This window comes from Rhinolophus ferrumequinum, chromosome 24, assembly GCF_004115265.2.
Source record: "Rhinolophus ferrumequinum isolate MPI-CBG mRhiFer1 chromosome 24, mRhiFer1_v1.p, whole genome shotgun sequence".
NCBI classification, from domain to species: domain Eukaryota; kingdom Metazoa; phylum Chordata; class Mammalia; order Chiroptera; family Rhinolophidae; genus Rhinolophus; species Rhinolophus ferrumequinum.
Window position 1 is genome coordinate 946,357 of NC_046307.1, and position 144,179 is coordinate 1,090,535.

Consider the following 144,179-nt stretch of genomic DNA (forward strand, 5'->3'; position numbering starts at 1 on the left):
ATGTGGGCGATCATCTCTTCTAGCAATGTTAATCGACAGCGGAGTTTGGCCGGATCCCTATGGGGCAGCCTGGAGAAAAGCATTCAAATCAGGGTATAAACCCTGATGTGGAGGTGGATTAGTGCTAGACCCCATAATCTCTGGTTCTTCTAGCTCTCTCTCTTTGTTTCCCTTTCTGACGTCTGCCTTTCTTGCATGCTTTATCTTTTCCTTATATAGCTTCCATATATCTGAAGTTGGAATCCCATCTATTTCCTCTCTTTTTGCTCCAGCCTTTAACAAGGCCTGAAACATGTCTCTTCCAGGGACCTTGCTGGGATTTAGGGGTTGCCCTTTGGAAGCATGTGCACTCTCTCTCCAATCCCCTATGTCCCCTAACTGGGTCATTTTATCTAGGACTGCTCCCAGTGTATTCCCTGTTTCACTTAGGAGAAAAGTCAACATCAAATTCCGGTAAGCAGGCAGAGCGGGGTGCACCAACACATTATGATGAGGGACCCCCCACGGGGGTGTCAAAGTATGCATCTGCCTCTCCAACCATTATACCATGTTTTCCCCAAAATAAGACTTAGCTGGACAATCAGCTCTAATTTGTCTTTTGGAGCAAAAATTAATATAAGACCTGGTCTTATTTTACTATAAGATCAGGTATAGTATAATATAATATAATATAATATAATATAATATAATATAATATAATACTGGGCCTTATATTAATTTTTGCTCCAAAAGATGAATTAGAGCTGATTGTCCGGCTGTCTTATTTTCAGGGAAACACAGTTTTCATGCAGTTTTCATGCATTCTTCCTTTAATTTCATAATACCGTCTCACCAGCGTATACCACTGGACGGTCCCTAGAGGGCCATGAAGTGTCAGTTGGATATTGCCGGTTACAGCCCTGTGCTGCAAGGGCCATCAGATTAGTCTGTCCGCCCTGATCCTGAGCGTGATATTCCCTAAGAGCTGCCTGCACACGTGGGTTGGAGGTTACAGACACAAATTTCAAGCAATCAGTGGAATCTAACATTATTCCTCTAGCCCCTCGATCCATTATTCGGATCATCCAGGTGATTAAAACTTCACCTGGGGTCTTTGGGCATATCTAGATAATATGCCATTAATCTCTTGTTGGGTACAATCTTCAATAGTTGTTTTCCTTGCTACATGGCCCGTAGCCATATTCCTCTCTTCCCGCCAGCGCACAATAGGACGAGCACCAAACGGAGGTTTTCCCTCATCTCCCCGTTTAGCCTCTTCCTCCAGTTCATCCCAATCCTCCTGATCATCATCTGTATCGTCCCAAATATCCCCATCCAGGTATCGGGATGCCAGTCTGCCTTAGCGGAGGCTATGAAGCATGCACCTTCTTAGAATTTACCTTTCCTCTCCTTCTTTTATATTTATATTTTGTAACCCTTATAGCTGCAGTCTCAGCAATAATCTGGTGATTTCGAGCCTGATCAGCCAAAGTATAATTCTGACATTGTAACATGGACAAACAACTTTGTAAGTCACAAATTTCTTTTTCCATTTCCAATTTTTCCTTAAGCAGGCTTTCCTAGTTTTCTCTCATCTTTCAGTAGGCAGTTAGAATTGCCCAAACGCGGGGAGCAACCGACTTCTTTTCCGTAGTGCTGACAGTCTGCAGGCACGTCAGCAACTGCGGAGGCTCAGCATTAGCAACCCATGTATCCCAGTTTTCAGCGAGGTCAGAGCCCCGAGCCCATTCCTGGCCCAGCTGAAAATACAGGAGTTCTTCCCAAATCGGCACAAGGGGCACAGGAGCCTCAGTATCTCCTTTCTTCCCAAATGGCATGGTGGTCGCATATCCTGCTCACAGAGCCAAAATGTAGCAGCAAGGGGTTACATTTTAAGTGGCCACAAATTTGGGTGTCGAATACACATTCACCATGCACACTGAGACGGAGTTGAGGCAGCAAAACACTATTTATTAAGTGAGGCAATAAGTAAGATAGACAGAATAAAGCAAAGTAAGACAAAGAGCAACAGCGAGTTCTCACCACCCAACGAGTGTTTCCAAGGTGCTGGGGAACCAAGACAGCATCTTGGCTTCAGGTGTGTCTGGCAAGCATCCCCGTCAGAGAGTTCCAACTAGGGCTCCCCCAGGACACTAATTATATAGGGTTTTTTCCAACAAATTACCAGTCGGGAAAGAATGCTAGGCCATAGCGACTATAATCAGCAAGCATGGGAACAATGAATCACAAGTTTCAGAATAATTATCTAGGATAGAAGGCAGGGGACATAATTTCGGCAGTTTCACAATGTATATAAGGTTACTATGACCACAGGGCAACCTACGTGATCCTATTCATGCGTTCCACCTGCAGGTCAGCTATTGTTCAACAAGGAAGACTGGCGAGGCCTTCCCAAGTTTACTCCTGCTGACTGGGGAGTCAAGGTCCAGGTGCCACCCGGACAGAGTGTTCCCCTGATGCAACAAGTGGAAGGCACAAAGGGGCACCTAACTTACATTATGTTTACTTTACACAAGCACATTTTACGAGGCCACTATCACTCTGATCCCAAAATCAGACAAACATATTACAAAAAAAACCAAAAAAACAGAAAACAAAAAACTATAGATCAGTATCCTTAATGAATATAGATGCAAAAATCCTCAATAAAATATTAGCAAACTGAATTCAGCAATACATTAAAAAGATCATGTAACACAATCAAGTGGGATTCATTCCTGGTATGCAAGGTTGGTTCAATATCAGTAAATCAATTAACGTGATACACCACATTAACAAAATGAAAAATAAAAATCATTTAGTCATATCAATAGATGCAGAAAAAGCATTTAACAAAATCCAGCATTCATTTATGACAAAAACTCTAAGCAAAGTGGGAAAAGAGGGGTCATATCTCAACATAATAAAGGACTTATATGATAAACCCACAGCTAACATCATACTCAATGGGGAAAAGCTAAAACCATTCCCCCTAAAATCAGGAACAAGACAAGGCTGCCCACTTTCACCACTTAGTTCTGGAAGTTCTAGCCACAGCAATCAGACAAGAAAAAAAACATAAAAGTCACCCAAATTGGAAAGAAGAAAGTAAATTGTCATTATATGCAGATGACATGATGCTATATAGAGAGAACCCCAAAGACTCCACCAAAAAATCTATTAGAGCTGATAAATGAGTTTAGTAAAGTAGTAGGATACAAAATTAATATTCAGAAATCATTTGCATTTGTATACACCAATAACAAACTATCAGAAGGAGAAATTAAGAAAACAATCCCATTCATAATTGCTTCAGAAACAATAAAATACTTAGGAATAAATTTAACCAAGGAAGTGAAAGACCTGTACTCAGAAAATTATAAGACATTGAAGAGAGAAATTAAAGACACAAATAAATGGAAACATATACCAAGCTCACGGATAGGAAAAATTAATATAGTTAAAATGTCTAGACTACCTAAGGCAATATATAGATTCAATGCAATCCCTATCAAATTACCAATGACATTTTCACAGAACTAGAACATATAATCTTAAAATTTATATGGAACTATAAAAGAACCCAAATAGCCATGACAATCTTGAGAAATAAGAACAAAGTGGGAGGTATCACACTATCTGACATCAAATCATACTATACTACAAGGCTATAGTAATCAAAACAGCATGGTATTGACATAAAAACAGGCACATAGATCAATGGAACAGGATAGAGAGCCCAGAAATAAATCCATGCTTATATGGTCATTTTATCTATGACAATGGAAGCAAGAATTTGCATTGGAGTAAAGACAGTCTATTTAATAAATGGTGCTAGAAAAACTGGACAGATACATGCAAAAATATGAAGCCATATACAAGAATAAATTCAAAATAGATAAAAGACTTAAGTGTAAAACCTAAAACCATAAAACTCCCAAAAGAAAATATAAGAAGTAAATTTGCAGACATTATCCTTAGTAATATTTTTCTGATATATCCCCTCAGGCAAGGGAAGCAAAATAAAAAAATAAACATGTGGGACTACATCAAACTAAAATGTTTTTTCAAAGCAAAGGAAACCATCAACAAAATAAAAAGGCATCCTACCAAGTAGGAGAGGATATTTGCCAATGATACACCTGATAAGGGGTTAATATCCAAAATTTTTTAAAAATTCATACAACTCAACAACAAAAAAGACAAAAACAACCCAATTTAAAAATGGGCAGAGGACATGAAGAGACATTTCTCTAAAGAGGACATACAGATGACCAACAGACATATGAAAAAATGCTCAACATCACTAATCATTAGAGAAATGTAAATAAAAACCACAATGAGATACCACCTCACCCCAGTCAAAATGGCTATCATCAACAAGACAAATAGTAACAAGTGCTGGTGATGATGTGGAGAAAAAGGAACCCTCATGCACTGTTGGTCAGATTGCAGATTGGTGCAGCCACTATGGAAAACAGTATGGAGGTACTTCAAAATTTTGAAAATGGAACAATTACCTTCCGACCCAGCAATTTCACTCCTGGGTATCTATCCAAAGAAATCCAAAACACTAATTTGAATAAATATATGCACCCCTATGTTTATCACAGCACTTTTCCCAATAGCCAAGACATGGAAATAGCAAAAATGCCCATCAACAAATGATTGGATAAACAAACTGTGGTACATTTATACAATGGAGTATTACGCAGCCATAAAGAAGAATGAAATCTTACCATTTGCAACGACATGGATGGACCTAGGAATATTGTGCTACGTGAAATAAGTTAGACAGAGATCTCACTTATATGTGGAATCTAAAGAACATAATAAACACACAAACAAAACAGAAATAGACTCGGAGATATAGGGGAAAAAACTGAAGATTGCTAGAGGGAAAGAGGTGGAGCTGGGGGAGAAGATAAACAGATTAGAAAGTACAAATTAGTCCACAATATAGTCATGAGGATATGAAATACAGTATGGAGAATACAATCGATAATGTTGTAAAGATTATGTAGGGTGCCAGATGGGCACTGGGCTTATTAGGGAGACGACTTCATAGACTGTGTAGATGCCTGATCACTGTGCTATACATCTGAGGCTGTCACTGAATAATATTGACTGTCAACTATAATTATATATCTATAATAGTTATATACAGTTATATATCAGTTATATATCAACATATATAACTGGTAGTTATATATATCAATAGTTATATATCAATAGAACATCAATAGTTATATATCAATAGTTAACTGTGGGCAGAAGTTATAATTATATATATATATTTTCCCCCCCAGGGAATGTGGAGAACAACATAGGGAATAGAGTCAATGGAATTGTAACAGCTGTATTTGATGTCAGAGGGGTAGTAGATTGAGGGGGTATCACTTTGTGAGGGGTGTAAGTGTCTAACTATTGCATCATTTTGTACACCTGAAACTAAACAAATAATAATAATAATTTTAAAAAAAGAAAAAAAAGTCTGAAATTGGATTGGTGCACCGGATTTGATCCTCTGACCAAAGGCTGTGTCCAAACCAGCACCGACCCCCATAGGAGGACCTGGTGAATGGCTCTCCAAGCTTATTGAATAGGACTTAACAACATCAAACAGCAGAGCTGTTTTGTGTCTATCTCAGGGATATAGCACATCCTTATCCTCCAATCTGGTAAACGTTTTGCATAGTTTTGACACTACAGTTAGAGGCCATATTCACAGCAGCCCCTCAAGGTGGGCAGGCCAAACGTTATGGTCTCCATGTTGGAAAGAACAACCCAGTGACAGAAAGGTCAAAGCATAGTCAAAAGTGACACAACAGCCTTTTACCTGAGCAAGGTCCAAAACGCTAGTCCTACCCCTTAGCTCAGTACTGGGTTCACTCTGCCGCCCTCCCCCTGCTCCTATCTACTTAAACCATTTTAAAGGTGATCTGTTGGTACTGTCCCCTAATTGGCACATGCAGGCCCGACAATAAAATCCATGACAAGCACTTGCTGTGGGGAGAGCTTGCCGGCATCCTTAACACTGCCAGGGCAGGCATGCAACACTTTGTTTGCCACTATACTGGAAGAGACAATGCAGAGGTTTTCTGTTCAAATTCGCTGTCATTTCATAAGGCAATTAAATAGAATGATTTGACAAGTCTGCATCCAGGACCAGGGATTGCCCTTGGACTGCCCAGCAAGGAATGGGAAGCAAGCAGAACAAGCTCTCTCCTAACCTGCCTGTCCTACACCCACTTTGTTAGAATTTGATGTGTTCAATTGTTTCTGGGTTGGAGGCAGCAGTTCTGATCCAAAATGCAGTTAAAGTGTGACTTGGTCCTGGGAACCCTCTCACCCTGGTGCCCTGACATATATAAACCCTAATAGCACTATCCCAAAGATAATTATATATCCATACTCAAGGGAACAAAAATGCAAAAATAAAACTCATTGCTACAACAAAGCTCATATCAAAATCCTCACTCCTATTCTTTCCAGAAAGTAGAAGACCTAATATTTGATCAGCCCTCCTCACTTCAATTCCAGAGCTCAACCAGGAGTTTTTTCAGGGATAAGTGAATTAATTCTGGTCCCTTTCAGTTTCTGGATCTTCTGAAGTAAATTCCAGCCAAAAACTCTAACGGGGGATTGAGCACACAATAATCTGCCCAATTAAACTGTTAATGAAATTTAAATATCATAGCCTAGAAAAGAAATAGTTAACTGTGGGCAGAAACTATCAGGACCAGCCGGAGGTGGCACTGGCTCTGACTGATCAAAGTGGCATGGCACCACAGTTCAAATCAGCATGTTTTATCTCACACTCGTGTACACAGTTACCCGAGGATGAAGGAGATGGCAGAGCCTGCAGGGATTAAAGGGAAGCACACTCAGTTCTAAGAGCTTTAAGAACATAGACAATGTCACTTTATTGGTGCACACTAAGAAGATGGGAGGACAACTTTAATACCCTGTCATCTATGGAATTTGAAATCGTTTGGGAGCCTGAGGAAAGACATTGGTTTGTTTACAGGGACTGGTGTTCTCATCCACAAACTAGCCCAGGCCCCCACGCAGAACTCACCAAAGAGACATCACTGAAAGTTACCAGATAGGACTCATGTGTTTTTCTTTTCTTTTCTTTTCTTTTCTTTTCTTTTCTTTTCTTTTCTTTTCTTTTCTTTTCTTTTTTTTTTTTAAAGTTAATAAAGGAGTAAATTTTGTTCATTTTTTAATAATTGTTTTATTTTCCAGTTACAGTTGACATACAATATTATATTACTTTCAGATGTATGACATAGTGTTAGACATTTATATAACTTACTAAGTGATCACCTCAATAAGTCTAGTACCCATCTGACACCATACATAGTTACTACAATATTGTTGACTATATTCCCTATGCTATACTTTACATCCCCCTGATTATTTTCTACCAATTTGTACTTCTGTGGGGACAGAGCCAGTTACCAGGCTCTCGGCCTCACGTGCAAAGGTGCTGGCTCAGGTAGTAAATGGCCATCAACTGTGATTGCATGGCCATCAGCTGTCGCTAGTTGGCCGTCAGCTGTAACCAATGAGCCACTGGCCACTAATGTAACTGCCGTGGCTATGCTAGCAGAAAATGGGGGCTAGGAAGAAGATGGTGGCTGAGCTGGCAAGAGCGGACTACATTTAGCACAGTGGATTGCAGCTAGGAAGTGAGGTGGGTTGGCAGAGAGAGAAGTGGACAGCAGGTTGTGGATAGTGTGGCTCCTGCTTCCTGTGTCTCCAACCCAGCCACCAGCAAGAATATAGTGACTCCCCTATCTATGGCTCCGTGGGTGTTCCTTTTTGGCCTCACCATATCCTGTGTTCCTATGTGGGGAGCGAGACCAGAGACCCCGTATGCTGCCCTGCATGACAACTTCTTAATCCCTTCACATTTTTCACCTAGCCCCCCACTTGCCTCCCATCTAGCAACCATCAAATGTTCTCTGTATCTATGAGTTTGATTCTATTTTGTTTGTTTGTTTGTTTGTTTTGCTCTATAGATTCCACTTATAAGTGAAATCATATGGCATTTGTCTTTTTCTTTCTGACTTATTTTACCCAGCACAATACCCTGTAGGTCCATCCATGTTGTTGCAGGTGGCAAGAGTTCATTATTTTATATGGCTGAGTAATATTCCATTGTATATATGTACCACCTCTTCTTTATCCATTAACCCATTGATGGAAATACAGGCTGCACCATATCTTGGCTATTGTAAATAATGCTGTAATGAATATATGAATGCACATGTCTTCTTGAAGTAGCATTTTGGGATTCTTTGAATAAATACCCAGAAGTGGGATTACTGAGTCCTTCTTTGTCTCTTGTTATAGCCTTTGTTTAAAAACTGTTTTTTTCTGGTATAAATATTGCTACTCCAGCTTTTTTTTTCCTGTTTCATTTCTGTTTTCATGAAATATCTTTTTCCATTCCTTTATTTTCAGTCTGTGTGTGTTTTTCCATCTGAAGTGAGTCTCTTGTAGGCACCATATGTAAGGGCGCCTACTCATCTGCTTTTCTCATCCACTCAGCCACCCTATCTTTTGATTGGAGCATTTAATCCACTTACATTGAAAGTAGTTTTTGATATTAATATATATGTAGTTATTGCCATTTTATTATTCATATTTTTTATCTTTTTTCTTCTTCTTCATATTCTTAAATAAGTTTCTCTAACATTTCTTGTAACACTGATTTGGAGGTGATAAACTTTTTAAACTTTTTCTTTTCTGGGCAGCTCTTTATCTGTCCTTTCATTCTAAATGATAGCTTTGCTAGATAGAGAACTCTTGGTTGGAGGTCCTTGTTTTTCATCACTTTGAATATTTCATGCCAGTTCCTTCTGGCCTGCAAAGTTTCTGTTAAGAAATCATCTGACAGTCTTATGGGAGCTTCTGTGTAGGTAACTAATTGCTTTTCTCTTGCTGCCCTTAAGATTCTTTCTTTGTCTTTAACCTTTGGCATTCCAGTTATGATGTATCTTGGTGTTGGACTCTTTGGGTTCATCTTATTTGGGACTCTCTATACTTCCTGGGCTTGAATATCTATTTCCTTCACCAGATTAGGGAAGTTTTCTGTCATTATTTCTTCAAATAGGTTTTCATTTTTTTCTGTCTGTCTTCTCTTTCTGGTACCCTAATGATGTGAATGTTAGTACATTTGATGTTGTCCCAGAGATCCTTTAAAATGTCCTCATTTTTTAAAAATTTTTTTCTTTTTGCTGTTCTTCCCCCCCCTTTTTTCTGCCTCCCCCCACTCCAGTTCAAGCCATTGTTTCTCAGTCTAGTTGTGTAGAACAGCTCCCTGGCCCATGCTGGTATTATGAGCCTTGCACTCCCCTCAGGCTGAGGCAGTCAGTCGCTAGTCATCTGTCAGCCACTCACAGCAGCTCACGCCAACCTCCGACTGTTCACGGCAGCCCAGCTCCAGGGAGAGCTGTTGTTCACAATCGTAGCTGTAGAAGGCGCAGCTCACTGGCCATGTGGGTATCAAACTAGCGGCCTCCGTCAATAGAAGCATGGCACTCCAAACACCTGAGCCACCGGGCGGGCCCCAACTGTTTTCTGTTCTTATTGTGTGTTTTCTGCTGCCTTATCTACTAAATTGCTGATGCAATCTGCTGCTGCTTCATCTAATCTACTGTTGATTCCCTCTAATGTATTCTCTATTTCAGCTATTGTATTTTTCATTTCTGACTGGTTCTTTTTTATGTTTTTTTTATCTCCATTTTTATGTGATTTTGTGTGTGTGTGTTGTTTTTTTCAAGTTCTCAATGAGATCATTGAGCATCCTTATAACCAGTGTTTGGAACTCTGCACTTGGTAGATTGCTTATCTCCATTTTTTTTAATTCTTTTTCTGGAGCTTTGTTCTGGTCTTTCATTTGGGTCATGTTTCTTTGTCTTCCCATTTTGGCTGCCTCCCTGTGTTTGTTTCTAGGTAAGGCTGCTATGCCTCCTGGTCTTAGTAGAGTGATCTTATGTAGTAGGTGTCTTGCGTGTCCAGTGGCACAGTCTCCCTAGTCACCTTTGCTGCTCCAGGTTTGTCCCTTGAGTGGGTTATGTGTGCCCTCCTGTGGTAGTTGAGTATTGGTTGCTATTTGCACATCATTGGGAGTGATTGACCCTTGGGCTGATTGTTGTGAGGACTGGCTCTTACTACAGTGAAGGAGCTGTGGTGCAGAGGCTGACCCTATGGAACAGGATTCACTTTAGCAGGGCTCTGGTGTCTTCCCAGTCTGCTTTTTGGCTATGTAGCCAACAGAGGCTGCTGGGTGGTGCTTTGGCTTGGTCTGAAGTCTACCTCTAAGTGTGCCAGCCAAGTGGCCTCCTGGGAGGGACCTAACCACAGGCCAAGTTCAGCTGCATCCTATGTCCTGCTCGGGGCCACTAACAGGAGCCACAAAGCAATCCACAGATGGCATACACTGGGTTTGGAGGTGCCTGGGAGAGCCCAAGCCACAGACTAAGGCTGGGTGCCACTAGTGCCAAGCTGGGAGCATCTTAGCAGGAGGTACAGGGCATGCAAGATGCGATGCTGCTTATTTGGGTTTTGTGAACCTTTCAGAGATTTTAGGAAAGTCCAAAGCATGAGCAAAAACAGGCCATTTGTGTGGAAAAGCCACGGGAAATGGCTTGGGTGGGCTCATAAGTTGGGTAGGGCGCGGTTTCCAGGAATCATTAGTGTGGGTGAACAGTGTTAGCAAGGTTGATGGAGACTCAGATATGGTGGTCGCTTATATCTGCACATTGGACTAGGGGAGGGCTAAACAAAAGAATAATGGCTTCTGCCAGCATTTCTGTTGGGAGAAAGTTGTGCCTCCAGCCCTTGCCCGAAAGCCAGACAATTCAGTTCCTCTCCCTTTTGTCTGTGGTACCTTTCAAGTCTCAGCCCCAGCACTCAGACTCAGAGCAAGTGCGTCTGTCAGTGAGTAAAAGTAAGTCCATTCACAGGCTCTTTAAGAAGGGTACCTGGAACTCCAGCAGTTCTTTGTCTCATTCAGCCACAATATCTGCTGGTTTTCATAGCCAGAAGTTATGGAGACTTCTCTGCCCAGCACTGGAACCCTGGGCTGGGGTGCCTACACTGGGGCTGGGACCACTCGCTCCTCATGGGGGCACCTCCGCAGCCAAAATATCCCTCCTGATTTTTAGTGATCACATGCAGGTATGAGACCAGCCCGTTCTGCATCTCTACCCCTCTTACCTGTCCAAGCTAGCTTCTTCTGTATGTCCTTAGTTGTAGGACTTCTTTTCAGCTGCAGGCTGTTCTCAATGATGGCTGTTCTGTAGCTTAGTTAGAATTTTGATGTGGTCATGGGAAGAGGTGATCACAGCATTTATGTACTCCACCATCTTGACCAGAAATTGGGATTCAGGTATCCTTGAAGACAGAATTGATTCCTGGGTTTCATATAAAAAAATGACAGTGGATAAATTTAGTTTTTTACTTTTCAATTACAATTTCAGGTGTACAGCATAGTGGTTAGACATTTATATCTTACAAAGTGATGCCCCTGATAACTCTAGTACCCACCTGACACTATACATAGTTATTACAATATTATTGACTATATTTCCTATGCTGTACTTTACATCCCAGTGACTATTTTGTAACTACCAACTTGTACTTCGTAATCCATTCACCTTCCTCACCCAGCCCCCAACCCAAACACATCTGACAGCCATCAGTTTGTTCTTTGTATCAATGAGTCTCTATTTTGTTTGTACATCTATTTTGGTTTTTATACATGCCACATATAAATGTAATCATATGGTATTTGTCTTTCTCTGTCTGTCTTATTTCACTTAGTATAACACCCTCTAGGTTCATCCATGTTGTTAGACATTTATATAATTTATGCAGTGATTCCAAACCCCCTTAGTCCAGTACCCAACAGGCACTACAGCCAAAGTGTACTTTGATAGATGATTGCATAAAGAAAATGTGGTACATATATACAACAAAATATGTGTGGCCACAAGAAAAGATGAAATACTGCTATTTTTGACAACATGGATGGATCTTGATATTATCATAGTCAGTGAAATAAATCAGACAGAAAAAGTCAAGAACCATATGATTTCACTCATATGTGGGAAATTAAAACTGAAAGGAACAAGCAAACAAGACAAAAAGACAAACAAACACTCACACAAAAATTCATAGATGCAGAGAACAGTTTAGTGGTTACCAGAGGGTAAAAGAGGAAGGGAGAGGTAGAAGAGGATAAAGGGGTCAGAGACATGGTGGTAAACACATAATGCAATATATAGATGATGTATTATGGAATTGTACACTTGAAACCTATATAATTTTACTAACCAATGTCACCCAAATCAATTTAATAAAACTTTTAAAAATGAAAATTATAGGCTGATATCCCTGATGAACACAGATACAAAAATCCTCAACAAAATATTAGCAAGCCAAATTTAGCAACACATTAAAGAGATCATACACCATGAACAAGTGGAGTTTATTCCTAGGATGCAACGTTGGCTCAATATCCTGAAATCAATTAGTCTGATACCACATAAACAAAATGAAAGATTAAAATCATATGATCATATCAATAGATTCAGAAAAAGCATTCGACAACATGGGAAAAAATGGGCTAAGTGAGATACAGATATAGAAAACTCTAAACTGAAATGCCATACTGAGAAGCCAAGAGTAACTTAACTTCTTCCCTCTACTGCACCCAATATTTTTACACTTCCTACATGGATGGTGCCACACCATGAGTCTGGTGTTCAGTCTGTCTGTTCAATTCAAGTGACCAGGCAGTGTCTATGCCCCAGCCTTCTCCACATTCACCATGATATGTCTTTCCAGGGACCAAGGCTGCCTTGTCTTGCCTCTCACAGATTTCTCAAAAAGAATCATGGGATGGAGATGTCAACTTTTCTATGTCTTGGCTACCATGAATAATGCTGCAGTGAACATAGGGATGCATATATCTTTATAGATAAACGTTTTCTAATTTCTTTGGTATATACCCAGAATATGGATTGCTGGGTTGTATGGTAATTCTATTCTTAATTTTTTGAGGGACCTCCATACTGTTTTCCATAGCAGCTGTACCAATTTACATTCCCACCAGCAGTGTATGAGGGTTCCTTTTTCTCCACAGCCTCTCCAACACTTGTTATTACTTGTCTTGTTGACAGCTCCTTTGTGAAACCAGCAATATGCATCCACAGTGACTACTGGTTCCTCATGTGTGACATATACTAACGATATCATTTACATAATTACATAATTTACCTTTTACTTGAAAAGTGTACTTAGTTTCTCTTTGATTGAATACATGTGTTAAATATACATCCCTGTGACATCCTTCTCAAGACTGGATTCTAATCCTGAAATAGATATTGCAAAGAGATAAGAAATAGAGAACAGGTAAACCTTTATATAAACATATATAATTTGTGTACTATAAATGAATTACATAATTTATATTTATAATATGTAATATAATTTATCATGCAAATAAGCATATATTTTACATATGCATATATCTAGAATTCTATAAGCACAGAGAGCTATGTTGAAGAACATGCCAGCACACACAGGTTGTCAGGGCTTCAAAGGGCAAAATGTTCTGGAGCGATGGAGGGTGAGCAGGGATGGAGGAAGACAAGTCTGGAGGTCTGCAGAGCCCCTTATTTTGCTCAAAGCTCTTCCTGCTCCTTGTTTAGCCCCCAGACAGCACCTCTCATCAGTTTCTTGCCTCTCACATCTCATCAAAATCAGAACAGACACATCATAAAAATAAGACCTCTTATTTAAAGGCCTTTTCACCTATCTGGGTGATATTTTTATTTTAATTCAATGCTCTGTTTAATTTGATTCTAAGCAGGAAAAGTGACAGGTCATCTGGTTTAGTGTTACTGCATCCTAAAGCCAGTAAGATAATCATTATTTGTATTTTTCTTCTCCTGGACTCCCATGAAGCATTTGACTATCTCTACACATCCTGTTAGCTCAGAACATTGTTAAATTTATTGAATAATTACAGCAAATATATGGAAGCAATTATAAATGAGTTGTTCTAGAAAAACCTCTAGTAAATATAATCCATCAGCAAACAAAGTGTTACAATTCAGAGTGATACTTTCCAATAATCTGAAAATCCTTTTAAAAGTATAATGTTTCCCTAACCTAAAATCAGCTCTAATTAAGCTATCTTTCACACTTTATCTCTCATAAAGTGTACTATTTAATTATCCTAGTTCCTTCCTTATCAGGCTATTCTCCTTTTCTTTTTAAATCTGAGTATTTACCTTTTTAAAATATTTTTAATTCCCAAATTTTACATTATAAACTTTTATTTTTTTGTCATTTGTTTTTTCTCATCTGGTTTTCCCTGTTTGGTTAATCTGAAAATACAGGTCTTTTAAATCAAATTAAATTTTTGACACATTTTCCCACAGAAACAATTCTTCACTTTCCTTTCAGCAGTAGCTGACCACTTTTTTTATGTTTGCGATGCCTTGCAGAAATGGAAGCATAGCCGCAGATCATGCCCAAGTAACTGGCATGAAATATCCTGAAAATGATTACTAATCTATGCACAATATCTGATGACCTTGCTAATTATGTGGTTTTAATTGAGAGACAGATCAAATTTGGTGAGCTAAAAAGGAAAACTTCATTAGTTTTATTTTTACTGGTTAGAAGAGAGGCCAAAGGGACTAAATCATTGATGCTAGTGAATTACGATCTAATCATCTTCTATTTATTCCTAAACAAAGGTATTAACCATAAATCTAGTAAAAGCCTCCTTATATCAATCACAAATCCTATCAAATGGACACTATGAGCATTACCACTCAAGAGGTCAGGTCAAGGGCACCGAAGGGCAACAAAACTCAATCACTGTGTCACATGGATTGCAGATCCTGATGAAGACAGGTCAATGTTAACTACCACCATCATCGGTTTAAGACAGGTGTAGCTCAGATGTGTGGCCATGCACCATCAAGATCAATGTTAGCCAAAGGACGTCCCAGAGGCTTAAAACCTGCCAAGGATAATGACGAGCCGGTTGACAATTACACCTAGAAATGTTTTCGGCCCAGTCAGTGTTCAGAACTTTTTGAAGCAGTCTCTCATTGCCCTTTTTCTTCTTTCCAAATCCTTCTAAAAATTGTATTTTTATAGTTATGCAATTATTTGCTTAACATCTATTTCCTACAAAATTCTGCTAGCATTAAACAGACCCACGTAAATTTTTAGTTTTATTGAGGCATAATTCACACTCAACAAAATTCACCCATTTTAATACACAGTATGCTGAGTATGACAAAGAAAGCAACAATTTACAACGGGGTAAAGACAGTCTATGCAATAAATGGTGCTCAGAAAACTGGACATATACATGCAAAAAATGAAACTGGACCACTTTCTCCCATCAAATACAAGAAAAAATTTAAAATGGATTAAAGATGTAATTAAAAGACCCAAAACCATAAAACTCCTAGAAGAAAATATAGGAAGTAAACTCTCAGACATTACCCGTAGCAATACTTTTACTGATGTATCCCCTTGGGCAAGGGAAACAAAAGAAAAAAATAAACAAATAGGACTACATCAAACTAAAAAGCTTTGCACAGCAAAGGAAACCATCAAAAAAACAAAAAGACACCCTACTGAATGGAAGAAGCCATTTGCCAGTGATACATCTGATAAAGGGTTAACATCCAAAATTTATAAAGAACTCATACAACTCAATACAAAAAAAAAAAAAAAAATCCAATTGAAAAATAGGCCGAGGACCTAAATAGATGTTTCTCCAAAGAGGACTTACAGATGGCCAATAAACGTATGAAAAGATACTCAATGTCACTAATCATCAGAGAAATGCAATAAAACCACAAGGACATAGCACCTCAAACAGATTACATCATAGAAATGGCATCGTAAGGTGAGGCTCTTGAAATTTCCCCTGGAATTTACAACAAATTGAACCAGCTATAATTCCACAGAGGACTCCCTGCACAGCAGACAGGCAAGACTAAGAGACACACAATTGAAATCATCTAAAGGTGGGCAAATTGGGTGAGCGGGGGAGAAAGGAAGGAGGAAGTGTAAAGACATGTGCCACACTGTGGGCCCACAGGACGCAGACCAGAGCTCCGAGCTCCCCGCATTCCAGAGCTACTATAGTCACAGGAGAGGGAAGAATTTGGGCTGCTAGCACTCCCCTTATAGCCCACAGTCCCACCTGATAGAAAAGAATGTAACCCAGCTGAACCCAGCACTCATGGTGGAGACCTCAGAGCAAAGACTAAGGGAAGAAGGGTGAAAATGGTGATTTAAACCCTCAGTGCCAAGCAGAGGAAAGAAGGCATAAGCACGGAGGCTAGGTGACTCCTCTCTACCCTCACCCCACCCCCACCTGCCCAGTACTAGAAGTGGAAGAGTAGCATTGTCAGATTAAAGGAACAGAATATTTGCAGTTCTGAGAACTGTGGCCCACAGCCACGGGCTCACACCCCAACTAGTTCTGATGAAGGGGAGGGAGCCTTGGGTGCAGCACAAGTTGTGCTGGTGGTCGCTGCCATTGTTCAGAGCCACCTTTCACAACCCATCCTGCCCCTGCCCCCACCTAACTGGGCGGATCCCTGCAGGGGTAAACAGAGCCACTGAAACACACAGACCCTGAAACTGGTGCAGGAAGAGCTTTCAAACTTCAGAAGCTCTCCACATCCCCCCCATGGAAGCAGTGCCCTGAGACCCAGGTGACCTGCTCACAGAAAAGAAGCTCACATTCCAGGGAAAACCCCCTCCATTGTGTGATAAATCAAAACAGTGCAGAGAAAATATAGCACTACAGCATGAGAGAGAATAAAAGGCTGAAGTTGGAGAGAAAATAAAACATTCTACCAATACCTACTGGAAAGTAAAAGAAAGCCCTCTTCCTATCAACCTGTTGCAGAACCCACTCCTGTAGATGTCTAGGAAGAGAAATAATAATTCATTAATTGCCATGAATAACCAATGTTACAAGGCAGCTCAGAACGAAAATGAAGTCTCCAGAAAATGAACTTAAAGACATGGAAATATATGCCTTAAATGACACAGAATTCAAGATTGCAGTTCTGAAAACACTCAATGAGATGGAAGAAAAAACAGACAGGTGGTTTAAGGAACTCAGACACACAATCAAAGAGCAAAATTAGCATTTTACCAAAGAGACTAAAATTTTCAAAAATAATAGACAGCAACAAAAAGAACCAAATAGAATTTTTGGAGATTAAGAACTCAATTTAAAAAAATGAAAAATGAAATAGTCAGCTTAGGTAACAGAGCTGACCAGATGGAGAAAAGAATCAGTGACATCGAAGATAGAAATCAGGAAATGACACAGATGTAAGAAGAGAGAGACTTGAGAGTAAAAAGAAATGAAAGAACTCCTCAAGAACTTTCTGACTCCATCAGAAAGAGCAACATAAGCATAATGGGCATACCAGGAGGAGAAGAAAGAGAGAAGGGAGCAGAGGGTATATTCAAACAAATAGTCGACGAGAACTTCCCAAACTTGTGGAAAGAACTGAATCTTCCCATCCAAGAAGCGAATGGAACACCTAATTGCCTCAATCCCCACAAGCCTTCTCCAAGGCACACTGTGTTATTGAAGCTGTCAAAAATTAATGACAAAGAAAGAGTCCTCAACTCAGTCAGGGAGAAGCAGATGGTAACCTGCAAAGGAAAGCCCATTAGATTATCACCAGATTTTTCAGCAGGAACTCTACAAGCCAGTAAGGAGTGGAATCAAATATTCAAACTATTGAGAGAGAAATTTTGAGCCAAGAATAATATATCCAGTAAAGATATCCTTTACTGGAAGTAGGAATAAAGACCTTTCCAGATATACAGAAGCTGAGGGAATTTTCTAGCACACGACCTGCACTACAAGAAATACTGAAGGAGGCTATTCAACCTGAAACAAAAAAAGCAAAAGAATACAAAACCATGAGTAGTATTATGAACAGACAGACAGAAACAGGAAATGGCAACCCCTACACCAAATTGGGCACTATACTTAAAAATAACACACAGGATAAAGCAGACAAAAAGCACTTTAGAGAGAGAGAGAAAGGAAAAAGACAACTTGCTACTTCAGCACAGAAATCAAGTCACAGTATAACTAGGGATAATTTGTGAAAATAAAAACATAAAATGGGAGAGGGTAAAAGTCTGAACCGGCAAAGGGGAATAAAGGAAGGAAGCATGGTGAAGAAAATGGAATGCTCTAAATATGAAACTTTCTTTTAAATAAACTAAATGGTAACCATTCAAAAATATCCAGAACTAAAATATATAAAATAAAAGAAGAAGAAACAGGGGGTAAAAATCATAGAATACCTCCACACTGAAATAATAGAAAGCAACAAAAAGTCAGAGACAATGGAGACACTGTCCTACCAGAAAACCAGAGATAGAATGATAAGAAATCCTCATATATCAATAATCACCCTAAATGCAAATGGACTGAACTCACCAATAAAAAGGCACAGAGTAGCAGATTGGATCAAAAAACTAAACCCAACCATATGCTGTCTCGAAGAGACGTATCTCAGCTACAAGGACAAATACAGACTCAAACTGAAAGGGTGAAATTGACACTCCAAGCAAACGGTATCCAGAGAAAATCTGATGCAACTATACTGATACCAGATGAAACAGACTTCAGGATAAAAAGGTAACAAGAGACAAAGATGGACATTTCATAATGATAAAGGGGACGTTACAATAAGAAGACTTAACTGTTATCAATATTTATGCCCCTAATCAGGGAGCATCAAAATATACAAAACAACTACTAACAGAACTAAAGGGAGAAATTGACCAAAACACAATTTTAGTAGGAGACCTAAATACATCATTGACAGCTATGGACAGATCATCCAAACAGAAAATAAATTTAAAAAGAGCAGCCCTAAATGACACATTAGATGAAATGGACATAATTGACATTTATAGAGCACTTCATCCTAAAACATCAGATTATACAGTTTTTTTCTAGTGTACATGGAACATTCTCAATGATAAATCATATATTGGGACATAAAACTATAGCCTCAGCAAATTTAAGAAGATTGAAATTATACCAAGCATATTCTCTGATCACAAGGCTTTGAAATTGGATATCAACTGCAAAAAGACAGCAGGAAAAACCACAAATACGTGGAGATTAAACAACATACTTTTAAAGAACGACCAGGTCAAAAAAGAAATAAGAGGAGACATCAAAAGATACATAGAAACAAATGAGAATGAAAATACATCCTACCAAAATTTTTGGGATGCAGTGAAAGCAGTTTTAAGAGGGATATTTATATCATTACAGGCCTATCTCAAGAAACAAGAAAAATCCCAAATAAATAACCTCATGTTACACCTTAAAGAACTAGAAAAAGAAGAACAAATGAAACCCAAGGTCAGCAGAAGAAAGGAAATAACAAAAATCAGAGCAGAACTAAATGAAATAGAGAACAAAAAGACAATAGAAAAAATTAGTGTGACAAAGAGCTGGTTCTTTGAAAAGATTAATAAAATTGACAAACCCTTGGCTAGACTCACTAAGATAAAAAGAGAGAAGACATTAATGAACAAAATCAGAAATGAAAAAGGGGAAGTTATCACGGACACCACAGAAATACAAAGGATCATCCAAGAATACTATGAAGGACTATATGTCACCAAATTCAATAACCTAGAAGAAATGGACAAGTTCTTAGAAACATATAGCCTTCCAAGGCTGAACCATGAAGAACTGGAAAATCTAAACAGACCGACCACCAGTAACGAAATTGAATCAGTGATCCAAAACCCTCCCAAAAGTAAAAGTCCTGGACCAGATGGCTTAACTAGTGAATTCTATCAAACCTTCAAAGAGGATCTAATACCAATCCTGCTCAAACTCTTCCAAAAAATTGAAGAAGAGACAGTACTCCCTAACTCATTTTATGAGGTCAACATTACCCTGATCCCAAAACCTGGCAAGGACAACACAAAAAAAGAAAACTACAGACCAATATTTCTGATGAATACAGATGCAAAAATCCTAAACAAAATTCTAGCAAATCGAATACAACAATGCATTAAAAAGATTATTCATCACGACCAAATGGGGTTCATCCCCGGGGCACAAGGATGGTTCAACATCCACAAATCCATCAATGTGATACATCACATAAACAAAATAAAGGACAAAAATCATATGATTATATCGATTGATGCAGAAAAACCATTTGACAGGATACAACATCTATTTATGATTAAAACACTTAATAAAATAGGTATAGAAGGAAAATGCCTTAATATAATAAAGACCATATATGACAAACCCTCAGCTAATCTCATAATTAATGGTGAAAAACTAAAGCCCTTTGCTCTACGTTCAGGAACACGACAGGGCTGTCCCCTATCACCTCTGCTTTTCAACATAATGTTGGAAGTCCTCGCCAGAGCACTCAGGCAAGAGAGAGAAATAAAAGGCATCCACATTGGGAATGAAGAAGTTAAATTGTCACTCTTTGCAGATGACATGATACTGTAATTAGAAAACCCTAACGACTCCACCAAAAAGCTATTAAAAACAATAAATGAGTACAGTAAAGTTGCTGGCTACAAAATCAATGTACAAAATCCATTGCATTCCTACATACTAACAGTGAAATCTCAAAAAAAGAAATTAAAAAGAAAAATTCATTTTGCAATTGCAACAAAAAGAATAAAATACATAGCAATAAACTTAACCAAAGATGTGAAAGAGCTATACACTGAAAGAAATTGAAAAAGATGCAAAGAAATGGAAAGACATTCCATGTTCATGGATTGGAAGAATGAACATAGTTAAAAATGGTCATATTTCCCAAAGCAATATACAAGTTTAATGCAATACCCATCAAAATCCCAATGGAATTTTTTAAAGAAATTGAACAAAAAATCATCAGATTTCTATGGAACCAAAAAAAGACCCCAAATAGCCAAAGCAATCCTAGAAAAAAGAACAATGCTGGAGGTATCACACTCCCTGACTTCAGCTTGTACAACAGGGCAACAATAATCAAAACGGTATGGTATTGGCAGAAAAACAAACACAGAGACCAATGGAATAGAATTGATAACCCAGAAATAAACCCACATAAATATGGAAAGATAATTTTTGACAAAGAAGCTAAAAACATACAATGGAGAAAAGACAGCCTCTTCAATAAATGGTCCTGGGAGAATTGGAAAACCATGTGCAAAAGAATGAAACTAGACTGCTATGTGTCACTGCGTACCAAAATTAACTCAAAATGGATCAAAGACCTAAACACAAGACTTGAAACAATAAACTGCATAGAAGAAAACATAGGTACTAAACTTATGGATGTTCAAAGAGCATTTTATGTATTTGACTCCAAAGGCAAGGGAAGTAAAAGCTAAAAGAAATGAATGGGACTATATCAAACTAAAAAGCTTCTGCACAACAAAAGAAACCATCAATAAAATAAAGAGGCAACCAACTGATGGGAGAAGATTTTTGCAAACAACGCCTCTGATAAGGGGCTAATATCCAAAATATATAAGGAACTCATACAACTCAACAACAAAAAAACAACAATCCAATTTAAAAAATGGGCAGAGGACCTGAATAGACATTTCTCCAAAGAGGACATACAGATAACCAATAGAGATATGAAAAGATGTTCAACATCACTAATCATCAGAGAAATGCAAATAAAAACCACAATGAGATATCACCTCACACCTGTTAGAATGGCTATCATCAACAAGACAAATAGTAATAAGTGTTGGAGACTGTGGAGAAAAAGGAACCCTCATACACTGTTGGTGGGAATGCAAATTGGTACAACTGCTATGGAAAGCAGTGTGGAGTTTCCTCAAAAAAATACGAATAGAATTACCATATTACCCAGCAATCCCTCTCCTGGGTATCTATCAAAAAAATCTGAAAACATTTATCATTAAAGATATGTGTGCATCGATGTTCATTGGAGCTTTATTTACGGTGGCCAAGACATGGAAACAACCAAAGTGTCCTTTGATAGAAGAATGGATAAAGAAGATGTGGCATATATACACAATGGAATACTATTCTGCCATTAGAAAAGATAAAATATTGCCACTTGTGACAACCTGGATGGATCTTGAGATTATTATGCTAAGCAAAGTCAGACAGAAAAAGTAGAGAACCATATGATTTCACTGATATGTGGTATATAAAATTGAAAACAACAAAAGAACAAGACAAACAAATGAAGAAACCAAAACTCATAGACACAAACAATAGTTTAGTGGTTACCAGAGGATCAGGTGGGAGTGGGGTGGTAGATGAAGGTAAAGGGATCAGATATATAGTAAGGGAAAGAGAACTGAATTTGGTTGGTGAACACACAATGGGATATATAGATGATGTACAGAATTATACACCTGAAACCTATGTAACTTTACTAACAATAGTGACCCCAATAAACTTTAATTAAAAATAAACAAACAAACAAACAAACAAGCAAACAAGTATTGGTGAGGATGTGGAGAAAAGGGAACCTTCGTGCACCATTGGTGATGTTACAGATGGGTGCAGCCACTTTGGAAATCAGTATGGAGGGTCCTCAAAAATTAAAAATACAACTACCTTATGACCCAGCAATTCCACTTTTGAATATCTATCCAAAGAAATCCAAAACACTAATTTGAAAAGATATATGCACACCTATGTTTACTACAGCACTATTCACCATAGCCAAGATACGGAAACAACAGAAATGCTCATCAATTGATGATTGAATAAAGAAACTGTTGTACATATATACAGTGGAGTATTACTCAGCTGTAAAAAAGAAAATGTTACCATTTACAAAAACATGGATGGACCTAAGGAGTATTACGCTAAGTGAAACACAAGGTGTGATCAAAACATATGGTAAATATTTAAATTTTTAAAATGTACTACAGTAAAAGACACATTGCCATTAATCCCCCTCACTACACTGCCCCTCTCTTCAAACACACTTATCCCATCATTCTTGCCACTTTCCAAAGCAGTTCTGGACGTCCTCTCTCGTGAGTATCTAGTTGTACTCTTATGGCTGGCTCGATGTCCTGAATCATTTTGGCTTTTGGGAAGAGCGAGAAGTTCCACAGTGCCAAATCTGATCAATAAGGTAGATCAGGACCACACCGTAATGCTTTATTTGACAGAAATTGCCATACCAGAAGCAATGTGTGACACAGTGCTTTGTCATGATGGAGGATGAAGTGAAGACACTCAGGAAAGGGGAATTCCAGAATTGCTTCAGAAAGTGGCAAGAATGACGGGATAAATGACACTTTTGAGGGGGGTTAATGGCATTGTGTCTTTTACTGTAATAATTTATTTTTAACGTAAACATTCACTTGTAATTTTTTATCACACTTTGTAAGTCAGACAGAGAGAGACAAATGCCATATGATCTCACTTATACGTGGAATCTAATGAACAGAGTGAATGAACACAAAAAACAGAAATAGACTCATAGATACAGAAAACAAATTGAGGTGGCCAGACGGGAGGGGGATTGAGGGGCGGGTGAAAAGATGAAGGGATTAAGAAGTACAAATTGGTACAAGTCACAAGATAATCATGGGGATGTAAAGTACAGTATGGGGAATAGAGTTGGTAATACAAAGTCTGACAATTAAATTCGTGAACTTGTTGTAATGATGTTGCTAACTTTTTTTGATATCAGAGGGATTATTCATTATGAAAAATTTGTACCAGAAACTGTTCTGAGTGCTTTACAAAAACCAACTCATTTTGCACTTGTCATAGACTGTTAAGGGTAATGCTAGTTCTTCCTGTACATTTCTTGTCTATGCTGGAGACCTCTGGTCTCCTTTGTCTATGCTGGAGATAAAGGGGGCGAGTGAGGCACAGAGAGGTTAGGTAAACTGCTCAAAGACAGACAGACATGAGCCGCTGAGCTTAGGGTCTGGAGTAACAGGTACTGCCTGTACGTGCCCATGCTCTGGCTGAATTACATGCTTACAAGTCACTCTTCTACTCTGACTTGACGGCAGCCCTCACCTCCCCTAAAGAGTTAAATGTACCGAGCCCTCATTCCCCATTACGGGTCCATTTCCTCTGGTCTTTTAGGATTTACCATTAATTGCAAGTATTCCAAATTCACACACTGCATCAATTATCAGCTAACCCTCAGACACTAATTAAACAAAACATCAGGGATAACTTCCCAGCCAGAGGAGAGCAAGGTTTTATTTTCAGTATCTAGGGACAAAAGGCAGAGCCTTTATAGGAAGGAGTGGAGAGAATGAGGTCCAGTTTAACGTGAGGGATAAATTTGAAAGGAACCGGAAGCACGACACGAGGATAGCTTTTCACCTAAGAAACTTAGCTCAGAAGGAACCTCACAGCATCAGCATTTAAGCTTGCTCTGACCGATCTGAATGTCTGCAGGAACCCCAGGACCAAGGCCAGAGCAGGTCTGCAGAGCTCGCCTGTCACCCGGACAAAGTCCAGACAGCACTCAGTCTCCCCAGTGAGCGTGCTCTGATGGAAAGTAGATTCTTCTAGACGGAGAATAATCTCTGCACACCTACTTGAAAAACAAGACTCAGGTAAGGGCAGGGTCCCAGCAGCCTCATCAGAGCCAACAGGTTGTGTCTTCCTAGAATACAAAGAGCATTTCTGGTGACCCCATCCCTAGCCAAGACCCCAGCCAAGACCACCACAGTCTGCTAGTAAAGCCTCCCTTCCTTCACCAAGCCCTCTGTAGAAGCCAGGGATCCGTGGAGGTTAGTGGTGACTCCTGACCTCCAGACAAGCTACAGTCTGCATAATGCAGTAGAGGTTGGTCAGGCTGTAGCAGTGTGAACACTGGTCTATGCTGGAGACCAAGGGGACGTGGGACAGAAGACAGGTGGGTCAGGAATAGTGGCCCTACATGAAGCAGCACGTGTAAAATTGTGTATGTAGTTCAAGCTAGAAAAGACAGCCAGGAACAGAACAGGCTTCCTGCCACCTGGTGGACCAGCTATTTAATACCCACCAGGAGGGAGGGTGCTCCCCATGGTGTGTGAGGACCCTGAGCCTCATTTCTGCTGTTCCTCAGTATTTTTGACAATGGTGAGTCATAGTCACAAAAACAATACTAAGCCCAGTATGGTTATGGAAAGAAAGGAACAGAGCCAGTAAAGCAAATAGTACCAGTCGCCAAAGAAAGCAAGCTTTGAGCTACATTTTAGCAGGGCAAACTGAAATATTTAGAGCATAAAAGAAGGCAGTGGAGTATGTGCGGGGAGCAGGCGTGTGCAGGAGGGGACTGTCCCTGTCTGTGACAGACGGGTGCTTCCAGGGGCTGGCGTCCTCCCTGCGTGGGTTTGTGTCCTCTCTGTGGTCCCAGAGGCCCATCCCTGCTGTGTTCCAGCTCCTTCTTCCTCCTTTTCCCCTCCCACCACCACTAGAAAGGATTAGATGGGCCCAAGACTCCACATGCCATACAGAGGAAGGAGCTTTTTGAGGGATGAGACCCTTAGATTTGTTATCAAAATCCATGATCATTTCATGAATTAACCGCATTTCTCATGTATTCTACGTGCTATGAATGACGGACTGTAAAACAGGTTCTTGTTTTTAAAGAAAGTACAATCTCCACAAAAAGTAAAAATGAACATGTTAAAAATCAGTAGCAAACGATACAGCACATTAACTTTTCCATGAGGCAAGGTCCTAAGTACTGTTCAGCTTTACAGGGTGCTTAACACAGTCGTGCGTGTAAAACCGGGCTGTGGACACTGGAAGGCAGCGTGTCCTGGGTCAGGGGTTACGGCATGGGCTGGGGGGTCGGCAGGCTGCAAGGAGGTGAGGGCCCTCTGCGTGGACCGCAGTGGGGGCTTGCACGGCTCAGCCCAGGGAGTCACGCGCCAGCGTGGAGCTGAAGGAGTAAGCTGTCCTCCACCCTAGGAATCTCTCAGGCGGGCTTTAGTGGAGGACAGCGATGGGACGCGAGGGCCTGCTGCACAGACTCAGAATGATGCTGCCCGCTCAACGCCCAGTTACTTCCCTTCTCTCATTGTTCGTTAGGTAATATTGTTTTAATCTCTAAAATTAAAGCATTTTGAAAAATTCTTCCTCAGCCCCTTGTGCTCCTCAAGCCCTTCATCCATGGAGCTGATGGGGGACGTCCATGGTGGGGAACCGGGGAGGGCGGTTCATGAAGCAGGTGGAGCTGCAGGGAGCCCCCAGGTGCGCTGTGCAGGCTGGCGGCCTCGGGCAGGAGGACAAAGCAGCACAGCCTGGCCGGGGTGGGCGTGAGCAGGACAGCGGCAAGGAGCCGAGTTAGACGTGCTCTCAGACTCCCCCGGGCCAGTGTACTTCTAGGTTTTACTCTGATCAGAACTTCCATCCATGAAAAAGCATCACCCGCACAGGACTGGAGATACGCGCAAACATGAGAAAAGCCTCCTTTTCTTTTCGTGATGAAAGAGCCCCTGTTAATATCCGTGAAGGACAGTGTTGCCCCCAGGACTCCACCTCCCCTGTCAATCCCACTTATGGCCTTGGCAGTGAAGCTGGGCCTACACCTGTCACATGGGCTGAATTTTAGGTTGAAGGAAGAGGTCTTTGGGGCTAACAGGCAGTGAAATCCCATGGCCTAGTCGTTGTTTTCCTACCGCCTGAGCTTATTTCCAGATTTCCTCTCTTGCTTGTTGGAGCAGATAACACACTCTGTCAGCTCCCAGGAGAAATTTCGGAGCAGTGTCAGGCATGACAATGCCATGTCTGCCGCATCGTAAGGGCTGTATGTCACACAGGGACTGACATATCCTAGGCGCATGCACATGCTCACTGCCTAGCCTGCTAGGAGCGTGGAGTGAAGACCAACCATCGTTAAGGTACCCCATGGGATGTGACGGTGGTGAGAACAAACTGCTGGGGATTCAGTGTGACAATACAATCCCTACATAACCATTTAAGGACGTGCGTTCTTATTTTTCAGGTAACTGGAAGCACTAAAGACATCTTTGCTCTTAAGATGAGTCTTAGAAAGTTGACTCCATTGAGAATGTGAGTGATGGGTCGGAAAAGGAAGGCACTGCTTACAGGAAGACAGTTAGCGGGTTCTAGGAGGGGTCCAGACAGCCATGCTGGCCCAGAACGGCCGTGACAAGGACAGAGACAGCCCGTGCCTATGACATTGTGCTGGTGGAACCAGTAGGACAAGGTCACTGACAGAATGTGGTGAGTGAGAAATAGGGCATTATCAAACCCACCTGAATACGTTGTGTCGGGTAAGTGATGCAGGGGCAGCCAGAAATTAGAAGGAAGGGGCTGGTTGGATAGAAGAGTGGCTGACAGGTTAAACGTGCAGATGCTTCAGTTAATGTCAAAAGGAAGGCCGGATGGCAGTGAAGAATTGGCAGCTGGAGGCTCAGGTCTGGAAGGACTCTGGTAAGGGTCATGGTGGCTTGGGAATTTCTGATTTCACCCAGAAAAGCAAGGCAGGGTCTTGGGGAACACCTCTATCGGCGGAGTAGGAAGGCAGAGGAGGGTCGAGGAAATGCAGAGGCCGGATTCGAAGCAAAGCTCCCTGTGGAAAGGGCTGAACGGCAAGGGATCCAACTCAGCTAAGATGGTCGGGCCAGGATGGCGTGTGGTGTGCGTGGGGGCGGGGGGTGTATGCCCCCCCACACACACACACACCCAGTGCACTGAACACATTGAACTGGAAATTACAGAAAGCCTGTCCAGCCTCTCCTCCTCAATTCCCTTGTCCCCTGCCCTCTGAAATTACTGCCTTTTTTCAGGCATTCTCTTCTGTCTCAGTCATTTGCACTAATGCTTTACTGTTTTCCAAGTCACCGACTCCTTTTTTAAAAGCAAAGTGCTGGAGAAAATAATGGCCAAGAGCAGGACCTTAGCTTTAAGTCTTGCTTTGCTACTTTTGGCTGTCTGTAGACAATCTAAGGTATCCTCCCCCAACACTCTGCTGAACAGTGTAATGGAGTAAAATCATCTACTTTACCATGTCATTAAAGCACTGAGTCAGATATCATATAAAGTTGTTATCACAGCACCTGGCTCATGGGAAGGGCTGAGGAATTTGTGTTTATTAAGTGTGGCCTGTATCTACCCCCTCTATCATTCTTAATTCCTTCATCCTTTTTATCTTTCCTGCAGATGCTCCCTTTCTTGTCCAGTTTACACTCTAAGAAGAAACCTTAGAATCAGGAACTTAAGAAAGAAAAATGGAAGAGTTACTTTTATATCTTCAATGTGGGCTAGCCTGATTTTGCCCTGTCCTGCTCCCTGCATCAAAACCAGGGCCTGAGCTTCCATTAGAGATGAAATAATCAGATTCCATAAGATTTATCCTAGAAGTAGTTTTATACAATAGTGGGAAGGAGTCAATAATTGAGTGCTCCACAAGAATATTGGGGACTTTAGAGAGAACAGGATGTAGCTCTGAAACAACAGAGGAAAGGAGATTTGCTCTTATTTACCCATTTGACCCCCAGAGTTTGAGTTGTTTTCAGTAATACTAGAGTTCTTCAGAATGTGGGACTGGGCAGGGGTGGGAGTGCTTGTTTATTGCAACAACTAACCTAAGCAGATGAACTCTTTATTTATCCATAAAGCACCACATAAAAAACTAAAAATGAATCCTCCATCAATGACTGCACACCTGATGTGATTCATTTCAATCCTGTATTGGACTGTATCACCCCATCAGGAACGTGCAGGTATCCAGTGCTGGAGAGAGGGTAGGAGGTGGGAGGCTGACGGAGCCCCAAGGAGAGGCCCTGGGAATCAGCACATGGCAACCCAGTTGCCTTTTCACAGCAGTGGAATCCGGAAATCGTATTGCTGCATTTTCCAACCCCTACAGGAAACAGCTGCCCAGCAAAGTTGTATAGAGAATTCAAATGGCGTTCAAACTGCCCGATAAATGTTAGCACCAGAGGCAATCTGACCCTTCAGTCCACAACACGAGGGGCTCTGTTTCTTATTTGGGTCAAGGATTTTCTCCCCGTGCTCAAATCCTGTGCTCTGGGGTCGCATTAGATGCCACGATCAAGTCAGAGGTAGCAGTGACTTAGGTCCCCGCCCCAGGGACACAGAGGGTGCTAGACTGTGCTCCTGACAGCACTGCCTGAGTGTGAGTGGCCACAGGGCTGGAGGAGAACCATGGTGCAGAGAGCCTTGGGAGGTGATAGGCTATGTTCATATTAGTCAACCACCCACCTGCTTGCAAAGCCCTGCGCTTGCTCTATGCCACCTCTCACTTCCCTCCCACCACCACCTCCAAAATGCAAAATAAGAAAGCCTAAGAAAGTGGTGCATTCCCTGTCAATGAGTTTGTAGAAAGAAGTCAAACATTCTGATGGTGATGGGAGGAGCTAGGGCAGACTTTGACCAAGCTGGAAGAAAACTGTCCATACGCTATGCTTTCACAAGTTCACAGAGCAGGAGAGAGAGCAGGACACATGTGCAGCTGCTTCGCAGCCTGGCTCTGACTCCCCACATGTCAGTGTCTCCACAGAGGACAGGGTGGGGCCTGTGTGGGAAAGCACGCCCAGACTGAGGAAGGCAAGTGATTCCTCTTCTCAGATTTTATTCCGTCCGACTTTCTTGATTCATCACAGGTACCAGAAAATGCCTCAGCATGCGAACTGACAACCAGAGCTTCCTGTGGGACCCCCCGAGGGACTTCATCCTTCTAGGTGTTTCTGACAGGCCATGGCTGGAACTCCCTCTCTTTGTGGTCCTCCTGGGGTCGTACGTCCTTGCCATGTTGGGGAACATCACCATCATCCTGGTGTCCCGGCTGGACCCCCAGCTCCAGAGCCCCATGTACACCTTTCTCAGGCACCTGTCCTTCCTGGACCTCTGCTACACCACCACCACGGTCCCTCAGATGCTGGCCAACATGGGAGGCTCCAAAAAGACCATCAGCTACAGTGGCTGCACAGTGCAGTACGCGATTTTCCACTGGTTGGGCTGCACTGAGTGTGTCGTTTTGGCCGCCATGGCCCTAGACCGCTATGTGGCCATCTGCGAGCCCCTGCGGTACACCCTTGTCATGCATGGGCCTCTCTGCCAGCAGCTCGTGCTCGTGGCCTGGCTCAGTGGCTTTGGCAACTCCCTAGTTCAGGTAGTCTTGACGGTGCAGTTGCCTTTCTGTGGGCAGCAGGTGCTAAACAACTTCTTCTGTGAGGTACCAGCTATGATCAAGTTGTCGTGTGCAGATACAGCCATTAATGACACCACATTGGCTGTGCTGGTGGCCTTCTTCGTGCTGGTCCCCCTAGCTCTCATCCTGCTCTCCTATGGCTTCATTGCCCGTGCGGTGCTCAGGATCCAGTCCTCAAAGGGACGGCACAAGGCCTTTGGGACCTGTTCCTCCCACCTGGTGGTGGTCTCCCTCTTCTACCTTCCTGCCATCTACATGTACCTGCAGCCCCCTTCCAGCTACTCCCAAGAGCAGGGCAAGTTCATCTCCCTCTTCTACTCCATAATCACCCCCACCCTCAATCCCTTCATCTACACCCTGAGGAATAAGGATATGAAGGGAGCTCTGAGAAGACTCCTGGCAAGGGTCTGGATGCTTTGCAGAAGATGAAGACCTGAGATGTGACGATTTCCATTGGTTACAGAACACCAAGCAGGTGTATTGTGTGCTGAAAGCACCTTTCACTTAAGGAGCCAATAACCAAACAGCGTAAATGTTTTGAGAGATTTCAGGATCCTCCCCAAATCCCCTGTCCAAAACATCTCACATCCCGTATGGTCACAATGCGTAAAATCCCACCTCTCCCAATAATCTTTAATTCTAAGAGGCTATATATTTTTAGGAATTGTTTAAAGAGAATTGACATTCAATAAGTATTTGTCAAATTATTTAATTTCTAATTTCCTGATTCTTGCTCTTTTTAATCTTTCCATTTTTCCTTCTATTTTTCTCCTATTTGTCTCTTTCTAATCTTGTCTTCCTTTCCCATTACTCCCAAGTATATATAATGTACAACTGAAATATAATCTTGTGTTACTTGCAATAAATTTATGTTCATTTCCATATATTTAGCTCTCCATAAATTTTATGTGACTTTGAAATAACTTGCAAGAAAAAGTGGATGAGGGCCCGCTGGCTCGGGCTGTTAGAGCTCCATGCTCCTAACTCCGAAAACTGCCGGTTCGATTCCCACATGGGCCAGTGGGCTCTCAACCACAAAGTTGCCGGTTCAACTCCTCGAGTCCCGCAAAGGGTGGTGGGCTCTGCCCCCTGCAACTAGAAAACGGCAACTGGACCTGGAGCTGAGCTGCGCTCTCCACAACTAAGACTGAAAGGACAACAACTTGACTTGGAAAAAAAAAGGCCTGGAAGTACACACTGTTCCCCAATAAAGTCCTGCTCCCCTTCCCTAATAAAATCTTAAAAAAAAAAAAAAAAAAGTAGATGACTTTCTTCTTCCTGTGACCCAAGATGATGATTTCTTTTTCTGTACTTCCAATTTTTTTCTTCTATAGAAAGTTTCCCCACCATTGACTGAGTACTAGGACAAGCATATTTATCATGGATGTGTAAGAGTCTGTATTAGATTCTATGGGTACAAATCAAAACAGCAGCAGTCTCTTATCTAAAAAAAGAATACATTCTTAGTTGAGAACACAAAATATAAACACAATCAGTTAAGGATAATGCAACTTTAAACAACAAGTTCAAGTCATTTTAACAGCTAATGTTTCCACAAGGCTTCCAAGATACAAATATTAGATTAAGTACATACATCATCTGGTTTAAACCTCAAGTAACTTCACGATGTATGTAATCACTTTTATGATATTCCATTGTCATATAAGAATTTGATGATTAGAGAGGTTGCAGTGACTTGGCCAAGGTCCCTCTGGTGACCGAAGGAGCTGAGATGAGCACGACAGTCTGTATGGCTATCTCCTTTAGTAGAACAAAGCCATAAGCCCAGGACAATACGTTTGCATTTTTTCATGTTTTAGATTTATTTACATTTAATTTATTTGTTTTTACCTCCCTGCCACATATGTCAAACATTAAGCAAGCATAGAAAATAAAATATCATTATAATCATAAATATGTGACAAGACAAAATGGAAAATTGAAGAAGTTTTTCTAACAGTAAAGGCAAACAGAAAACATGAATCATAAAGCTGCAGGATTTGATTTATGAAACATGAAAGAAACATAACTGTTCCTGGTACCAAAAAAAAAAGAATTTTTCCCCTGGGCTGTCCGTAGAACAACCCCTGAAAACAGCTAAAAGCCCTTTAGAACTAGCTTAGTGAACATAGTGAGGTATGTGAGCTTTTCCTTCTAACTGTTCCAAATAGCAGAGGTCCAAGACACAACTCAATGAAAGCAATGTGACATGGATCCGAAGAAAGTCAATCTAGCTATGTAGTGATCTGGCCTAATTCTAGGCACATGTGAGAGTGCTGAGGACGATGTTTCTCAAAATAAATGTTCTAAATTAAAGATGACCTCAAAGTCTCTTCTACTCCTTGCAGCGAGAGGTGGAGACCATTAGAATGAAGTGAAAGTGATATTCTAGATCTTCCGAGGCAAGATCATAAGAAATCTGTCAGCTTCCTGCCAGTCACACTCTTTCTGGGTCCCTGGGTCACCAAGGGAGGAGTCCACCTACCCTAAGACAGCCATGCTAGAGAGACTTCAAGTAGAAGCTGTCCTCCACAGTCCCACCTGGAGCTAGCCTGGACCCTCCTGACCAGCCCAGCCACCAGTTAAATACCACCCAGTGACCTCAGTAAACACAGCATGGAACAGAGGAGCCTCTGAGCTGATCCCCGCCTAAATTCCTAACCCACAAAACAGGGATCTGTAATAAAATGGTGGTTATTCTAAGCCACTAAGATTCAGAGTGGTTTGGCAGGCAGCAATAGACAGGTGGGATACCAGAAACTCCAGAATATCAGAGTCATGTAAAACAAGGTAAAAATGGTGAATTTTCCAGAAGCATCAATATTATTCAACATTTTAGGGGGAAATATTTAAATAACTCAACTGATAATTAAACTAACGTTATGTTTCCATTATAATAAACTGACATCATAGATAGAAAAATGTGGATACATTTTTATAATGAAACCCAAGACTTCACATATTATGTATGCTTTTGGTGCTCTGCTCTGTATTATGGTAAGGCCCCTGAAATTCACTTTCTTCTGAAAAGTACTTTGTGGAAAAGTGTGAAAAACACTCATGAAGAGGAATGGATATGATGTGTGCTCTTCAGGCACTCTTTCAAAAATTTCATTTTTACTAGGAAAACTTTCGAAATGTGTTGGCCTGTACTGTGAACATAATGAGACGTTATAAGAAATTCTTGAACGTAGGTATTATATATTGTCGGCTAAGAGCGAAGCCGTGATCTTTAACAGTCACTTATCTTATGCTCTAGTCAAAATGGGGTGGCATCCGCCTTTCAGAAGTGAGGAGTGGAACCTAAGTCGACAGCCTCTTCAACTAAACACGAAAGTGAGCCAAAGAAAAGCCATGATCTTCCCTCAAGAAAACTGGAGGTAATGTGTGCTCTAAAAATGTAGGCAGAAGGTCTGCCTTTGATCAATAAATACAGGGTTTGCAAAATATCCAGTTAGTTAAGTAAGCAGATTGTTTTGTAATAGAATCATTACTTATTGGGACTTGTATAGAAAAGAGAATCACATTGACTGGAGGCTTTCTGTGGCTCTTCTTTCTGATAACAATCATTTATCAGAGCCCAAGGCCTATTTAGGCCACTCCCAGCTCATGACAGTAAAGAAAACTGTGTGCTTCAATTATTTACTTTTAAAAGAATTACCACATTCTTTCATTTTTCCTTATTAGCAGTCATCAGATGCTTTTCAAAAATAATGTGATCAGTTAAGCACACAAATTTGACCATCTCTCTCTTGTGCTTTTGAATTTTTCATGCCTTTTGAGTCCATTATCTTCAAGGCAAAATCCAAATTCCTAAATAAAAGTCATGCTTATCCTTTTCCTTTCCCTGGTCTCATCTCCTGAGATGTCCCCAATCCACCAGGTGCCCAGTTCTCCCTCTGCTCATGCTGGTCTCCAGCCACATTGAAGTTATGTTCATGTAAACGAAAGATTGATTCCAAACATAATATTCTTATGCAGCCTCCTTCTCCCAGTTAATGAGAAAACTGCATTTTTCATTCTACATACAGTCTAGCCAAATTCTTTTGGCTAAATTAAGCCATCTTATGCTTCTTCACATAAACATGTAAATCTTGTTACCCTCAATTTATTCTGGAATGGAGGCTCGGTAAGTCTTCATAGTGTTTTTCTAAGTGCGTGTTTTATCCACAGTGTCAAGACTGGCACTTTATAACACAATTCTACAGTACAATTCTACAGCATGGTTAAGGTGGGTGTGTTTACATCCTTACATTTGACCATCTCGAGAATATAGCAACAACCAATGGCATTGATTGATGTTGAGTTTCTGCTGGTGCATCATAAGAATTCCTTCTTTCATTAATGAACATTACCCCAAGTACATCTGTTCACTACATAACATGTGAAACACACAGGAAGAAAAGGAGAATCAGGTCCTCTGCCCGTTTCTAAATTGGATTTTGTTGTTGTTATTGTTGAGTTGTATGAGTTCTTTACATATTTTGAATATTGGCCCCTTATCTGAGGTGTTGTTTGCAAATATCTTTTCCCATTCAGTTGGTTGCCTCTTTGTTAGAGGCAAGAAACTGATAGTTTCTTTTGCCGTGCATAAGTATTTTAGTTTGATATAGTCCCATTCATTTATTTTTGCTTTTTAAGACAACTTGAACAGATATTTCTCCCCAAAAGACACACAAACGGCCAACAGATATATGAAAAAATGCTTAACTTTACTAGCTATAAGGGAAATGCAAATTAAAACCATAATGAGATATTCACCTCACACCAATTAGAATGGATATTATCAACCAGACAAATAATAAGTGTTGGAGAGGTTGTAGAGAAAAAGGAACACTCATACACTCCTGGTGGGAATGCAAGTTGGTACAACCACTATGGAAACAGTACGGAGGTTCCTCAAAAAATTACAAATAGAATTACCATATGACCCAGCAATCCCACTCCTGGGTATCTACCCAAAAAAAATCTGAAAACATTTATCCATAAAGACATATATACCCCTACGTTTATTGCAGCACTATTCACAGTGGCCAAGACATGGAAAAAACCGAAGTGTCCTTTGATGGGTGATTGGATAAAGAAGATGTAGTATATACACACAATGGAATACTACTCTGCCGTAAGAAAAGATGAAATAGTGCCATTTGCAACATGGATGGACCTTGAGATTATTATGCTAAGTGAAATAAGTCAGACAGAAAACGTTGAGAACCACATGATTTCACTCATATGTGGGATATAAAACTGAAAACAAAGGAACAAGAGAAACAAAGAAACAAAAACTCATAGACACAGACAACAGTTTAGTGGTTACCAGAGGGTAAGGGCAGGGAGGAGGGAGGTAGAAGAGGGAAAATGGGGTCAAATATATGTGATGGAAGGAGAACTGACTCTGGGTGGTGAGCACACAATGTGATGTATAGGTGCTGTATTATAGAATTGTACACTTGAAACCTATATAATTTTACTAACAAATGTCACCCCAATAAATTTAATAAAAGTTAATTTAAAAAGAACGAAAAGCAGAATCATGATCTTAACCTCAAACTTATGAGATTTATCACTTTCTTCCTCTCAATCTACAATCCCATCTGCTTCATGAAGCTTTCCTTGATGAACTGAGTGTCAAAAATTCTCCTGCTCCCTTTTCCTCACTCCCAGCTCCTGAGACCTCTCTTAATTACCCTTGACACACACACTGGATTCTCATGTTTGTTTACCTCCACATTCCATTCTAAATCATCAGAACCAGATGGGAAGCTATTGTCTCAATACCAAGTGTTTGTCTTTGTAATGCAGACGTGGAACTCTGAGAAAAAAAAGACTTCTACTGGTTGGTTGCTTCCCAGAAACTACTCAGATTGGAAGCAGGGCCATCAATCCACCAGGCTGGAGGACAGAAGACTTACTCCAGCCTGTTTTCCTTTGTCTCTCGAGGCCGCCTCAGCAATGCGGCTTCACCCTGGTGAAAGCAGCTCATTCCAGCAGCAGCAGCTGACTCCAGTTTGCAACACCTGCAGAACCAGCCCTTCACACCCCTCAGGGACGCCAACCTCCGCTCAGAAGCTCTCCCTTCTCGGAGGCTGGGGTTCAGCTCCTTGAGACCCTCCTCCAAATGTCCAAGTGCTAATAAATCCAACCTCCCTGCTTTCTGGAGTCGCTCCCTCCATGAGACTTTTGTGTTTTTTCTCTTTTTTTCAGGGGAGAATATTAAAAATTGTTCTAATTATGTGTCCTTGAGTTGGCTCTGATTCCTGGCGACCCTGTGAATGAGTGACATCACATGTCCTGTCCTCAACACCCCTGCTCAGCTTCTGTAGACTCAGCCTATAGCTTCTTTTATAGTCAACCCATCTCATATTTGGTCTTCCTCTTTCCTGCGGCCTTCTGTTTTTCCCAGAATTCTTTTCTTTTCCAAAGAACCCTGCCTTCTCATGATGGGCACGCAGTAGGACAGCTTCAGTTTTGTCACTTTTGCCTCCAGCAACGGTTCAGGTTTAACTTGCTCTAGGACCCACCTGTTCATCTTTCTGGCGGTCCAGGGTATCTGTAGAGTTCTCCTCCAGCACCATGTTACAAATAAATCTTTTTATTTTTCCTATCAGCTTTTTTCATTCTCAAACTTTCACATTCATATACAGTAATTGGGAATATGAGTGTGGGGGTGATCTCAGCCTCGGTCTCTAATGACTCGTCTTTGTTTTCGGTGATCTTTCCTGATTCTTCCATTACTTTTGAGTCTCACACTTCTCTTGATTTCTTAGCTGCAGTCTCCATCTGAATGGATGACTGAGCCAAAGTAAGCACAATCTTTAACATTTAGGTTTCTTCATTGTCTTTGTTAGAGTTGTGTATTTCTTCTGTAGTCATGATTTTTGTCTTCTTCATGTTCAGATGCAGTCCTGCATTATCACTTTCTTTTGCACTTCCATCAGAAGTCATTTCAAATCATTGCTAGCTTCTGCCACTCATATGGTGTCATCTGCATGTCTTAAGTTACTGATATTTCTTCCATCAATTTTCATTCCTCCTTCCTCTGATTCTGGGCCTAATTTTTCATATGATGTTTCCTGCATGCAGATTAAACAAATAGGGAAATAAAATGAGAGACCCTTGTCTGACACCTTTGTTTATAGAAAACCATTCTGTCTCCATTTTCTGTCCTGACAGTGGCTTCCTGTCCACAATACAGGTCACACTTCAGGATGATCAAGTAGTGAGGCATGCCCAGTTCTTCCAGAGCAACCCGTGGCTTTCTGTGATCCATGCAGTTAGGCTTTACTTTTATTAACAATCTGTTTTTGTTCAATTTACCCTGTTAAAACCACTGGTCTGGTTTCTGTCATGTGATGGTCCTCTGAAAGATACACCTGTACATTATTTAGACATGATAGCACTGCTTTGACATACCAAAGTATGACTCTTACCTGACAAGTCCTTATTTAGAATATGTAGCATGGTTCATGGCACAGAAAGATGCTTAATAAAAAGGAGTTAACAATAACAGATATATTCCTGTATTTGCGGCATTAATAACAATAATTCTTAAAATTTAGCTTACATGTCTGTTAAGGCAATCCTGGATACAGCTAAACATCATATCACAAGGCTTAAAAACAGACACCTTTTGCTTTTCCATGGTCACAAGAACAAACCTCTCCATCTTTCCTGGATCAGAAACCAGAGACCTCATTCAAAGTACATCTTCCAGTCCACTGAGAATGCTGCCCACCACAACAGAAATGAAATTAAATTTTTAACCCTTGACCTTATTGTAATATTTAACCCTTAGGGATAGTGAGAGGGGAAAGAGAAGTCAATAGATTTCAGTGTATTCTGGGCACTGTTCTGTGTGCATCAGTACCCTTTTAAATCTGAAAGCAACAAAACAAAGTGGATGTAACCATTGTATGCATTTTTACACAGAAAGGCAAGTGGAGTGACTTGTCCAAGGTGATAAAGTGAGTGGAGGATTTGGGACCCTATGCGCAAACACGAGTTCTCCATTTCTAACCAGATGTCCAAAAATTCCAACCAATTTTGGCACTAACTCTTTAGTTAGCCCAGGTCCCACAGGTTTAAGGGGCTCCATTCCACAAGACTTTCCCCACTCGGATGCCTGTTGCAATCTTAGGGACCACTCACACTTCTGACTGATTTGGATGTAAACGTGGGGTTTCCTACAGCCCACACTTCATGTTCAACAATTTGCTCGAAGGACACATATAACTCACTGAAAGTCCTATACTTATGATTACCATTTTATTGGAAACAAACAGCCAAATAGGAGAGATGCACAGAGCAAGGTCTGCTTTGGGAGGGGAGTGGGGTGCATACTTCTGTGCCCTCTCCCTGTGGGGTCAGGGTGTGTCACCCTCCCAGCACATCAGTGTATACACCAACCGGGAAGCTGTGCCAAGACTCCGTGTCCAGAGTTCTTATGGCGGTGTCATTACATGGGCATGATTGATTCAACCATTTGCCATGTGACTGGCTCAGTCTCCAGCCCCTCTCTCCTCCCCAAAGCTAGGGGTGTGGAGCTGAAAGTTCCAAACCTCTCATCACGTTTGATCTTTCTGGTGTGACCAGAACTATCTAAGCATCCACCATGAGTCACGTTAGCATAAACCCAGTTATGGTTGAAAGGAGCTTTTTATGAGTGACAAAAGACACTCCTATCACTCAAATTCCAAGGGTTTTTGAAGCCTGTGCTAGGCACCAAGAACAAAGACTATATATACATATTATACCACATTTATTATATGTGTATATATTTGTATATAATAAATATATGTATATATTTATTATAATATATATCTGTAAAAATTTTACCCCATGTTGTTTTTTAAAGTTTTATTGTTTTACATTTTACATTTAACTCCACCATCCATTCTGAGTTAAGTTTTGCACAAAGTGTAAGGTTTAGGTTAGGTGTATTTATGTGTTTATTTATTTAGCCTATGGATGTCCAATTTCTCTAGCCCCATTTGTTCCAAAGGGCTTCTTCAGTGCCATGTCTGGGATATATGAGTCACAAATAACAAGCGAACAAACAAATCCAGTGAGACCTCACCACCACTCTGTTCCTTGGGTCCTGAGGTCCCCAGCTGGTCTGCCTTCTTCTCTACATTGAGTCTTCTTGTGTTTGTTTTATACACAACATGCATGCTTTTCAATTGGAGAACGAGATCCATCTTCACAGAAGTGGTATTCTACAGGAATTTGTTTAAGCTATGTTGAAGTAACGAGAAAGCAACTAAAGTATGAGTTGCTAATGCAGCCCCCTCTGCCCAGCAGTAAAAGGAACAACCACACTCACCTGAATAAAGTGCCATTCTTATCCGACTTCACATACAAACACATCTCTCTCCTGGCCCTGGAGCCTTGCCACTCAAGCATGAGAAAAGTAGTGTCAGTGTCACCCGGAGCATGTAAGAAATGCAGCATTGCAGCTCCCACCGCAGACCCAGTGAGGCTGAATCTGCACTTTCGCCAATTCCCGGGCGATGTGTGCAGAGTACCTTGGGAAATGCCACCCTACCACGTGATCAGCAGACTTGGGGTCATGGTTACAATGTGCCTCAGGCTGTCCCCAGTGGACCCAAGTTCATTGGACTCAGCCCCTTCCTGTGTTCGACCTTAAATCTAATTCAAATGAAGGCTGCCTTGAGGAAGAGGAAGAATGGCTTCAGTTTACTTGAATCCTATATCCCCAATTACAAGTATTTACTTTACATGCTTGATACTAAAATTTTGTTATCATTTATTTGGTCATCAAAGGCATCCATTTGCCCCAGGCTCACTTAGGTATCTGTATAGAATGTAGATAGCAGGATCAGTGCTGAAGGGCATGCATTTTGCCCGCTAACACTGCAACTGAGCTCATAGCGCACACCCATTTGCTGGGGCAGCCATAACAAAGTGCCACCGTCTGGGGGCTTCAACAATGCATAGTTGTTTTTTCACAGTTCTAGAGGCCAAGCCGCCTCCTCCCTGTGTCTTCACATGGTCTTCCCCCTATACAAGTCTGTCCTAATCTCGTCTTAAAAAGACACCAGTAAGATTAGGGTCCATCCTAATGACATCATTTTAACTTAATTACCTTTTTAAAGACTATCTACAAATACAGTCATGTTCTGAAGTACTGGGGTCTAGGGCTTCAACATATGAATTGGGGGGTAGAAATAGAATTCAATTCATAACACAGAGCTCTAGAGAACATGACATAGTTCAAGCACAGAAAGATTCTTAACACCCATCATGAGAGCAGCAACACCCAACGTGTATGTGCAGACAGTGGAGGCCACAGCTCAGTTCTATGAGAATCCCCATTAGCATGTTCATTGCGATTGAACTGCACTCTAGTTTACTGGGGTGACAGGGGCGTGGTCTTGGCAGGCCACGGAAGCTTCCCATCCATGAACATGACACACCTCTCCATTAGGTCTTCTTTTGTATGGGTTTCGTACAATTGTTGATAGATTGATTTCAGGTATCTGACAAATTTCATTGCTATGATTAATAGAATATTTATTACATTTCAAATTGCAGGTGCTTAGGAATGCTGTTAACTATTTTGATTTTTTAACTTTTCATTTGGAAATAAAACCATATGTACAGACAAGATGTAAGAACAAGAACAGTATAAAGAACAATCTTATAACACCTCCCACCCCCAAGATTTACCCATTGTCAACATGACAATCTTGAGAAATACAGTCCCCTTCTCCTTTTTAATAGAATTTCCTCATTTGGAGTTTGTCTGGCATTTCCTGGTAATTAGATTCTGGGTATGCATTCTCAGCCACAATCCTACATAGGTGATATTGGTTCCTTCTTATGTTATCTCACCTGAAAGTAGATATCCATCTGCCCCCACTGACATTTCATCTTAGATATTCAGGGTACTGTCCAATTTCTTCTCTTTATATAGTTACCATTTTTCTTTTGCTGGTTATCCAACTGGGGAGAGATACTTTCAGACCAGACAAGTGTCCTGCTCTTCGTTTAAATTTCACTTTAGATTTTAGCATCCATTGCTGCTTCATGACTGACCCAACCTTTATTCTGATGGCTGAAAAGCAGGATTTCTTTTCCAACTGCATTCCTTTGACATTTGTACATCGGTCTTATATCAAGCAACTTTACTTATTTTTTAGTTCTACTAGTATGGAAAACTTCATGAATTTTCCATATTAATAATTACATTGTGGGGTCTTTATCTATACAGCTATTCCTCTGGGTCACTGAGGGGCAAACTCAATCCAGTTTTAAGTTCCTAGTGCCCAGAAGTTTTTCTTTCTCTCCTTCCAGCATAGCTATGTGTTTTTAATTATATTTTATCCTACGTGTAAAGGTGTTTACATGTAGAGGTAGTCTGCAATAGCTCACTTCACCAAGATGCAGAAAACAATATCTAGATCAGAGTTACTCAAAATACTTATTACTCAAAATACAAGACAAAGTTTGAAGTAGAACATAAATCACATACTGCTTCCTTATTGAGAAAGCCTTGCCATGAAGAAAAGTCAGCTTATCTCAAAAGCATACTTAGCAATGTGATTGATTTATTAATACATTCTTGCACAATCTCTTTATATTAACAGTCCGTAGGCCACAATTTGATTAGCAGAGTCTGGATGGTTCATTTGACAGCGAAAGTAGTATTTCTATCCTGAGCGATTCAATGGGTTCAAGACGTTGCCCCATGTGTAGAGAAGCAATTCATCAATATTTATTAATGATTTAATGCTATGAGAAGTGTGGTAGATGAGATAAATCCTGGGACGAGATACATCCAAGATAATCTGGTGTAACTGAAAGCAAAATGCATTTTGTACATAATACGTCTATTTATGAGTGCAGGCTCTGCCTACTCTAAAACCTTCCTTTGCATGACTTTCAACCTCCTGTCCTACCAGAGCTGACATTTCAACCCTCAGAGTTATGGTGAAGTGATTTTCCCCCATTCTTTACAACTGAATCATCTGACAAAGATATTTTTTTAATGTATAAAGCAATTTAATTTATCTTCAGTAATTTAGATAAATAAGTAAAAAGATCTCCAGGCACCCTTTTTTAAAATTAAAGAAAGAAAACAATTTAACTCAATAAATACCACAAAGTTTCTATAGTCTATGAATTTTCAACCAGCATCAATAAACATGCATTATTTTATTAGAAAATATAACTGTTACAAAAATTAAAAATAAATAAGTTGCTGCCACAAAATTGCAACATAATACATAGGTAACTCGTTCTGTTATGGTCAGTTAAGAGAAAAATGGCAGAAGTAAACAGAACAAAGAAGGGAAAAAGATATGAAGGAAAAGAGATTTAGAAAGAGTAAAATGAGAAAAATAAATAAAGTGCTTTCGTGAATGAATTAGTTATATGAGGTCACCAAGAGGAACACACCGGCAAACTAACCCGCTGTGAGGAGACCCGCATCACGTGGGTGGTTTCATCGCCCTGGTGCTTTAACCTGGGGTAAAGGAGATGCTCACTGTCTCTCTGCAAAGGCACCGTCCGCGCGAGCTGTGCTCTCCCACGCTGGACCAGAAGACTTGAGGAGCGTGGTCCTAACCCAGACGGAGGAGCGCTCACGGCCCCAGTTCACACTTGGAGGGCGGGGTCGCAGAACACTGGTGTCTGGCAGCCCTGCCTGCATCATCACTGAGAAGGTTCAAAGACAATGGTCAACTCCGGCTTTTCTTCTTGAAGTGTCTCTAATGCGCAGATTGTAGCATAATTAAAATACATTTTACACAACCTGTAAAAGCAAATAGAGGGCCTTAGATAACACTCTTCAAATGAACAATCTCTGAGTATTTGGCTTTAAAAATCTCATTTCACTTCCCTTATCCTCACACACTTCTAAGTTCTCCAGTGCTACCCTTCAGACCTGTGGTTTCTGTTACATTTGTAACCTTCAAGTTTGAAAATGTTCACACATATGTAAATATAGAGAGAGTAGTGTAGTGAAACCCCAGGCTCCCACAATCCAGGTTTGACAGTTAATAGCTCATGGCCAACCTTGTTTCATTTGTCATCCACCCACTCCCCACGTCAATGGATTATTTTAAATACAGCATGTTGCACATCTTTAAATATTTCACTGTACAACACTAAATGAAGAAGACTTTCATAAACATAGCCATACTACCATTATCACAGCTTTTAAAAAGTTAACAATAATTCCTTAATATCAACACATGTCCAATCAGTGTTTAAATTTCTTCAACTGTCAGATAATTTTTTTATATTATGTTCATTTACTCAAGAGCCATATAAAGTCCACACTTTGCAACTCCTTGGTATGCCTCTCAAGTCTTCTTCAATATAAGTTCTTCGTTCTTCTCTTTTTTTTTATTTCCCTTACAGCATAGAAATCATACCATTTGTCCTGCTTAATTTCTAACAATCTTGGTTTTATTGTGCTATGAACTGAAAATCTGTGTTCCTCCAAAATTCCAAAATTATGTTGAAGTCTTAACCCCGGATGTGATGGTATTTGGAGATGGTTTGGGGATGGGATTAGGGTTAGGTGAGATCATGGAGGTCGGTCCTGAGTGGGGTTAGTGTCCTCAGAAGAAGAGATACCAGACTCTTCTCTCTCTCTCTCTGACATGTGAGAACACAGGAAGAGGGCACCATCTGCCAGCCCAGAAGAGAGCTTCCACCAGGAACTGAAGCAGCTGGCACCATGATCTCAGACTTTCCACCCTCCAGAACTGTGAGAAATAGATGTCTGTTGTTTAAGGTCCCTAGTCTGTGCTGTTTTGTTATGGCAGCCACGCTGACAAGACAGGATCATGGCATCCATGGGCGGCAATGTCCCCAGCGTCATCCTGACCACTGCCTTCCTTTGTTCCTCTAATTCTCTTAGCTCTGGGAATTTGGGGTTTTCCTGAAGCAAATGTATACCACTATGTCTGCACAAGAACACAGTGCTGATTCAAACTTGTATTTATTCAAACCTGCATTCCAGTTGGTTTGTAGCCTTGGGGTCATGGATAAGAACAGAAGTGCCTGGGCTCATAGACTTTATGTTCTTGGAGTGAGATACAGATAATAAATAAAGAAGACAATAACATAGCATCTATGATGGTGGTGACACTATGGAGGAAAATAAGAAGAGAAGAAGAAAGAGCACGTGGTTTTCAATAGAATGATAAGACACTCACACAGCAGCAGATCTTTAAGCAGATAATTTACGGGTGTAAGGAACAAGGCTTGCAGATATCAAAGGGAGGGGGTCCGGGCAGGGGAAACAGCAAGTGAAAAGTTCTAGAGATGACAGTGTTTTTGTGAAACAAGTAGACCAACGTGAGCAGAGCAGAAGGAACAGGTTAGGAGAAGATGGATTTTCAGGTGCAGCATGGGATAAAGCATGTGGGATTGGAGATTCTGCCATGAATATTGTTGCTCTAACTGGATGTGATAGGAAGTCACTTACTCATGTTCCAGCCCCACTCTCCATCTGCTACAGTAAGAAAACTAGATGCAGAGTAGCCTGGTGGAATGCGACCGTAACGATCCAGACAAGAGGGGACAGTGGCTTGAAGCAGGGTATGAGCCATGAAGCAGGCGAGAAGTGGTCACTGATAGGGTGTGCTGTGATAGCTGAGCTATGGGATGTGCACATCACGAAGAAGAGCATCAGACGTGAGACCAGGAGTTTTTTGGCCTGAGCAATTGTGACAGTTGCCGCTGACCAAAAGGTCAGATAAGCATTTGGACACAGAATCCATGGAGGTATAAAGTGGGGGGTACAGCACATACGTGGTAAAGCCAGAAGACTAGACAATATAAATGAAAGAGAAAGTTTAGAGAAGAAAAATTACCAGCATTCGAGTCCCGAAGACTCAGCGTGTAGAAGTCAGGATGGTGAGAAGCCAAAAAGGAGACTGAACAGAAATAGTTAAAGGAGGAGAAAAGCCAAAGGAGAGCGTGTCACCCCCGAAGCCAAGTGAAGAAAACAAGGGTTTCCTCAGGGGAGAGTGCGGTCCTCTGGGCTGGCTAAAGTCACGAGACTAACAGGAAGCTCTTACAGAGAGGCAGTGAGTGTCTCAGCTATGTCCCCACGACGGGGGGGAGCCAGTGGTCCCAACATAATGCATTGGCTACATTTATGGAATTTCTCATCTTCACATTTCTAGCGCACTATCTTTTCATTTAGAAATCCTCAAAAACAAGACCAACAACACCCCCCACACACCGCCATGCTCAAACCTTTGCAATAAGGATGAACCTGGTCTAGTTCTACGTAGAAACATAAATCCATTTGGCTCCTTTCATTGGGGACTAATGTTTCTTTTAAGACTATGGATGGAAAGTCTTTTCACACCCAACTGAACCTTGAATATCCTAAAAGTCTGGATGAAGTTGAATATGTCATTCATGACTCATCAACCCTATAAAAAAATCTGCAACACCTGACCTCAGCCTGAGCACAAATGAACCATTTCGGATTCCGGTCACCAGCCGGCCAGCTTCTCCTCAGGACCCTGGGCCCTGCAGCTGGCATCTGCAGAGCACTTACTGCAAGCATCTCAGGAAGCAGCCCTGTTGTCTCAGCACCTCACAGACTAGCATGACCCCCAGATCATCCAGGTCATTGTTGCCCAGGCTCAGCTGCCGCAGGCTCCGATTGGAGGTCAGAAGTGTGGACAGATCCCAGCAGCAGTGTGAGGTGAGACTGCAATTGTCTAGTCTACAAGAAAGAGGATGACTTAAATAAAATGTTCCCTTACCATCCCTCAGGTCTCCCAGATCTTAGCCTGTAATGTTTCAAACACAGAAAAAGAAAAGGCTTAACAAGCTTGGAACAACCATATGTGCCCATGGTTATTCTTCTCTTCTTTTCAGGTAAGAGTATTTTTTCCAGTCTACTGGATTATGCAGATCAAATTAGTAATCGCAGTTTGTGAACTCAATTTTCCCAAATTCTATGTCTCCCTCTAAATTTCCTTAAAAAACAGGAGCCATACCACCCCCATTCTTTTGTAGTAGAGAGATTTGTGGAGAAAGGAACTCTAGTATTTCCTTTATACCGTCTAGAACTAGAACTCCTCCCAGTCCCATGATTCTGTAATCAGCCAAATCTGCAGAGGACGCCATTACTTCTTAGATACAGACTATCTCATCATCCCTCCCCCAGACTCCACCACTGCCCCACCCTCAGGCACCCTGTGTTCCCATCACCGTAACAAGCTAAGAGACTTACTCCAACAACTGAAGCTTGCAGTTGGGGTGCAAGAGGCCCTTACAGAGCAGCTTGACACCCATGTCTCCGAGAGCATTGCCCCGCAGGTACAGGTGTGTGAGATTCTGGTTAGCACTGAGCACCGAGGACAGAGCTGGACAGCAAGCCGGTGTAAGGCCAGAGTTCACCAACCTACAGAAGGAACAGGGACAAGAGTCCTCAGTGGACAGCCTCCCTTGGACACTGCACAGCTATCTCACCACAAAAAAAGCAGCATCCTTCAACTTCAAGGTCAGGAGCCATCATCTGGGATCTAACCTGAGGGGAGCATGAATCCCTGAATTTGGTCCCATAAGACGAACAAATGATGGTCTCAGCAGATGCTTTGCTGTGATCAGAAGGGACAAAGTGAAAAACAAACTGCTCCAAATTTCCTCCCCAGTCCTCCTCCTTCTTGCACGTGTTCCCTCTGGCCATGCATGCTACTCACGACCACTTCTTCCAGGAAGACATCCCAAGCTGTTCCTGACTAATAATTCCCACAATGTCACAGAGAGCTGCCTGATTTGATTCTTACACCAACCAGGGAAGACGCAGTGCAGCTGTAACTATAGTATATCTTTTACAGATTAGAAATCTCACATTATGTGTTTTTCTTAAAGTCAAAGAGCCTGCTAGTGTCATCCCCCCACCTCTGTTGCCCCTTCTGTCCTTGTCACACTCCCTCTACACTGTAAGACTCCTCACAGAGTATAAAGTCCTAGCTATACATTATACTCAATGGAAATAAGGTTTTTGATGTACTACTCTTGGGTCAAGTTGAGCACATTTTCTTACCCAATAAGAGCATGAGGGCCCTAAAACAGATAGCTGTGTCACTCCTGCATCGAATTTCAGAGGGTGGTATATATACATTGTACAGAAAGGCTGTCATGCGGCCTTGACATGTACCTTGACATGGCCTGCAAGGTCTCTGGTCCCGTTCCCCACATAAGAACGCAGGATATGGTAAAGCCTAAAAGGAACACCCACGGAGCCACAGATAGGGGAGTCATACCACTATAGTCTCGCTGGCGGCTGGGTTGGAGACACAGGAAACAGGAGACACACGATCCGCAACCCTCACTCCGTCGCTTGCTAGCTCAGCCACTATCTTGCTAGCCCCCATTTTGCTGCTAGCGTAGCCACAGCAGTTATATTAGTGGCCAATGGCTCACTGGTTACAGCTGACGGCCAACTAGCCACAGCTGATGGCCATCCAATCACAGTTGATGGCCATTTACTACCTGAGTGAGCAACTTTCCACATGAGGGCGAGAGCCTGGAAACTGCACTCCTGGTTCTGGCCCCACAAAGGCACATGTGCTAGGCCTTACACAGGCCTTGACTTAAGAACACCTCATGCAATCACATTTCTTCCTGCCAGAGTCCGTGGCAATCACATGTTTTTAAGCTATAAAGTGTCTTAGAATCAGGATAAACAGAAACACAGAAAGAAGTCGTTCAGACTGTGTAACATGAACAAATGATCTAAAAGAAACAGAAGCACATTTCTACCCACCGGTCTCCATCTTCCCAGTCAAGCATGAATCAGAATGAAAAGCATAGAATAAGCAAGAGCAAGAGGGAAGAACAAAAATAAAGCAAGTTTTGAGGGACTGCTAGGAAGTCTTTGTCTCCAGCTAAGAAGAATTTTATCACACGGTTCTGAGTGAACATGCAGAAGGGATTTGCAGGATTACTGGCTGTTATGGACCTAACATTTATGTCCCCCAAATTCAAATGTTAAAATCTTAACCCCCAGTGTGATGGTATTATGAGGTGGGACATTTGGGAGGTCTTAAGTAGGTCTTGAGGGTGGAGCCCTCGGGATGGGATTAGTGCCCTTATAATAGAGACCCCCTGACCCCAATCACCACGTGAGGACACAGCAAGAAAATGACTGCCTGTGAGCCAGGAAGAGGGTCCTTACCAGGAACCAGATCAGCAATAGGAGACTTGACCTTGGACTTCCAGATTCCAGAACTGTGAGAAATAAATATTTGTTGTTTAAGCCACCCAGTCTGTGGTAATTTTGTTATGGCAGCTCAAACAGACTAAGACACTGGCAAAGATAAAGAACATTCCAGAAGACTGCAGACAGACATCAAAAAGGAAAGAAAATAATATTTTGGAAGTTACAGAATGGCAAGCATTACCACTATTTCCAGAAAATGACTAGATGTGTAAGGAACACAGTGAAGTGAGAGCAGTTACAAGCAAATGGAGAAATTTTGTCTGAATCATCAAAATGTTGGTAACCACTGAGACTAAGTAATGGGTACCTGGAATGTGTAATGAAATACTTAGAAAAACAAACAAGCAAATCTTACCAACCAATCTACCAGATTAAAAGAATGTCACCAACATTATATATATATCTTGGTTTCAACCAATGCATTCAACTCAGTTCCACATTTACTGAGCACAGATGTCTTGTCATGTACTGTATTAAGTTAAATTATTGTGTTTTTTTTATTTTGCTGATGATATACTTTATGTCACAAAAATGTCTCATGAAGAAAATTGAGGAAGAAGATTTTACCTTTTTTGAGTATTTACTATCTATTTAGCTGTGTGATGATGACTCTAAACAGGATTATCTCATTGAGGTATTACAAAACCACGACGCAAGTGTTTTTCCTATCACTATTTTAAATGGAAAATGAAAGAAATTACTTGAAGAGGAAGAAGAAGCTTCTTAGACGGATGGTGGGGGTCGGAGAGTAAGGATAATTCTCCAGGCAAAAGGAAAATGGTATGCAGAGGTGAGGAAGGATAAAAGAGCAGGCCAGGTTCTTAGAACTGTGTCGTGCGGGGTGGCCTGCAGGGTCTCTGGTCCCACTCCCCACACAAGAACGCAGGACATGGTGAGGCCAAAAAGGAACACCCACGGAGCCATAGGTAGGGGAGTCACACCACTATACTCTCACTGGCGGCTGGGTTGGAGACACAGGAACCAGGAGCAACACAATTCTCAACCCTCACTGTGCCGCTTGCAGACTCAGCCACCATCTTCTTGCTAGCTCCCCCTTTTTTTCTGCTAGTCTAGCCACGGCAGTTATATTCATGGCCAATGGCTCACTGGTTACAGCTGACGGCCAACTAGCCACAGCTGATGGCCATTTACTACCTGAGCCAGCACCTTTCTATGTGAGGCCGAGAGCCTGGAAACTGCTTTTTGGGGCTCTGTCCCCACAAACTGAAAACTAATTCAATATATCTCCAAATAGAGTGAAGTGGTGGGCAAGGGGGCAGACGCAGGGATCTACGTCTGGTTAGGGACAGCCTATGTGCCAAGATAAGGTGTAGCAACTTTAACTTCAAAGAAGAACTTTTGAAGGTGTTTTGAAGGTGTCAATATTATCAAATTTGCATTTCAAAGCTCCCTCCGGTGTTATGTTAAAAAAAAAAAATTAAAGGTAGAGGGAACTGAAAGTTTTTTTTTTTAAATTAGGATTGCCCCCTTTTTATTGGTTAATCAGCCTCCTGGAACGTCCCACTATTCAACAAGGCAGTAAGGAGAAGGCAAGAACAGGGCAAAGAATGAGGGTGGGGCTTAAGTTACAAGAACTAAAGAATTTTGTAATGTGGTGCTTGTGTAATATTGGGGTAAAGAGATAAAGCCCTAAATTTCTAGAAAAGAAAATTTAGCTATGCCTGACAAAATATAAAATGCCTAAAAGTTTTGCCTCATTAATTTCACTTATATCTATCCATCTCAAGGGAAATATACATACATAAAGTTATAAATATATAGTTACAAATATAAAGTTACAAATATATACAAATACACTTTTTCAGAGTTGTTTGTAATAATAAAAAGTAGAAGCTCATCCAAAGGTTCATCATTCAATGAGTAGCTAAATAAATGAGCATAATGCATACTATGGAACATTAGGCCCAAATTCGTAGATCTGTATATATACCAGCATGGCAATGTACTTACAAATAAATTACAACAGCAAATCATAGGAAAGTATTCACATTATGAATCTAGTTTTGACAAAGAGATAGAATGTTATGGATTGAATTGTGTTCTCCCAAAACTTCGTATTTTGAAGTCCTAGCCCCCAATACTTCCAAATGTGACTTTATTTAGAAATAAGGTCATTGAAGATGTAATTAGTTAACATAAGGTCATTAAGGTGAGTGATAATCCAATATAACTGGTGTTTTTATAAAAAAGGGAACTTGAACACAAAAACAGATACATACCAACTCAGGGACAGCACCATGTAGAGATAAAGGCTAAGATTGAGGTGATGCATTTACAAACCATGGAATCCCAAAGATTGCTGGTAAGCCACCAGAAGCATGAAGCAGATTTTTCCTCATAGCCACCAGAAGGAACCAACTCTGCCAAAACCTTGATCTTGGACTTTTAGTCTCCACTAATGAGAGACAATAAATTTCAGTCGGAACATTCCATCCAACAACAGCAAAATACACATTTTTCTCAAGTACACATGGGACATTTGCTAGGATAGATTATATGTTAGGCCACATAACAGGTTTTAGCAAATTCAAGAAAATAAATTATACCAAGTATCTTCTCTGTCCACCATGGTATGAAACTAGAAACCAATAACAGAAAGAAAACTGGAAAACTCAAAAATTAAACAACACTCACATAAACAACCAATGAGTCAAAGAAGAAATTATAGGGAAAACAAAAGAGTATCTTGACACAAAGAACAAAAAGGAAACACAATATGCCAAAATTATGGGATGCAGAAAAATTAGTTCTAATAGGAAAAGTTCTACCTATAAATACATACATCAAGACAATAGAGATGTCTTAAATAAACAACCTAACTTTATACCTCAAGGAAAGAGAATAACAACAAACTAAGCCCAAAATTACCAAAAGGAAGGACATTTTAAAAAAATAGATTAGAACAAAAATAAATAAGAGAACGAGAAAACAATAAAAAAAAATTAACAAACTAAGAGTAGTTCCTTTTAAAAGATAAAAAACAAAATTGGCAAACCTTTAGCTAGACAAACCAGTAAGTAAAGAGATTAGACTGAAATCAACAAAATTATAAATGAAAGAGACATTACAATTGATGCCACAAAAATATAAAGGATCATAAGAGGCTACCATGAACAACTATAACCAACAAACTGAACAACCTAGAAGAAACAGAAAAATTCTTAGAAACACACTACCCACCAAGACTGAATCAAGAAGAAATAGAAAATCTGAACAGACCAATTACTGGTAAAAAGATTGAATCAGTAATCAAAAAACTCCCAACAAAGAAAGGTCCAGGACAAGATGACTTCATTAATAAATTTCATCAAACGTTTAAAGAAGAATTAATGTAAATCTTTCTCAAACTCTATCAAAAAAAAAATCAAAGAGGAAGGATCACTCCCAAACTCATTTTATGAAGCCAGCATTATCCTGATCCCAAAATCAGACAAAGACAATACAAGAAAAGAAAACTACAGGTCAGTATCCTTGATGAATATAGATGCAAAAATTCTCAACAAAATACTAGTAAATCAAATTCAGCAGCACATAAAAAAAGATCATTCACTATAATTAAGTGGAATTTATCCCTCAGAAACAAAGATGGTTAAAAATATGCAAATAAATAAATATGACACATCACATTAATAGAATGAAAGATAATGTGATCATCTCAACAGATACAGAAAAACATTTAACAAAATTCAACATTCATTCATGATAAAAACTCGTAACAGATTCGGTATAGAAGGACTGTACATCAACATAATAAAGGCCATGTATGACAAGCCCACAGTGAACACCACACTCAGGGTGAAAGATCGAAAGCTTTTCCTCTATGATCAGTAACAACATAAATATATCCACTTTCACCACTCCTATCCAACACAGTACTGAAAATCCTAGTGAGAGCAATTAGACAAGAAAAAGAAATAAAAGTCATCAAATTTGTAGAGAAAGAAGTAAAATTGTCTCTATTTGTAGATGACATGACTTTATATATAGAAAATTTTAAAGACTCAACCAAAGAAAAACCTGTTAGATTTAATCAATGAATTCAGTAAATCTACAGGACATAAAATAAACATTTCTATATACTAACAATAGTAGCATTTCTATATACTAATGATAAATTATCTGAAAATAAAATAAACTATCCCATTTACAAAATTGTATATTCACATGTAAAAAATTGAAACTGGACCCCTATCTTACACGATTCACAAAAATTAACTCAAAATGGATTAAAGACTTAAATGTAAGACCTCAAACCATAAAACCCCTAGAAAAAAAACACAGGGAAGAAACCTTCTTGAAATGAGTCTTAGCAGTGATTTTTTTTTTTTTTTTTTTTTACTATGGTACCTGAAGCACAAGCAACAAAATAAAAAATAATCAAGTGTGGGCTACATCAAACTAAAAAAACTTCTGCACAGCCAAAGAAACCATCAGCAATGTAAAAAGACAACCTATGGAATGAAGAAAAACATATTTGCAAACCATATATCTGATAAAGAATTAATATCCAAAATACGTAAAGAATTCATACAACTCAATATCAAAAAGTAACAGATAACTCCATTTAAAAATGGGCAAAGAACCTAAACAGACATTTTTTTCCAAAGAGGATATTCAAATAGCCAACAGGTACATGAAAAGGTGCTCAACGTCACTAATTATTAGGGAAATGCAAACTAAAACCACAATGAGATATCACCTCACACCTGTTAAAATAAACTGCCGTCAGAAAGAGAAAACAAGTGCTGGTGAGGATGTGAAGAAAAGGGAACCCTCGTAACACTGTTGTTGGGACTGCAAATTGGTTCAGCCGCTATGAAAAACAGTATCAAGTTTCTTCAAAAAATTAAAAATAAAATGACCATATGATTCAGTAATCCACTTCTGGGTATTTATCTGAATGAAACAAAACTACTATATAGAAGAGATGACCCCAAGCTCATTGCCAAATTTTTTACAATAGCCAAGGCCTAGAAACAACCTAAGTTTCCATCAATAGATGAATGGATGAAGATTATGTGATTCACACGCGCGCGTGCGCGCGCGCACACACGCACACACCATATGGAATATTACTCAGCCATAAAAAAATAAGAAAACCCTGCCATTGATGACAACAGGGATGGACCTTGAGGGTATTATGCTAAGTGAAATAAGTCAGATAGGGAAAGACAAATACTGTTTGATCTTACTAATGTGTGGGATTTAAAAAAAAAAAAAAAAGAACAACTTAAACCAAACGCATAGAATAAATAGATCAAATTTGTGATTAACAGAGATGTGGGGGTAGGGGAGAGTGGGGAAACTGAATGAAAGTGGTCAGTCACAAACCTTCAGTTATAAGATAAATAAGTATTAGAGACGTGAGGTACACCGTGATGACTATAGCTTACACTGCTGTCTGCTGTATGACATATTTGAAAGTTGAGAAAATAAATCCTAAAAGTTCTCATTAAAGGAAAAAACATTTTTTGTAACTATATGAGGTGATGGATGTTAACTAAATTTATTGTGGTAATCGTTTCACAATATATCTAAGTCATTGTGCTATTCTCTTTAAACTTATACAGCACTGTTTGTGAATTATTTCTCAATAAAACTAAAAAGTATAAAAATAAATGTCTGTTATTTAAGCCAAGCCTTTTGTGGTACTTGGTTACAGCAGCCCCAGAAAACCAAAACACAGTATATCAAGAGCGTGGTTGATAGACAGACAGACAGATGGATGTTTAGATGGGTATGTATAACAAACTGTCTGGAAGTTTGTTCATCAGCCTGTTGTGAATGGTTTTCTCAGAAGTGGGCTGAGAAGAAGTTGTCATGTCTTACTTCGTGTATCTATGTTACTTGATATTTTCACACTGAGTATGTCTTACTTTTGTCATAAAAACCTCACAAGGAAGACTTTCAGTTTTCAGTCCAACACATAGGAAGCTTAAAAATCACCACCCATCAGAAACAGTTTTGGAGACAAAGAGGAAAAACTGAGGGTTGCTAGATGGGCGGTGAGGGGGGGGTGGGGGTGGGGGGGAGGGTGAGGGGATTAGAGGGCAGTCGGTGACCACAGGATGGCCACGGGGTTTGAAAATTAATCTGGGGAACGTAATTTAGTGGTTACCAGAGGATAAGGGGATTGGGGGGTGGGAGATGAGGGTAAGGGGGATCAAATATATGGTGATGGAAGGAGAACTGACTCTGGGTGGTGAACACACAATGTAATTTATAGATGATGTGATACAGAATTGCACACCTGAAATCTATGTAATTTTACTAACAATTGTCACCCCAATAAATTTAAAAAATAATAAAAAAAAAAAACTGAAAAAAAAAAAACACAACCAACAAAAAAAGTCTTACCATTTGAAGCATCTTCCTGGAAACTATTTGGAAATACTAAATTGAATATTATAAGTAGTGTTGTTAATAATCAAAACCAACAAAATTAGAAATCTGTTCATTGACTTAAAAAAAAAAAAAGGGATCAGACAATGAAAAAAAAAAAATCACCACCCAGAACACACAATGGGATTTATAGATGATGTAATACAGAATTGTACACCTGAAACCTATATAACTTTACTAACAATGGTCACCCCAATAAACTGTAATTTTAAAAAAAGAAAATCACCACCCATTTTTAACAAGTTAAAAGCTGAACAATCTGACAAATCAGCAACTATTCTTTGATCCATAAGGAAAGTATGGTCCCAGTGCAATCTGCTGCCCGCAAGTTGGAGAGACAGACGGACAAATACAGAGAATCACAACTTCGTAGATCAGAAGCCCAAGGCTGAACCTGCTGTGTGGGAACCAGTGCCCAGATAAGGAAACCTGAACTGTGACTGATGACAAGTCAGAGAGACAAAACACCAGGGGGACCCAGTCATAGAGGGACATTATATCCAAAGCCTAACCTGGTGGGACATTATCAGTGCTTCACTGACCTTAGGAAAGGGAAATACTCAACTCCAGCCCACGTAAGCATCCTGTTTCACCAAAGGCGAAAGGAAAACACAGTCCAGAGGCACAGGCGCACTAAGGACTGAGACTTAATCATAAGATTATAGAACGCCTCCCACCCCCACACCTCACCTCGACATTACCAAAGGCCTGGTTACAGCCGTCGTCTTTGCCAAGTAAAGCATGTCCTGCTACCAAGAAAAATTACAAGACATTTTAAAAGGCAAAAATCAGAGTTTGAAGAGACAAAGAAAACATCAGAACCAGGCTCAGATATTGCAGGAATGTTAAAACTATCAGACCAGGAATTAAAAACAACTATTATTAATACACTCTGAGCTCTAATGCATAAAGTAGACAACATGCAAGAACAGATGGACAATGTAAACAGAGATGGAAATTCTAAGAAAAAAACAAAACAAATGCTAGAGATCAAAATCACTGTGACAGAGATTTAAAAATGTCTTTTATGGGGTTATTAGTAGACTAGAAATGACAGGGGGAAAAAATCTCTGTGCTTGAGGATTTCAGTTGAAACCTCCACAATTGAAAAGTGAACAGGAAAAGGAAGAAAAGAACAGAATATCCAAGAACTGTGGAATAACTATAAAAGTTGTTGTATGAGTATACAACAACTTCTGGGAATTCCAGAAGAAAAAGAAAGAGAGAATGGAACAGAGGAAATATGTGAAACAATAATGACAAGAATTTTCCCCAAATTAATTAATATTAGACTCCAAACCACAGATCCAGGAAGCTCAGAGAAGACCAAAATGGGTAGGGAATGTGGGAGAACCAACGCTATAGCTAGTCGTATCATTTTTAGAATACAGAGAATCATATATAAAAGAAAAATCCTGAGAGAAGTCAGAGGCGAAAAATAATACTTCATCTATTGAGGAGCAAATATAAGAATTACATCTGACTTCTCAGAAATCATGCAAACAAGAAGAGGATGGAGCGAAATATTTAGTGTTAAGAAGAAGAAAAAACACCTACCCTGTGAAATTATCCATCAGAAATGAAAGAAGAATATAGACTTTCTCAGACAAATAAAAATTGAGAAAAATTGTTGCCAATAAGCTCACATTACAACAGACATTTTAAAAAGTTTTTTAGAGAGAAGGAAAATAATATAGGTCTAATGTACAGAAAGAAAGGAAGAGCATCAGAAAAAAATAAGGGAAGGTGAAATAAAAACTTTTATTTGTCTTATTCTTAATTAATCAAACAGCACAATGCTCAAAATAATAATAGAAACAATGTATTCGATCATTTGTTGATGTGTATATTACTTACGTGTATACTTACGAAAAAGCGAAATGAATGACAGCAATGATACAAGGGACAGGAGGGAGGAGTTAGAATTATTTTGTTATTATAAGGTCCTCACACTACCTGTGAAGCAGTATAAGGTTATTTGAAAGCAGACTTGAATTAGTTGTAAATGTGTATTAAAAATGCTAGGACAACTAACAGGTTTGTTTTTTTTAATGTAATTTGTTGCTAAGAAAAGAGAGAAAATAAAATCGTATAAAATACACAATTAAAATGACAAAAGGAAGAAAAAGAGAAGAAGACAAACATAGGATCAAAGAACAAGGGAAACATATACAGAGGGTGCCAAAGAAATGTAGTCACATTTTAAGAAAGGAAAACCTGTGTTAAAATTGTCATACTCGGTATACACCAATAACAAAAGATGAATACAAGTCATCTTTGACTTCTGCAATTACAAGAGGTGTTCAAAGTGATTACCATCGGCGTAATTTTAATACAGTTTTTTTCCTTTCTTAAAATGTGTATACATTGTCTTGGCACCCTCTGTAGAAAACAGGAACAAATATGATAGATATTAATGCAAATATATCAATAATTGCTTTGAATGTCAATGGTCTAAATCAATTAAAAGACAAATATTGATTATATCAATTGATGCAGAAAAAGCATTTGACAAGACACAACATCCATTTATGATTGAAACACTTAATAAGATAGGTATAGAAGGAAAATAACTTAACATAATAAAGACCATATATGACAAACCCTCAGCTAATCTCATAATTAACGGTGAAAAACTGAAGCCCTTTGCTCTATGTTCAGGAACACAACAGGGCTGTCCCCTATCACCTCTGCTTTTCAACATAGTGTTGGAAGTCCTCGCCAGAGCAATCAGGCAAAAGAAAGAAATAAAAGGCATCCAAATTGGGAATGAAGAAGTTAAATTGTCACTCTTTGCAGATGACATGATGGAATACATAAAAAACCCTAAAGACTCCACCAAAAAGCTATTAGAAACAATCAATGAATACAGTAAAGTTACCAACTATAAAATCAACGTACAAAAGTCCATTGCATTCCTATATACTAACAATGAAATCTCAGAAAAAGAAATTTAAAAAAACATTTCCTTTTGCAATTGCAGCAAAAAGAATAAAATACCTAGGAATAAACTTAACCAAGGATGTGAAGGACCTATATGCTGAAAACTATAAGACATTTTTAAAATAAATTGAAGAAGACACAAAGAAAAGGAAAGACATTTGGTGCTCATGGATTGGAAGAATCAACATAGTTAAAATGGCCATATTACCCAAAGCAATACACAGATTTAATGCGATCCCCATCAAAATCCCAATGGCATTTTTTAAAGAAATAGAACAAAAAATCATCAGATTTGTTTGGAACCACAAAAGACTCCGAATAGCCAAAGCAATCCTAAGAAAAAAGAACAATACTGGAGGTATCACACTCCCTGACTTTAGCTTGTACTACAGGGCTACAATAATCAAAACAGCATGGTATTGGCAGAAAAACAGACACATAGACCAATGGAATAGAATTGAGAGCCCAGAAATAAAACCACAAAATTATGGATAGATAAAAGACAAATATTATAAAGTGGACCAAAAATAAAAGCCAATTATATGTTATCTACAAGAAACCCACTTTAATCGTAAAGACACATACAGATTAAAAGTAAACGGATAGAAAAAAATAAAAGGATGGAGAAAGGTATACCATACTAAGACTAACCAAAAGAAAGCAGAGAAAAAGAAAGAAAGCAGAGAATATGTGGTATACAAATACATATATAATGAAAAATTATTCAGCCTTAAATAAAAAAGGAAATCCAGCCATTTGTGACAACCTGTACGAACCTGGAGGACATTATGCTAAATGAGGTTAAGTCAGACAGAGAAAGACAAATACTGTATGATCTCACCTATATGTGGGATCTGAAAAAAAGAAGTCAAACTCATAGTGACAGTGGAACGATGGTTAGCAGAGGCTGAGGGGGAAAGGGAGGTGTTGATTTAAAGGCACGAACTTTCAGTTTACAACATGAACAAGTTCCGGAGACCTATGCACAGCACGACGACCATCGTTAGTGACAATACACTGTATACTTGATATTTGCTAAGAAAGTAGATCTCAGGTGTTCTCATCTCAAAACAAAAAAAAAAAATAGAAAGAAAAAGAAAAGAAAAGTAATAATGTGAGGTGATATATTGTTTGTGGAAATTAATTCAGAATGTATACACATATCAAAACATCATCTTGTACATATGAAATGTCCATGATTTCTATTGGTCAATCATATCTCAGTAAAGCTTGAAATGTATTTAAAATTTAAAGAATAAAAAATAATGCAGGAATAGCTATATTAATTTCAGGCAAAGCAGCCTACACAGCAACAAAAGTTATCAGGGATAAAGAGGGACATTACAACATGATAAAAGGGGTCAATGCTCCAAGAAACATAACAATCTGTTTTAGGTGTTCTGAGATCGAATTTCCAACATGGGGGAGGTGGTCTCCACATCAACAAACAATTCTCGGACACCAGCAGGATGTCCAATAATTCAATCAATTCTGATACTATCCACCCAAAAACATCAGATTCCACAGGCTGAGGACTCAGTCCTGCAAGCCTGCACCCCCAACTCCCCAACTTCAGACAGTCACAAGTCCAGGTGTCACCTGTGCTTCTGACTGACCAGCTATAAATCAGAGGTTCCCACAACCGCCTCCTCGGGTTCCATTAATTTGCTACAGCAGCTCACAGAACTCAGAGAAACATGTTACTCAGTAGGTCACTACTTCATTTTGATGGGATCAGGAACAGCCAGACGGAAGAGATGCACAGGGCAAGGGGTGTTGGAAGGAGCGAGGGTCTTTCATCCCTCCCCAGGTGCAACACTGTCCGTGCATCTCCATGTGTTCGCCAACCCCAGCAGCTCCCTGAACCCTGATTTGTATGAAGCTTCCATGACACAGGCTTGGTTAAATCATTGGCCATTGGTGATTGAACTCCATCACCAGCCCCATTTCCCTCCCCAGAGGCCAGGGAGTAAGAATGAAAGTTCCAACACTGCTTATTGGCTCCACTGCCAACCAGCCCCCATCCTTACCATGTTTCCTCGAAAATAAGACCTACCCAGACCATCAGCTCTAATGCATCTTTTGGAGCAAACATTAATATAAGACCTGGTCTTGTTTTAATATAATGTAAGACTGGGTATAATATAATAATGTAATATAATATATAATATCAGGTCTTATATTAATTTTTGCTCCAAAGGATGCATTAGAACTGATGGTCCGGCTAGGTCTTATTTTCAGGGAAACACGGTAGGTGCTTTCCAAAAGTTGCTTCATTAACATAACAAAAGATGCATTTATCTCTCTCAACACTTACGAAATTCCAAGGGCTTGGGGAGCTGTGAGCCAGGAACTGTAGACAAAGACCAAATATATATGAGAAATATCTTTTGGTCATCTGAATGACCAAATATATATTTTTTATAAACCACAATATTGCACAATCTTTAATGTATATGTGCCTAAAAACAGTCAAAATATGTGAGGCAAAAACTGATAGAACTGGAAGGAGAAATGGATGGATTTATTATTGTTGGAGACTGCAACACCCCTCTATCAGAAATGGACAGATCTAGCTGGCAGAACATCAGTAAGGACACAGTTGAACTCAATAACATTATCAATCAATTGGTTATCATTGATATCTATCGACTGCTTCATCCAACAACAGAAGAATACACATTCTTATCAAGCTCACATATAACATTCACCAAGCCAGACCACATTCTGGGTCATAAATAATACCTTAAAATTTGAAAAAATAGAAATCAGACCACAATGTAATGAAACTAAAAATAAATAACAGAAAGATAGCTGGAAAATTCCAAAGTATGTGGCCACTAAACAACACATTTCTAAATAAAATATCCATGAAAGAAGAAATCTCAAAAGAAATTTAAAGATATTTTGAACTAAATGAAAATGAACATAAAACTTATTAAAATTTATAGACTGCAGGAAAAGCAGTGCTTAGATGGAAACTTATAGCATGGAATGCATAAATTAGAAAAGAATAAAGACCTAAAGTCAATCATCTAAGCCTCCACCTTAGAAAATTAGAAAAAGAAGAGCAGAATAAATCCAAAGTAAGCAGAAGATAGGGAATAATGAAAAATAGAGCATAAATCAATGAAATTGAAAACAGGAAATTAATAGAGAAAATCAACGAATACAAAAGCTGGTTTACTGAAAAAGATCTATAAATTGATAAACCTCTAGCCAGGCTAACAAAGGAAAAGAGAGAGAGAGAGAAAACACAAATTACTAATATCAGAAATGAAAGACGGAAAATCTCTCTTGGTACCAAGAACATTAAAAGGATAATAGAGAAATCCTAGAAAAAATTCTGTGCCCACAAATTTTATAACCTAGACAAAATAGAAAAATGCTTGAATGACATCTGCCAAAACTCACACAAGAAAAAATAGACAACCTGGATAGGCCTTTATTTATTAAAGATATTGAATGAAAAATTAACAAACTTCCAAAAAAGAAAGCACCAGACACAGATTGTTTCTGTGGTGAATTCTAACTAATATTTAAAGAAGAAATTTTACCAATTCTCTACAATTTCTTCCAGAAAAGAGAAATAGAGAGAACAGTTCCAAACACATTCTGAGGTCAGCGTTACCTTAATATCAAAGCCAGACAAACACACTACAATAAAATTACAAGTATTTCTTACAAACCTAGATGCAAAAATCCTCAACAAAGTATTACCAAATTAAATCTAACAATGTGTAAAAAGAACTATATACCATGTGGGATTTATCCCAGGTATACAAACCTAAATCAACATTTAAAAATCAATTAAGGACATGCAGAAAAAGCCACCTCAAGACTGGTAGGAGGGTAAGAGATACAGAACAGGCACTGTCCCACACCCGCGTGCGACCATTAAAAATTGGGAAGGGTATCTCAGCTGTGGAGGTTCCCCTTCCCCTTCCTCCGGAGAAGCAAGAGGTCCCAGCCCCACCCCAGCCCAGTGCTGGGGAGAGAAGTCCCCATAATTTCTGGTTATGAAAAGCAGTGGAGATTGTGACTGAGTGAGACAGGGAAAGGCTGAAGTCCCAGCGGCTACTCTTAAAGGGCCCATGCACAGACTTGCTCACTGACAGAATCACTCACTCTGAGCTCCAGCACTGGGGCAGCAGCTAGAAAGTTGGCAGGGCCATATGGCAAAGAACTGAGTTGTCTGGCTTGGGATAGGAGCTGGAGAGGTGGCTTTCTCTTGAACAGAGGAGCTCGTGGAAGCCATTGTTTCTTTGTTGAGCCCTCCCCCTTCCCAGCATGCTGACTCAGGTGGCTGCCTTCTCTGAGTCTCCATCAAGCTGGCTAATGCCTTCCTTCACCATGCCCTGGTGATTCGAGACCCTGCCCCATCCAACTTTCGGGCACACCGAAGCCACTTCCAGGAGCTTTTTCTTATTAAAAAAAGCTGGCTGCCTTAGCTGAAGCTGCAGACTTTCCTAGGGTGTCTCAAAGGTTCATAGAACCCAGACAAGCAGCTTCTGGCTTGAGCGTGTCCTGTACCTCTGGCTTAGCAGCCTCAAGCTGGCACTAGTGGCAGCCAGCCTCGGTTCTCAGCTTGGCCTCTTGAAGCACTTCGAAGCACACCACAGGTCACAGCCATCTGCGGATTTCTTTGTGGCTCCTGCCAGGTGGCCCCTTGTGGGGTATGGGCTGCAGCTACACTTGACCTTCAGCAGATGCCCTCCAAGGTGGTCCCATGGCTTCAAAATGAGCTGGAGCATCCAAGAATGACACACCCAACGGGGAGGAGGGTGTTGGGCAGGACCAGAGCCCTGCTGAGGCAGATCCTGCTCTGTAGGATCAACCTCTGCACAACAACACTTCCACTATAGTCACAGCCAGTCCTCATAACCAATGAGCCTGAGGGTCAATCTCTCCCACTGATATACAACCAAGGCTCAACTACAAGAGGAGGGCACACAAAACCCACAAGGGACACACCTGGAGTGTGTGGCTCAAGTGACCAGGAAGACTGCACAACTGAACCCCACAGCACACCTACTACATAAGCCCACTCAACTAAGACCAGGAGACATAGCAGCCCTGCCTAATACATAGAAACAAACACAGGGAGACAGCCAAAATGGGAAGACAAAGAAACTTATACCAAATGAAGAACAGAACAAAGCTCTAGAAAAATAACTAAACAAAACGGAGACAAGCAATCTACCAGACTCAGAGTTCCAAACATTGGTTGTAAGAATGTTCAGCGATCTCAGGGAGAATTTCAACAAAGAGAGAGGAAATAAAAAAATGGAGATAGAAAATATACAAAAGAACCAGTCACAAATAAAAAATATAGTAATGGAAATAAAGAATACATTACAGGGAATCAACAGTAGATTAGATGAAGCAGAGGATCAAACCAGCAATGTAGAAGATAAGGTAGCAGAAAATACCCAATCGGAGCAGCAAAGAGAAGAAAGAATCCAAAAAATTAAGGCGAGTTTAAGGGGCAACATCTGGGACATCAAGCATACTAACATTTGTGTTATAGGGCTACCAGAAGAAGAAGAGTGAGAGCAAGGAATTGAAACATATTTGAAAAAATAATGACAGAAAATTTCCCTAATCTGGCAAAGGAAATAAATTACAAGCCCAGAAAGCACAGAGAGTCCCAAACAAGATGAACCCAAAGAAGCCAACACCAAGACACATCATAATTAAAATGCCAAAAGTTAAAGACAAAGAGAAAATCTTAAAAACAGCAAGACAAAAGCAGTTAGTTACCTACAAGGGAGCCCCCATAAGACTGTCAGCTGATTTCTTAATAGAAATTTTGCAGGCCAGAAGGAATTGGCAGGAAATATTCAAAATATTTGAAAAGCAAGGACTTACAACCAATATTACTGTACCCAGCAAAGCTATCATTTAGAATCAAAGGATAGATAAAGAGCTTCCCAGACAAGAAAAAGCTAAATGAATTCATCACCACCAAACCAGTATTACAAGGAATCTTAGAGGGACTTCTTTAAGATGAAAAATAATAATAATAAATATATATGAATAATAAAATGGCAGTAACTACATACCTATCAACAATTACTTTCAATGTAAATGGATTAAATGTTCTATTCAAAAGATAGGGTGAGTGGGCCGGCCTGGTGGCTCAGGTGGTTAGAGCTCCATGCTCCTAACTCCGAAGACTACCGGTTCGATTCCCACATGGGCCAGTGGGCTCTCAACCACAAGGTTGCCAGTTCAACTCCTCGAGTCCCGCAAGGGATGGTGGGCTCCACCTCTGCAACTAAGTTTGAACACCTTGAGCTGAGCTGCCTCCCGGATGGCTCAGTTTGTTGGAGCGCATCCTCTCAACCACAAGGTTGCCAGTTCAATTCCTCGACTCCCGCAAGGGATGGTGGGCTGTGCCCCCTACAACTAGAAAACGGCAACTGGACCTAGAGCTGAGCTGCGCCCTCCACAACTAAGACTGAAAGGACAACAACTTGAAGCTGAACGGCACCCTCCACAACTAAGATTGAAAGGACAACAACTTGACTTGGGGAAGAAAAGGCCTGGAAGTACACACTGTTCCCCAATAAAGTCCTGTTCCCCTTCCCCAATAAAATCTTTAGAAAAAAAAAAGAGAGAGAGAGAGAGAAGGAAGAAATTTCTACAAAAAAAAAAAAAAAAGATAGGGTGAGTGAATGGATAGGAAAGCAAGACCCTTACATAATGCTGCCTACAAGAGACACACTTTAGATCAAAAGACACACACAGACAAAAGTAAAGGACTAAGATATTTCATGAAAATGGAAACAAACAAACAAATAAAATGTGGGGTAGCAACACTTATACCAGACAAAATAGACTTTAAAACAAAGACTATAACAAGAGACAAAGAAGGAACTAGTAATCCCACTCCCGGATATTTATCTGAAGAAACCCAAATGCTACTTCAAGGGGAATGTGCTCATCCATATGTTCATTGCAGTATTATTTACATAAGCCAAGGCAACCTGGATGTCAGAGAGGTACTAGATCTATTGGGGTGATAGACAGGGTGAAAAAGGTGAAGAAATTAAGAAATACAAATTGGTAGTTACAAAATAGTCATAAGGATTAAAGTATAGGGAATATAATCAATAATATGGCAATAACGATGTATAGTGCCAGGTGGGTACTTGTCAGGGAGATCACTTCCTAAATTATATAAATGTCTAACCACTATGCTATACATTTGAAACTAATATAAAATAATATTGAATGTCAACTCTATAATTGAAAAAATTTTTTAAAGGGGAGAAAAAGGTGAAGGGCAATAAGAGGTTCAAATTTCCAGGTATAAAACAAATAAGTCATGGGGATGTAATGTCAATAATATTGTGATAGCATAGTATGGTGACAGATGGTTACTGGATTTATCATGGTGATCACTTCTTTAGGTTTATAAATGTTGAATAACTATTGTGTATACCTGAAAATAATATAATATTGTATGTTAGCTGTATTTTAACAACAATCTTTTTAAAATAAAAATAAATTAACATTTGAAAATCAATAAATATAATCCATCACATCAATGGACTATAGGAAAATAATCACATGGTCAAATCAATAGATGCAGAAAAAGCCTTTGACAAAATCCAACACCCATTTATGATAAAAGTACTTAGCATACTAAAAATAGAAAACTTCCTCAACTTGATAAAGTATATCAACAAAAAAAACCTACTTCTAAGAGCATAGTTAATGGTGAGAAAATTGAAATTTTCCCTCAAAAATCAGGAAAAAGAGAAAGATGTCTGCTCTCACCACTCCTTATCTTCATCATACTGGAAGTCCTAGCTAATGCAATAAAACAAGAAAAGGAAAAATACCAAAAGGTATAAAGATCGATACAGAAGAAATGTAACTGTTCTTAGGGAGTTGTTTGTTTGTTTGTTTTTGGGGGGGTTGTTGTGACATTTTGGGGGTTTTGTTTGTTTGTTTGTTTTGTTGCAGATGACATGATCTCCTATGTAGAAAATTTGAAAGAATTGACCCAAAAAAAAAAAAAGACTCCTTAAATGAAAAGGCCATTATAGCAAGGTAGAAAAAAGATCAATCACTTTCTTATATACTAGCAATAAACAAATAGAATTTTAAATAAAACACAATGCCATTTATATTAGCACACCCTCCACACAAAAAAAAATCTTAGGTATAACTCTAACAAAATATGTACTAGATCTATATGAGGAAAATTACAAAATTCTGGTGAAAGAAATCAAAGAGGAACTAAATAAATGGACAGATGAGTCATGTTCATAGATAGAACGACAATACTGTTAAGATGCCAGTTCTGTCCAACTTGCTTTACAGATTCAATGCCAAATCCCAATCAAAATCCCAGCAAGTTGTGTGTGTGTGTGCGTGTGTGTGTGTGTGTGTTTGGTGTCTGTGTATGTGTTGACAAATTCATTCAAAGGTTTATATGAAGAGGCAAAAGACACAGAATAGCCAACGCAATATTAAAGGAGAAGAATGAAGTTGCAGGACTGACACTACTCAAGTCCAAGATTTGCTATAAAGCAACAGTAATGAGGACAGTGTAGGATTGGAAAAGAATAGACAAATTCACTAATGGAACAGAATAGAGAGCCCCAAAATAGATCCACATAAATATAATCAACTGATCTTTAAGAAAGGAGCAAGGGCAATACAATGGAGCAATGACACTCTGTTCAATAAATCATGTTGTAACAACATCCACATGCAAGAAGAAGGAGGAGGAGGAGGAGGAGAAAAGAATCTAGATACTAATCTTATAAAATTCATTTAAAAATAACTATAAAAAAATTAACTCAAAACAATTTAAATGCTATCCTTCTCAAACTACTCCAAAAAATTCAAGAGGAAGGAATGCTCCCAGCTCATTTTATAAGGCCACCATTATCCTGATTCGAAAACCAAAGACATTACAAAAAAGAAAATTATAGGCCAATATTCCTGATTAACATAGATGCAAAAATCCTCAACAAAATATTAGCAAACCAAATTCAGCAATACATTAAAAAGATCGTACATGAGTTTTGGTCAAAATGGCAGAGTAGGTAAATGCTGACCTCGCCTCCTCCCATGACCATATCAAAATTACAACTAAATTACAGAACAACTCTCTTTGAGAACTGCCTGAAGTCTAGCTGAACAGAAGTGCTATAACTAAGGACTTACAGAAGAAGCCACTTCAAAATTGGTAGGATGGGTGGAGACATAGAATGGGCTGGTCCCACACTCACATGTGGCTTAAAAATTGGGGGGTGGGGTGGGAATCTTGGCTGCAGACATCCCCCCTGAGGAGCAAGGGATTTCAGGCCCACACTGGGCTCCCCAGCGCAGTGTTCCAGTGCCAGAAAGAGAAGTCCCTATAAGTTATGGACTGTGAAAAACAGAAGAGATTGTGGCTGAGTGAGACATAGAGCTGCTGGAGTCCCAGGCATTCTTCTTAAAGGGCCCATGCACGGACACTCACTGGCAGACTCACTTGCTCTGAGCTCCAGCACTGGAGCAGCAGCTTGAAAGGTACCAGGGACATACAGGGAGGAACTGAATTGTCTGGCTCAGGGTGAGGGCTGGAGGGGCAGCTTTCTCCCAGCCAGAACTGCTGGCATAAGCCATTGTTCCTTTACTGAACCCTCCCACCCAGAGTGCAGAAATAGGTGACACAATATCTGAGTCTCCATCAACCTGGCTAACACTGTTTGCCCTGCACTGTCATTCCCTGAGACCCTGCTCCACCCACCTTACAGGCCCAACCAAGCCACTTCAAGTGGCTTTTCCGTGCAAACAGCCTCTCTCAGCTTATGCTATGGACTTTCCTAAAATCTCTCAAAGGTGTACAAACACCAAACAAGCAGCATCTGGCCTCAGCATGCCCCATACCTCATGCTAAGCAGTCCCAAACCGAGAAATAGCAACAGCCAACCTCAGTTCACAGATTCGCCTCCTCCAAGAACCTCCAAACCCAGCACAGGTGGCAACCATTTGCAGATCACTTTGTAACTCATACAAAGTGCTTCTGGGCACAGGCAATGACTGACCTGGGCCTGAAACAGAGCCTCTCCGAACAAGCCTAAGAATCAACACACCAATTGACCAGCTTCAGACCACACCAGAGCCCACCTAACCACTTCCACAAATGACACACCCAAAGGGTAGACTCGGCTGACACCAGAGCATCAATAAAGTGAGTCCTGCTTTGTGGGGTCAGCCCCTGCACAACAGCTCCTTCACTGTAGGCAATGCCAGTCCTCACAACCAATCAGCCTGAGGGTCAGTCCCTCCCATTGATGTGCTAACAGCAGACTGTCTCAACTACAAGAGGAGGGCACACCCAACCCACTCAAGAGACACACGTGGAGCACCAGGCTCAGGTGACTAGGGAGACTGTGCCACTTGGCCCCATGGAACATCTACCACATAAGGCCAACCCACTAAGACCAGGGGACATAGCAGCCCTACCTAACAAATAAAAGCAAATACAGGGAGGCAGCCAAAATGGGAAGACAAAGAAACTTGTCCCAAATGAAAGAACAGAACAAAGCTCCAAAAAAGAGCTAGACAAAATGGAGACAAGCAATATACCAGACACAGAGTTCCAAACACTAGTTATAAGGATGCTCAGTGATTTCAGGGAGAACATCAACAAAGAGATAGGAAACATCAAAATGGAGATAGAAGACATACAAAAGAACCAGTCAGAAATGAAGAATACAATAACTGAAATGAAGAACACATTAGAGGGAATCAACAGTAGATTAGACGAAGCAAAGGCATGAATCAGCAATTTGGAAAATACAGGTAGCAGAAAACATCCAACCAGAACAACAAAAAGAAAAAAAAATCCAAAAAAGTGAGGATAATGTAAGGGGCCTCTGGGACAATATCAAATGTAACAACATTTGCCTTATAGGGGTACCAGAAGGAGGAAAGAGAGAGCAAGAGATTGAAAACCTAGTTGAATGACAAAAAAAAATTTCCCTAAACCTGGCAAAGGAAATAGACACACAAGCCCAGGAAGCACAGAGAGGCCCAAACGAGATGAACCCAAACAGACCCACACCAAGGCACATCATAATCAAATGCCAAAGGTTAAAGACAAAAAGAATGTTAAAAGCAGCAAGAGAAAAGCAGTTAGTTACCTACAAGGGAGCTCCCATAGGACTGTCAGCTGAGGAGGCATAGCGTTCCTAAAATCCCTGGAATTTCCTGAGTGATAGGAGCACATTTTGCTATTTGAAGGAGCCCCTTTTGATCACACCTGAGTTTATGCTATGAGAGTGACTTAGATAGCCCCTAGATAGTCTCAGCATGGGGCTGGTCATCAGGAAGTCCAAGTGATCAGAGGGTTAGAATTTTCAGCCCCACCCAAAACCTCCAGGAAGGTGCAGGGAGGAAGGCTAGAGATCAAGCACTATAAAATCTCCTGAACAAAGGTTTGGAGACTTTCTGGGACGGTGGCCACAGGGTGGAGCATCCCAGCTCCATGCGGACAGAAGCTCCTGTGCTCTGGACCCTCTGGATATCATCTATGTGTTTCTTCATTTGGCTGTTTGTTTGTGTTCTTTATAATATCCTTTATAATAAGCATAAATGTAATAACAATTTCTCCGATTGCTATGAGCCATTTTAGCAAATTTTCAAACCTGAAGAGGGAGCAGGGGGTTGTGGGAACCCCCATTTATAGCCAAGTCAGAAAGAAATGTGAACAACCTGGGGACCCCATTTACAATTAGCATCTGGTATCGGTAGGGAGAGGGCAGTCTTGGGAGACTGAGCCTTTAACATGTGTAGTCTGTGCTAACTCTGGGTAGATAGTGTCAAAACTGAACTGACTTGTAAAACATCCAGCTCATGTCTGAAGAGAATTGGTTGTTGGGGTTAGAAGACACCTGGAATTTTTATTATTATTTACTGCAAAATTCCAACATGAACTCATTATCTGATGTGACTGCCAAAAACGTAAGAAAGTCACAAGCTTCAACGGCAATAATAGAGTATCCGCCACAGAAGGTGGCAGCACCAGCACACATCTTTAGGAGAGTAGGGTTCTAGTCTGGGCACTGCACTTCAAGTGGGGATATTGACAGATCAGCCCTTCCCTAGGACAACGTGGTTAAATAGATGAAGGAGCTAAGCCAGTCCTAACTGAGGACTTAGCGACACCTAGGTAGGAGACGAAAAGAGCGAGGGTGTGTATTTTCTCTGGAGACTGAGATCAGTGTTCCTCCAGGAGCTCTCAGGAGCAGGAGCAACGACCAATGCACAGAAACCAGAGAAGGCGCTGTGTTGGGATAAGAACTCTCTCCCACTGCAGTGGCCACATCGTACAGCAATGACCGACTGGCTCAGAAGTATTCACACATAAAACGGGTGACTCTCTGGGTGAATGTCTTAGAAGCAAGTGTTTTGTTCAATGAGAAATTGGGAGGAAGAGTCTCTCCTGTTTCTTTCGACTCAGAAGTTCCAACTCTGTAGTCAAAAATGCTTTGCCAGTATTAGGTGGTAGCTTCAAACCCCTTCAGATATCATCTCCTTTGTTCTCCACCCTCAACTCCATCTGATTAATCTTTTTTGGAGTAGCCCCCACTGACATTTTTCAAATAATGCATCCCTGAAGACAAGTTTCTTTTCTGTTGAGACATCCATGAGGACTTACCCCAGTTTCTGCAGGTTACATTGCGAATGCTTTGCTTTTTCACATAAAATTCCAACTCCAGAGTCTCCCAGGGCATTTTCTCCCAAGTAGAGTCTGGTCAGGGACTGGCTGGTGCTCAGGACAGATGCAAGATCCACACAGCACACTGACGTGAGACCGCAATTGACCAACCTTCCACAGAGATGGCAGAATGTCACCATAGTTCTCTCACGCTCTCTGGGGTGAATCAAGGAAGCACTTGTCCTGTCACTGACTCAAGGCCAGTCCCGACATGGGAAGAGTGCATCCAAGCTCTATATTAACTTTCTATTTCCTTTTCTGTTTGTGTAACATCATGCAAACACCTTCTAAGCCCATGCCTCCCAGCTCATTTATTTTTACTGTGGTGAAAACACAACATAAAATTTACGTTGAAGCCATTTTTAGGTGTATAATTCAGTGGCATGAGTCATATTCACATTGCTGTGCAGCCATCACTACCATCCATTTCCAGAACTTTCTCAGCATCCCAAACTGAAACTCTATCCCCATTAAATACTAATTCCCCATTCCCATCCCCCAGCCCCCGGGACCACTCTTCTACTTTCTGTCTCTATGAACCTGACTATTCTAGGAACTTCATTCATATAAGTGGGTCAGGCACAATTTGTTCTTTTGTGTCTGGCTTATTTTACTTGGTATAATGTCCTCAAGGTTCACCCATGTTGCCACGTGTGATAGAAATCCTTTTAAGGCTGTACGTGGGCATATACCAATTTTTAAATCCATTCCTCCATCAATAGATACTTGGGTTGTTTCCAGCTTTTGGTTATTATGAGTCACGCTGCTATGGACATGTTTGAATGTTTGAGTGCTTGATTTCAACTCTTGTGTATATACCCAGAAGTGGAATTGCTGGATCATATGGTAGTTCTATGTTTAATTTTTTTTGAGAAACTGACAAACTTTCCATTTTACATTGCCACCAGCAATGCATGATGGTTTCAATTTCTCTATATTCTCAACAATACTTGTTGTCTGTTTTGTTTTGTTTTATAATAACCATCCTAATGGATGTAAATCAGCCCTACCATTTTCAAGTGCTTTCTTCTCTTCTTCAAAATTCAAGTGTTCCAAAAGCATTCAGTGAAGGGGTGCACAGAATACTGTGTCTGTATTACTTTAGCACCATTTTCCTATTCAGCGTGGAGACCGGGGCTTGTGGTGAAGCCCCAAGACTCTTCTGGGCACCGCATTGCACTGGGTTTGTGTTTCCAGCTAGGCTGTGACTGCCTTAAAGGCAACACTATTCCTTTGACTGAGACCCCCTCCAGAGCTTAGTATGTGGCTTTTCCCACAGCAAACACTGACCGAGTGGATTACTGACAAACACCTGGAAGTAACACAGGGAATGTCTGAGCGGCCCTGGCCATCCTCACACTCACTCTCCAGGCCATCGGGGCCCACTGCAGCCACAGCTCATGCTTCCCAAAGGACATTAGCTCTGACTCACCAGAGCTTCTGCAGGTTGCAGAATGCATGCTTCAGTCCCACACACAGAAGTCTGACTCCACTGTCCGCCAAGGCGTTGTGGCTCAGGTCCAGTTCCACCAGCATCTGGTTGCTGCTCAGGGCCGAGGAGACGATGAAGCAGCAGTGATGGGAAAGGCAACAGCGCCTCAACCTTCATGCCAAGCAGAAGCAGAAAGCATCAGAACACGCTGCCTTCTGGGACTGCCTTCCTTCCTGTCTGTGCTGGGTTTCAGCTGAACAGGGGTGCTTGTTCTCAAGTTACAAAAGGAAAACCATGACGTTTTTGTGAAAGTGTCATCTTATCAGAATTCCTCAATACAGCCCAGGACACACAGGGACCACAACTGCTGAGCTCCAGTCAGTGAACATCCTCCATAAACAGAGGTCAAGTCACAAACGTGTGAACAGCATACCCATTCTGTAAATGAAAAGGGTACTGAAACTGTGGCTTCCACGTCTTTGCCACACGTCCCTAACAGCTGAGAATCCCTCAGATGGACGCTGAGCTCTCTGCACTTGGACCCGTCTCCTTCTCTTTGCCAACCTCATCCCTGCTGTTCCACTTAATGATTCAACCCCAGACCTCCATCTGGTTTACTTCCTTTTTTTTTTTTTTTTTTTTTTTTTTTTTTTTAAGGAGGGCACAGCTAACAGTGGCCCATGCAGGGATCGAACCGGCAAACTTGGTATTATCAGCACCATTTATTTTTTTTTAATTAAACTTTATTGGGGTGATAATTGTTAGTAAAGTTGCATAGATTTCAGGTATACAATTCTGTGTTACATCATCTATAAGTCACATTCTGTGTTCACCACCCAGAGTCAGTTCTCCTTCCATCACCATATACTTGATCCCCTTTACTACTACTACTCCCTTCTCCCCTCTTACCCTCTGATAATCACTAAATTATTGTCTGTGTCTATGAGTTTTTGTTTTTTTGTTTGTCTTGTTCCTCTGTTGTTTTCAGTTTTATATCCCACATATCAGTGAAATCATATGGTTCTCGACTTTTTCTAACTTATTTCACTCAGCATAATAATCATCTGATTCTTGATTTGTTTTACACACACACACACACTCACACACACACACATGCCATTAACAACAATTTGTCACTGCCATAGGAACAAGAACAACATCCCAGCTCCTTTCCGGGCCAATAGTTCATATGTCCTAGAGCTTTTGGGACCACCTTCCTTTCTGTCCCATCTCCACACCAACTAGAAGCAATGGACAACTCTCTGTATATCTGCCAAGCAATGGATCATCATCCATGTCTCCCTGTTTGTGTCTCACTCTCTGGAATCACATGAGACGATGGGGAGAGTGTATGGAACAAAGGTGGAATGCAGTTGAAGTGCCAAAACCAGACAAAACCTTGAAGGCAAGAAGAGGATTTGTAATTTATCAAAAGAGCAAAGATAAAGCATTTATGCACGTGAAATGCAACGATCAAAGAATTTTCTAAATAGCCCTCTGATTTCCATATGGAGAATGGGTTGGTGAGTGGCAAAAGTGGATGCAGGGACACCAAACAGACAGTATTCCTGCAATACACTGTGTCCTGGAAAACAAGACCTAACTGGACCATCAGCTCTAATGCATCTTATGGAGCAAAAATTAATATAAGACCCAGTATTATATTATATTATATTATATTATATTATATTATATTATATTATATTATATTACATTACATTATAGACTGGGTCTTATATTATAGTAAAATAAGACCGGGTCTTATATTAATTTTTGCTCCAAAAGATGCATTAGAGCTAATTGTCTGGCTAGGTCTTATTTTCAGGGAAACACGGTATGTATTTGTGACAGTTATCCAGACAGTGTAGAGAGAATGGCAAGACAAACACAAATCCTGTTCTGGAAAGCTGATGGTCTTGGAGGCCATCGCAATATCCAGGCAAGTGACTGTGGTTGTCGGACCTGGGCTGGTGGAGTAACGATGAGGAAAGTGGACAATGACTTGTGCAGTAGGTAAAAGTGATAAGGGTGGGTATGATGAGCAAGACAGAGGTAGGAAAACCTCCTAGAGTGGTGGCTTTAACACTGGCTGTGTAGCTTGTCAAAAATGCAGACACGTGATGGAAGAGGGTTGAAGGGATGGGTCAGACAACCGTGTACTCAACTCAGGGCATGTGACACTCATTCACTTGTGGGCTCAGAGCAAGCACTTCTATAATGAAGCTACAGGAGTTTCCCGGTGACAGTTCAATCTATACAAAATGTTCCAGCCCAAGTAGCCATTGTAGTATATCTGAAACTCTCAGATTCTGTGAACATGGCCGATGAGGAAATGGAAGATATCGAAGGTCATGCCCTCTTTGTTATACCATCGACAAATAACTTATTTTCAGACCCTCTTCATTCTTCCCACCTGATATTCCCAAACAACTGGCCTCTGATCCATTCTGCCTTCCCACTTGCTATGGGCAGAACTGTGTTCTCCACAAAAAAAATTCATAGGTTGAGGTCTTAACTGCTAGGACCTCAGAATGTGGCTGTATTTGGAGATGGGGCCTTTCAAGAGGTGCCTAAGGTAGCATGAGGTCATTAGGCTGGGCTCTGGTGTCCTTATAAGAAGAGATCAGGAAACAGACACACAGAAAGACGACTATGTGAGGACACGGAGAAGATGGCCTGTGGAGAAGCCAGCCTCGCAGATACCTTCATTTGTTTGGACATCCAGCCTCCCGGACTGTGAGAAAATAACTGCCTGTTGTCTAAGCCCCCCAGTCTGTGATGTTTGTCATGGCCACCCTGGGAGACTCATAAACCACTGATCTGGTCCCTGAGATCTTCCTCCAGTGCTAGCTGTCTCTCTCTCTCTCTCTCATACACACACACACACACACACACACACACACACACACACAGACACAGACACTCTTTCTCTCAGGTTCTTACCATAATCTCTGAATGTTACAGCCAGGACTCTGAAGCATTTCACATAATACCTCCATCCCTGCATCCCCCAGATTATTGTCACTGAGGTTCAATTCAGTGAGACTCTGGTTAGTGCTCAGGACAGAGAGGAGGCCCCGGCAGAAGCTGGGAGTGAGATCGCAGTTCACCAATCTAGAAGTGGATAGAAGGAAGAAGGAGAGAAGAAAGTCAGTCTGTCAGAACAATGAACTGAAGGTAGGGGCCAGGCATGGCTGGCACCAGTTGAGACAAAGGCCTCCCAAGGGTGAAGAAGAGTCACTGAACTGAAGATTGCCCACAGAGGAATGGAACGGGCTGGGGAGCCCTGGGAAGACACTCTGCACACCGCACATAGAAGTACTGTGAGCCCGTGATTGGTCCCTCCCTCCGCCATTGGTCAGCTGGCCCTCCCATGGCCAGGACACTCTGCTAAGTGGTCCAGAGACCAGTTCTCACGTTGTTCTCAAAAATCCTTAGGTCAGGCCACAGCCTGGGAATAATGTCAGACTCTGAGGGGGGATCAGGCAGATGGATATTTCTAACACTTCCAGGTGATTCCAGTGTACAGCTCTTGTGAAAACAGATTCTGACCTCGCAGGTCTAGGGGTGATTCTGCACTTCTAATAGGTACTGGGTGGATACCCACACCACTGGTCCCGAGAAGGTTCTAGAGCACACAACCAAGTGCCCTCCCTTAAAGAAAGGGAGCTGGCATCTACAGTATGTCTCAGTCTCTGTGAGCCTTCCTCACAGCGGTGGGGTCTCAGGGGGGGCCTCTCATTTGTCAGCCTCGCTTTTAGGGCTCCAATGAGCATGTCTTCCTCCTTCTCTCACTCCCTCTCTCCCATCTTCTTTCTAGCTGTTCTGCCATCATGGACATTTGTCCTGCTTTTCCACCCCTGCCCTCTGCACTGGCTGCTTCTAGTCAGGCTGCTCCCAGCCCCACCTGCAGGCCCTGGCTGACCAGTGACTTCCACCCATGTGTCTCAGGTTCAGTATGCTAGTGTAGCCCATCCTCCCATGTGCCTGTGCTCCCCAGCTGTCCCCAAGTCACTGTGGGCAGGACCTGGGTTGCAGCCAGCACTGAAGCCCCATCGGGTGGCTCTTGATGACCGAACAATAAACAGAAAGTTGTGCTGGTGCTGGTGTCGAGGCAGAGATGGAGTTAGAACTCATCGTTGTCCATGGAAGGGCCAGCCTCCTTTCTCCTAATTTCTGTCCCATGTCTAGTGTCTTCTACAAAGGTTAGACCCAAGCATTCACAGAGCAGCTGCCTTCCCACAGCCTCTGGAGCTGTGGCAGTTCCCATGAAGGGACTTCAGAAGTCAGGGAACTTGATCGCTGCACTGTCCTGACATGGCAGATGGCTCCCAGCCCCCAGCAAGTGTGTGAACAGACCCCGACTGACCAGGGTGCTCCTGCGACAGACTGAGTGCAAACACAACGTGGGGCCCAGGAATGCGCTCTCCTTTCCAGCCTTCTTTTCCTCAGTTTCCCCTCATTATGGTTGCCCCTCCTGTCCATCCTGCCATCTGCTACATATACTCTTCCTAAGACCACAGTCGTGATTTGTTCTTACCCAAGCTCACTGCCCAAGGCCTTTTGCTTCTGCCTTCACCACATCCCGCCAGTCCCTCCCCCAGCGCTCAGCACTGGGCCTCCACCCTCCGTCCCTGGGACAGACTCACTGGAGTCGTTCTGCCCGTTAGGGATCAACTGCCTATTACTCACTAGAGCCCCAAATAGATCACAAGCAATTTGAGTTTGCAAATGTGTTTACTCAGTTGTCCACCCCACAGAAGACCTTCTGCTGAGTTGGCATCTATCAGACATTTGCTTATTGCTTTGTTAGCTTTCTTCTTGTCCCGCTTATTCACCTACCCGTCTTCTGCTAGTCAATCTCTGTCAGTGAGGGGGTCTGCTATAAATGGGGGGTGTGGCATTACTGCATAACCATGGCAACTACATTTGAAAGACAGTTGAGAAGAGGGGAGAGGGAGCAAGTGCCAAGAGAAAGGTGGCTGGGGGGGTTGGGGTGGGGAGATGTGCTACCACCCGCCTGAGGCCGACCTCCTTACCGATGAAAAGGGGCAGTGTGAGGGCCTGGGAGGTCACACTGGCCCACAAGACAGTGTCCAACATCCTCCTCCTCCTCCTCCTCCTGCTCCTCCTCCTCCTCTTTCGGTGAGTAAAGGAGCAGCCTCAGGGAAAGTGACTCCACGCTGCGATAGTTCTTGATACAAAACGAAGAGACCACATGGTCCATTCTGCTGGAGAGATTGACTTTGATTTTGGGGAAGTGGCCCATGGCCCTCTGCACAAAGTCCTCCTCCTGCACCTCGTACAAGCAGTAGAACAGCTCCAGCTGGCTGGGCTGGGTCTGCAGTGTCTTGGCCTTGGCCTTGCTTTCTATCCATTTCAACAGCTCCAGCCTGATTTGCTGAGAGATCTTACAACTCAGTTTTTTCTCCAAGTAGGAAGTCCTCTCCTGGTTTATAAGGCCAAAAAGGAAACGAACGACAAAAATCAGATACCCCTTTTCAAATTTACCGTAGTTTTCAAGAAGGACCGTCACGTCTCGTTTGGGAAGCTCCAAACGACCCCCTGGCATGTTCTTCGCCCCCTGCTGTTCCTCCTCTTCCAGCAGGTAGTACATGGCAGCAAAGAACTCCTGGAAAGTCATGTGGATGAAGCTGTAGAATGTCTCGCAGTCCACTTCCTTTTGAAATAGATTCACCCTCAGGAAAGCAGACACATCCGCCTTCTGCAGGCCATGGTTCCTGAGGTCACCTTCCTCAAACAGGATTTTCTGGTTCCAGATTCCATCTGCAGCCAACGAGCAGAGACCCCGGAGGTTGGCAGAGACATGGTACTTCTGGCTCCCTCCCTGGGATTGCAACAAACTGGAGAGGAAGAAGATGTACACCTCAGTGGTGGTCTTGGACGTCTGAGCAAGACTCTTGCCACTGTCCATCTGCTGTTTGAGCCCAGTGCACACGATCCAGCAGACCAGGGGGATGAAGCACATGGTGAAGAGGACCTCATTCTCCTGAGTCAGCCTGAAGGCTTCCCTGGCTTGCTGCTCATCTGAGAAATACTTAAAGAAATATTCCTTCTTCTTGGCCTCTGAGAAACCCAGGACCTCCACATGTCGCGGACGATCCAGCAAGTGCTGCAGCTTCTCCAGGGCCACGGGTCTTGTGGTGATAAGAAGGGAGGCCTCTGGAAGCAGCTTTTTTCTGATGAGGCTGCTCAGGAGAATATCTCCCCGCTCCACCTTCCGCCAGTCGGTGCAGAGCGCCTCCGTGTGCTCATCGAAGGTGCCTTGCAGCTCATCAAAGCCGTCCATGAGGAAGAGGACCCTGGAAGGCTTTCTCACAATCTTGCATATGGGTGGCTTTGGGTCAGGGCAGCAGCTGACCATCAGGTCCCCCAGGCTCCTCCGTGTCCCGAGGCTCACCTCCCGACAGTGGATGTAGAACAAATAGTCAAACCTGTCCTTGTAAAGCTTCTCTGATGCCCAGTCTAACATGATCTTCCTGGCCAGTATCGTTTTCCCAATGCCTGCTGATCCCTGGAGCACCACCGTGTGCACGGGCTCAGAGTGTGGGTCCTCAGGTTCAAACAGCAAGTCCAAGTTCATGGAACTCATAGGGCTGTCCCGCGTCTTGGCAGAAGTCCTGCTGATGGCCAGGAGCTCATGCTCTCTCTCCTGCTGACTCTGGTGTTCCTTGATGAGACGCAGCCTGGTGTAGCGCTTGTTGAGGTTCACGGTCTCACCCAGACGGGCATTCCTGTCTTTGATACACTGGAATCTGCTTCTCACGTGTTTTCTGTATTTCTTACAGTAATCTGTAGCATAGACAGAAAGTTTGACTTTAAGAGAAGCCCGAGTGCACCCACCTGGTTGAGCTATCAGTAGGGGCTTATGGTCCCATAGGGAGTAGTGACCGGAACTAGGAAATGGGTGCAGCTCCTCTCCACTACTTGGGTATAGAGGGCTCCAGAAAATCTGGGGTGTCAAAATCTTCCTAGACATAGTTGAGCAGAAGAGCAGCAGTGCCTGTGCACTGCCCCAACCAGAAAATCCTTCTTATTCACTCTTACTCCTCTAAGTAGTCTGCAGTTTGCGCCTTTTAAAACCTGAAACATTCCATGGCCTACCCTCAGTTTGGGAGGTTTGGGGACTGCAAGGAGCCAGGTGCTCATGTGCCCGTGGCTTCAGCGATGGTGGATTTCCTGAGACAGACTTTTGCATCCAAGGAGCAGGAGGAGCACGTAGAAGGGCCAGCCTCCCAGCCTGCCAGTGCCTCCAAACCCAATTGAAAGCACAACCCCCATGCTTACCTTCCTTTTTTTTACAAATAGAGAGTCTGGAAAGGTACCCCAATAAACCCATCCACTCCTCTTCAAGGCTTTCTTCCCGACATTCCATAGAAACATGTGCATTATCTGAAAATAAAAGGAAAAAAATCCGAAGTGTCAAAATTCAGGACTCCTGACTAAGGGGGTATAATTGAGACCCAACACCTGGCACAGGTCAAAGGCATCTTCCTGGACATCTCCCAAACCAAACCACGACTCAGAGATGTGGATGTCAGGTGGGCAGGTGCACGTCCCATCGGGGGTGTTCCTGTGTCCTAATTTCAAAGCAGTGGCATTGGTCCACCCTCTGAGCATTATGTCCCCACCGAATGCAGTCTCAGAATCTCTCTCCCAGACCCAGAAATCAACCAGCAAACATGTGACAGGCGGGTTTGTCTTCCCTTGTATGTCTGTCAGTCTCCACCGTGCTCTGGCATTGAGGCCATCCCAGTGCTCCCCAGGACCCCCATGATGGTCATGGCTGGCAGGATCATTCCCCCAACCCCAAACACCTGGGATTCTTCTTAGCCATATTCTGTGTCTTCAGGAGTGAGAATTGCCAATCTGGTTTATGTGTAAGTCGGTGATGCTGAATCCTGACTGACGTTAGATTCACCTACAAAGCGTTAAAAACACTGATTCCAGGATTCCTCCTCTAATTCTTTTTCAACCCATCTGAGGTGGGGACCAGGCACCATTATATTTTAAAAGGTCCAATCTGCATCCACACTTGAGAATCACAGATCTACACAGTCACTAAATGCCCAAAGAGGCATTTCCTACGAGAAATTTAGACACAGTAGAACAAGAGCGAGGTATCAGGGGAAATACATGGTGCACATAACCTCGGTTAAGCAGGGACCCGAGAGCGAGACGAAGGTTCCCGCGGAGGCGTCTTCCTCACCTGAATGCAAATGCTGTTAGTAACCCAATCACAAAACAAAATCCAAACATTAACTCAAATCAAAACCACAACTTAATTTTTACCTAAAGCCTACCTTGACCAGTGCCACACCCCACCCAAAAAAAAAAAAAAAAAAAACTTCTAACCCTGGTTATAATCCTTTTACCTCAAAACCCAGCTGTGGAAGCCAAGATGTCCCAGTGGTTAACAATCAGGCTTCGGCCAAAGGCACACCTGGCACTGAGTCCTGGCCTTGGCTCTGATGAGGATGCAGCCACAGGCAACCAGGACTTCCAGGGTCGCTTCAAATTTTGGACAACCAACCTCCAGAATTCTGTTTCATCTTGTAAAACTGAAAAACTATGTCCATTAAATTACAATTATCCATTCCCCTTTCTCTCTCTCTCTCTCTCTCTCTCTCTCTCTCTCTCTCTCTCTCTCTCTCTCTCTCTCCCTCTCCCTCCCTCTCTCTCTCTCTCTCTGTAGACCCTGGCAGCCATTACTTTCTGTCTCGGCAAATTTGACTACTCAAGGGACCGCTTATAAATGGAACCATACAGCGTTTGTCTTTCTGTGACTGGCTTATTACACTTAGTACAATGAAATTGAAAGTTCATTTGAAAGTGCTAACCTCATGGACTTCTTGTGAGGAATGAACAAAATCCACAAAAAGTGCTTAGCAAACTACTTCCGCAACTATGATTATGATACTTTAAGTTAGTTACTAAGTGTGTAAGTACTGACACAATTATAACTGCATTCTTTCATGCAATTTTTATAGAACACATACTGCTGTGTTCCCCTCCTCATGGCCCTGTATCATTTTCTCTTCCTTGTCACACCCTCATTTCTGCCCCACCCCACTGTGCTTCTCCCAGTCTGCTGGTTCATTTCTCTTCCTCCTTTCCTCCAGCTCATCATCATCACCCATGGTTTTCTACATTCCTCTGACTCCTCCTGTGCACTTCTCTTGCTCAGAACACCAACCAGAAGGAAGGACCTCATCCCTACCATGTCCACGGGAATGAAGAGAATTTCTCTTACCATCCCCATGCCCAAAGCAATGGCCATAGGAGATGCTTTCCGGAGACACCACACAGTTCTATCAGGACAGAGATTGCCCCATAAATCATAGGAAAGAGAGTCTCGAGCTTGTTAACCATACAGGATGCAGACCTGGAGAAAGCTTCAAGCACAAGAGAGATTTGAATAAAGTGGAACTGATTACAGAAGTTTCCTAGAGTTGCATGAGTCCTGACTTGGGATCCTAAAGGAGTCAGAAAAAAGCAAACTGCTTTCTTCCATCTTCTTATAGCATTATCATGAGAGGAAGAAGAGGAAGAGGCCAAGATAATGAAATAAATAATTAAAAAACAAACATACCAAATATGAAGCATCAAAGGATACCATTAACAGAGAAAAATGGCAACTCATGGAATGGGAGAAAATACTTGCAAATCATATGTTTGATAGAGGGTTAATATCCAGGATATATAACGAGCTTCTACAAGTCAACAACAAAAAACAAAAAACTCAAATAAAATGTGGGAAAAGGACTTGAATAGACATTTCTTCAAAGATAAACAAACAACCAACAAGCACATGAAAAGACACTCAATATCTCTAGTCAGTAGGGAAATGCAAATAAAAACCACAATGAGATCCCATCTCAAATCCATTAGGATGGCTCTATAAAAAGAAAACAAGGCCAGTCTGCTTTTTGAGACTTGCTTTTGCTCAGGGGCCTGCTTCAAACGCTTTGACGTGTACTTTTTCTTCTAATAATGAGCCCTTGAGGCTTTGAGCCTTTTGAGCCCATTCGTTTGCTTGGCCAGTTCCAAACTCTTTGGAGTGTAACTTTCTCTTCTAATAGTGGCCCTTGAGCCACTCTCTACTGCTCGGGTCCACTTCAATCCCTTTGGAGTATACTTTCTCTTCTAATAAACTATTCTTTCACCACTTATTAAGAAAAAAGAAAAGAAAAGAACTATTGGCAATGTGGAGAGTGTAGGACACTTGTGCACTGTCGGTGGGAAGGTAAAATGGTGCGGCCACTATGGAAAACGGCATGACAGTTCCTCAAAAACTTAAGCAAAGAATTGCCATATAACATAGCAATTCTACTTCTGAACATATCCCAAAAAGAGCTGAAAGCAGGATCTCGAAGAGATTTGTACATCCATGTTCATAGCATCATTATTCACTATAACGCAAAGCTAGAAGCAATTTGAATGTCAATTGATGAATGAACGGATAAACAAAATGTGGTCTATACATACCATGGAACGTTATTATGCCTTAAAGAGGAGTGAAATCCTGTCATATGTGACAACATGGATGAAACTGAAGGACATTATACTAAGTGAAATGAGTCAGTCACCACTAAAAGGCAAATCCTGTATGATCCCACCTATAAGAGGTACCTACAGTGGTCAAGTTCGTAGAGACAGAAAGTGTTGGTTTCCAGCACTGGGGGAGGAAAATGAGGAATTGTTATTTAATGGGACTGAGTTTTGCAAGATGAAAAAGAGTTCTGAAGATGGATTGCACGACATGAATGTGCTTAACACTGCTGAAACATACACTTAAAAGTGGGTAAGGTGGTAAATTTTGTTATGTGTATCTTATCACAATTTTCAAAAAATATTGTTTTCCTTCCACTCACCCCACTCTGGCTCATCCCTCTTAGCTTTCTCGTAAAGGTCTCTCCTGTTGATTGCAGCAAAAATCCACACCGCCATGGCCCATGCCTTCTCCTCCCCATTGAAGTCAATCATCAGGGTGGCTAGGTCCACATGATCCGCTTTTTCCGTCTGACCTCGAGGGAGGGCCATGCAGCCCTTCTGAGGAGGGTAGTCTTCTAAGTGCATCTTGAATTTCTTCATGTCCACATCCTCCAGGTCCTCCAGGTAGTGGGCCAGCTTGCAGCGGACGCTGGCCATGCTCACGGCGGCAGGTCAGGGTCCTGGGGCATAGGCCACACTGCAAGGTGGGCAGTGGGACAGCAGGTGGGTAAAGAGAGTCTCTTTAGAAGTCCAGCCTCAGAGAGAACTAAACTATCAAAAAGGCAGAAGACTGAAAGGAAAAAGTATTATCCGTCTGTAGGAGTTCCAGCCTCAGTTCTGAGAGTGAGCCAACTACTTACCAGACAGTTTTCCTCTTGGCTCCACCAGGGAGAGTGTCCTGAGCTGTGGAAGAAAGGCGTCCCTGTGGAGAGACACAGTAACTCAACCCACTCACACAGGAGCACCAGCAGGCACCAGATGCCCACACCCACGGCAGGTCCCGGCGCCACCTCCGTACCACCCCAGAGAGTGTGGGCCCCATTGATTACTGGGCTACGACCTTGGGCAAATGCATCACTACCCTGCAACTTCAGTGTCCTCATCTATAAACTGACAGAGTGAAAAAATTGTTTTTAAGTTCCTTCCACATGAAAGACACTGTTTCCTTGTTTCTGTGTAACCTAAGGAGAGATGGATGAGGGACAAAAGAAGGAGACCAGGAAATGAGTAACTATGGAGATGGCTGGAGACAGGACAGAGGTCACGGCATAGGAGGAGGAGATGGTCCATGACTGCCCTTCAGTACTGAAGCGAGAGGGAACTTGAGATGCATCAGGGAACGATGACTCCTGTAAAATTTGTGATTACGAGTACAATAACTAGTCTAACTCACATTAATTGAGAGCAGATTACAGGCTGGGCACAGCAGTGATGCTTGTTGGCACAAAGGTCTGTGAGGTGCATGCATGCCCCCCACCCCCACTGCCGTTTGATGTAACTAGAGACCAAGTCTTAGTGAGGTGAAGTGATTTCCTCAAAGTTTCGTAGCCGGGAAGAGGCAAAGCCAAGATTTAGACCAAGCTCGTCAATTTTTTAGGCCATGCCCTACGTTGAACTTTTCAAAGCCTGAAAAGCTGTGAGACCGCTTGTCCCCTCACTTAACTAGTTATCTCAGTCAGACAAGACAAAAATGATCCAACAGTGGAGCAGATGGTTAAAAGGCAAAGGTAGTGTCCTGACATGTATCATACACAGCCTTTCATTATCATGTTCACTGACTGAGTTTTCCTAATTAGACTTCAAGCTCCACAAAGACCAGAAGTCAGCTGCTGTATCTCTCACCTTACACACCGCCTCGGTTGTGGATGAATGAACAGGTTGTCTCTATTGGAGATTAATCCCTTTCTATTATTGAACTGGAAAAATCATTACATCAGCCCAAAGCCATAAGTGACGCCAACATGCGAAGTCGTGGAAGTCTCTGAATTATAATTCACAATTCACAGTTTGCTGTTCAAGTCCCTCACACATGACGTGTTGGTCACTCCTCCTGCCTCCACTTTTGGCCACACATGCCCGCCCATGTCTATCTTCTTATGCATGTGGTGAGGGGTCGCCCCCAGAGAGACCCCAAGGTCCCGTCCCACCCATCCTTCCGTCCACATCAGGCCTCTAGCTCTCCTCCGTGCTCCCCATGCCTGACCTCGAGCACTCGGCCCTGACCTTTGCCTCCTGTTTCTTGGTTTCTAAGGATGATCATTTCCTCAGATGCACCCCACACACTCACTCCGAGGGTGCTAGGCAAAGTTGCTGGAGTCCAGGGTGTAAGCTGCGATCACTGTCCCTGGCGTCACCCCACACACACATGCACTTGCACACACAGAGCCCAAATAATGATAAATATGAAAGAACATTCCAGAAATGTTGTTGAAGGACAGACTTGGAGGCTGGCAGAAGAAATCTCTAGTCGAGTTCTGGCCCTGGAAACATTCTCCCCGTTCTTCTCCAGGCCTATTCGGCCCCCATGCTCCTTGGAGCTGGACTCACCCAGATGCCGGCCTCAGGAACAGCCTGAGAGGAAATGTTCTGACTTTATAGTTGTAACAGCCCAGCAGGGGCAGGAAGGATGTGGTCTCAGTGGGGCGCGAACAAGATTGCACCACAGGCAAAGGCAGAGACTAACGGTTACTCACATTGCTGGGTTTTCCAAAGCGAACAGTGTTCTCAAAGCCGAGCCAAGCCTTTCTCGGAGGCTGCCAGAGTGGGAAGTGGGGGGACCCCAGTGATGCTCAATGGATGTGTCCTCTCACTCTCACAATTGTGACGACAGGAGGGGAGTGGGGTGGGGATCCCCCAGGAGCTGGTGAGCAGGGGGTCGAGAGCGTGACACACAGATACATGCTCTCTCGAGATGTCGCGTGGAGGCAGCCGCCCGGCAGGTTGACCCCATCACCCGTTACTTGTTTAACCATTTTATTGAGGTAAGTACACACCAATGCACCCATCCCATGCATTTATTTCAAAGCCATAAATGCATTTATCTCTGCCCAAAGAAACAGTGTTACCAGCGGCAGGCAGTACGCTGTGCGGTAGACCTCCAGGGCACACTTATCTTGCACAACAGAAACTGTGCACTGTGAATAAAACCCTGGCCACCCCCCAGCCTCTGGCAACTGCCCTTCTATTCTGATGCGGTGAGTTTGACTATTTTAGATCCCACATATAAGTGAGATCATACAGTATTTGTCTTTCTCTGTCTGACTTATTTCACTCAGCATAATACCCTCTAGGTCTATCCACATTGTCACAAATGGCAGGATTTCCTTCTTCCTCATGGATCAATAACATTCCATTGCATATATGTACCATTTCTTTTTTATCCATTCTTTCACCAATGGACGCTTGGGTTGTTTCCACAGTTTGGCTGTTGTGAATAATGCTGCAGTGAACATGGGTGTGCAGATATCTCGCCAAATCCTGATTTCGATTTATGTGGATAGGCATAAACTCTACTGCCTGACTCATTGACTCACTTGTTTAACTACCATTTACGGAGCACCTGCTGTGTGCCAGGCATGAACACAAAGCTGGGAAGCACCGTGCCTTACCCCCAGAAGAGCTGGAAGGGAGACAAATGGGCAGACCTTCTGTCCGGCTCTCGCAGTGGCTACAGGACCACTGTCTGACAACAGCGCGGTGAATGAGAAGCACTCAGCACACAGATGGGTGCAGGAACCCTGGAGCAAGAAAGACAGGTGTCCAAGTCCAGCAGAAGGGCATTGGCAGTGACTTTGTCTGTGCCTCGGTTGCCTCATCTGTGAAGTGGCACAGTAGTAGCTGTCATAAGGATCGAGCCAATGGATGAGGCCTTGTGAGCAGAGCCTGAGTCACACAAGCTGGTGTCAATGGGTAGCTCCTGGTCCAGCTGTCATCATAGCATGGTGTGTCTGTGCTCGGAGATGAGAGAGGCCCCGTCTTATAGGATAGCAAGCCCCAGTCCCAAGCTCTGCATGTCACGGGCCAGGGGGCAGGAGCACCAGGGACCTCAAGTTCAAAAGGGCAAAGGGCTCATCGGCCAAACCGAGAAGCAGGGATTTTTTTTTAAGGATGAGGGCACTTTCCCTTTTCCTTTATACCTTTCTGTACTATTGGAGTCTTTATTTTGTGGCCATGAACATGCACTACTCATAACTGAACAATAAGTGAAATTAACTAACACCACTTCTTCGGAGTAGTCCCTAAAAGAAATCCTCCCATTTAAATGACTATCAGAACCTGCCTGTGAAGGACATAGGCAGGTAAACGTAGTTTTCCAAATGAGGAAATAAGAATTGGGTGGATTTAGGACTTTTTTTGGGGGGGGGCGGGAGAACAGTGTGTTTTTTCCAGGACCCATGAGCTCCAAGTCAAGTCGTTGTTTTCGATCTAGTTGTGGGCGTCACAGCTCACTGGTCCATGCAGGAATCGAACCAGCGACCTTGGTGTTATGAGCACTGTGCTCTAACCACTGAGCCAAACAGCAGCCCTGGATTTATACCTTTTTAAGGAGACAGATAAGTAGTTAGTGATGCAATTGATACTTAAACTTAAGGGTTCTGGCTTCTAGGGCGAGATTTAATTTTTCATTTTTGAATGATTAAAACAACGAATCGTGAATTGTTTTTTCTCTCCTAGAATAATTATGTATATATGTACATATATATATATTCTAATATAGCAAATGGTTAGCTCTATTGAATTGTAGTTTATCCTTTACATCTGTTGACTAGGGATTTTTGTTTGTTTTTATTTAGATAAATTGAGTGAGTCAGTTTACTGGACATGCAGTAAAACTCCACACCTTTTTCATGCACAGGTCTATGAGCTCTCACAAGCACATATGGTCACATAACTGCCACCACAATTGAGCTACAGAACACTTCCATGACCCTCAAATTTCATCTCGTGCCACTTCATAATCAACCTCTGTCCCCACCACAGACCCTAGCATCCACGGGCCTGGCTTCTGTAACTAAAGTTGTGCCTTTTTCAGAGTGTCAAAAACAGAATACTACAGTGTGCAGCAGCCTTTTAAACAGGCCCTTCACTCATCATGACGCATGTGTGACTGGCCCTGTTGTTGTATCTATCATGCTCCATTCCTGCTTTTTGCTTGGATGTCTTCCACGGTCTATGTGTACCACACGTTTATCCTCTCCCCGCACAAGGCACATTTCGGTTGTTTCCAGTTTTTGGCAATTGTCAGTAAAGCCACTACAAACACTTGCATACAGATTTTTGTGTGAATATTAGTTTTTATTTCTCCTAGGTAAATACCTAGTAGTGGAAGAGATGGATCGTACGGGAAGAATATGTTAACTTCATAAGAACTTCCAAACTGTCTTCTAAAGTGGCCGTGACATTTTGCATCCCCACCAGCAATACATGAGGGCCCTAGACCCTTCACCTCCTTGCCGGCACTTGGTAGAATTAGTTGTGTTTTACTTGTTTAAGCCATTCTAATAGGTTTTGTTGACCCCGAGAGTGAATGTGCCTGTTAAGAAGGACCCCTGGTGGCTGACTGGGCTCAAATTCATAGACAGAGCCTAGCAATCATTGCTACATGTGGGCCTGTCACACTTTCTGCACTTCAGGGAAAAGTTGCACTGCTTACCTCCTGCACTGTCTTCCTGTTCGAAGTCTACCTTTATAAGAGAGCTCCTAGGATCCTATTTCAACCAATAGGACTGAGGTTTCCCCATCCAATCAGAACTGTGCAGCTATATTCTCACATTCATCTTCACTGACCAATCAAATGAGCTCCACTCTGACCAATCAGGACAGTGCTTTTCTGGACCAATCAAGCTGTGAAGATTTGGAGTCCTCATTTGCATGAAAGTGAACCAATCAGGGTCTGGGGGTGGGCACTATTCTCTATATAAGCGAGCTTCATCTGTACCTCACCAGACAGCACTTTTCAGTTTCCATTGGAAGATTGTCTTATCCCTGCTGGAATTGTAACACCAGAGCTGGAACTGTCTCAGCAGAGCAAAGCTGTTTTGCTGGACCAAACCTGGAGGTGTCTCACCAGAGCCATAACACCGGGGCCACCTCACCTTGGCCACCTCACCCATGTCAGCTCAAGCAAGCTGTTCCACAGCCATGCTGTGTCACGCTTGAGCATATTATGCTTGAGCTGTATCATTATTGAGTTGCATCACATTTAAGCTGTATCACAGCTTAGCTCTTTCACACTTGAGCTGTCTGCATTGAATAAAGTCTCCCCACTCACTGTACCCCAAACTAGGAACCCCTATTGGTGTTGAATTGACTATGACCTTCAGTTGACAGTTTGTAATGAACTAGGGCATTTAACTAAGAAATTTTTTTAATGCATGCTGTGGAACTTGTTGCACTTCCTTAAGGACACTAGTCACAGGCTCAGGGAGAGCAGACGTGTCTTCCAGACTTCACCTTGGTGCATGGGTGCACGCTGCCTTCTCACAGTCTGTCCCCTTTGCTGTGAGCTCAAATCAAACCATGCCTGAGAGGGAAATGGAAAGTGAAAGCACTGTTCAAGGATCATTCCAGAATTATGAAAAGATACTTTAATCATGTATGAAAACTAGTCCAGAAAAAAAGTCACCATGTTTTGTGTGTTACTCTGCATTCTGAAAAAAATTATGTCCCAAATAATGGGAATATCACAATCAACACAAATAATAAACAAAGAAGAACATCATGATTACTCTTCATATGTCATTCAAGCCACATTCAAAAAAAAAAAGTAGAGAATAATGATTTAATATTGTGCACTGAAGAAAAAAAAATTACACCCTTAAATGCCTGAAATTCACTTCGGTAAAGCAAAGTGGACTGGAACTCAGGGCACTGGGTTCCAAACCAAAATTTGCCACAAATCCTTTCTAATTGAATAAACTACAAGAAAAAAAAAATCCACGTTGGGAAGTCAATGACTGATGCAAGCTGCAGAGAAATAGGGCCAGACAGATATGCTTCCCCGCCCACCTCCAAGTCTATGTGACTGAGACAAGCCCTGGTTCTGTGGGTGGGAGCTGAATAAGGAAATGCCATAGGGGTTTTCTAAATCCAAAAATCTGGACACTGGACATGAAAATATAGGTGTGGGGCCAAAGACTCAAAACATTTAAAGACAAGGTTCTATTGGAAAGCCCAAAGCAAAACAATGATATCCGAGCTGGACACCCCAAATCCTGCATGTATCTCTAGGCCCGCGTGCCTCCAAATCCTTACCCAGCTATGCTGTCCCTCAACCCCAGCTCCGGGTGGCAATTACCACTGTGGGCTGGGGGAGGTGGTTTCACTTCTCCTGTGTGCATGAGAAGGCACATTGCTTCCCTGGCAGAGACACTCAGGCTGCTGCCATTGCTGCCAGTTTCCATTTGTCATCCCCACCCTGATCAACGCAGTGGCCGCTAGCTACATGTGACTACGGAAATTCAAATGAAAACCAATCAAAATCAGCAATTCAATGCTAGCTGTACTGGTGGCATCTTAAGGGCTTGGTGGTCACATGTGGGGACAGCAGCACAAAACAGGATACTACATCACTGCATCACTGCAGTTTTGTTGATCAGCTCTGGTCTGACTCCTGTCCCTGGCAGGGCTTCCTGGACCTTAATTCCTCATGCTTAGAAATCTCAAAAAGATTCCAGCAGAATATTATTCTATCTGACAGTAGGCACGTTTTGAAGGTGCATATATAGTATTACTTACTTTTAATATATGCATATCCACTTATTGGTACTGTGTAGACAAATCCGGAAGAACAATATTTGAAACTAGAAATATGAAGCGGGAACATACAGAGGATTTTTATTTTCTACACTATACTTTTTTTATTGCTTGGAAAAAAACAACAAGCACATATAACTTTGTGATTAAAATGGGGAAAAAGGAAGCATTACCTAGCACATGTATCAAGTTGGTGGGATTTGGTGGCCTTGAAACAGGATGTTCCTGACAGCTGGACATCCCACTTTTTTTTCCAGCCTCCATCAGCCTGTTAACAATGCTCCTTTTCTTATTTTCATATCTTCCCTCAGTAGGTGCTAATCCTCTCTCCATGCCTTCTAATCCATGTCAAGTCACACCCTGGAAAACGCTAGGCATCGACCCTGTCCTGTGATGACATAGACTTTCACAGGCGTGGAGCAGATGCCGTAGGCAGTCAGATCAGCATCCACTGGCCGCCTTTGTCCTTGCTAAAAAAGACTGAGATTCTGTGCAAGTGTCCACCTCTTCTCCCACAGGACTCTAGGAAAGTTAACCCTTTCCTCCAACTCCAGGGGAGTATTCTGGTTTTACAAGCCAATCATAGGACCCTGTTTTCCTAGTAATGATTGTATAAGAAGTAGACTGGTGAGGAAGTTCTGGTTACAAGACCAGAACTTTACAGAAAAAAAGTCCATGCTCCTAAGAAAGAATTTTTATAATATTTGTGATAGGGTAAGTAGACAGATAGAAATGAGCAGGAGAAGGGGAAATTTAGCCCCATTAGAAAGCCCCTTGCTGCAGCTCCTACTTGGGTCAAGGCCCCTGGCAGCTGCCCGGCAGGACTCCAGGCTCACACATACCTCTGGATCAAAGAGATGTGCTGTTAGAAGTCAGAGAAGGGGATACCCATCCTGTTTGTCAGGACCATCGATATCTTACTAGCCCAACAGAACTCCAGGTTTTCACACACCCCAAAGGGATGTGTTTACTCATGCCCCTAAATCAAAGAAAAGCACTGCTAAATGAGATGAGGACAGAAAAGAAGCCACATGTTAAACCTGACAAGCTCAGGAGACTGAAAATAACCACATAGGATGGCATGAGCATAAAAATTCCTAGCTAAGGTGGGCCATGGCGGGAAGTCACATCTTTAGCCTGTAGCTTCCTTGACAAAGATCAATCTCTACCTTAAGTGAGCCTTTTGCTCTTTTGCTTCTAGAATAACATGCCCTTGGAAACTCAGTAATCCCTTTTTTCCAGACCAGAGCAGGAAACTATAGAATCCCTTATTATTCTTGTCTCCTGATTACCATCTCCATATTCTGTAAAAAGCGAACTATCAATTATCCTGTACCCACCTATGTGGAAGAAGTACCTGTCTCTCCAATTTACTTTTATCCAATCGCAGGGATTTCCCCTCTTTGCTTTCTCCCACCCCCTTAATATACAACCAGTGGATTTCATGTAACTCTCCTCCTTTGATTCTGCATATAAAATAAGCTGCAAACTGCCATTTCGCGGAGCATTTTCTTAATCCGTTGAGATTTTGCTTCCTGGCAATTGTCATCAGTTTGGCTCAAATAAACTCTTATAAGCTTTCTCTTAGGCTGGATGGGGTTTTGTTTGTTTGTTTGTTTTGTTTAGTGTTTTGTTGTTGTTGTTTGTTTTTGGTCGACACAGGACTAGGCACCTCAGGGGGAGAAAGAGAGATAAGAGAAGGGAGAGGGGGAGGCAATTCTACCCCTAGAAATAAAGGCCTTCACACAATGTGAGGCGTGGCTTCTTCCCTCCCTTGGGTTAGCTGGCTCCATGTCTCAGAGCATACTTTCTTTTACTAATAAACTTCTGCTGTTCATACTGTACAAACTTCCATCTTTTGATTGAAGTCGTTCGTTCAAGAAGACAAGAGCCAAGGTTATCAATGTCATTTTCCCGGTAACATCTGGTTCTTTGCTGCCAATAGATGAGGTCACATCAGGATACAGTGCCCGGGACTGCTGTGGCCATTTTGTAACTATGGGGAAGTGTTAGGCACTCTGAGGATGGAAGAGCCAGAGAAGGAAGGATCAGCCCACTGAGGCAACCAGCCCAACAATGAAATGCCTTGTTGTTAAAGCAATTTAAAATGGCATTTCTGCAGGTAGGTGCTACTTTTGAGGTATGATTGACTGTTCTCTGGGCGTTTGCATTTCTCTGTGTAGACATTGTGCTGATGCTACTCCAGGTGCAGCTGGGTGGATGACTGATACCTCCACTAATGGCTAAGAATCTGTGCCCTGAAGACTGTTATTTCTATAAAGACCCCTGCAGTAAGCCACTGCCATTCCTCAGCAATTGCCCAAACATGGCCACAAAAATCATATTAACCAGCTCTGATTTTCAAGTTAGAACAATGGTCTTGAACAAAGGACTTTTATGATAAAGTGGACTCTGCAGGACAGAGGCTTTATTGATTTCCAAATAATGTGAGCATTCACGAACTCAGAAAGTAAATTTTATCTTATAAACTTTAGCAGAGGGAAGACTGTGAGGTGACGTAAGTACCTGAAAGTTCTTTTAAAGAACCTGAAAGTTTCAACAGGAGACTGAGAAATGGAGAGTGCATACTGGGTGTGGCTGCAGTGGTGAAATCTTATGCATCAGCTTGGCCCAGCCACGGTGCCCAGGCATGTAGTCAAACACCAGTCTGCATGTTGCTGCAAAGGTATGTTTTAGATGAGGTTCACATTTAAATCAGTTGACTTTGAGTAAAGCAGGTTGCCCTCCATAATGGGGGTGGGCTTCATCCTATCAGTTGAACATCTTAAGAGAGAAGACTGAGGTCGCCGAGGAAGAGGGGATTATGCCTGCAGTCTGCTTTCAGACTCAGGACTACAACGTCACCTCTTCTCTGTGTCTCCAGCCTCCCGTGATTTCAGACTGGCCAGCCCCACAATTGCATGAGCCTGTTATTTAAAGCACCTTTCTATATACAGATTATAGATATAGACATAGATATATAATATGCAATGTATACATATATATTGTCCTAGTCTGTTCAGGCTGCTATAACAAAAATATCACACCATCAAATGGATGGCTGAAACAACAAACATGTATTTCTCACATTTCTGGAGGCTGCAAGTCCAAAATCAAGTCCCGGCAGATTCAGTGTCTGATGAGGACCTGCTCAGTCGTTCACAGACGGCCATCACTTCACTCTGTCTTCATATGGCAGAAGGAGTGAGGGGTGTCTCTGGGATCGTTTTAAGAACTCAGTGCTTGCCTCTCAAAGGCCCTGCCTCCAATACCAGCACACTGGAGATTATGTTTCAAAAGATGAATTTGGGGGGACAGAAACATTCAGTCTAACCTACATTAATATTCATTTCTATACATATAAGTATGTCCCATTGGCTCCTTTGCTCTGGACAACCCCAAGTAACACAGTCCCTGAGTAAGGACGCAGAGCTCCACCCCACACCCACAGCCCAAGCCCTAAGCTGAGGTGTCACAAAAACTACAGTGGGTGTAGGGGTCTCAGTATAAACAATGATATAAACAGAGCCACTGTAAAATGGAGCGGGAGCAGCCATCCTAGAGGAACTGCCTGTCATATATTATGCCTCAAACCTTTTTAATGAAAAAGAGGACAAATAACCTTAGAGGGGGAACGAGAGCAGCACTGTGTCCCAAAGACAACAAGAAAGCAGTTATTCCAAGTAGACTGATGACTACAGGACTGAAAAGTAAAAACTGTTGTTTAGAATTAGCGTCACTATATTATATCATCTGCACCAATAGCAACACCTTCCTTCTTTTGATGTAACTGTCGCCCTTCCCTTTCTCATAAATACCCCTGGCTTTTTTTTTTTTTAATTTAAATTTATTGGGGTGACAATTGTTATTAAAATTACATAGATTTCAGGTGTGCAACTCTATATCACATCTGGCTTTTGTCTTGTCAGTGAAACACTGTTTGGATTTCTGCCTGAATCTGTTTCTCGAATAGAATAGCTATTCTTTTTTATCTCAAATGGATGCTTATTGCCTCTCACTTTGAAAGGACTTTTCTTATTAGGTTAACATACGTGGTGTAGTTGAACAAAATATGAAGTGGACTTGCCTTCACAGTCCTGGGACCTCAGAACCACATATGCACCCACAGGGCCTCTTCTGTGCTTACCGCTTTCCTGAACTGACCGGGAAGCCCTCTTCCATTCAAATCTCCCTTACTTTTTGGTTAAGGTCAAATACTATTATCTGAGATAGGAGAGGTTTTTCCCTCAAGGGGTGATCGCCCCAGGTGCCAGCAAATGGCGAGATGCCCCGGGAGCTTGCTACTGCATGGAAAAGAGTTCTCTTATTCTCAGGGGGACTTCTCAAGTTCATGCGTGTCAGAAGTGCTGGGGGTTGAGTGTGGGAGGAGGGGGCAGTAAGCAGCTCAAATGGGATCCCTCATAGGTGATACTCACTGAATTGTGCTCTTGTCTCCTTTTCTTTCTTGTCTCTCTCTTACATTGTTTGTAATAAGGACAGAAACACAAACCTCTCCAGAACAATGGAATACATTCTTTACCTGATACACAGAAACTTCTGAAAACAAAATAACTTCTAAAAGAATCCTAAGAAATAAACTTTGCCCATCTGAGCAGGTGCTTTAAACTTTCTTACTGTTTGTCCTGCCTGAAACCTGACAAAATATTTCAAAGAATGCAATAACTATGATCAGAAATTTGACAAAATTAGAAGTCTGTTAAAAACATTTAAGTCCCTCAGTAATATTCAAGGTCTTCTTACTGATAATGGTGTAGGAATATGTCTCTATGAGTTCCCAAATGATGTAGGGGACTTCGGAGTGAGTGAGTGAGAGCCAGGATCGTGTCTCGTGAAGCCGAAGAATGGAAACACGGACACAGGAGAGGCAAAGAGTTTTAAAAAGAGGATGGTTTATTGAAAGCCAAGGGTCAGAGCTCCCGAGCGGGAGGGGGTCCCGAATGGGGGTGCCCGTGACTGAGGCAAAAATCTCTTACTTTTATACCTTCCGTTCCCTGCTTGGGGAAGGGGGCTGGGCCTTCTAATGGAATTCGTCTATCAGGTCTGTCCTGTTTGCCCATCCTGAAGGGATTACCGAACTAACCCATTCCCATCTATCAGATCTGCTCCTTTGTCCGGCCAAAAGGGATTTGAGATAATTTATTAACCTCAAGGCCCGTTCTCAGGTCTCTGTCCTGGAGTGAAGGAGACATTCCAGGACCTGAAGTTTCAGGATATACCTGCTTTTTTGTTTATTCCACCAGGGAACCCCTGTCTACCTAGCAACAAACTAACTAACCTGTCTCAATAACAAGAAATGTGAATATAGCTCACAGCTGCTCAAGACTAAAACCAAAAAAAAAAAGGAAACGAAATGGGAAAGTTTAAATTTAAAAAAAGCCTCTGAAAAGATTGCCTTGCCTAAGCAGCATCCCTCAATATCTTTAAAAATTGTTTATCAAGTACAAATAAAAATCTTAAAGCCTTTGCCATCTGAATGAATAAGCTTAATTTATTTCAACTATTATACATTAATGACATTTTGCCTTATTGTACCTGTCATGGCTAAATTTTTTTTTTTCAATCGTATCTCTGGTTTTGTCTGTCTATATGCATGTGAATATATCTACTTCTGTAGACGAGTGACAGAATTGGTTTACCAAAAAAGAGCGCTAGATCAATGCAACCAAATAGCCCAGAAATAAACCCACACTTATATGGTCAATTAATCTATGACAAAGGAGGCAAGTAATAGGTCAGTCGGTAAAGAAACGTGCATGGTCAGACAAGTTAAGAAAGTTTTATTGTAAGAGAAAAAAGTATATCAGACTGAGCAAAGACCATTACTGGCTGGGCTGCACACCTAAAGGAGACTTGCAGCCCCGAGGGAGGAGGTAAGAAGGGTCTTATAGGGGCTGTGCTGACAGGGTAGCATTGTTTGAACAGAAAATGCTGACTGCCTGCAAGCCAGTAGCTATTTTGTGATGTTTTGTTATCGCAAGTTTGGCTCTGTCTACAGGTGTAGGCCAACAGACATTTTGTTGTTTTCTTGCAGACATGGCTCTGTCTGTAAGTCAAGGTCTCTGAGACCTAACATTCAGAGACCTAACATTCCAGCCTTGTTTCTTATTAAAAAGGAAAGAGGCCGTCCTGTCTCTCTTCTGTAGCTGCTTCAGGCTGAACAGGGGCGGTGAGAGGAGGGGGACATTGTGCAAGGAGCTGGTAATGTTGTTGTAGAAGCATTTCATGGACATTTTCATTTGCTAACACCTGGAGTCGGCCCTGCAGGAACTGGGTGAAAAGGCAGAGGAGGCAGGGACGAAGGCGAGGATCAAAAAGATAACGATTATTTGTTTTTTTGGTGTTGAGTTAAATGAGTTTTTAATAAATTTTGGATATTAACCCCTTATCAGATATATCATTGACAATTATCTTCTCCTATTCAGTAGGCTGCCTTTTTGTTTTATTGATGCCTTTCTTTGCTGTGGAAAAACTTTTTAGTTTGACATAATCCCATATGTTTATTTTTTTCTCTTGCTTCTCTTGCCCGAGGGGATATATCAGTAAAAATGTTACTAAAAGTAATGTCTGCAAACTTTCTTCCTATATTTTCTTCTAGAAGTTTTACGGTGTTAGATCTTACACTTAAGTCTTTAATCCATTCTGAATTTATTCGTATATATGGTGTAAGAATGTGGTCCAGCTTCATTTTTTTGCATGTGTCTGTCCAGGTTTCCCAGCACTATTGATTGAATAGACTCAACACCATAAAAACAAACAACACAATTAAAAAATGGGCAGAGGACATGAAGAGACATTTTTCTAAAGAGGACATACAGACGGCAAACAGACATAGGAAAAAATGCTCAACCTCACTAGTCACAAGAGAAATGCAAATAAAAAACACAATGAGATAACACCTCACCCCAGTCAAAATGGCTATCATCAGTAAATCAACAAACAACAAGTGCTGGCGAAGATGTGGAGAAAAGGGATCTCTTGTGCACTGCTGGTGGGATTGCAGATTGGTGCAGCCACTATGGAAATCAGTAAGGAGGTATTTAAAAAAAACTGGAAATTACCTTATGACCCAGAAATTCCACTCCTAGGTATCTATCCAGAAAAATCCATAACACTAATTCAAAAAAATTTATGCACCCCTGTTTACTGCAGCACTATACACAATAGCCAGGACATGGAAACAATAGAAATGCCCATCGGGAGATGACTGGATCAAGAAACTGTGGTACATTTATACAATGGAGTATTACTCGGCCATAAAGAAGAATGAAGTATTACCATTTGCAATGATGTGGATGGACCTAGAGAACATTATGTTAAGTGAAATAAGTCAGACGGAGAAAGACAAATACCATATGATCTCACTTATATATGGAATCTAAAGAAAAGAATAAGTGAATGAACTAATCAGAAACAGTATCGGAGACATAGAGGAAAAACTGAGGGCTGTTAGATGGGAGAGTGGGTAAGGATGAGGGAGAAGGTGAGGGGATTAGAAAGCACAATTGGTAACCACGAGACGGCCATGGGGAGGCAACCAAAACATAAAAGGGGGGAGAGTAAAGGCCTGCACCAGAATATGGGAATGGAGAAAGTAAGCATGCTGAAGAAAATGGAATACTCTAAATATCAAACTTTCTTTTACATAAACTTAATGGTAACCACTCCAAAAAAATCCAGAACTGAAACACATACTGTAATAAAAGAAGAAACAGAGGGGAAAATCATAGAATACCACCAAGCAGAAATAATAGACAACAACAAAAAAGCAAAGAAACAATGGAGACACGGTCTTACCAGAAAACTAAAGATAGAATGATAGGAAATCCTCACATATCAATAATCACCCTAAATGTAAATGGACTGAACTCACCAATAAAAAGGCACAGAGTAACAGATTGGATCAAAAAACTAAACCCAACCATATGCTGCCCCCAAGAGACACATCTCAGCTACAAGGACAAGCATAGACTCAAAGTGAAAGGGTGGAAATTGACACTCCAAGCAAATGGTACCCAGAGAAAATGAGGTGTAGCCATAATGATATCAGATTAAATACACTTCAGGGTGAAAAAGGTAACAAGAGACAAAGATAGACATTTCATAATGGTAAAGGGGACTATACAACAAGAAGACATAACAGTCATCAATATTTATGCCCCCAATCAGGGAGCACCGAAATATACCAAGCAACTACTAACAGAACTAAAGGGAGAAATTGACCAAAACACAATTATACCAGGGGACCTAAATACATCATTGACAGCTATGGATAGATCATCCAAACAGAAAATAAATAACGAAATAGCAGCCCTAAATGACACATTAGATGAAATGGACATAATTGACATATATAGAGCACTTCATCCTAAAATATCCGACTATATGTATTTTTCTAGTGTACATGGAACATTCTCAAGGATAACCATATATTGGGACATAAAACCAGCCTCAGCAAATTTAAGAAGATTGAAATCATACCAAGCATATTCTCTGATCACAAGGCTTTGAAATTGGATATCAACTGCAAAAAGAAAGCAGGAGAAACCACAAATACATGGAGATTAAACAATGTACTTTTAAAGAACGACCAGATCAAAGAAGATTTAAGAGGAGAGATCAAAAGATACATAGAAACAAATGAGAATGAGAATAAATCCTACCAAAATTTTTGGGATGCAGGGAAAGCAGTTTTAAGAGGGAAATTTATATCATTACAGACCTGTCTTGAGAAACAAGAAAAATCCCAATTAAATAACCTCATGTTACACCTCAAAGAACTAGAAAAAGAAGAACAAATGAAACCCAAGGTCAGCAGAAGAAAGGAAATAATAAAAATCAGGGCAGAACTAAATGAAATAGAGAACAAAAAGACAATAGAAAAAATTAATGTGACAAGGAGCTGGTTCTTTGAAAATATTAACACAATTGACAAACCTTTGGCTAGACTCACTAAGATAAAAAGAGAAAAGATACTAATAAACAAAATCAGAAATGAAAAAGGGGAAGTTATCATGGATGCCACAGAAATACAAAGGAACATCCAAGAATACTATGAAGGACTATATGCCACCAAATTCAAAACCTAGGAGAAATGGACAAGTTCTTAGAAACATATAGGCTTCCTAGGCTGAACCATGAAGAACTGGAAAATCTAAACAGACCGATCACCAGTAACGAAATTGAATCAGTCATCCAAAACCTTCCCAAAAGCAAAAGTCCGGGACCAGATGACTTCACTAGTGAATTCTACCAAACCTTCAAAGAGGATCTAATACCAATCCTGCTCAAACTCTTCCAAAAAATTGAAGAAGAGACAGTACTCCCTAACTCATTTTATGAGGCCAACATTACCCTGATACCAAAACCTGGTAAGGACAACACAAAAAAAGAAAACGACAGACCAATATCTCTGATGAATACAGATGCAAAAATCCTAAACAAAATTCTAGCAAATCCAATGCAACAATGCATTAAAAAGATCATTCATCACGACCAAGTGGGGTTCATCCCCGGGGCACAAGGATGGTTCAACATCCGCAAATCCATCAATGTGATACATCACATAAACAAAATAAAGGGCAAAAATCGTATGATTATATCAATTGATGCAGAAAAAGCATCTGACAAGATACAACATCCATTTATGATTAAAACACTTAATCAAATAGGTATAGAAGGAAAATACCTTAACACAATAAAGGCCATATATGACTAGCCCTCAGCCAATCTCATAATTAATGGTGAAAAACTGAAGGCCTTTACTCTATGTTCAGGAACACGTCAGAGCTGTCCCCTATCACCTCTGCTTTTCAACATAGTGTTGGAAGTCCTCGCCAGAGCAATCAGGCAAGAGAAAGAAATAAAAGGCATCCAAATTAGGAATGAAGAAGTTAAATTATCACTCTTTGCAGATGACATGATGCTATATGTAGAAAACCCTAAAGACCCCACCAGAAAGCTATTAGAAACAATCAACGAATATAGTAAAGTTGCCAGCTACAAAATGCAACGTCCATTGCATTCCTATATACTAACAATGAGATCTCAGAAAAAGAAATAAGTAAAAAAATTCATTTTGCAATTGCAACAAAAAGAATAAAATACCTAGGAATAAGCTTAACCAAGAATGTGAACGACGTATGTGCTGAAATCAATAAGACATTTTTAAAAGAAATTGAAGAAAACACAAAGAAATGGAAAGACATTTCGTGCTCATGGATTGGAAGAATCAACATAGTTAAAATGGCCATGTTACCCAAAACAATACACAGATTTAATGCAATCCCCATCAAAATCCCAATGGCATGTTTTAAAGAAATAGAACAAAAAATCATCAGTTTTATTTGGAACCACAAAAGACCCCGAATAGCCGAAGCAATCTTAAGAAAAAAGAACAATGCTGGAGGTATCACACTCCCTGACTTTAGCTTGTACTACAGGACAACAATAATCAAAACACCATGGTATTGGCAGAAAAACAGACACATAGACCAATGGAATAGAATTGAGAACCCAGAAATAAAACCACATAAATATGGACAGATAATTTTTGACAAAGAAGCTAAAAACATACAATTGAGAAAAGACAGCCTCTTCAATAAATGGTGCTGGCAGAATTGGAAAGCCACGTGCAAAAGAATGAAACTGGACTGCTATCTGTCACAATGTATCAAAATTAATTCAAAATGGATCAAAGACTTAAGCATAAGACCTGAAGCAATAAACTGCATAGAAAAAAACATAGATGCTGAACTTGTGGACCTTGGGTTCAAAAAGCATTTCATGAATTTGACTCCAAAGGCAAGGGAAGTAAAAGCTAAAAGAAATGAATGGAACTATGTGAAACTTAAAAGCTTCTGCACAGCAAAAGAAACCATCAATAAAATAAAGGGGCAACCAACTGAATGGGAGATTTTTGCAAACAGTGCCTCCGATAAGGGGCTAATATCCAAAATATACAAGGAACTCATACAACTCTACAACAAAAAAAACAAACAACCCAATTGAAAAACAGGTAGAGGACCTGCAGAGACATTTCTCCAAAGAGGACATACAAATGTTAAATAGACATATGAAAAAGTGCTCAACTTCACTAATCATCAGAGAAATGCAAATAAAAACCACAATGAGATATCACCTCACCCCAGTTAGCATGGCTATCATCAATAAGACAAATAGTAAGAAGTGTTGGAGAGGCTGTGGAGAAAAAGGAACCCTGAAACCCTGTTGGTGGGAATGCAGACTGGTGCAGCCGCTATGGAAGGCAGTGTGGAGGTTCCTCAAAAAATTACAAATAGAATTACCATACGACTCAGCAATCCCTCTCCTGGGTATCTACCCAAAAAATCTGAAAACCTTTATTCATAAAGACGAATGTGCTCCAATGTTCATTGCAGCTTTATTTACGGTGGCCAAGACATGGAAACAACCAAAATGTCCTTCGATAGATGAATGGGTAAAGAAGTTGTGGTATATATACACAATGGAATACTATTCGACGGTAAGAAAAGATGATATAGGAACATTTGTGACAACATGGATGGATCTTGAGAGTATAATGCTAAGCGAGATAAGTCAGACTGAAAAAGCAGAGAACCATATGATTTCACTGATATGTGGTATATAAACCAAAAGCAACAAAAGAACAAGACAAACAAATGAGAAACAAAAACTCATAAACACAGACAAAAGTTTAGTGGTTACCAGAGGGTAAGGGGGGAGGGGGTGGGAGATGAGGGTAAAGGGGATCAAATATATGGTGATGGAAGGAGAACTGACTCCGGGTGGTGAACACACAGTGTGATTTATGGATGATGTAATACAGAATTGCACACCTGCGATCTATGTAACTTTACTAACAATTGTCACCCCAATAAACTTTAATTTTAAAAAATAAATAAATAAATTCAAAAAAAAAGATTACCACGGGGTTATGAAAGACAGTTTGGAGAATGTAATTGATAATGTTGTAAAGATTTTGTAGGGTATCTGATGGACAATTGTCTTATTAAGGAGACCACTTCCTGGACAGCGTAGATGCCTGACCACTGCACTGTACACCTGAAGCTGAAGCTGAATAATAATGAATGTCAGCTATAATTTTATATGTGTGTATGTATATATATATATATATATATATATATATATATATAGTCACAGGATGTGGAGTAAAGCATAAGGAATAGAGACAGTGGAAATGTAACAGCTGTGTGTGATGTCAGAGGGGTAGTAGTACACCTGAAACTAATAATAAAAAATAGTACAAATTCTACCTGGAAAAAAAAGATGACAAGGGCCCCAGCTACCCATGAACCTGGAGCCCCACTGGTCCTTGTGTCCGTCTCTGTTTTCCTCGGCCTGGGCGAGGTCCTGTGACAGGGCCTGAAAGTGGTGTAAGGAGACTCCGAGCCCTGCTGTCCGTGTCGCAACCCTGCAGAGATGCCCAGTGACACTAGGAGTGGAATAAGGGAGACAGCCCTTTTTCGGCGCATGAGAGTTATATGGGGACAGGTAGAGATTGATTATTAGGGATGATCTGAATATCTGTAGAAAGTAAAACTAAGGGGTATGTGCCTGTCCAGTTGGTGGGGAGGCAGGAGTATGTGGAAGATGATGAATTAGGTTTAGGGTCCAGAGGAGACAAGGGGTAGTTGTAGGGCAAGCACTATAAGAGGGAAGAATAATATTATGAAGATGACTATGGAGTCGTATGTCACCTCTGGGGTTGATGGAATCCCATGGGTAATTAAAGTCTCCTTGGAGGTAAGCGTTGAAAAGGAGCTCTAAAATGGACCCGTGGAGCTTAAGGGGAAAGGTGGAGATAACCAAGAGGATTTGGAGGGAGAGCAAAGGAGCCAGGAATGAGGTTAGGGTTGTTTGGTTCATGTAGCGAGGGCAAGGGCAGGGGCAGGGTTCACCATTCAAGAGTTTTCTGGTTTTTCCTCAGGAATCTTGTGAAGTCGAAGCCAGGTGGGGCTTGGACTGAACAACGATATTGTGGAGCCTGGGCAGTTCTGTGGAAAGGCTGGACAGGAGGTTCAGCCGTCTTTTCTCAGCCTAGAGAAGTGAAACCAGGAGGGGTGACCCAGCAGCTTGGCTACAGTGGAGGTGGTGAGAAGGACCTGGAAGGGCCCTTCCCCAGTGGTCTTAAGTCTGAGGGGTTGAGGTCTTGGAGAAGGACCTAGTCTCCTGGGACTTAGGGAAAGAGAGAGAGAGGAAGTATCTTGGGGTCGGGGAAGAATGCGGTCTGCATGTTCCCTAAGGATCTGCCAAACAAGGCTAAGGGCTGGAGGCAGCCTCCCACTGGTGAGCTGTTAGGAGGGAGGTTGTCTAATAGGAAAGTTCTGCCATACATGAGCTCAAAAGGACTGAGGAAGGTGGGGGCCTGAGGGGTGGCACAGATTGGGCAGAGGGTGAGGGGCAGAAGGGTTGTCCAAGGCTGTTGGACCTCTAGGGAGAGTTTGGTGAAGTGAGATTTAATGATGGAGTTGGCATTTTTACTTTACCCAGGGATTGGGGTTTGTAGGGGATATGGAGTTTCCAGTGTATATCGAGGGCTTGCGAGACCAGTTGTGTGATCTGGGAGATGAAGCTGGGCTGTTATGAGATTGAATGAACATAGGGAGGCCAAATCGAAGAATGATTTGTGTGAGAAGGATGTTAGGGCGCAGATGAGCGCAATGAGTTCTGCCTTTTGTGAGGTCATCCACAATGGGAGGGGATGTGTCTTGATGGTAGTGGTGGGGGTGATGATGGCATAGCCAGCTATACGGGAACCGTCAGAAAGGATGGAGCTGCCATCAATGAACCAGGTGTGTCATGGACTGGGGAGAGCATAGGCCTGAGAAGACCCCCTAGCCAGGAGTCGGTCGATGATGGGCTGTAGGCCCTTTTGTTGAGTGAGAGAGATGGAGTATTGGGGTTGGTTTGGAAATGCGGATGGATCACACAGCTTGATCTTGACAGAACAGTGATGTGCAGTGATAGAAGGGGTGGAGGTGTCCCAAACAACAGGATCGACGAGGACAGAGGTACGGGGGATCTGTATCAGAGTGTGGTGGGGGGGAGAGCGTGAGGAGAAGGATGGGTTCAGGGTCAGGAAGATGAAATTGAAAGGAGACTCTGAATTTGGAGACTGGGACACCTGGGAGGACTAGAAATGAGTGGTAAAAACTGAGTTATGAAGTGAGCAAGTGAGGGCAGGGGTAGTTACATGCTGTGAGATAAAGCAGTCAACCCCGACAATGGAGATATGGAAGAGATGAGTAGGCCACAAAAATTCGGGGAGGGCAGAGTAGGCGGCCTCCGTGTCTATTAAGAAGGAAATTGGTATACTTGCCACGTGAAGAGTTACCCTGGGCTCCGCTGCTGTGATGCAGGAGGGAGCTGGGGGCCCTGGGCTCCATCAGTCCTCCATGGATAAGCTAAGAAGGCTAGGAAGATTGAGGGCGGATCCTCCTGAGGAATGGGGAATGGTGGAACAACTGGGCCCTGAAAATCCAGGCAGCTTCATCCAAGGACTGAACTAAGTTAAGGGCGCTGAGTTGGAAGTTAAATTTCAGACCCAAGAGTCTGAATGTGGTTACAGAGTCATTCACTGGGATGGGCTGGAAGCCTTGCACAAGAGTCATTTGTAGCTTAATAGGCTCGATTCTGGAAGAGATAAACTTGACAAGAAGGTTAAAAAGGCAAGGTCCAAATAGGAGTAGCCCAAGGATAATGAGAAGAGGAACAAGTAAAGGTGAGAGAAGGGACTATAACTCGGGTCCCTAAGAGTGAGAAGGGCTTCCAAACTGGGGTGTAAAGTAAAGAGGAAAACTGGAGCTCTTCAGATAAAGGTAATAAAGAGCAGCTCCAGGAGTCTGGGGTTAGTTATTAGTGCTTATCAGTCCTGGGAGAGTGACTTGTCTGTTTGTTCGAAGAAGAGCTTAAGGCCTTCAGTTGGCTCACAGGAACAGAAGCAGTAGTCTTTCTTCTGGGGGTGTCCTGTGGAAACTTTAATAGAGCAGGTTTGATTTGAAGGGAAGGCGACCCAGCTACTGACTCTCTGTAGTTTGATAGTAGTTGGGGTGTTTGGGAGATCTGGAAAGGGTCCCTTCTGTTTAGAAGTTAATTGGGCTGTTAGAGACCCCTCCCCCTCTAGGCTTTTAATAGTTCTTGGTCCCCACTGTACAACTTTATGACTTTAAGGGGCTATAATGTGTAGAGGAGTTGGCTTGGGGGAAGTGCCAGTCCTTATATTTTGAGTGCCTGCTGGACTTTTCCCAAGTTAATATAGAAAATAACAGAATTGAGGTCAGAATCCACAGCAATGGGCAGCAATTAGAGCCAGGGCTTAGAGGTCTCCTGACAAAACTTTTTCTAGAGTCCTTTTTAAGTGTGATTTGCTTATTTTATACTTTTTCTGCAACATAGGCCAATGGTAAGGAATAGGCGGAGTAAAATGAGCCCAAATTTAGGGGGGTTTATTTTTACAACTGAGTAGGTTTTAGAGGAAATAAATAGGTCCAGAGTGAGTGGTCAAGAAAGAATAAATAGCTTCTATATTAATCAGGAAATTTACAGGCTTACCTGCCACGTCAACGGTCACCCTCAGTTCCACCCTTGTGATGAGAAGAGCTTGGGAGCCTCTGGGAACTTCAGGTCCAGCAGTGATCACAGCCATTTGTGGGGAGGGAGTTGGTCTCTGCTCCCTTCAGAACAGGGGGCAGTCCCTCCTCCAGTGCCCTTTTAGTTTGCAGTGGGACCATGGCTGGTTTGGAGGAGTAGGACACTCCTTACTCCAGTGGCCTGGCGTTTCCTCTTCTGGGGTTTCTGGGGGGCCCTGAGGTGGCTTCAGCCCTGGGTTGTCTACAACTGCAGCCAAAAGTCTGGCCTGTCTCTGGCTTTGTCTCTAGTTTCACTGTTCCTTTATTACTTGTTTATCCTGCTTCAGTTGTTAAAGATATTTAAACAAATTTCCTGACCTTTTCTAGATTCTGTGGCTTTTTATTAAGATGCAACAATGGGTCGGAATTATTATAATTTGCTGTCAGGTGAGGAAAAATATTAAGTCAAGCTTAATGAATTTACCCTAACTTATCTAGGTTTTTGGTATAAAACAGTTAAATTATTTTTTTTAATAGTTGTTTATATCTGACATGAGAAGGACACATGAACACCAGTAGTCCTAGAATATAGAAATTATTGCAATAACATATATCATCTTTGTTTTTTAGGTAGAAAACCTTTTATATTAGTAGTAGACCAATAGTCTAATAAAATTTGTCTTACTTAGCAGAGAGAGAAAAATCAACTTGAGTTTTGTACTACCTTTACAACCTTAATTTATACTAATAACCAAAAGCAAGTAATTAGCTCTTTCCCTGGTAAATCGAGGGATATATTTTGTAACCTTTAAAAGCATTGACTTTTGTAATGCAATGCATGACATATTCATTAACAGATCTTAATTTCTCTTTTATTATTCCTGTTACAAGAAGCCAGAAATAGGTAAACTCAGACCTAGCCAATAATTGATATTTCAATATTTTGCTATTTTGAAATACCTAGATAGTTAATAACTTTCATCATTTAACACAACTTAGTAAATCCAACAAACCAGTCTTAGTATCAAATATTTCCTTAGATCAGGTGATCCTGAGAAGTAGTTGAGTTAGTTGTTATTATCTTAATTAATATAAGCACTTACTCTCTTATTTTTAGCCAATCAAATATTATAAACTGGCAATACCATCTGGAGGCAAAACCATTATTATATAAAACAGACAAGTACAGACCTTAGAGACTACATATGTAAACAGAACCACCAACACTTGCAGAGAGGACCTAAGATCTTATAGTTGCCCTTCCAACTTCAGGAGGCTGTAACGGAGTGGGGGCGCTTGCCGCCTGGGTTTAAAAGTGCCTCTTTTTTTCTCTTCAGTTACCTCAGCCTCAAGTGGAGGCTGCAGCAGCCCTTTGTTTACATTTGAGGTTATCTGCAAGACCTTGAAAGTTACTGAGAGTTAGAGAAATCTTTTAAGAATTACCACCTTTTGTCAAGTTCTTGAATATAGTTGGTGTACAAAACAGTTTTAAATACATGACTTAGAAGGCTCACAGAAGGTATAGATACAGAGCTCCTGATCAGCTTGGTGTCTAAGACACAAATAGAAAAGGAAAAGGAAAAGAGAAAAGACAGACTAGAGGCAAATAAAACAAATAAATTACATAAGCTAGTACTTACAGAACTAAATCCTCCTGAAATGAGGAGCTGGAGTTTGGGGGAGAAGGTGTAGGCTGAGGGCATGGGGTGGACGAGGAGAGACCCAATCGATCTTCAGCCGGGTCAAAGGAAGGAGTTTTATCTGGAGGAGGAGAAGGCTTAGAGTGCGCTAGGAGAATTTGGAATGTATTGTAGGTTTGGCAGAGGGAGAGTCGAGCTCAAAGAATAAAGAAGGCCTGCACATAGGGAATTTCTGACCATTTTCTGTTGTGGTGACAGAAGTTAGATAGGGGTGAGGCAGTGCTGTAGTAAAAGATAAGTCCTGTGGGTCAGATATCCTGTAAGATGAGCCCAAGGGAGTGTAAGTTGTGGAGGGGACAACCGAGAGGCGTAGATTTGGCAAGGACCAAATGTGAGGCCCCCATGGTTTGAAGAGATAGAGTGACAAGGGTGAGAAGAGAGCTTCCTGTTAGGAGGAGCACAGGGGTGAGGCATCTCCCGATTCCGGTGTCCGTCCTCCTCGGGTTTGGATATGGTAGACCGCTCCTCAGAACAGCGTCCTCAGACTGGGAGGATCTGGGCCCCCGGGGCCTGGAGGAACTTTCTGGCCTAGCTCTAGGACTTTTGGAAAACTGGAGAGTCAGCAGGTCCGAGGAGAGAATAAGACGTCTCACTCACCCGGTGTGAGAGTCTGGCCGGATGTTGTCTGGGATGTCAGCAACAGAAGGGAGAAAGTCCCCAAGCACATCCTTACGGCAGGTCTGGGAGGGTAGCCAGAGAGCAGATCAAGCAGGGGGGAGAGGGGAGTAGGGAGAAGAGAAAGAGAAGAAGCGATCCTGCATTCTCTGGCCTAAACCCTCCCGGGTTCTGGCACCAAATGATAGGTAGGCTGGTAAAGGAACGCACATGGTCAGGCAAGCTGAGAAAGTTTATTAAGAGAAAGCCTGTCGGGCGGAGCAAAGATGGCTACAGCCCAGACTGTGCGTCTAAAGGAGACCTGCAGCCCCAAGGGAGGGGGTGAGGAGAGTTTTATAGGGGCTGTGCTGACAGGGTAGCACTGTTTGAACAGAAAATTCTGACTACCTGCAAGCTAGTAGCTGTTTTGTGGTGTTTTCTGTTTTTCGCAAGTTTGGCTCTGTCTGCAGGTGCAGGCCAACAGACATTTTGTTGTTTTCTTGCAGACGTGGTTCTGTCTGTAAGTCAAGGTCTCTGAGACCTAACATTCAGAGACCTAACATTAAGTCAAGGTCTCCAACATTCAGAGACCTAACAGCAAGAATATACAATAGGGGTAAAGATAGTCTCCTCAATAAACTGTTTTGGGAAAAATGGACAGATACATGTAAAACAATGAAACTAGACCACTTTCTTATACCACATACAAGAATAAACTCAAAATGCATTAAAGACTTAAATGTAATACCCAAAACAATAAAACTACTTGAGGAAAACATAGGCAGTAAACCCTCTGACATTGCTCTTAGTAATATTTTTTCTGATGTATTTCTTTGGGCAAGGGGAAAAAAAGAAAAAGAAACAAATGGGACTACCTCAAACTAAAAAGGTTTTGGACAGCAAAGGAAACCATCAACAAAACGAAAAGACAAACTATTAAATGGGAGAAGATATTTGCCAATAATACATCTGATAAGAGGTTAATACCCAAAATTTATTAAAAAAAACTCATACAACTCAATACAAAAAAATTCCAATTAAAAAATGGGCAGCGGACATGGATAGACATTTCTCCAAAGAGGACATACAGGTGGCCAAAAGACATATCAAAAGATGCTCAGTATGACTAATTATCAGAGAAATGCAAATCAAAACCACAATGAAATATCACCTCATTGCTGTCAAAATGGCTATCATCAATAAATCAACAAATAGGGCCAGTCTGGTGACTCAGGCAGTTAGAGCTCCATGCTCCTAACTCCGAAGGCTGACGGTTCGATTCCCACATGGGCCAGTGGGCTCTCAACCACAAGGTTGCCAGTTCAATTCCTCGACTCCCGCAAGGGATGGTGGGCTATGCCCTCTGCAACTAGAAACGGCAACTGGACCTGGAGCTAAGCTGTGCCCTCCTCAACTAAGACTGAAAGGACAACAACTTGAAGCTGAACGGCACCCTCCACAACAAAGATTGAAAGGACAACAACTTGACATGGAAAAAAGTCCTGGAAGTACACACTGTTCCCCAATAAGGTCCTGTTCCCCTTCCCCAATAAAATGTTAAAAATAAATAAATAAATAAATAAATAAACAAACAAACAAACAAATAACAAGTGGTGTGAGGATGTGGAGAAAAGGGAACCCTCGTGCACTGTTGGTAGGATTGCAAACTGGTGCAACCGCTATGGAAAACAGTATGGAGATGCCTCAAAAAATTAAAAATAGAACTACTTTATGACTCAGCAAGTTCACGCCTGGGTATTTATCCAAAGAAACCCAAAACACTAATTCAAAAAGGTGCATGCATGTGTATGTTCATTGCAGCATTGTTTACAACAGCCAAGATACGGAAGTGAACTAAGTGCCCATCGATAGATGACAGGATAAAGAAGAGGTGGTGCATATGAGAAAGGTTCTGTGTCACACATCACTTCTGGTATGGCAATTTCTGTCAAATAAAAACATTACGGTGTGTCCTCATGCAACTTAGACTGTGCAGTCAACAGAAAAACATCCAGCCTGAGAGAAAGCTTATAAGAGTTCATTTGAGCCAAACTGACAACAATTGCTGGGAAGCAAAATCTCAACGGATTGAGAAAATGCTCTGGAAAATGGCCATTTTGCAACTTATTTTTATACATTAGAATCAAAGGAGGAGGGTTTCATGAAATCCATTGGTCGTAGATTAAGGGGGTGGGAGAAAGCAAAGCGGGGAAATCTCTGGGATTGGATAAAAAGCAAAATGGAGAGACACACACTTCTTTTACATTGGTGGGTACAGGATAGTTAATAGCATTTTACAGCACAGAGAGATGGTATTTAGAAAACAAGATAACAATGAGGGATTTTGTAGTTTCCTGCTCTGGTGCGGTGGGTTGTGCCCTCTGGGAGGTCTGAAGGAAGAGATTACTCTTATATTCCAAGGGTATGTTATCTTAGATGCAAAAAGACGACAGACAGGTTCACGTAAGGTAAAGATTTACCTTTGCCAAGGAAGCAACAGGTGAGGATGTGACTTCCCGCCATGGCCCACCTTACTGAGGAATTTTTATGTTCACACCATCCTCTGTGGTTATTTTCAGTCTCCTGAGCTTGTCAGGTTTAAATGTGGCCCCTTTTTCATTCACATTTCCCCCTTTTGGTCATAAATCAATTCGAATAATACATTGATGACCAACCTTTTGGTTGGATAGTGTGGTCCCACGGTGCTAGGAGGGCTCATTCCTAGGAATCTTAGTGTCGGCATTTGTCCTGCTGAATGTTGGACCATTGTGGGTGGGGCAAGACCATAACCTTAGATGGCAGTCAAGGCCAAATTATTTATTTATATTTAAAAGAAAAGGTGAGCAAACAGGAGGCAGTCAGATCCTATATGTCTTCATTAAATATATTCTGGATCATTTCTAATCTTTGAGCTATCATGATCCAAGTTTTTCCTCTGTCTGTCTTATGTTGTTTTTTTGCACCTAATATAACATGTACAAACTAGGAACAAGAGCAATAGTATTAAACCAGTAACACTGATTAGGAGCAGAAAATGTCCAATATTAGACAAGTATGAGTCTGAGCGGAGCAAACATCCTAGCCAACCAAAGAACCCTTCATTTGCATTATCATAATTTTTTATTAAGCTAATATGTTTCCCTCCCTCGTCTACTGCTATTTGTACCTTATGACAAGTTCGGCCAGATAAATGAAGAATTTACTATTTCATGATCGAAAAGCTCTAATTTTTCTTCTGGTCAATTAGTTTCCATAGAAATGACTTCATGGGGAGGAGTAAGTTCAATTTCCCAGTACACTGGATTTTCAGTATCAATATTGTTATAGGCAAAGTTAATTTGGCTGTGATTTCAGTACTACACCGTATTCCCATAGCATTTACTATAAACCTGGTATTATTACAGTAGAAATCAGTTAGTATGACAGAAGAATTTTCTAACCCTTCCCAACAAAAACGTCCCCTTCTCATATAACACATATTGTTGTTTGTTGAGGTGGATACAATAGGCCAGGATTAGGTAAATTCAGAATTCCATATAGATTGGGGACATAATCATTCACCTTTTCAGTTTAATATGGCCTATCTACTTTACATTGGAAGCGCTCATGTGTCATTCATTAATCTGATTTCTGCTAGTTGTATAACCGGGACCTGTATCTTTAAGGTTTAATAGGGGCTAAGAACACAATGGTGTAAGTTACAATTACTACCTGAACATTTCTAGAGGCCAAGAGGACAGTAGAAGTTTCATAAATAAATTTTCTGTGCCTTAGCAGCCATTATAGAGGGATATATATATATACGTATATATGTACATATATATATATATATATATATATACACACACACATAGATAGATAGATAGATAGATCTCCACTTCAGCTTCTATCTGAATTAATATCGTTAGTAGTCTTTGTAAAGATTGGGGCTAAGTATAATTGGGTTCTAATATAAAATTCCTTTCTCAATATTTCTTTTCCACTAACCTTCTATAACTTCACTTGTCCTTCTCAGTTTGTCTCCTTTCCCTCATTCAGAAATAATCAACTTATTAGGACAAACTACTTCCTTTTAACTTCTCTCAAAAATACACACACATCCCTTTTCTTCTTTCTACAATAACATTTCTTTTACATTTCAAAACCATAAATATAGTATTATTGATAATAAAGAAGTTATCTAATACGACTTGAGCAATTATTAACAGTCGGGCTATATAAGTACAGGTTTTGAAAAAAGCCTAACAAACAAGTATAACTATCATTATTACTAATATTATTAGCAGACAGTTAAAGACAATCAAACAATGGTTGTTTTAAGTTCAGTATCAATTATGTAGATGTACAGGCCTTCTCGATGTCTTGGGGTAGCTGTCTAACCCTGATGTCGGCAGCTTCTCATCCTTGAAGAGTCTTTGGTATCCACTGATAGGTCCCTTCCGACAAGGTTGGAGAGCCTTTGTCCAATGGACAAAATCTCCTGGCTGTGAGCCGTGGTCTTTGCAGTCTTCGTCTCCCGGGAACATGCTGAAGTGAATCAGTTACTAATTTATTAATTTCTTTAAGATAATTGATAAGTCCTTGATAATAATGTAGAATGTCTCCTATTAGTAAGGTGAACAATGATAATGAGGAGAAAGCCCATGTTTACCAAAAGGAATATATCTCGTTTGAGAAGCACTATAAGGAGAGCTTTTGGCCAAGGGAGATTAAAAGCTTCTGAAAATTTACCTAGTTGAATTTTAACTTATCATTTGTACACTCAACCAATCCAGAGGACTGGGGTGATAAGTGCAATGAAAATGCTGTAAAATAAGCCAAATATTACAAATATATTATTGGCCCCGTGAAATGAGTCTCTCAGTTACTGTGCAATTCACAGGGAATTCTCCAATTGGAGATTATTATTAATATAAATAACTTCCCTACCATTAAGGCTGTTGTTCTCCTGCAAAGGAATGTCTCAACCCAGTGAGACAACATACAAATCATGACTAACATATGTGTGCATCCTTGAGATGGTGGCATTTGAATAAAATCCAATTACCATACCTCAAATGGACCTAAAGGAAATAGAAAATGTCCTTAGGACACACGGAGTGATTTTCCAAGGTTATATTTTAGACAGATAGAATATCTGCTATACACTTTATGAGCTACAGTAGGAGATTTCCAACAATATTCTTTACCCCAGGAAACCATCTTTCCAAGGCCCCAATGCGTTAGCTCATGTACATGCTAAGCTATATCTGTTTGGGTCAAAGTTTCCCCCTTTTGTTGCCATATTTTCTTCTTCTACAGCTGTCCGCTGGAACTGCAAAAGAGAGGCTTTTATTGATTTAATAGAGAGAAGAAACATTCTCAAGTCTGGATAATTTGGCTGTTTATTGATGCCAGTCTAGCTGCAATATCAGCTAAATTATTTTCTTTTGCTGCCATGGTGGCAGCTTTGGAATGTCCTGGAATTTTTGATAATTGCCAATTGTTTCGGTTGCTGTATGACATCTAATTTAAATTCTGCAACCTGTTTTCCGTTGTTATGGGCTGCCCTAAGGAAATTAAGAAGCCTGACTACTTTTATAACATTTCGAAGTTGTGAGCTACACTAATGGTATGCAACGGTCAATGTAAATATTAGCTATTTGATCTTTAGCTCATTTACAAGCTCCTGTCAAATCAGTTGTCGGGCAGACCTTTTTCAGGTAAATAAGAAAACTTAAATTTATGTTTACCATGGAAGTTATTATTGCGTATCCAGCTTGGTGATGTCCCTGTTCGTCTTTCAGATAAGAGTCAGCATTATCATAAGGGTTTCCTGTAAATCTTTCCTAGGAACAAGAATGGGTCAGTAAGAAAAACACAATTGTGGATGTCTTCATCCTGAAGAGAGTAATGAAGTTGCTGGGTCAGACTGTTACATGGACTTAAAGTAATATTAGGCGCAGAAAGCAAGAGTACTTTATAAGAAGCCAGTCGGCTGACAGAAGTGTTGAACATAGATAAAGGAGTGCCTATAACTATCTCTTCTGTTCGCATAACATGACTGTAGCAGACGGCTGTCATGCAGGGAGAGAGCCCTTTAACTACTGAGTTTAATTATCTAGAGATTTTTTAGCTTGTTTCCCTTCAGGATTCCATTGAGTTGGATCACATTGATCTAATTTTAATAAGATATACATAGATGCTGGGCCTTAACGAAAAATTTGGAACTTAATTGACACAGCACCTAGTCAGACCCAGGAATCCTCTAAGCTGTTTGTTTTTGTTCTTGCAAGAGGAAAGGATATTATTCCTCCAAGTCTAGGTTAATTAGGAGCCCGTCTTTAGATAACCAAGGTATTTTACTTGGTGTAAACAGAATCAAAGTTGTCCTTTGACACCCTATGTCTTTTATGACTAGCTAATGTAATAGGTAAGTGGTGTCCTCTTAGGAATCAAATATACCCTAGAGCATAAGAGTAAATTATCTACATATTGGATTAGAGTAGAATTTCTGGGAAATTCAACATTATTTAAATCAGCTTTTAATATCTGAGAGAAATAGGTAGGACTCTCTGTATACCCCAGGGGCATTACTGTCCAAGTAAACTCTTGTCTTCCCAGGTGGAAAAGCAATTATAATCCCCCCTTTTAAAGGTAATCTTATATAATGAGCTAATTTCAACTAGTGTATCAGACCTCAAAGGATATTGGCAAATATTAAGTAGAAGCAAAGTATTATCAATAGTTATTTTAAATAGGAGCAGCTGACTTAATCTTGCCAATATATGTACTGGAAAAAACCTAAAGTTGTATTGAAACATCCTGCAACAAACATTCAGTCAGTCTCAAGACTAGTTTCCTCTCATGTGGTTTGTTTTAAAAATCATCATGTTCTTAATCTGATTTATTTAGTTCTAACTAAGCACATTTCACTGCTTCTGGGAGAAGGATATGTGAGCATGATTGGTTAGAAAGTCTCACACTGTCAGATGATTTGGGGCAGATTTGAGTAGTAAAAATATATGTTGCCCCTTAACATTTCCTAGTTGGAAGGGAACAGATTCTGATTTAAAAAACAGACATTGGTTGATCAGATATCCCTACCATTTGTACAGAAGCTTTACTCCAAGGGAGAGGGCAACTTAGTCAGGCAGTGTTAACAGATAGAGTAGCTCCAGTGTTAGTAAGAAGGGGAAATACCCTCATAGTCCTTGGAGCAGCCCTATGCTTGTTTCTATTTCTTTTCTTTTTCTAAATCCCATTTCAGTTTTCTACAATCCTTAAGGTGACTTGACTTTTTACAATAAAAGCAGACTCCTTTACAGGAGCTTCCCTAGCAAACCTTTAGTAATTCTGTTGCTTTGCTCTCAGAAACTAGTAGGTGCATTGGGATAAATCAGAAAAGCCGGGATCATAAGTTTGTTCTAACACTTAATTCAAATTCCTTTGTGAAGTCATCAGGGTCCTAAGAGAGGGTTGGGGGAATCGTTAGTAGATTCCTTAGTTCTGCCTGCATACAACCACAGATTCCCCTCTGCCCAAGACCAGCTCCTCTCCAAAGGGAGCTGCAACAGAGGTGCAGAAAAGAGAGATGGAGGAAAAGGAGAAGTCCAGACAAAAATAAAGCACGTAGTGGGACAGTTGGAGAAGAGGGAAAAGTGGGGTGTTGGTATTAAGCAGCTTCAGAAACCTTTTTTAGTTCAAAGACAGTCTCTAAAACTTTCTTACTAACTTCCTGGAGAGAAGAACGTCTCTCTGTGTACCATTGTAGAGGCTCCTTTCTATTTGTCAATTGAGGTAAGCCTCCCATTTTATTCAATTGGATTTTTAAGCCAGCTTTTTCTAATTGTGCACACAAAAATATGCCACGAGGATACGAAAGTCAATTTGGGGAATGTAATCAATAATGTTGTAAAGATTTTGTAGGGTAGCCAATGGACACTTGTCTTATTTGGGAGACCACCTCAGGGATGATGTAGATGCCTGATCACTGCACTGTACACCTGAAGCTGAAGCTGAACAACAATGAATGTCAACTATAGTTTTATACATATATATATATATATATATATATATATATATATATATATATATTTACAAGAAGTGGAGTACAGCATTAGGAATAGAGACTGGAAATGTAATGGCTATATGCGATGTCAGAGGGGTAGTAGATTGGGGGAGGGGAGTTATCACTTCTTGAAGGATATCAATGATAAATGTCTAACTATTACATTGTTTTGTACACCTGAAACTAATAAAAATTAATTTAGACGTTATAAGAGCTCCATTTTAACCATCTTAAGTTGATATCGCTTCTAGTTAAATCTTTCCATGACTGTAAGTACTTCCAAGACTGCTAGGAACTGTACATCTGCAGGAGTATTAATGGGGCTGAAGTCTGGGAACTTGTCAATTTTGGAGGCACGACTTCCCATGTTAATTTTTAGTTTTCTGTTGAGATCTGCAGAGTCTGAACAAATTTCTAGTGATCTTACATAGTGGGTTGAAGTCTGATGGGTGGAGCTCCAAGGGGCTGTCACCTCCCGAGTCGCTTCAACGCTCTTACGTGCCTCAGTTTCTCTCCCCGGCAGTCTAGTACAACTGTGAGGACTCAGAGTGCTACGTAACCAACCTTTATGTGCGTGTTCCCAGACGAGACAAATATTTAATTACAGTTGTGTTGGAATTCCCTAGGGGGCCACTGCACGTTTTGAGGAGTACCCTCAAACACCTTCCACATAGATTCTTAGTCACCTAAGAATACCCGAAATTCGAGCTGGAGGGAGTAAATGCTCCTTATCTTCAGAGTTGAATGAGTTCAGACTCTCATTTATCCAGCAAAAGGTTTTGTTCAGACACGCAGTAAGCAATTCCAATTGAAAAGCCAAAATTAAAACGAGCCACCCATTTTTTTCCTTCTGTCCCAGAGTTATCTTAACTCTTGTCCTTAACCTGGGTTATCTCAACTCTTAACTTTAATGCCACCTTGAGGATATTTAAAAAAAACCAAAAAACCAACAAACAAACAAAAAATGGCTCAAATAAAGTCATGGCCTCCTACCTTAAAACAGGGATGTCCAGAATTCCAAGAAAAACTCACCCAAGTTCACCCGATAGGAAGCAGGGAGCCAGTGGGGCGCAATGGGCCCCTGCTGGTACCTAGCATCGAATCTGGGTCCGCAGGGTGGTCCAGGGTGGGCTTCTTTAGAATTCTGCCTGACAACACCAAGTAATATCGACGAAAAACATCCAGCCTAAGAGAAAGCTTATAAGAGTTTATTTGAACTAAACTGACAACAATTGCTGGGAAGCAAAATCTTAACAATTGCCGGCAAAGCTTAAAGACAAAGAGAGAATCCTAAAAGCAGCAAGAGAAAGACAGAGGGTTACATACAAGGGAACTCCCATATGACTAACTTCCATAAGAAATGGAAAATGGCCATTTTGCAACTTATTTTATACATTAGAATCAAAGGAGGAAGGTTCCATGAAATCTATTGGTTGTAGATTAAGGGGGTGGGAGAAAGCAAAACGGGGAAATCTCTGGGATTAGATAAAAAGCAAAATGGAGAGACACACACTTCTTTTACATTGGTGGGTACAGGATAGTTAATAACATTTTACAGCACAGGGAGATGGTATTTAGGAACAAGATAACAATGAGGGATTTTGTAGTTTCCTGCTCTGGTGTGGTGGATTGTGCCCCCTCAGGGGTCCAGAAAAAGGCGTCATGCTGACATTCCAAGGGTATGTTATCTTAGATGCAAGACTGACCTTTGTCAAGGAAGCTACAAGCCAAGGATGTGATTTCCCACCATGGACCACCTTAGTTAGGAATTTTTATGTTCACGCCATCCTATGTGGTTATTTTCAGTCTCCTGAGCGTCTCAGGTTTAACATGTGGCCCCTTTTCCATCCACAGTGCGATGTCTGGCTCTTCGCCAAAGTCAAAATTACCATGAAAAATAAACATTTTGAATCAATTCAGGACATTAAGGCAGCCATGACAGTGCAACTAAAGACACTCATGAGCAGTCACTTTCTTCCTACACTTATGTAATGCATTTTGGGACTATATTTTCTTTTAATAAATGCTTGGCCTGCTTGGCTTTGTTCATGAGGCTTTGTTCCTACATCCTGGAAAGCCTACCTAATCTCCGACAACACACTTAAAAGTACATCCTATTCAACGAAAAACAGGTAATAGAGTAAAGCTATTGAACTGATATGGAAGGGGTACTGGATCTCCCATAATAGTAAGAGGGCCCAGCGTAAGAGGCACAAGATTCAACACACCCAGAGGCCGACTCCAGACCAAACCAGAGTACTGCCGGGTTTGACCTACAAGTCACACAGCCAGAGAGAATTCTCTGCAGGCACTAGAGCCCATAGAGGCCAAACCACATTTAAGTGGTCAACTCTCACACAGCAGAACACCCTGCAGTGGGCAGCGCCAAGTCTCACAACTAGTCAGCCTAGGAGTTAACCCCACCTACTCACAATCAGAAAGCAATTAAAGACCTTATTTAATAGGACAATATACACAACACAAGAGTCACCTTTGGAGCACACGCAGAGGAGAAGAATGAAGTAGTGCAAGTCAAATATAAAGGACACATACTACATAAGATAACCTAGCAAGAACTAAAAACTCTAGGGGATCTACCTAATACATCAAAGCAAACACAGAGAGTCAGCCAGAATGGGGAAACAAAGAAACATGTCCCAAATAAAAGAACAGAAGAAACCTCCACAACTGGAACAAAATAAAGCAGAGGTAACCAACCTTTCAGAGACAGAGTTCAGAACACTGATGATAAGAATGTTTAAGGAGCTTAGAGAAGACATAAAGAGGGATGTAGAAATCATAACGAACAACCAGTTAGAACGAAAGAACACAACTACCAAAATTAAGAACTCACTTGAAGGAATTACCAGCAGGTTAGATGAAGCAGAGGATCAAATCAGTGGCTTAGAAGACAAGGTAGCAGAGATCACCCCAAACAGAACAACAGAAAGAAAAAAGAATAAAAAACAATGAGGATGGCTTAAGAGACCTCTGGGATAACATCAAGTGCAACAACATGCGCATCATAGGAATACCAGAAGGTGAAGAGAGGAAGCAAGGGATTGAGAACATATTTGAAGTAATAATATCCAAAAACTTCCCCAACCTGATGAAGGAAACCAACATACAAGCCTGGAAGTGCAGAGAGTTCCAACCAGGATAAACTCAAACAGGTCCACACCAAGACAAATTATAGTTAAAACGGCAAAGCTTAAAGACAAAGAGAGAATCCTAAAAGCAGCAAGAGAAAGACAGAGGGTTACATACAAGGGAACTCCCATAAGACTATCAAATGATTTTTCTACAGAAACATTGCAGGCCAGGAGGGAGTGGCAGGAGATACTCAAAGTGATGGAAAACAAAGGCCTACAACCTAGATTGCTTTATCCAGCAAGGCTATCATTTAAAGTTGATGAGAGATAAAGAGCTTTCCAGAAAAAAATAAGCTAAAGGAATTTATTACCACCAAGCCAGCATTGCAAGAAATACTAAAAGGACTTCTGTAAATAGAAGAAAGATCAAAACAACCTAACTACAAATTTAAAAATGGCAATAACTATGTACCTATCAATAATCACTTTAAATGTAAACGGATTAAATGTTCCAATCAAGAGACATAGGGTGGCTGACTGGATAAGAAAGCAAGACCCTTGTATACGCTGTATACAAGAGACTCACCTCAGAACAAAAGACACACACAGGCTGAAAGTGAAGGGTTGGAGTAAGATATTTCATGCAAATGGAAATGAGAAAAAAGTTGGAGTTGCAATACTTATATCTGACAAAATAGACTTTAAAATGAAGAACATATTAAAAGACAAAGATGAGCACTATATAATAATAAAGGGATCGATCCAACAAAAGGACATAACCCTAGTAAACATTTATGCACCCAACATAGGAGCATCTAAATATATAAAACAGATATTGACCGACATAAAGACAGAGATCAACAGTAACACTATTATAGTAAGGGACTTCAACACACCTCTGACAACAAGGAACAGATCTTCCAGACAGAAAATCAATATGGAAACAACAGCCTTAAATGATACATTGGACCATTTGGATTTAATCAATATTTTCAGAGCATTTTACCCCAATGCTGTAAAATACACGTTTTTCTCAAGCGCACATGGAACATTTTCCAAGATAGTCCATATATTAGGCCACAAAACTAGTCTTGATAAATTTAAGAAAATTGAAATCATACCAATTGTCTTCTCTAATCACAGTGCTATGAAATTAGAAATGAACTACAGGAAAAAAACTGGAAGACACACCAATTCATGGAAGCTGAATAACTTACTACTAAATAATGAATGGGTCAAGCAGGAGATCAAGGAAGAAACCAAAAGATATCTCAAGACAAACAAAAATGAAAGCACGACGACCCAAAATCTATGGGATGCCGCGAAAGCAGTCCTAAGAGGGAAATTCATTGCATTGCAGGCCTACCTAAAGAAACAAGAAACATCACTAATCAACAGTTTATCTTCACACTTAAGGGATCTGGAAAAAGAACAGCAAAATAAGCCCAAAGGGAGCACAAGGAAGGAGATAATAAAGATCAGAACGGAAATAAATGAAATAGAAACCAGAAAAACAATACAAAAGATCAATGAATCCAAGAGTTGGTTCTTAGAGAAGATAAACAAAATTGACAACCTTTAGCCAGAGTCATTAAAAACAAGAAGGAGAGGACCCAAATTAATGAAATCAGAAATGAAAGAGGAGAAGTGACAACAGACACTGCAGAAATACAAAACATTTTAAGAAATTACTATGAGCAACTATATGCCAACAAATTTGACAATCTGGAAGAAATGGACAATTTTCTAGGGGCGTACAATCTTCCAAGGCTAACTCAAGAAGAAACAGAAAACCTGAATAGACTGATTACCACCACGGAAATTGAATCAGTAATCAACAATCTCCCAACAAACAAAAGCCCTGGACCAGATGGCTTTACAGGTGAATTTTACAAAACGTTCAAAAAGAATTATCACCTATTCTCCTCAAGCTCTTCCAAAAATCCAGAAGGAGGGAAGAATCCCAAACACTTTCTACGAAGCCACTATCACCCTGATCCCAACATCAGACAAAGACATTACAAAAAAAGAAAACTACAGGCCGATATCCTTATGAACATAGATGGAAAAATCCTCAACAAAATATTAGCGAACAGAATTCAGCAATACATTAAAAAGATCATACACCATGATCAAGTGGGATTCATCCCTGGTATGCAAGGGTGGTTCAACATCCGCAAATCCATTAATGTGATACACCACATTAACAAAATGAAAAATAAAAATCACATGATCATATCAATAGATGCAGAAAAAGCATTTGATAAAATCCAACAGCCATTTATGATAAAAACCCTTAAGAAAGTGGGAATAGAGGGATCATATCTCAACATAATAAAGGCCATATATAACAAACCCACAGCTAACATCATACTCAATGGGGAAAAGCTAAAACCATTCCCCCTAAGATCAGGAACAAGGCAAGGTTGCCCACTATCTCCGCTTCTATTCAATATAGTGCTGGAAGTTCTAGCCACAGCAATCAGACAAGAAAAAGAAATAAAAGGCATCCAAATTGGTAAGGAAGAAGTAAAATTATCATTATATGGAGATGATATGATACTATATATAGAGAACCCTAAAGACTCCACCAAGAAGCTATTAGAGCTGATAGATGAATTTAGTAAAGTAGCAGGATACAAAATTAATATTCAGAAATCAGTTGCATTTGTATATACCAATAATAAAACATCAGAAGGAGAAATTTAAAAAAAATCCCATTTACAATTGCTCCAGACTATAAAATACCTGGGAATAAATTTAACCAAAGAAGTAAAAGATCTGTACTCAGAAAATTATAAGACACTGAAGAAAGAAATGAAAGAAGATATAAATAGATGGAAACACATATCATGTTCATGGATAGGAAGAATTAATATAGTTAAAAATGTCCATACTGCCTAAGGCAATATACATATTCAATGCAATTCCTATCAAACTACCAATAACGTTTTTCACAGAAATAGAACATATAATCCTAAAATTTATATGGGACCATAAAAGACCCCGAATAGCCTCAGCAATCTTGAGAAATAAGAACAAAGTGGGAGGTATAACAATACCTGACTTCAAATTATACTACAAGGCTACAGTAATCAAAACAGCATGGTACTGGCATAAAAACAGACACATAGATCAATGGAACAGAATAGAGAGTCCAGAAATAAATCCATGCCTACATGGCCATTTAATCTACGACAATGGAAGCAAGAATGTACGATGGGGTAAAGACAGTCTATTCAATAAATGGTGCTGGGAAACCTGGACAGACACATGCAAAAAAATGAAGCTGGACCACCTCCTTACACCATATACAAAAATAAATTCAAAATGGCTTAAAGACTTAAATGTAAGATCTAAAACCATAAAATACCTAGAAGAAAATATAGGAAGAAACTTCACAGACATTACCCGGAGTAAGATTTTTACTGATATATCCCCTCGTGCGAGGGAAGTAAGAGAAAAAATAAACATGTGGGATTACATCAAACTAAAAAGCTTTTTCACAGCAAAGGAAACCATCAATAAAACAAGAAGGGATCCTACTGAGTGTGAAAAGATACTTGCCAATGATATAACTGATAAGGGATTAATATCACAAATTTATAAAAAACTCACTCAACTCAACTCCAAAAAAACAAACAACCCAATTAAAAAATGGGCAGAGGACATGAAGACATTTTTCTAAAAAGGACATACAGATGGCAAACCGACATATGAAGAAATGCTCAACCTCACTAACCATGAGAGAAATGCAAATAAAAACCACAATGAGATACCACCTCACCCCAGTCAAAATGGCTATCATCAATAAATCAACAAACAAGAAGTGCTGGAGCAGATGTGGAGAAAAAGGAACGCTTGTGCACTGTTGGTGGGATTGCAAATTGGTGCAGCCACTATGGAAAACAGTATGGATTGTCTCAAAAATCTGAAAATGGAACTACCCTATGATCCAGCAATTCCACTCCTAGGTATCTATCCGGAAAAATCCAAAACTCCAATTCAAAAATCTTTATGCACTCCTATATTTATTGCAGCACTATACACAATAGCTAAGACATGGAAACAACCGAAATGCCCATCAGTAGATGACTGGATTAAGAAACTGTGGTACATTTATACAATGAAGTATTACGCAGCCATAAAGAAGAAATCTTACCATTTGCAACAACATGGATGGACCTAGAGAACATTATGTTAAGTGAAATAAGTCAGACAAAGACAAATACCATATGATCTCACTTGTATGTGGAATCTAAATAAAAGAATAAGTGAATGAACTACTCAGAAACAGTTTTGGAGACAGAGGAAAAAGTGAGGGTTGCTAGATTGGTGGGGGGGTGGGGATAAGGGAGAAGGTGAGGGGATTAGAAAACAGTTGGTAACCACAAGATGACAAAGGGGTTTCAAAAATTAATCTGGGGAATGTAATCGATAATGTTGTAAAGATTTTGTAGGGTATCCGATGGACACTTGTCCCATTTGGGAGACCACCTCAGGGATGATGTAGGTGCCTGATCACTGCACCGTACACCTGAAACTGAAAAATAATGAATGTCAACTATAATTTTACATATATATATATATATATATATATATATATATATGTATATGCTTACAAGAAGCGGAGTACAGCATTAGGAATAGAGACAGTGGAAATGTAATGGCTCTGTGCGATGTCAGGGATAGTGGAGGGACAGTGTGAGGGATATAAAAGATAAATGTCTAAGTATTACTTTGTCTTGTGTACCTGAAACTAATTAAAAAAAAAAAAAGACACTCATTAAAGAGGACTTCCAGAAGTGCTTCAGAAAGTAGCAAGAACGATGGAATAAGTGTGTCTGAAGTGAGGAGGAGTATTTTGAGGGAGATTAATGGCAATGCATTTTTACTGTAATAATTTTTTAAATTTAAACATTCACCATATTTTTTTTTATCACGCCTCGTAAGTAAAATAAAAGATTTTTACAGTGAAACTTTTCAGCAACAATTGTTTTGTGGTATGTGTAGTTAAAAATAGTTTCCCAAAATTCTTTGGTAACTTGAAGCCTTACAGTTTTATTAAGTTAAATAAATGATAGACATTATTATCTAGACTATATCTAAATAATACAAAATATTAAAACCTTAATTGCTATGTTAATATAAGTTTACCAACTTGTCTTCTTATTACAGAGAAACTAAAAAATAAATTTGGATTTGTTAATAAGTGTGTTGTGCTTTTTTAAGGAATCAAGTTTCTAAAAATTATAAAATATATTTATCAAAGAGCCTATATGTCTAGAGTTTATGAAATGTATTCATAAATTTGCCAATCTAAAGAATGCTAATTGCTTACTTTTAGTTGTCACTGGAAATTAAGGTTACTAAGGGTTAAGAATTTTAATGAATATGGAAGGAATTAGTACATGTTATCAATAAAAGATGATATAAGATATAGAGATATGTTTTCATTGAAGAAAATTAAAATAATTTTGTCCTGGTTATTTCAGAATTTTACCTCTTATAATTAAGCTGGCTGAAGTTAAATTGTTATTAGGGTTTTAAATTAATTAAGCTTTAATATCAATGATGTACTGTGTAAACCTAAATGTTATTTCTATGCTAAAAGAACAAAATTTTCCTGTGCCATTCACATGCTCTTAATAAGAGATTGTAAAGGGAAAGTAAAGCTTTTATGTTTTATTTAAATGATTCCCTGTGCTCTTTATCATCAGATCTTTATTACTTAAGTAAATTGAGTTTTCTTAATATTAAAAGAACTAAATTTTGCTTAAACAATTAACTTTCTATATTTGCCTGTAAGTGTCTTTAATTGTGACGATGGAAATGAGGAACTTAAGCATTGTTCCTCAATGACCTGATTCTATATGAAGAAATGTCTTCAAACTTTTGATGTGCTTGACAAACTTCCAAAAATTCAAAAATTAAAGAGTTTTTCTCGTTACCTTAGACATTTTTTAGAACTTTGTGAAGAAAATGTCTTTTTATAAAAGAGGGAAGGAAATTAAATGGATGTCTTATTTAGTGTATTAAATTACACAGGAAGCATAAACCTTTGATTATTATTATATAGATGTTAATATAAATGCTCTAAAAATTACATGAAATTCCTAACATTTTGACATATTCTGGTATAATGCTACACATACACACACACACACACACACACACACACACACACACACTTTTTCTTTCTTTCTGAAAGTTGTGCCACTTATCATGTTCCGAAATGTAAATACCCAGGAGCCTACCAAAATGTTGCCCACAGAAAGTAAAGGGGGAAAAAGCTTTTTTAAAATGCAGGCTTCTATATAAATTCCCTTGCCAAAATTGATTTATAAAAGAGCTATGGTTTTTACAAAAATACTAGAAAAAAAATAAGAATAAAACAAAATGACTGTATATAAAAAATAGGATGCATGTTTTCAGTAGAAGAAGATACAAAGCATGGAGGTACACTTTGTTGCATGAAAGGAAAATTGAATGTGTTTCTTGGCTAAGAAAGGATATACAGGATGTGAGTTCTTTGGTTTTTGGAGGGGGAGTTGGGGTTATTGGTACAGTAAAAAAAAGGAAGTAATTTGTCCTAAAGTAAAATGATTATTTGGAAATAAGAAAGGAAAAGATAGGACAAAGCTGAAAGTTACGTGTAAGTTAAAGAAGGTTTGTGGAGGATGGATCTTGAGAAAAGAGTGCTACGTGTGGTCAAGCTAAGACTGGAGTAAATAACCAGGTCAATTTCATTGTTTGTATGTATACATATGAACTCTCACCAGATTGTTAACCATGCACATTTTTAAGTCTTTTAGTATTTATAGACAATTATTGTCTTACTTTGATGCTTTGGAAAATATGTTCCTGCAAACATGTTTCATCTGCAGAGATTCATTGAAAAAAAAACAAAACTTGAATTAACAACATAACACTGAACTGAGTAAAGATTTACAGAATTCTAAGGAAAACTTGGGTTCATAAAACTACTAACAGGATAAACAAACTGAAAATGTTTTTCATTATTTAGAGTTAGCATCACTACATAAGCTTCTCTGCACCAATAGCAATTCTTTCCTCCTATTGACGTACTGTCCCCCTTCCCTTGCTCATGAACAGCCTGGCCTTTGCCTCCTTATCGGAACACTGATTGGGTTTCTACCTGAATCAGTGCCTCCCACATAGCTGTTCTTATTGAGCTCATTAAATGCTTTTCTGCCTCTCACTTTGAAAGGCCTTTTATTTTCAGGTTAACACAAGAGAAGATGAAAGCTTGTGTCACTGTCCTGAACATAGCTCTGAGAGAGTACCCACCTCTCAAAGAAATCCTTCTTCCAAAACAAGGAGGAAATGGTGCCTGAGAGGCCAGGTGGGCAGGCCACACGTACTCACCAAACCTTTCATGGCCCAGCATGGAGAGAACACACATTCTGGGACAACCAGAAATCCCAAGGAGCCTGAGACTGGGAGGAGGACGTAGTGCCAGACATAGGTGGGAAGGTAGCTGGTACCCATGCCCAGGTGGGGAGAGCTGGTTGGGGGGTGGGGCACGGATAGAGATGAGGCCCACCAAGGAGAAAATACTGGAGGTGGAGAGTGCCAAGGAGGCTGAAACTTCCAAAAAACAAGATTGCATTTTAAGCTGAAAGTGACTGTTGGGCAAATCACATGTGGCAGGCAGGGGCAGTGATGCTCGAAGACTTAATTCAGGTTTCAAAAGTAAAGTTATAATTCTGCATTTCCGAGTCTCGGTGGGTTCTTGTGGGGGAGCCTGACACAGGCTCTGTAGGCTGCCCCTGCGCTCTGCTCTCTGGGGACAGATGCTTCTGCAGGCCGGGCTGCTGGTCAGCCCCTCACCTTGGCCATCCCAGGTGAGATGGTTTCATGAATCCAAATGCTCCAGAGTCCCCTGCACTTCCTGAGACATGGACTGAAGAATATATGACTGCCAATTGCGGAAAAACGTTGTCAATTGGTGCTCTGTGAGACTCCAACAAACAACCATGTACCTTGTTTGGAAGTGGCATCTGTGTTCCCACCTCGCTGGCCCTTTTGCGTGTGTGTTCATAAGCTTTTCTCTAGAATTACTTTCTACCAAGAGCATCCGAGTCAGAGATCCTGGTCATGGGCTCCCAACTGCGGCGTGTCGCCTCGTCTGCCTTTAAGTGACACCCCCCAAGTGCTCCCCAACGTGTCTGGAAGGCATAGTCCAAGTTAAAGCAAATGTAGGCGCTGGTACTACAAACTTGAAACTAGAAGGAAAAGAAACACTCTGAGAGAAAAGCAGATAAACTGCATCTCAGAAGCAGCAAGCAGTGTTCTGGGAACTTGTGAGCCTGACATCAGTTGACTAAAATCCAGTGACCAAATCATTTACATTTTACTTTATTGATGAACTATAAACATTTTCACATAAGAGGGGGTAAATTTAATCCTTCCTAGAATTTTTCTGTTCAGATAATTTTCAGTGCTTTTTTCTATTTAACATAAATTTACCATTAATTCTTCCTTAGGAAGAGAAGGTAAATTCTCAGTTATGAGGGTTAGAGGGAAAAGCTTGACCTCACAGTATACTTCTATTTTAAAATTAGTTATCAGCAAATAAAATCAGAGGTTTTCCATACAAATAAATTTCAGGTTTCTGTCTGAAACTTAGAATTCTGGAACCAATTCAAGTATTATTCCTGCAAGTGGACAGACTGGCTTAGGGGACGGCGGCCTACTGAACTGGCGTGGGACCATCAGCTTTCTGCACCGTGGGCCATCCCACACCTCTCGTTTACACTGCCTGCCAGAAACTGTGAGGTTTTCAATTCCCAGCCCGATCATTTCCTTTCCCCATCAGATTTATTGAGACATAATTGGCAAATAACACTGTGTAAGTGTGAGGTGTACAAAGTGATTCTATTGTTGTAAAATTGTTTGTGTGTGTGTGTGTGGTGAGAACATTTAAGATTACTCTTAACAAATTTCAAGCATACAATATGATATTTACTATAGCCATCATGCTGTACATGAGATCACCAGAACTTATTCATTCTATAACTGAAAGCCTACCTTTAAACAAATAAACATTTCAAGTTTCTTTATCAGAAAGGAGGGATTTTTGATAAAGTTTGGTTATATGTAGAAACAAACAAACAAAAAACCTGTTATTTTAGTATAACCATGTCTGTAGCAGCATTTTTGCAATAACCAAAAGGTAGGATCAACTCACGTGTCCATCAAATACTGAATGTGTAAACAAAACGTGGTCTGTATAAACCATGGAATATTATTCAGCCTTAAAAAAGAAGGGAATTCTCACACATGACAACATGAAGTGTGAGGATACTATGCTGAGTGAAATCAGGACAAGTACTGCATGATTCCATTTATATGAGGTTTCTGGAGGAGTGAAATTCACAGAAATATAAAGTAGAATAGTGGTTGACAGGGGCCAAGGGGAGAAATGCAGGGGGAGTTTTATGATGGGGACAGTTCCAGTTTGGGAAGAAGAGAAGAGCTCTGGACATGGGTGGTGGTGATGGCTGCACAGCGATGTAAGTGTGCTTAAAATTAACACTTAACGGTTAAGATGGTAAATTTCACGTTATATATATATTCCACAATAAAAAAATAAAAATCAGTTATTTTATGCATTTCTACCCTGATTTTTTCTGTTTCTCATTTAGCCAAGAAAAGAGTATAAAGCTATAGCATAAATTCTACTAACACTAATGAAGTTAAAAGTAAGCAACTAGATTTTACTTTATTAGATACACCAATATAAATTGCATATGGGTTGAATACTCTAAATATTTATGTAAGCATAGAGAAAAGACTGGAAAATAGACAGCAGTTTTGCCTCTTAGATCATCCCTAAAAGAGGTCACTGTGTAGAGAAGAGGAGGCATTTCTGCCTCACGCAATCTGTATTGTCTCTATTATAAAGAACTTCAGCAACTTATGCCATAAAGCAGGTGGAAATTAGTGTGGCCACACAATCATGGCACCCCAGCATGTCCATACACGAGTCCCCAAATCCTGAATGTGTCACACTACATTACAAAGGGGAATTCAGGCAGCAGGTAGAGCAAAGTTGCTTTTTTCAGTTGAGCTTAAATTAGGGAGAGAAGAGGCCTCTGGAGGCCGGGAGAGGCAAGGAACAGGGTTCTCCCCTGGAGACTCCACAAAGGAATGCAGTCTGCCCATACTGAGACCCGTATTTAACTTCAGACCTGCAGAACTATAGATAACCCTTTTTTTGTTTGTTTTTTTAAACCAATAAATTTGTGGCAATTTGTTATGGCAGCCATAGGAAACTGACACAATTAAGATCCACTTGTTCTCCATGAAATCAAGTAACTTACAGAAAGTAGAATCTATCACAAGTAAGGGTCTGGAAGAGACATAAAGAGCTGGACAGTAAGGACAATGTGAAGGAAAAGACTCAGATCAAATGAAAAGGGGAAAGCCTTACAGAAAGGAAGATCAGCACAAGACAAGCAACACCCACCCCAAACCCCCCCCCAAAAAAAAACCCTCAAGATCTGCTAAATCATTCAAGTGGTGGAAAGCATGCTGGAGAAACAGCAAAAGAAAGAGGGAAGAACAAACGTTTAAGAGAATTTCAAAGTCAAAGGGAAGATGCATTCGACAAAGGACATTCAACTCATGTTAATTTTTGTGCCTGGACACAGCAGCAAATGCCCTAAGTGTAAGAGTGACCCTGTATTTTCTATTTTCAAGATTTAACACCCTAGTTTGATTTAACAATGTAATTTAGCTTAGAACTTTTTAAAAACTTTTTTTTTTTTTGCTTTACTTTCTTCCCCTTCAATCAGCTTTAATGACCCTGTTTTCTGAAGGCTGAAGGCTAACTTCTTAAATTTGCCTAATCTCCAGAACACTGACTTGAAAGAAGCTGTTTACAGCCCTGCTCTAAACTAAGATCCACTCCTACAACAGAGACCAAGATAACTTCATCTCTGGGGAAAAAAAAAAACAACCAGACCCTGGGAAGGCTTTTTTCCTTCTTCAAACTTTAGTGCCCAGGAAACTGAAGACCAACTCCCCCTTTCTTTTATTCTGCCTCTTCTTAGGTGACTATGAAATCTTTTGGCTGTGCTGGGAACCAGGAAGGTAGCCTTTGAGATAGCAGTCCGCTGCCTTCCAGCAATGTTGGCATTTTGAATAAACCTGCTTTTCTTTCCATCTCTCTCTCAATCTCAATCTCTCTCTCTCTCTCTCTCTCTCTCTCTCTCTCTCTCACACACACACACACACACACACACACACACACACACACACACTCTCACAATACCCTCTCTCTCTCTCATAGTAAACATTTCATTGCTTCCAACAAAAACTCCAGCACAGGCCGGCCCAATGGCTCAGATGGTTGGAACTCCGTGCTCCTACCGCCAAAGGATGCCGGTTTGATTCCCACATGGGCCAGTGGGCTCTCAACCACAAGGTTGCCGGTTGAACTCCTCGACTCCCACAAAGGATGGTGGGCTGCGCCCCCTGCAACTAACAACAGCAACTGTACCTGGAGCTGAGCTGCGCCCTGGACAACAATTTGACTTGGGAAAAGTTCTGGAAGTACACACTGTTCCCCAATAAAGTCCTGCCCCCTTTCCCAATAAAATCTTAAAAAAAAAAAAAGAAAAGAAAAAAAAAGAACAAAAAAAACCTCCAGCACAAGTTTTCCTGAAAGGGAGGCAGAATCAAGCCACCCGGAGGTTCATGAGGTATGGGAGTCACACAGGAGGCTTCCAAAGTCACTGACCCCACTTCACACACCCAGTGGCCCAGTAGAATGAGTGTTGGGCTGATAAAATGTGAAAAGGGAAAAAAGGGATGCACGGGGAGGGAAATACAGACCCTGGATCATAGCTTTGCCTGCAAAAAAAAGGGAGGACAGGAGACTTTCTGCACAGGGCTGGGACAACATACTTATATTCAAGTTTTCAGCCTCATTACGTAGAAACAGATGAGTTTCTCTCCAACTGTCTTGTATTTGGAGTCCCTCCCCAAGTGGTCTTTTGTCACCTCTGTTCTATCTTCCCCATTCTGTATTCCAAGTTCTGCAGTTCAAACCCTAGTTCTGAATTCTAAGTTCTGCTTTGTGGTTTCCTAGTTCTGGGTTCTTGTTCCTATTCTATTCTGTTTTGTGCCCCCAGATTCTTTCCAGCTCCCTTTTCAAGCCTTTCTGGGTGGGAAATGTGGACCTCCCCCTGACCTTGCTAACTTGAGGGCTTTCCCCCTTACATCCTGAAGCAGTTCTAGGCTTTTCCCCAGCAAGAGGGCCTTAGTTCAGAATGCCCAGCAAGTAGGTGGCCCAGTGGACACCTGGGAATTCCTGAGAGCCTGGCCTGGTTTGACCTCTTCCTTTCCTGCCCCAGCTCTAACCACTGGATACACTACCTTTTGTGCAAGTAAAGCTAAACTGAGGGTTTCTGTGGTGACATAATAATTGGGAACTGGTGGCCTTGAGATGAGGAATCTTAAGGGGAAATGTGAGAAGGCATAAAAGGTTGCTATTCCTCATTCAGAGAAATTAAAAACTGCTTCCAGCCCAGGGGAAGGAGTGGGTGGGGAAGGTGGGAAGGGTCTAGGCACAGCTGCAAGTCTTCAGAACCCTGGCATCCTTCAGCATCCCTTGTCTGAGCGGAGCACTAGCCCCCAGAGTCCTCCCAAATCTGAGAGAAAACCAAAGCAGCTGGACTGGGAGCTCCTCTGTCCATGGCTGCCCTGAGGGAGAAGGAAAAAGGTGGAGCCAACAGCAGCATCACTGGAAAGGCAAGATCCTCAAAGGGATCATGAGCTGAGACTCCATGTGTCACACCAACGGGACTGTGTAGTAGACATTTTCGCCCCAGCCCCTCTTCCTCCAGGCAGCATTTCTAGTCTCCTCCCAAGACTGCAGGTCTTTATAGGCCTAGAGATAGTGCACAACGTAGAGCTCCCCTATCTGCAAGAAGCCACCCATTGCCTCCTGGTTGTCCTGCCGGTAATTGGTGGTCAGAGCCCGGTTGTTCCCCCATTCAATCATGGGGTTCCTGGCTTGAGCTTGTATGTCCTCAGCTCATAGATGCTGGGGCCTGCTCTAGGCTGTGGCTCCTGCCAGAAGTTGAACTCGAGGGGCATCAGGTTTCTCCTGGACAGCAGCATTTGGCTCTGCTCTTTTTGGAACTCCACGTACTCCTTGATGTTTTTGAGCTTGTTCATGCAGTCCCTGAGGGCTGGGTGGCCACCTGAGAATCCCCACAGGTGCACTGCCTGGTCCTGCTCCCCGTACCACATGTTCCAGGTGCCCACAAGCGAGCAGGGGTGGTCCTCATCCAGGTGCAGCTTGGGAAGCACTGCCTTCATCGGGCTGTTGTAGGCATCCAGACGCTGAGGCTTCACACTGTGAAACTGGATCTTGTAGAGGTTGCTGGTCTCCTTCCTGGACAGCAGGGTGGAGTGGGCATCCTTCCGGGGATCAACCTTATGCACAAAGAGAGAGCAGAACCAGGTACCTTTGTTGTCCTTGGAATAGAACCACGCCACAGCCACAGGTGCAATGTCCCCTGTGCGTCGCCCAGGGCCTGGAGCTGCCGCCGCACGGTTGTTGCACAGCCGTGAAGCCATGTTGGAGCGGAGAAGGTTGGAGGAGCCAACCTTATCTCTTGACTCACAAGCGACAAGCAGCTGAACTTGGGTTTCGGTAACATAACGGAAAAAAGACAAAAACAAAGCAACTTCCCTAAAATAAAGGGATGCCTGACTCTACCCATTGAAAAGGCACAATTGTCCCAAGAGGTGCAACCCTTGGGCACAGCTTTCAAACCTTGGGCACATTATTTCTTTCATGGAGAAATACCCCTGATAGGGTAGGTAGACAGTTAGAAATGAGCAGGAGAAGGGGAAATTTAGCCCCATTAGAAATCCCCTTGCTGTAACCCCTGGCAGCTGCCTGGCAGGACTCCAGGCTCACACATACTCCTAACTCAAAAAGATGTTGTTAAAAGTCAGAGAAGGCGGGGGGGGGGGGGGGTGGGGGTAGGGGGGAGACACATTCTGTTTGTCAGGATCATGGACACCTTACTAGCCCAACAGAATTCCAGGTTTACACATACGCCTAAGGGGTGTGTTTACTCATCCCCCCAAACCACGGGGTGGTGTTTACACACACCCCTAAATCAAAGGAATATGTCTACACAGGCCCTTAAATCAAAGAAATGCATTGCTAAATGCCAGAGGACTAGGCACCTCAGGGGAAGAAAGAGAGATAAGGGAAAGGAGACAGAGGGCCAATGCTACTCGTAAAAATAAAAGCCTTCACATAATGTGAAGAGAGGCTGCTTCCCTCTCTTGAGTCAGCCCGCTCCACGTCACGGAGTGTACTCTCTTCTACAAATAAACTTCTGCTGTTCATGCTACACAAACTCTGTCTCTTGATTGAAGTCTTTCCTTCAAGAGGATAAGAGCTGAGTTTTCAACATGATTTCCGGTAACAACCTATGGGCAAAAATAAACAATAAACCATTTATAAAGAATAGTAATCCAGGGACCGACCCGGTGGCTCAGGCGGTTGGAGCTCCGTGCTCCTAACTCTGAAAGCTGCCAGTTCGATTCCCACATGGGCCAGTGGGCTCTCAACCACAAGGTTGCCGGTTCGACTTCCACAAGGGATGGTGGGCTCCACCCCCCGGCAACTAACAACGGCAACTGGACCTGGAGCTGAGCTGCAACCTCCACAGCTAAGACTGAAAGGACAACAACTTGACTTGGAAAAAAGTCCTGGAAGTACACACTGTTCCCCAATAAAGAAAAAAAAAATGAATAGTGTCATGTGGGGTGTCCGGCGGGGTCTCTGGTCCCACTCCCCACACAAGAACGCAGGACATGGTGAGGCCAAAAAGGAACACCCACGGAGCCATAGGTAGGGGAGTCATACTACTATACTGTCACTGGCAGCTGGGTTGGAGACACAGCAACCAGGAGCCACACAATTCTCAACCCTCACTGTGCCGCTTGCAGACTCAGCCACCATCTTCCTGCTAGCTCCCCCTTTCTTCTCCTTTTCTTCTCTGCTAGCCTAGCCTCGGCAGTTATATTCATGGCTAATGGCTCACTGGTTACAGCTGACGGCCAACTAGCCACAGCTGCTGGCCATTTGATCACAGTCGATGGCCATTTACTACCTGAGCCAGCACCTTTCTATGTGAGGCCGAGAGCCTGGAAACTGCTTTTTGGGGCTCTGTCCCCACACTCCACCCCTACAGGGTCTCGCCTCACAATCTACGCGACAAGCGTCTTCCGCGAGGGGCCCTGTGCGAGGAGCCTGGAGGTGAATGCTATTTCCTGGATACAGCCAAGCTCTCTGGTCACAGCCAGGGTTTCTCAGGGCACCACCAGTACTTCTGGGCATAGCCAGACTTCCTGGACTTCTTAGGGTACCACTAGTCTCCCCGGGCACAGCCAGGGTTTCTCAGGGCACCACCAGTACTCCTGGGCACAGCCAGACTTCCTGGACTTCTTAGGGTACCACTAGTCTACCCGGGCACACGAGGGCCTCTCAGGGCACTGCCACTCTCTCTGGACACAGCCAGGGCCTCTCAGGGCACCGCCACTCTCTCTGGGCACAGCCCGGCTTCCTGGACACAGCCAGGGCCTCTCAGGGCACCGCCACTCTCTCTGGGCCTCTCAGGGTACCGTGCTGGAACTATAGCGACTCACAGTCAAGGTGCTTACATATTCTCAATGGTGGCCGGTCAAGACACAATAGCAAACATCTGCCAGTTCCACTACATAGTGGTATGTTCCCAAACAGTCAAGCTGTCCATTAAATTAGGGATGGAAGGCAATTCCCCATAGTCCATAGTCATTTGCCAGGGCTGTCCTGGGGATGAGGGATGACCTTGACTTCACCCTCAGCTCCCGCGGAGGACTCAGCAAGCCATTCCTCCTGGGACTACAAGTCCTGCATCCCGGCTGCCTCAGCAAGCACTTCCCAGCCCACAGGGCCGCAAGGACCTTCGCTTTCTCTGGCCTCTACTGGTTGGGGAACCGTCCACGTCTTCCCACCCCTCCACGGGGTTCCAGCTCTCAGGCAGCTGCTCCTCCTGGTCTTCCTGCAACTGAGTGTTCATAGGCACAAACTGCTCCACTGCCCTTCGGGGAGCTTTGGCCGGCACCGTACCCTGCTCGCTGCGCCATGTGTAGTGCAGGGGATCCTGCGGACTACGCCAAGTGTCATGTGGGGTGTCCGGCGGGGTCTCTGGTCCCACTCCCCACACAAGAACGCAGGACATGGTGAGGCCAAAAAGGAACACCCACGGAGCCATAGGTAGGGGAGTCATACTACTATGCTGTCACTGGCAGCTGGGTTGGAGACACAGGAACCAGGAGCCACACAATTCTCAACCCTCACTGTGCCGCTTGCAGACTCAGCCACCATCTTCCTGCTAGCTCCCCCTTTCTTCTCCTTTTTTTCTCTGCTAGCCTAGCCTCGGCAGTTATATTCATGGCTAATGGCTCACTGGTTACAGCTCACGGCCAACTAGCCACAGCTGCTGGCCATTTGATCACAGTCGATGGCCATTTACTACCTGAGCCAGCACCTTTCTATGTGAGGCCGAGAGCCTGGAAACTGCTTTTTGGGGCTCTGTCCCCACAAATAGTAATCCAACCACCCACAGACTTTCAGATCAAAATTTCAGCGTTGTTTCATCAAAACCTCACAGCATTAGGAGTTGTGTACACAGCAAATAGTCAAGGGAAACATTCTTAACCTTAAAAATATTGATCCCAAGCCTACCTTCTGGAAAAAAAGAAAAAAAGTACTAGAGTAGAAACTTAATCCAATCTCGTAATGAAAGGAGAAGATATTGTAAAATAATGTTGGGAACAGAAATTGTTTTCACATTTTAAAAATTAACTTTTATCGAAATACTGGTGCTAGTTGAACCCCAATTCCCCCATCCGTGTGTGGGGTGCCAGTGTGTCTAGTTAAGCTAGCCCCTCACAGACAGGGGCCAGAGGCACAAGCCGGACAGTGAGGTACCCACGTAAGTCACTGAGGTACCCTTTCTAGAAAACTCTTACGTAAGAGTTTCACTTCTGGAATGGCAATGGGAGGAGCCCATGAACCCATCCCAAGCAAAACAACCACAACCAGTGAAAACTGGAAAAATAACAACCCTTTAAAGTTTCTGGAAATTGCCCTAAAGATAGACAGCAAATGAAGAAGCATTTACTAAAGAAAATCTGCTAAATCTGCACAGAAACAGTGTGAATCTGTCGCCCTGGAGCTCAACCAGTTCATCCTTCCCCTCCTGTCCTTCCCCTCCTAGCCATCCCCACCCTGCTCAGTGGGAGGACAGCTCCATCCTGGGGACAAGAGGCCAGCTCCTCTCTACCCTCATCTCTGAACTACTAACGGGTAAGGTATCTCACCAGAAAGGACAGGAAGCTAATAGCCCTACTCCCTCCAACCCCAAGTGGCAGAGGACCAATTCTGGCTCCAGCCCTGGCCTGGCAAGCTAAGAGCAGCACTTGCACCGAATGAATGCCTTTGCACCAGCTCACTCAGAGGGTAGCGCTTCCACCCAGCCAGTCTGACCTGGAGGTGTCGTCTTTGAAATTTTCCATGCAGTGACCCCTTACTCTTCTCACTGGCTATAAATCCCCTGCTGTTTTTACTGTATTTGGACTTGAGCAGATCTCCCTCCCTTATTGCAATACCTCTGTTACAACAGTCCTGTGTAAAGTCTTCCTGACCATTTTACCAAGTGTCAGGATTTTTTTTTTCTTTAACAACTGTTGCTCCATCTTCTGATGGTATAATATACCCTAGTGCATCTCGAGTCCCAGAGTGAGATTACTGTTCATAAATAAATAAATACAAAAAAAAAACAAAAAAACTTTGGGATTCAGTCAGATATTCCTATTACTGTCTTTTTTTGTGGACATAGAAATAAATTTATTGCACTGGACCTTGAGTTTTCTGTAAATGGAGGTTTATTGAAGGTAAACATTTAAAACACACCAGTTTCGTAATCCTGTTTATCATTTCTTATTTTCTTAAATATGCACTAGGATGCTCAAGCCAAAAGAAAAAGGAAAGAAAAATATGAGTGGCCAGGAATTGTTGTCACAACACTTTTTCTGCCCACACTCTGGGCACTTCTCCTTTCCAGAACCTGGCTCCAGCCTCATCTTGAGGTGGGGGTCTCAACACCTCCACTTGGCCTCTTTCTCTGCCCCTTAGAACTCTAAGCAAACCAGGTAGCCTGGCCTCCCTCGCCTGGGCTGCAGTCCCCAAAGCTGACCTCGTTGCTAAACTAGAGGCAAAGAGCCCCTCCCCCAAACACACACACACACACACACACACACACACACAGAGGCACACACGCAGGCGCCACTTTGCTCCAGCTACTCTCTGCTGCACTCTGCTGGTCGTGGGTGCCAGTAACAATCAACCCTGCTCGTGGGCCCCCAGGTGAAGGAGAATAGGAAAGAAAAGCAAGGAGCATAAAAGGGTGCAAACAGACCGCCAGGGAGAGGAAGGCATCAGTCACCAAGGGGAGAGTCACCAGGCGTTGGCATTCCAGGAGACAGGGGCAGGACCGGACATTGGGGACAGAGGACGTTTTTTCTGAATGAATACTAACAGTTCTTTGCAGGGGGTGGAAGAGAAATGGGTGGAGGAGAGAGGTGGGAGTGAGTCTTGTATACTGTTATTATTTTGAAGTTCTGTGAGGAAAAAAATCATCTGGTCACAAAAGCAGTCAATCCTGAAATCTGACTCCAGAAGATCTGGGGAGCCCAATTCCCTTTCCTAGAGGTTTTTATGTTTCCAGAACAGAAGGAATGCGACCTGTCCCCATTCCTGCTGGTTGGTCCAGCAACAGATACTGCCCCCTCCTGGGAGCTGCAGGTGTGGTAGCCAGCCCCCCCTTTGTTGAGAAGTCGGACCCAAAGGTCTAAGGATGTGGGCACCTGTGACCTCCCAGTCTCCTGTGTCAGGTTCTGTCCTGGGAGGTCAGGGACCCTATAACACTATACTCTGGCTGACGCCCACCTCCAGCAGTAAATTTATTGAATTTATTGGGGTGACATTGGCTAATAAGGTTATAAAAGCAGTACTTTAATCTGGCCCTGTACTCTGGTTCTTATATCCAAACAGTCAAACCCTGGGCAAAACAGGCAAGCAGCCACGTCCTCTCTTCGGAACCCAGAGCCCCACCCTCTGGACCACTGACTTACACCCTCACCAAAACCCACTCACAAGAAAGGCTCTGGAGGGGTGGCTGGTTGGCTCAGTGATTGGAGCACAGTGCTCATAACACCAACGTCACCAGTTTGATTCCCACATGGGTCAGTGAGCTGTGCCCTCCACAACTAGATTGAAAAAAAAAAGACTTGACTTGGAGCTGAGCTGCATCCCCCCACAACTAGAATGAAAACAACAACTTGACATGGAGCTGACGTGTCCTGGAAAAACACACTCTTCCCCAATATTCCGCAATAAGGAAGGAAGGAAGGAAGGAAGGAAGGAAGGAAGGAAGAAAGGCTCTGGAAACTGAATGCAAGCTAAGCCACCTTTAACTGTCTAGAAATGAAGGGATACTAGAGGTCCTCCTTCCTTTCTAGACTGATACACTGAAACTCAGGAAGGCCAGCTTGCCTGGGGCTTAAAACCCTCTCTGGGCTACAGCAACAAAGCTGGTCTCCAACATGAGCACCCCAGGGTTTTCATGTGCGGATCACATTGGTGGGTATGTACTATATTGAAATTTAAACTGAGAAAAATTGTTAAATAATTATCAATGTATTTTAAAATAATAACAAACATGTGAACCTAAGGAACACATTTATCATAAAAATGACTGTTCCCCAGAACAAACAAAGAACTCCGGTGAGGGGGTAAGATGCTTTACACTTTGCACATGTCAACATCTGATCTATTGGAAAGCAGCTGGACTCACATCAACTTTCTGCAACCAGTCTGTTGTGATATCATTCGTCATGTAGCCTGTGAAGAGTTCCACTCTCCCCTTGTGAGAGTGGAAAAGATAACATCTCAATATTACTTCAAAAATAGTCTTAACCTTGCAAATCCCCTGAAAGGTTGCCAGGATGACACGAGCGTTCCCTGACCACGTTTCGCGAACAGTGGGTACACGTCTGGAATCCCTGTCTCCCAAATCTCTGCGTGCTACCTTGACATGCTATGACACTACTATGCATTATGGGGCCTTTAAGGGGTGATTAAGGTAAAAATGAGCTCATTAGGCTGGGCTCTGGTGTCCTTATAGGGAGAGCAGGACACAGACACACAGCGAGATGACCATGTGAGCACACAGGGAGGAGACGGCCTGTGGAGAAACCAGCCCTGCTGACACACTGATTTCAGATTTCCAGCCTCCACGACTGTGAGAAAACAAACTTCTATTGCTTCAGCCACCCATCTGTGGCATTTTGTTGTGGCAGCTCCAGCAAACTAACACTCTCGGCCATCCCCACACCTTTTTCCTACACTACCCCAGTGCTCCTAATGGAAGGTAGTACTCACATTTTAAGAGGAACAATATTTGATGCAGACCCTGGCCTCTGCCTACTAAACGCTCATCATGTTCCTTAGTCCTTGTGACAATCGGACACACCCACTCACTCTGCCCAACATGCATCAGAGGTCCTCTTTTGGATGTGTGTGAAGCACACACGAGGCAAGGCAAGGCCTGACTGATTCAGCTGGTAAAGACACAGGGAGCCACTTGTAGGTCCAGATGCCGGATTACTTACATGGCAAAAGGAAGAGTAGTCAAAAGTGTCCACTCCCGGTGGCCATCCTCCCACACACCAAAAACACAACACCCCAACAAATGGCACAAGTTGTGGGGTGCCCCAGTGGATGAGCCCACCCCAGACTGCAGCTCACTGGCTTTATATCCTGCAGCTGTACTTCCAGCAGGGCGGGCCAGAAGGTCTCACAGCTCCCCAGAACCTCAGAAGTCCTGAGAAAATGATGACAACCTCCCAGGGAGACAGGGACCTGAGTGGGACGTAGCCTCAGAGCAGCTCCCCACAGGCTTCCATGGCTTCACATTCCAGGGGGTCACAAAAGATGTGTCGAGACTCAGCTGAGTTGGAATGAATGATTGTGTTCTGCCCCCATCCTCCCACCCCGTCAAACTCATGTGTTGAAGCTCTAACTCCTAATGTGGTGTCACGAGGAGGCGGGTCCTTTGGGAGATAATCAGTGTTAGATAAGTTCCTGAGACGGCAGCCCTTACGTTGGGGTTAATGCCCCCATAGGAAGACAAGGCATGAAAGATGCCTCTGCACAGGCAGGAAGAGGCCACGGGAGCACGCCCTGAGATGGCAGCCACCTGCAAGCCAAGAGAAGAGGCCTCAGAATGAATGCACCTTGTCAGCACCCTGCTTTCACACTCGCCACCTCCAGAACTGTTGTCGAAGGCAAGCAGTCTGCAATATTTTGTTACAGCAGCCCAAGCTCTCTGAGGCAAGGCTTCGCCTGCATAGCATGTGTCTCCAGGGCTCCTACAACCCCCTCCCTCCAGCACTCCCCAGTTTCCACCTATGACAAACACACTTGTGGTGGCATACCTCAGATTGGCCCTTGGATACCCACTTCTGGAAGTGAGGAGAAGGGGGGAGAAGCCGATGACCCAGAGACTGTCTCTCTCTCCAGGTTTCTCTCTGTCCATTTATTCCTAACCATTAAAGTAGAATGACAGTCCCCCTCACACACAGTTGCCTCCTTGCCCGCCTCTCGCAGGAGTCAGCATCATGCTTTGAAGAATCAGTGCACAGTGTCTGCTGGATTATACAATTAGTTCGAAAGTACTCGATTCCTTTTCCTTAGTAATTTCACAGTGTTGTCACACAGCAGCCTAGCCGACTGTCCCCCCGTGTCTTTCCTTGAGGAAAGAGTCTGTGAGAATGTGTCTTTTTGGGATTTTGATTTATCATGATGTTTACACCTCATGTCTCTCTGTCTGATCCCCAAAAGATGGTTTGCAGCCAATGACGAGTAAGATTCCCCACAGGGGGGACAACTCAAGCCAGGCGGAACCCTGTGGAGCCCCCCAATGAGCTGCCTTGGAAGATCTGGGAAGGGGCCTTGCCTCCCCAACCCCCCTCCTAGGAAAAGCCACTGCTGACTCTGGCTTTCCTCTCTCACCTGATTGTGAGAAGTCATGAGAGCGATAAAGATCAGCTCTCTCCGCTTAGCTCAATGGAACAGTTTCAACATGAGAGACTTGTCCCCGGGGAGGTGCATGCCTCACCTACGTCATCATAGGGCTTTCTGCTCTGGCTGCTAATTGGTGGACAGGGGTCATTGGTTTGATTCACTTCTGTGACATGATGGATGAGTCTCACAGGCCGTGTAAAAACAATACCACTTTCTTGTATGATTATCAATAAAAGCCACCAGTCGGCCTGATTCTGCGCTCCAGTCTCTTGCCAGGCTGTGAGACCTCCTAGCCCGCTGAGATTTAACTGCATTAAGTCTGTTTCTTTCTTAAATCTTAACCTAAAGCCGCCCCTTCTCGTTCCCTCACTGCCCGTGTTGCACTGGACGCGACATCACAGTAACCATCATGAAAAACCATGTGACAGGATAATGCAAAATACTTTGCTGGCATCATCATGTTTAACCCTAAATTATTTTTACTCATACTTCTGACACCAAATGTATGGGTTTATTCTCCACCCAACAACCAATTTTCTGATTCTCTGAACACCAACTGGGTGTCCTACAACTCAACTCTGATACTATCTACCTGGACTTAGTGTTAAATCTCACAGGTTAAGGGCTCAGTCCCACAAGACTGTCCCCACCCCAGAGCAGTAATGGGACAGAGGGAAAGGGAACAATTTGGGAATGGGCGCGACAAGATGAGAGCCACACCCCTTTATAACCTGATCCTGGAGGGGACCTACCACCTCTTCTGCCATCTGCTGTTGGTCACACACCAGTGGTGCCACAAAGGCTGTGAGTGGCAGGAGAGTCGAACCTGGGATGCTGGTTGCCATTGACATAAAAATGGCTAGTCATATAGAAAGATAGTTTTCTCCCCAGTGATTAGAAAATTAAAATTATTGAAATAAAAAAATAGTTCTCACTTGTCAGATTAGCCAAAAGTTTAAGTTTGATAGCATCTGTCATTGACCACAACATAGGCAAATAGGTGTGGTTATACCTTGTCCTGTAAGCGTACATTGAAAGGCCAAGCAGTCACCTCTGAAGCAGCAACCCCACTTCTTAGGTATCTCTCTGAAAGAAGTAGACTTATGTTCAAATGGTTTGTGTTCAAGGGTGATCAGGGAAGAAGTGTTTGCTGTAGAAATTGAATAAAAACACACAAATGTCCACCAGAGGGGATCATTACTTCATAGCATATCCACAATGAACAGACTGTGTTGCTACGTGAAGAAAACTGAGTGACAAACATATGCATCTTTATATATGTTAAATTTTGTGCAAGTAGTACACACACAAACATACACACATCAACTGCAAAAGTACAAGAAATCCGTATGCCTTGTTCACAGCTCAACTGGCAAGACTATACACAGAGCCATCCTGGATAAAAAGTATGGCCCACAATATCTGAAAATAGATAAAGATGTAGTATCTAGAAAGATACATCCTCAATTATAGAGGAGACTAACGGTATAAGGGAATATTTGCATTTGCGTGTATTACATATAAAACGGCAATTATGTACTAAAGTTTTGTGGTTTATTTCCTTCTAACAACGTTGTTACAACCAACTCTAAACAAAAACAATGAGACTGGCCAAAGTCAACAAGATTGAGGCCCACCCTTGGGAACTCCTCTCCAGGGACTTTTCAATCCCCAATTCAGGACAAAGAAAGAAGACAGGCAAGACGGGAGGGGGAGGGAGAAGAGGAGTAAGGGGAAGAGAAAAAAAGAGGGGAAAATGCCCTTTTCATTCCTTTGCTGCTGCAAACAAAGGCACACCGAGGAGCGTCACGGGTGACTCCGTTTCACGTGGGTGTGCGAAAGAGCGAACTTGTGTCCACAAGAGGGCGCGCGAAAGATGCCTTAGACTTTCTCAGCCGAAATCAACCGCGTAATTCTTAGGTCAAAAAAAGACAAAAGAAATAAAAAGCCCGGCGCAGGCTCTGCTTCGCGTGGCCCCGGGCATATGCGCGTGCGGCAGAGGATGCCCAGCGCGGGCGTGGCGGGGCTCGGCGCGACAGGTCCGGGACGCGGAGACCCGGGGACCCGGGAACACGCGAGCTGGGCGTGCATGTCCCCGTGAGTCGCTCCCGTGAGTCCTCAATCCGCGAGATTGAGGAGACGAGCGGCTCTGCGAAGGAGCCCGGGCTTCGTGGTGTGATACTTCCCAAGTCGTTTAATGGCTGAGGGCTGGATTCACCGACGACTTTGAACGCGAGCTCCGGCAGCGCCCGAAGCATCTTGCCGCCCTCTGGTGGTTACAGCAAAATTAAACTGATAGGACAGCACCTCCGCCAAACTCGGGGGTGCAAGGGATGGATTTATGACTCCCCGGGTGGAAAATGCATAACATTGAAATTTGTATTAAAAACGTCCAGAACTTGTGGCTTTCCACGGTCACCATTTTGCCAAATGTGCATGTCCAGCTGATCCCATTGTGGGTGCCACGTCCCCGCAGCACTTGCGCAGCTTGAGCTCCTCTGCGGCCTGGAACCCCGCAGCACAGTGGGTCGCGCCTTTGCCACCCCGTATTCTCTCCCGTCTTCTGGGACCTCTGGGTGCGCGTTCCTGGCAGACTCCAGGCCTAACGCCCCCGGACTCAAGAAAACCCGAGGCCAGGACTGCACAGCAGTCCCTCCTCGCCCTCAGGCCAGGAAGGCGAGAGCGGCTC

At 41.8% G+C, this 144,179-nt stretch overlaps 2 protein-coding genes and 1 pseudogene across 7 annotated transcripts; 1 reads left to right on the plus strand and 2 right to left on the minus strand.

Annotated features, from left to right (window-relative positions):
* Window positions 1-20,854: 20,854 nt before the first annotated feature.
* Window positions 20,855-30,724, plus strand: LOC117016494 (olfactory receptor 2B11). Of its 2 annotated transcripts, XM_033095808.1 has the most exons (3): window positions 20,855-20,876; window positions 25,760-25,766; window positions 29,741-30,656. In XM_033095808.1, exons 1-3 carry the CDS (start codon window positions 20,855-20,857, stop codon window positions 30,654-30,656), a joined length of 945 nt encoding a protein of 314 aa, XP_032951699.1. The 2 variants fall into 2 exon arrangements, with proteins under 2 accessions (XP_032951699.1, XP_032951698.1); XM_033095807.1 differs by lacking the exons at window positions 20,855-20,876; window positions 25,760-25,766 and having other exon boundaries at window positions 29,682-30,724.
* Window positions 30,725-42,492: 11,768 nt separating this feature from the next.
* Window positions 42,493-108,255, minus strand: NLRP3 (NLR family pyrin domain containing 3). 5 transcript variants are annotated; one of them, XM_033095765.1, is made up of 12 exons: window positions 107,503-108,255; window positions 105,846-106,026; window positions 83,360-83,421; window positions 82,880-83,196; window positions 79,293-79,397; window positions 77,024-78,797; window positions 74,928-75,098; window positions 71,985-72,155; window positions 70,493-70,663; window positions 46,459-46,629; window positions 45,775-45,945; window positions 42,493-43,002 (listed from the first exon to the last, which is right to left on the minus strand). In XM_033095765.1, the coding sequence occupies exons 4-12, from the start codon at window positions 83,154-83,156 to the stop codon at window positions 42,903-42,905; spliced, it is 3,111 nt and encodes a 1,036-aa protein (XP_032951656.1). In that variant the 5' UTR covers window positions 83,157-83,196; window positions 83,360-83,421; window positions 105,846-106,026; window positions 107,503-108,255; the 3' UTR covers window positions 42,493-42,902. The 5 variants fall into 5 exon arrangements, with proteins under 5 accessions (XP_032951656.1, XP_032951657.1, XP_032951658.1 ...); XM_033095766.1 differs by lacking the exons at window positions 105,846-106,026; window positions 107,503-108,255 and adding an exon at window positions 86,108-86,847; XM_033095767.1 differs by lacking the exons at window positions 105,846-106,026; window positions 107,503-108,255 and adding an exon at window positions 85,047-85,671.
* Window positions 108,256-132,070: 23,815 nt separating this feature from the next.
* Window positions 132,071-132,915, minus strand: LOC117016495 (protein NipSnap homolog 1-like; annotated as a pseudogene).
* Between the last annotated feature and the right edge of the window lie 11,264 nt (window positions 132,916-144,179).

What these genes read in the sequence shown, in the direction of transcription:
- LOC117016494 (XM_033095807.1), top strand. Translation starts at nt 29,700, where the DNA reads ATGCGAACTGACAACCAGAGCTTCCTGTGGGACCCCCCGAGGGACTTC.
- NLRP3 (XM_033095765.1), bottom strand. Translation starts at nt 83,156, where the DNA reads ATGGCCAGCGTCCGCTGCAAGCTGGCCCACTACCTGGAGGACCTGGAG. An exon ending in CACACTGCCCCTTTTCATCG is followed by an intron (nt 75,099 to 77,023) that starts GTAAGGAGGTCG and finishes ATCCACTTCTAG; the next exon opens with ATTGGTGAACTGCGATCTCA. An exon ending in TGTAACATTCAGAGATTATG is followed by an intron (nt 72,156 to 74,927) that starts GTAAGAACCTGA and finishes CTTGGCATGAAG; the next exon opens with GTTGAGGCGCTGTTGCCTTT.